The sequence below is a fragment of the Dermacentor andersoni genome, chromosome 4 (assembly GCF_023375885.2).
Source record: "Dermacentor andersoni chromosome 4, qqDerAnde1_hic_scaffold, whole genome shotgun sequence".
NCBI classification, from domain to species: Eukaryota; Metazoa; Arthropoda; class Arachnida; order Ixodida; family Ixodidae; genus Dermacentor; species Dermacentor andersoni.
Window position 1 is genome coordinate 180,646,180 of NC_092817.1, and position 142,422 is coordinate 180,788,601.

General features: G+C 47.9%; 4 protein-coding genes, 19 non-coding genes and 1 pseudogene across 23 annotated transcripts; 4 read left to right on the forward strand and 20 right to left on the reverse strand.

Moving 5' to 3' along the window:
* Window positions 1-20,618: 20,618 nt before the first annotated feature.
* Window positions 20,619-27,464, reverse strand: LOC140217269 (uncharacterized). The gene is made up of 4 exons (XM_072287678.1): window positions 26,914-27,464; window positions 23,392-23,422; window positions 21,864-22,229; window positions 20,619-20,762 (listed from the first exon to the last, which is right to left on the reverse strand). The coding sequence occupies exons 1-4, from the start codon at window positions 27,138-27,140 to the stop codon at window positions 20,619-20,621; spliced, it is 768 nt and encodes a 255-aa protein (XP_072143779.1). The 5' UTR covers window positions 27,141-27,464.
* Window positions 27,465-32,556: 5,092 nt separating this feature from the next.
* Window positions 32,557-32,628, reverse strand: TRNAD-GUC (transfer RNA aspartic acid (anticodon GUC)). Its single transcript has one exon. It is a non-coding gene; the product is annotated as a tRNA-Asp (tRNA).
* A 172-nt stretch (window positions 32,629-32,800) lies between these two features.
* Window positions 32,801-32,872, reverse strand: TRNAD-GUC (transfer RNA aspartic acid (anticodon GUC)). The gene has a single exon. It is a non-coding gene; the product is annotated as a tRNA-Asp (tRNA).
* A 5,228-nt stretch (window positions 32,873-38,100) lies between these two features.
* TRNAD-GUC (transfer RNA aspartic acid (anticodon GUC)) lies at window positions 38,101-38,172 on the reverse strand. Its single transcript has one exon. It is a non-coding gene; the product is annotated as a tRNA-Asp (tRNA).
* Window positions 38,173-38,342: 170 nt separating this feature from the next.
* TRNAD-GUC (transfer RNA aspartic acid (anticodon GUC)) lies at window positions 38,343-38,414 on the reverse strand. Its single transcript has one exon. It is a non-coding gene; the product is annotated as a tRNA-Asp (tRNA).
* A 413-nt stretch (window positions 38,415-38,827) lies between these two features.
* Window positions 38,828-38,899, reverse strand: TRNAD-GUC (transfer RNA aspartic acid (anticodon GUC)). Its single transcript has one exon. It is a non-coding gene; the product is annotated as a tRNA-Asp (tRNA).
* Window positions 38,900-39,070: 171 nt separating this feature from the next.
* TRNAD-GUC (transfer RNA aspartic acid (anticodon GUC)) lies at window positions 39,071-39,142 on the reverse strand. Its single transcript has one exon. It is a non-coding gene; the product is annotated as a tRNA-Asp (tRNA).
* A 171-nt stretch (window positions 39,143-39,313) lies between these two features.
* On the reverse strand, window positions 39,314-39,385 carry TRNAD-GUC (transfer RNA aspartic acid (anticodon GUC)). Its single transcript has one exon. It is a non-coding gene; the product is annotated as a tRNA-Asp (tRNA).
* Window positions 39,386-53,729: 14,344 nt separating this feature from the next.
* On the reverse strand, window positions 53,730-55,797 carry LOC126531916 (uncharacterized). The gene has a single exon (XM_050179641.3). The coding sequence runs from the start codon at window positions 54,909-54,911 to the stop codon at window positions 53,730-53,732; it is 1,182 nt and encodes a 393-aa protein (XP_050035598.2). The 5' UTR covers window positions 54,912-55,797.
* A 4,220-nt stretch (window positions 55,798-60,017) lies between these two features.
* On the reverse strand, window positions 60,018-60,089 carry TRNAD-GUC (transfer RNA aspartic acid (anticodon GUC)). The gene has a single exon. It is a non-coding gene; the product is annotated as a tRNA-Asp (tRNA).
* Window positions 60,090-65,966: 5,877 nt separating this feature from the next.
* TRNAD-GUC (transfer RNA aspartic acid (anticodon GUC)) lies at window positions 65,967-66,038 on the reverse strand. The gene has a single exon. It is a non-coding gene; the product is annotated as a tRNA-Asp (tRNA).
* Window positions 66,039-66,697: 659 nt separating this feature from the next.
* Window positions 66,698-66,769, reverse strand: TRNAD-GUC (transfer RNA aspartic acid (anticodon GUC)). The gene has a single exon. It is a non-coding gene; the product is annotated as a tRNA-Asp (tRNA).
* A 172-nt stretch (window positions 66,770-66,941) lies between these two features.
* TRNAD-GUC (transfer RNA aspartic acid (anticodon GUC)) lies at window positions 66,942-67,013 on the reverse strand. The gene has a single exon. It is a non-coding gene; the product is annotated as a tRNA-Asp (tRNA).
* A 172-nt stretch (window positions 67,014-67,185) lies between these two features.
* Window positions 67,186-67,257, reverse strand: TRNAD-GUC (transfer RNA aspartic acid (anticodon GUC)). Its single transcript has one exon. It is a non-coding gene; the product is annotated as a tRNA-Asp (tRNA).
* Window positions 67,258-81,074: 13,817 nt separating this feature from the next.
* TRNAD-GUC (transfer RNA aspartic acid (anticodon GUC)) lies at window positions 81,075-81,146 on the reverse strand. The gene has a single exon. It is a non-coding gene; the product is annotated as a tRNA-Asp (tRNA).
* Window positions 81,147-81,319: 173 nt separating this feature from the next.
* Window positions 81,320-81,391, reverse strand: TRNAD-GUC (transfer RNA aspartic acid (anticodon GUC)). The gene has a single exon. It is a non-coding gene; the product is annotated as a tRNA-Asp (tRNA).
* Window positions 81,392-81,566: 175 nt separating this feature from the next.
* TRNAD-GUC (transfer RNA aspartic acid (anticodon GUC)) lies at window positions 81,567-81,638 on the reverse strand. The gene has a single exon. It is a non-coding gene; the product is annotated as a tRNA-Asp (tRNA).
* A 175-nt stretch (window positions 81,639-81,813) lies between these two features.
* On the reverse strand, window positions 81,814-81,885 carry TRNAD-GUC (transfer RNA aspartic acid (anticodon GUC)). Its single transcript has one exon. It is a non-coding gene; the product is annotated as a tRNA-Asp (tRNA).
* Window positions 81,886-103,908: 22,023 nt separating this feature from the next.
* On the reverse strand, window positions 103,909-104,916 carry LOC140217270 (uncharacterized; annotated as a pseudogene).
* Window positions 104,917-107,416: 2,500 nt separating this feature from the next.
* Window positions 107,417-108,702, reverse strand: LOC126531914 (uncharacterized). Its single transcript, XM_050179640.3, has one exon. It carries the CDS (start codon window positions 108,698-108,700, stop codon window positions 107,417-107,419), a length of 1,284 nt encoding a protein of 427 aa, XP_050035597.1. The 5' UTR covers window positions 108,701-108,702.
* A 1,469-nt stretch (window positions 108,703-110,171) lies between these two features.
* On the forward strand, window positions 110,172-111,146 carry LOC126531912 (uncharacterized). The gene has a single exon (XM_050179639.2). It carries the CDS (start codon window positions 110,172-110,174, stop codon window positions 111,144-111,146), a length of 975 nt encoding a protein of 324 aa, XP_050035596.1.
* Window positions 111,147-111,284: 138 nt separating this feature from the next.
* On the forward strand, window positions 111,285-111,356 carry TRNAD-GUC (transfer RNA aspartic acid (anticodon GUC)). The gene has a single exon. It is a non-coding gene; the product is annotated as a tRNA-Asp (tRNA).
* Window positions 111,357-115,324: 3,968 nt separating this feature from the next.
* TRNAD-GUC (transfer RNA aspartic acid (anticodon GUC)) lies at window positions 115,325-115,396 on the forward strand. The gene has a single exon. It is a non-coding gene; the product is annotated as a tRNA-Asp (tRNA).
* Window positions 115,397-126,628: 11,232 nt separating this feature from the next.
* Window positions 126,629-126,700, forward strand: TRNAD-GUC (transfer RNA aspartic acid (anticodon GUC)). Its single transcript has one exon. It is a non-coding gene; the product is annotated as a tRNA-Asp (tRNA).
* Window positions 126,701-142,422: the final 15,722 nt, after the last annotated feature.

The following is a 142,422-nucleotide window of genomic DNA, read 5'->3' on the forward strand; positions in this document are numbered from 1 at the left end:
TCACACTCTGTGATGACAAGTACATCACAAACCATGTAGTACAACATGCTTCAGGTAGCAAAGCATGTGACAACATTGCAACATCAGCATCACACAATTCGTTTTCACCACGGCATGTGAAACTTGCAGTTACACTTACGTGACCTTGCAAGAAAGTATGACTATCGGAGGTATGTCCGTTTCCTTGTCAGTGTTATGAGTCACTGACTAGAAACATTCATTTCTCAGCAGCAATTGTAGTGCGATGCTAAACAACAGGTGAATCATAATTGTAAAAAGGTGAGTGCACTTGCCAGCTGTGATGAAACATGTTACATAAAACATGAATAATTGGCTCTACAATCTCACAGCACCCAGAAAGTGTCACGCGTGAAAGTTATTCTTGCAATGACTCCCTTGGAACGAAGACTAGAGGAAACCAATCACTGGTGTGGTGCAATGATGATGGTCATTTTTGTTTGTGAAACTATGCAACTTAAAGAGTGACTAGTTTGGTGCTCTGAAAAAAAGACGACATTGTAGTCGTTGCACCTTAGCCTCACTGTGCCAAAATGAAAATATCACAGTGCAAACACTATGCGGTAACGCTTCATAATGAGTGCAGTAAGCTACAACACAGTGAAGCAATATAAATATCGCAGTACAAAACCCATACATAGAAATCGACAACTATTTGTAACGATTCCAGTGTGAATGACTAGGCGCCTTCAAAATGTGTAAATAAAGAAAGCACGCTGGCATTGCAGCTGGATAAGCATAAATAGAAAGAGGCAAATACAACAGAACAAAAATGGGTGCGCGCATTGCACCTCTCTACCAAAAAATCCTCCTCTATTACTCAAAGGGAACTCAAACAATAAATAAACAAAACAAACGGAACTGGTGAAACAAATGAATAAAATGATAAATTAATTTCTTTCCTGCTGGAGGTGCGCAGCGATGTCTTGCGCTATGGCGCGCACCTGCTCCAGGATACCCTCCTGGGCTGCTGCCGTCCGCTCTGCCGCGACAGCGAGGCGGGTTGTGGAGGCCTCGATTCTGCGCAGCACCTGGAATGAATAATCATGGTGGAACTGTTCGCATCACTTGCTGATTACTCGGAACCAGCTCACGGCTGCAAGCTGCTGTTGTGAAGAACTGCAACGTGCACAACGATTCCCTCTCTGCTGAAGAGCCACTGGCCTGATGGCATCCTTTGGCAGTGTCAAGCGTCGCGTACAAGCTATACCCTCTTCGTTTGGACAGACAAAGACCTGCTGGAACTACTCTTCCGTCATCTATTCTAACGCATCTCTCACCACCAATCAGCCCTTTTCAGGGCTAACCAGCCTTTGATCCGGCGGCTGATCGTTGGCAAGACACGTTACCGAGCCCTCTATACAACGCATATTTCTTGTTTACATCCCAAGCTGATTTGTTTTTCAGATTCATGATTTACTTATAACAAAGCATAAAGAATATTTATGTCCTTCATGTAAAATGACACCAAGGGGCCTACCAACCTGCAGCACCTCGTCGCCCTGTTCCAGGCTGCGGGCACACTGCGACGACATCGTCGTCAGGGTATCCACCCGTCGCGGTCGCTGTCGACGTGGTGGCCGAACAGGGCGCTGCAACACTGAAAGCATACAGCATTTTCTACAGTTGCACTGCATTTTATAGTACGAATGAAAGTGGCTATGGCCATGTTATGGCTTATTAGGCTAGTTCAATAAAATACAAGAGCTCATTTTATTTAACAGCTTGAGGATCAATAACTTACCAGGTGCAGTGGCCACCCTTTCGGCAGGCGACGCGCCGCGCGGTGGATCCTCTGCCGCTGTAGAGTAAACACATTAAATGTTTACGAACTTCACACACACTTGGCGATAATTAAAACACTAATTCCTCTGATGCTTACGTGTCGCTATGCTCACGCCTGCAGCCTCGTCTTGGACGACGACTTCCATAGCGTAGGTGGGGACGTCAGCCTGCTGGAAAATGTCATAAGCGTGGCTATTCATTACAATGCCTATGTTACAAGTTTTCGTACTAATTTGCGAAAATATTGTGCAATTATTGAGTGCTTAATGATCCGATGTGTTACCGTCCTCGTGCACTTCCGTGAAGGCATTTTATTTCTGTGTTAATCACTTAACCCCCCTTTTCCCGAAAACGCAGCCAACTGAGATTCTAGTTGATTAACCTACCTGCTTTTCCATTCTCTCCTACGCTATTTTCCTGTTCACCAACTGTGTCGCGTTCTGCTAAAGGTACCACTTACAGATAATGGCAAACTCTAAACCGGCACCATTCAGGAACCCATGATATTACGGCGGCAGTGTGCTTACCTCTTGGTAGGGGAGGTCGGTCACGCCGTGGAGGCGGACCGTCCCGGTGAGCTGCAGGACTCGGCCATGAAAGCCATGTAGCCACCCCCCTCCTGTGCTTCTGAAAATACACGCCAATGTCGAAGGACAAATCGCCCAGGCCATTGGACGGTCACTCACCTTTGTTCTTGAGTAATTGCGGCAGCGTTGCGGTGGGCCTCGAACACTTGCTTCCGCCATCACTCTTGCCACTGCTCGACGGTTTTCACGACGGGGTCTTGCGTGTTCAGCTGGTCGGCTAGCTGCTGCCACAGCCGTCGGCGGTCGCCAGCAGTGAAGCGTGGCCCCAGCTCGCTGGATCTTATAGCCAGCTGGGGATGCTGTTGCATGAAGGCGACCACCGTCTCCTTCTGCGCCTCCGACACGCGCGGCCCCTTCGCCGGTGCTTCAACGTTAAGCGCCATGGCCATGGAATACAGAACTTCGCAACTTCCAGTGCTCGGCAAAAGGAGGTGTTGGCTCGACTGAACGACTGAACCATCCGCTTCAAAATTCGCGCCGTGTGCTTGAAACGGGATGGTAGCTAGCGCCATCACTAAACGTTTCGCAAAACTGCGACACCACCTGGCGCCATTTGAAGACATTAACCGCAATATTTTGTTTCAGTCGTTTTGCCTTCCAAATTGAATCGTTGAAAAGCAACACGAACACATTTTGCTACTCACTTATAATAGCAGAATATTTCTCGACATGTTGCAAACGCTTCTCAATCTATTATACGGTCCCCAAGCAGACGTCCAAAGCGTGACGCAGGCTTCCACTTCGCTCATTGGCTGTTTCCTTCCTCTTCTTCTCACGAAAACTGTGGACCACCTATTTCGTGACGTTTAGAACGGAGGCGGTCCGTTCTATTTTGGAACGCGTACAAGATCGCACCCTAAATCCCAGTTAGAACTAGTCGAAGCTGAAAGATACAAAGGGGCCGTCGTACGCGCACGCGCAGAAAAGTTATGGTGCGGTGAACAGCCGACGAAGCGTTCCCTCGAGGACGAACGAGCTTATTCCTCGCGGAACGAGATAACAGCCGTAACATACGGCAGTGAGGTTGTACGAGATAAAGAAACAATAAGACAGGCTTCTTATGAGCATTACTGTGAACTACTAGGGCAAGAACGCATTCGCGATGAAGGATTCGATACTGAATTCCTGCCGCTATTGCCAAGCCTTGAAAGGGAAGTAACGGAAAGGCTCGAAGAACCGATTACTTTAGAAGAAATAAAATGTGCGATTGACTCACTAAGTTCCGGAAAAACGCCAGGGCCAGACGGTCTCGGCGCCGCTTTCTACCAAGCTTTTAAGCAAGACATAGCCACTGCCCTTCATAAAGTAATTGCGGAAGCGTATGAGAACTGCGTGCTGCCCCCTTCTTTTCGTCAGAGTCACACGGTGTTGATACCGAAGTCCGAAGACCCTCACTGTCGACAGGGGCGTACCGCCCGATAAGTCCCACAAGCACAGATTATAAAATATACACGAAGGTTCCTGCACGGAGACTCCAAAATGTGATACAGCAATTAGTAGGGTCGCACCAGACATGTGGCATAAGAGGACGATCTATTGTCACCAATATACATGTAGCGAGAACAATATTGGAAAGTTGTGACGCCTTCTCAGAAAAGGTAGCACTGTTGCAACTTGATCTTGAAAAAGCGTTTGACAGAGTGTCACATGAAATCCTTTTTCTTGTTTTAAAACATGCCAAGATAGGTTCTGTTCTTTTGCAAGGTGTTAAAATGTGCTACGCTGGTGTATCTACGAAACTAATAGTTAACAAACAGCCTACGGCTATGATAGAAATTAAGTCAGCACTCCGCCAAGGATGCGCCTTATCGTCTCTACTTATTGCATTGTACGTTGAACCATTTTGCTTAAAGGTTATTAGTAGTAATAACATAAGGGGATTTGCAATGGACTCCAGAGAAGTTAAAATCTTAGCGTACGCGGACGATATCGCCATATTCTGTCGAGACAAGCAAAGCATCTCTAATGCAGTACAAGTGGCGAACAGATTCTGCAAGGTCACCGGAAGTGCGATAAACTGGAGTAAGTCATTGGGCATCTAGCATGGTAATTGGAAATATAAAACAGAATTTTTTGAAAATATGCAGCGGACCACGACCCCTGCGCGGTACCTTGGGGAACCTCTGCAATATTATCATGATACAAAAGACTATTGGCAAGAAGAACTAGAGCAAGTTAAAGTTAAAACAAGAAAGTTCGGAGGTAGAAATTTATCGATTTTCGCGAGATCAACCGTATGCAATGTTTTCTTTTTTGCAAAAATCTGGTATGTACTGCAAGCACTGTGCATGTCAAGAATGACCATCCAAAAATGCACAGTGCATGCGCTGTTTTTATATGGGGATCCACACGGGAGAGAACGATCCGCACTAATTTTTGTCGGTCGGTGAAGTCAGGAGGCCTTGGTTTGGCGCATTTGTTTTTTAGGCACGTTGTCTCAAGATTTCTTCTTTTGCGAGATCAGAAGGATCCCTTCTTGCGAACAGTGTGCCAACTACGTTTACGAAATGCGTTACCTCAATTTATCGTAACCTCAAGAACGGCAAATGGCGCAAGTCTCCGCGGATTTTTACGGGTGGTAGCTTGGTCCGTAGAATTCTTGCATGCTCGCTTTTCATTTCTTTATCTTGCTATTGTTGCAAAAAAAATTGTATAAGGACCTAGTTGACGTTTGTATGCCTGTTCCTTTGAACCGATCTATGTATTCACCGAGCACAGGAGCAGATGTATTGAAGCGAGTGAAACGGATGCCAGTGCGATCTGGGGTTAAAACGTTTTTCTTCCAATTGCATACTGGAACTCTTCCCGTCAAACCTTGGCTACAAGAATCCCATCCCATCCTGTATATAGTGCTTTAACTGACGCCTGCCATGTCGTCTCGTTAGTATAGTGGTCGTGGTGCAGTGATTCTGCTTCCGGCTCCCGAGCTGAACGGATCGCCGGATCATGGGCTCCAATGGAGCGGCATATGCGGCTGTTAGCCGCGGCAGCAGGCTTTCGACGGAAGAAGATAAGGATTACCAGATAATTTAGCCTCGGCTACCTACAGGACGTACTGTTTTAAACACAGTTTTTTTGCACGGCGACGCTCGTGTTCGCTCGTTTCGTGTAGAAGATTTTCGAGACGCGCTTCACGCTGTTGGTATGCTCTCTGGCGTCGTCGCCCTTGGAGCGTACCAAATCAACCATGTATGGGCGGTGACGATGAAGACAGCCGAGGCTGCCGAAAAGCTGGCGGCCCTGAAGGAGCTGCAGGTGAAGGGGCGTCGCTGCCTGGTCATCGACCCCAAGGAACAACAGGTGAAGCTTCGTATCCACTGGCTTCTGCATGGGGTGGACGACGAAGACGTGAAGACCGCGCTGGCGTCCTTCGGCAAAGTGACGGAAGTGACCCGGGAGCGCTGGTGAGTGGATGACATTTCCGACAAGGGCTCGACGACCCGAGCAGTGCTGCTGCAGCTGAAGGCTAGAATGAAAGTCGACGACCTGCCCCACCAGATCCGCGTCGCCGGCGAGCTTGCGCTGGTGGTAGCCCCAGGACGTACCATGCAGTGCCTGCGCTGCCGGGGCTCTGGCCACGTTTGTCGTCAATGCAAGGTTCCCCGTTGCTCGCGGTGCAGGCTTTTTGGACACAACGACGCGGACTGTGTGCGTTCATACGCAGTAGCCGCGGGTTCGGCGGAGAGCGAGCCATCGACGTTAGACCATGTAATGGACGTGACCGAGGCGGAGGAAGCGGCCACGGGAGCTGGAAACGGCAAAGTGGCGCAGAAACCGGCGCGACGATCAAGCAGGCCGAAGGAGGAAGGAATAATATCCCTCCCCCCAAGGAACCAGAAGCTACAGTCGAGAGCGTGAAGACTGCCCCGCAAGAAAATGATAGCCACCAGCCAGCTACGGATGCAACGCAGGCAGAGGCGGACGACAAAGCGACCCCTGCTAGGCACCACACGCTAAGACGCTACCCGGAAGGCGCTCCACCCTCAAGCCTAATCCGAACCTGGAGACTGACCGTAGGCTTAACCCAAAGCCGACCAAAGAGGAACCCGGGCGACGGCCACCGGATGGCCACGGAGGCGTCTAGCGGTCAGCTAGACGTTAAGGTGAGCACCATGCTCCGGGCCTTCTCCCCTGCGGTTTTCATCAATAATGGCTACCAACCCGTCGCTTAGCCTCGGCACGCTAAACGTTCGAGGTCTGGCCGCCAAAAGGAAACAGAGTCAGGTTTACAGTCTACTAGTGGACCACGACCTCGACGTTTTAGCCGTGCAAGAAACCAAGGTAGACGGCGAGGAGGAGACCGGGAGCATGGTGCAAAGGTTCACGTATAACTACTATACGGTAGTGAGCCACGCCTTAGGGACTTCGGCAGGGTGTGTGCTGTTCGTGAGGAAGCTCCCTGGTCTTGTCATAGATGGTTACTTCTCCTGTACTTCTGGTCGACTTGTCTTTTGTGACTTCAGCTATTGTAATGTCCAATGGCGCGTGTTTTGAATTTATTCGCCTAATACTGTGCAAGAGAGGGCGAATTTCTTTGTGAGTTTAAAGCATCATTTACATGTGCAAGGAATGATAGCCTGTGTAGGCGACTTCAACTGCGTATTGAAAGCTGAGGATAGGTCTACGCGTCGCGTGGTTTGTGACAAAAGTAGTGATATCCTGGCGCAGATTACACATGAATTCGAATTAGAAGATATCGCAGAGTGTTTTCGCGGTCACGGAGACGTAAGCTACACTCATTTTCAGGGCACAAGTCACGCACGCTTAGACCGTATCTATCTTTCATATGATTTAGTTGAAAAATGCCAGTGCTACACAGTTACGGCTATATCATATTCTGACCACTGCCTGGTAAAATGCACGGTGGGCAGGAAGAAAGAACGAAACAAGTTCGTCTGGGAACTATGGAAATTGAATGCAGAGCTGTTACGGGATGAAACTTTTAACGAAAATGTAGTGGCTGCTCTGAATTCTTTTGGAACGGACAGTTCTATGAAATTTGGTGAGGAATGGGAGTTGCTGAAGCAAAGCATTAAATTGAAGGCAATCGAAAGAATTAGCGTACTGCGATATGAACAAAAGGCCAGAGAAAAGGATTTAACAACATTGCTAGAAAAATTTCCGAAGCTTGAATGCATGCAACCTGGCGCCTATCAACAAGATATGCGCGCCGTTAAGAAGAAGCTCGAGGTATTCGACGAAGAGCGCTTCCGAGGTGCGCTAGTGCTCGCCAGAGCAGAAAGGCTATCATGCGGGGAAACGCCAACGAAAAGAGCACTGGGGCTAGAAAAAAAGCACTCGAGACGTAAGCAGATTGAGGCTATCGAATATGAAGGGGTGGTATTAACGGATAACAATTATATAGGGCATGCTTTCTTTAAGCATTACGAATAACTTTTCGCATTCAGGCCTGTCAACATGCACGATTTCAAGAAATTATTTTTGCAACGAATCCCACAGCTGTCGAGTGAGGTTAAAGAAACCTTAGAACGACCATTAACAGAACATGAAGTGATGAAAGCCATCGAAGACCTGAATCCTGGGAAGGCGCCAGGTCCAGACGGTCTTTGTGCCGCTTGGTACAAATCGTTCAAAAGCCACCTAGCTCCTATCTTAACAGCAGTTTTCAATGAAGCATATGAACTGAAAATACTTCCACCGTCCTTTGGCCAGTCCCATACAGTACTAATACCGAAAACAGAAGAGACCGAAAAGCTCAAGCAACTTTCCTCCTACAGACCCATAGCGCTTACTAACTGCGACTGCAAAATATTGTTGAAGGTGTTGGCACGACGGGTCCAGTCAGTTATTCAGGAAGTAGTCGGCCCACACCAGACGTGTGGTATTCGTGGAAGAACCATTTTCACTAACATCCATAAAATGAAGTGTGTGCTGGAGTGTTGTGACGCCATGTGCGATGCAGTAGCCATCCTCCAGCTACACTTGGAGAAGGCGTTTGATTGTCTTTCTCACGACATATTGCTTACCATCCTCGAACACGTTAATTTTGGCCACATAATCACTGAAGGGTTGACCATGGCGTACCGGAGCTGCTATACCAGACTTATAGTTAATCAGATGTTGGGGGCCCCCATTAACGTGAAGCGCTCCGTTCGCCAGGGTTGTCCACTCAGTACACTCTTGTTTTGTGTCTACATAGAAACGCTGTCTGGCCATCATCGAAAATGAATGTATTAAGGGGTTTAGTCTTCAATCAGCAGAAGTGAAGCTACTGGCATACGCTGACGATGTGGCTGTGTGCTGTAAAGACAAACAAAGTGTATTGAATACTATTAATATCGTCAAAAAGTTTGGTAACGTCACTAACAGCTACGTTAACTGGAAGAAATGTTTGGGGTTTCGGCATGGAAGATGGGCGTCTGCACGAGACTACTTTTCGAACGTAAACTGGGTCACGACGCCAGTTAAGTACCTTGGCGCACCCCTTGATGCCTACAGGGAGAGTAGCGAGTACTGGAAGGAGCGGACAAAAGAACTAAAAGAAAAAGCCGACCGATGGAACGCCGTTCACTTGTCAATGTTCGCGAGAGCTACAGCGTGCAACATGTTTCTCGTGTCAAAGATCTGGTACGTAATGCAGGTCCTACAGTGCTCTCGTATGAATGTGCAGAAACTGCACCGCGTGTTCGCTGTATACGTGTGGGCATCGAGCTGGGAGCGATGCAGCCGAGATAATCTCTTCCGACGTGTGAAGGATGGTGGTCTGGGGTTGGCGCACCTTTTCTTGCGTCAACTGGTGAATATATTCTTGTTTCGAGATACAAACGACCGATTTCTGCGCACGGTGATCCAAATGAGGCTGTCAAGGTCACTTCCCGAATTCATTGTAGGTACGGAAATAATGCCAGGACCAGTCCATGGTTTCTTTCGGGAAATAGTTCAGAGTGTTTCTTTTTTGCGTGTTCATTATTCAAGTGCATATTTGTGGAGTGTAAAACGGAAAAAGTTATATCGTGACTTATGTGACAGTGTTTTGCTGGTACCTATGTACAGAGCCCCGTACAGTGGAGGCCCAGGCCTAGATGTATTGAAAAGGGTGAAAAAGATGCCAGTTCAACCAGCCAATAAATCGTTCTTTTTTAAATTACACATCGGTACTCTACCTGTTAAAATCTTCCTTGAACAACGTGTGTTCTACATGCCATGGGGAACCCACTGCCTTATGTGTAAAAAAATAGAAAGCATAGATCATGTCTTCATCCACTGTTGGGAAGGGGTCTTTTTCTGGGACGTGTTACAAAGGACTCTAAAAAAGGAGCTACCTATAGATCCCCACGGAATCAGGTTTCTGCCAGTATATGACAACGAAGGTTTCCCGTACGACCTGATCATGCTTACGGGCCTCCACTGTTTATGGCGCGCACGAATGGCGGGCTACCATTGGGACCCGGATGCCCGACCGGCGCGTCCGTACTTTTGTGAATTTATGCAATGGTATGTGGAAGTGATGAAGTTGCAACAGCCTGTTCCTGAGTGGCTGTCGAGGGTTGAACCCCTTACAGCACTAAAGGAATTTTAATCCGACAACGTCGTGCCACAGTAGCGGACGGCAGCGAATGTAAATATTACTGTTCTTTGTTCCGTTTGTGTATTCATCCCTTTTTGCTTCTTTGGTCTTTGTTTATATCATTTAGGAATTTGTGTTGTGATATGTCGAGGACTGGCAATAAACAAAACAAAAAAAATAGTATAATGGCCAGTATCCCCGCCTGTCACGCGGGAGACCGGGGTTCGATTCCCCGACGGGGAGTAATGTTTTTACTTCTTTTTTTTTAGATACACGTAGGTGCACCCACGACCATTATCTGCAGTATCTGTGGGTATCTTTCGCGTGCTTGCGAGTAAGGTTGTGCGAAAACGTTTGCGCTTTTATTCCCATCGTGTATATAGTGTATATATATGTCATAAGGTATACTGTCTTGCCCTGTGGATAGGTAACGGATACCATGCGCTGTTAACGGCAATTCTTTTTAATAGTTCTTTGGATAATATCCCAAAAGAAGACCACACTCCAACAGTCTAGAAAAACGTGTTCCATCGTTTACCCCCAGGCATGTTTTCACAGGCATGTTTAAAAAGAATGTTTTCACTCCCTCTGGTACAATCATTCGTTTCACACGTTTTAGCACATCTTTCCCTTGGCCTTCGCGGTACATTAATCGATATAATGGTTCTGGGAACATAAAAGCTATTAAATCCGAGCTTATCCGCTTACGACTGACTGTAGCCAAATATTCTATGGAAAAGTGGTGGTTTAAAAGTCTAAATGCTACGACCACCTCACGCGAAAAGTTACTCGTTGCGTAACACCCACCTTACCTCATCGAGACAACAAAGTTAGGTCAGACATTGCTCAATCGGACTTGATAACTGTTTGCAAGAAAGGATTTGTCGTGTCTCGTAAGAACAAAAATCTGGAAATCAGTTGCTTTAAGTATAAATTTGGTAATGACAAGCCCCCCTGACCCAACTTGCGAAACAAGTTGTTCCTGCTTGTTCTTTCATATTCAGACTGCCACACAAAAACAGCAAATACTCTATGGAATTTCTTGAAGTTGAATCGGGAACAGGGGTGCTATGCAGGATGCGCCGAGTTTGGCGAAACTCGGGATCTTCACGAGCTCTGGCGACACCCCAAGATGAAAGCACGAATGGTACCGACACACAGTTTGTCTTTCGACAAGCCTCCATTTTCATTGGTTTATCTAGATTCACTCTGGCTGGCTATCATTCCTTGGGCGTTGCCTTCTGGGCGGTCGACAAACTGGGGCTCACGTGATCATACCGTCGGTGCATGGTCGTGCCTTCTTTCACTTGTTTGTCGTTCCACCGAGTGCATTACATGCAGAAGCAAGTTGTAAAACAAATGCATTTAGTACAATATTATTAGTTACTTTAACGTGGTTTAGAAGCATTTTGAAACTTACGAGATGTGCACTGAATGCGTCTTAGACTAATTTGTAATTTAGTACGCTTCGCATTACACCACGAGGGAACGCTGTAGTGGCGTCATCACATCCATTCACTGGGCAAGCATGGCGGCTAAGCATCAGAGAGGCCCAGTGTAAACAAACCCGTACAACGAGCTTGCAGTGCGCGACGTAGTGATCACGCTCGACGATGGCCACTATTTCTTGGATAGTTCTGTTCCTCCGTGGGCAATCTTCCGGTGCACCCGGTAAGACTGCCAATAGCTTCGGCGATTTTACAGATCGCAACGCGCACCTACTGTTCACGGCGAAGTGCTGAAGACACAACTTGTCCGGTGCTGCTTCTGCGAGTGCGCCGAGTTCCTCCACTCTGCGTGACTGCGAGCGTAGCGAACATTACATAGTGTGGGCAAAAGGCAGACATCCTATATAGCTGCGATGCGAAAAGGAGGTGGTACCGACGATGGATCTCGCTACCAACACAGTGAAGGAGACATCGACAAACTGCAGATAAGTATATTTCTACTGTTTCATATTTAGCATACTAAGAGTGCACGGATTAAGTCACTTTCGTAGTAACGAACTGAATGTCCAGCAGTTTAAAGAAGGGAGGGAGAACCAATGAGTGTTCGTGCTTTTACATGCAAGTGGGCCCGCGAAAATATGGAAAAGATGAAGGTAACCTTCACTAACTTGGTGAGATAACAGAAATTCATGAGTCACATTAAGCCAGCAAATTTTATGGAAGAGTATCTTTATCCAAGTGAAATATCAATAGCAAGTACTGATATAAAGCAGGAAACTTAGACAAAAATTTCATGGGTTGAACAGCACATGGAAGGCATTGCCGAATCGTGATCGCCACGTTACCGATATCCTTGAAAAAAGTCTAGAATCATTGCATTCCACCTGTTATGCGATATGGGACATAAACCTGGAGGTTAACAAAGAAACTTGAGATGTCAAGGACTGTGCAGAAAGCGAAGTAACAAAAATTGTTGGAGATAGCGTTAAGGCAGGAAGACAGTGGCGTAGAAAACCGTGGCAACTGATATGCTAGCTGAGATTAAGAAAAAAAGGAATCGGCAGGCAGGCCATGCACGTATTCGATCACTTGTTGCCAATTCATATCAGGTGATTACATAAGCATGACAGAATGGATGTCAAGGAGAGAGAACTACAGCCGAGGATGGTAGAAAATTGCGTATTGGGACAAAAATATGATGTTTGTAGGCATAGGATGCAATCAGCTCGTAAAAGACGGGATTGTAGGGTGAGGCATTTGTTTTCCAGCGAACAAAAATAGGTTTGTGGTGCTGACAGTAGAGACTCTCGAAGATGCAGGGCCACCTCAGCTGCTGGCCCACTAATCAACATGACAATTGGCTCTGAAAAAGAAAACCCCAGTTATGAAAAATAAAGCGACGTTGTACCAACGCATTGTTTTATTATGCATACTACATTAGAGGCTTCCACAGTTAAGGGCACTTAGTACTAATAGTGCAACGAGCATTTTTCTTTGTAAATAATGGTTTGTATGCGGCTGATTCATTCCGATACACTTTTTGCAGCAAAACATTCTGCTGCTGGAGGCACTCAACCGCCTGGTGGCAGTAGGCGAGCGCCAGGCACGTGCTCTTGAGAGTGTGGCAGAGGTCCAGAGGGCTGCTCTGCAACAGTAGTATTGGTGCCCTCACTGCTCTCCTGTCGAGCCCACAGAAGGCACCTTATAAAGGAGCTTTCAGTTTAATATTTTGTTTATTATTCAAGAACATGAATAAAATTATTGCAGTAAACATTGTGCTGTGCATATTAGGAGACTTGTAACATGCACTTGGTGTCCCTTCAAAATAGGCAAAAACGTAAGAAAACCTGTGCCACTCTTGGACCATGTAAATAAAAAATACACCTATGCAGCATACACGTCATCATGCTGTTTGTTCTTTCTATGTGCAAGAATACAGTGCGTGCTGATTAGCCACAAGATGAACGGTGTGTGTAATTCACAATGAAGACAGGAAACAGCAGGAGCTTAATAATGCTATCACCTATAGACTGTGCATATGACTGCAACACTCCCCGATTCAAATGTGCCATTACATGCATGTTCGATACCACATATTCTTTAACATTGTCTTATAATTGCATGTACCATATTTCACACATCTTAAGCCCTTGCATAGCACACTTCTGATGTATCCATTTCATAGGCCAAATAATTGTACACTTTGTCCTTTTGTGTTGTATGAAAAGCAGCATCCTTTACAGTCGGATAAAACTTCAGAAGACAGGAGAGGCCCCACCCAGATGACAAAAGCACAGCAGCCGATTGCCTACACGTCTAAAGAAATAGTCCCTCTCCAACGAGCAAGTATTAGTCTGTCCGGCGGCACGATGTCAGTCTAGAGTGCGTGCCCATTGGTGCAGGCTTGTGTTCACCTGCCTTGAAGTGCAGATTCCGCAGCCTCCTAAAGTTGTATCCGACTATAGAAACACGTAATGCATTGCACCAGTTGCATAGACTTCTGCAACTTGATAGCACACAATGATCAGGAGCAGAAATCTATAAAGGCATCCAAGCAAAGCTGGCTGGCCACACTTCCATTATGAGGGGCTGAAAAAGGTCTCGCCAAATATTCCCATGACGTCCTTGAAAAAGAGGTGGTGTTTGTCACTTCTTTAGAATCAAAAACAGATTACACTGAATGTTGTGTAGCACGTCAAAACAAACTGAGCTTGGTTATTTGCACAGCATGTAATGGGAGGTTGTGCTTCACATAGGAAACAAACTGCTCTGTGCAGTACAATTTTGAGGCCGGTATGGCACCTATTATGTCAACAGTGTCTATATACAAATTACTTTTCACAGGCCATTGATTTCACCATTATTTTTGTGTGATGGTTCTTTCAATCAGCGCTTGTATTACATGAGCAGGTGGATTTGAAAGCAAAGCTTTGTTCACAAACCTTCCGACTTCCATAATTGTGTGGCAAGGCACTGGCATGCTGTCGAATAGCTCACACTTCCTCGGTCCTGCACCAAAGAAGCCCAATGCTCTATTTGAAGTTGGATTGCACAACAATTCCACGGCACACAAAGAAGTGTAACACACACAGCAAAGCATTCTGCTGTGTGTATTTCTCTTTGTGTCCCGTCGAATTGTTGTGCAATTGAACTTCAAGCTTCTATACCAATACACCGTCTTCAACCTCACCAATGCTCTAGTTATTAGGCCACAATGGTGCACATCTTTGAAATTTCCCAACACAAATTAGCTCTCCAAAAAATCACAAATGTTAAATTTTGCAGCACAGCTGTATGTATGCACGTGCCATATTCTTTACCACTAAACTCACAGGAATCAAAGAGGCAAGCATTAACCAGCCTTGCTGCTGCCGTTACCATTATCATCATGACACCAATGGAAAGACAGTGCCACGTTTCAGTAAAAGGAGTGCTGGAGGGAAAGGTGTGACAGCGAGGGCTTACAATAAAAATAACTGTTACGAGACATGTTCAATGCCAATATATGCTGCATGTCGCTCAGCCTACTTTGGCATTGCGGCAAGGGTTTACTCGTTTGGGCATATCACGTTTTGTGTAATCATTGCTCTAAAGCTGTACAAATGGTCTACTTGCTCTGCAATTTTTATTTTTATCATGGTGGGTTAAAGACCCACTTTTCATTGGCATCTGCACCACATTTCTCCCGATACGTAATTTTGCCTTGGTGGTTCATGACATCTTCACGTACAGAGAGTTCTGCAGAGTATCGGATGTGCATTGTTCTACTGCTTAAGAATTAGAGCCCCATTATGAGACGAAAATATTCAATTGATCCATCCAGAATAACGCTGCCCCCCCAAAAAAAGAAGATGCACTGAACCTCTGGCACATGCATCGACAGTGAACAGAGCAAACAATCTGAAGTATTTTCTTCATGCAAGCCAACACACTAAGATTCTCAATGCATTTTCATTTCGCCACAAATGCATAGGCACAACCGGCTTGGTGCAACATCCACATCTCGCGCTGCAACAAATTGTGCAATGCCTCGCTGTTTCATAGTGCGGCCGATAGATTACGCATGACCAAAATTCAGCATTGTGCATACTTAGTAACTTCACCAATGAAGAACCCCAAGTTCTTTCTGAGATTAGGATTCATAGGTTACTTCACACAATTTGTGATATCCATTTATCTATTTATACTTAATTAACCTCTTTCCCAAGAAAGTGAGCCATTTGGAAGGCACCCTGACAGACAAGTAGAACAATCGGCAAAAAGTGATCAACCAGCGAAAAAGTCTGTTAATCACAGTAACGCTGACATTGAAGGCGCCTTAATTCCTACGTACGCTCCGTCGACACACCCGACTACGTTCGTAATGTTCCCACGAAGTAGGAAGCATTCTTTTATATATGTCCGCTCCGCCGCAGTATTCTGGAAAGCTAGCCACCGCTTACGCACTGCCGCATCGATAAGCGCGTCAGACACATCTCTGACACAGTTGCTAACAGCTGCTAACAGTAGTTTGATGGCGTCCAATGTAACGCTCGGCGCCGACGCTTCCCTGAAAACTCCCACTCCCGTAGAAACGGAGGGCACAGATGACTTGCTCTACGACGGTGAGCGAATGAAGCCCGCCACGCTGTCTCCGCAGACGAGAGTCTTCACCTAGCTCGTCACACTGATGTCTTCGACAGGCGAAAATGACGCTGAAACTCCCCGTCGGTCATGCAGGTGAACGGGTCCGGACGGTCATACTAACGCTTGCTGCCGCTGCATGCAATGAAACAGGCTGCTGCTGCCGCCGCCATGTTCCCGAGTTGAACTCGGAGGGGGTTTCGCGATGTACGAGTTTAGCACGAGTTCGCCTGTCAATCAAAACCAGAGGTCACGCCCCGCGCGAGGCATGTAACTATTGCGCGCGCACCCACTACAGTTGGGCCACGCCCAACTTATCTTCCGGCAACAGCGACGCGGTGTCGAGCTGAGAGGCATCAACAATCTTGACCGCCGACATAAAACACGCACAACGCACTCTCATCGGTGATGTACTGAGCACCACTATCAAAAACAAAGCGTTGACTGTCGCTGGCTTATGCATACATCTTCTCGGGCTGAGATGGCCGCACAACACGGTTTCATTGCCTGCATTGTGGCGCGTAGCGCACAGTAAATAATTATCGGCACGTCAGTGTAGCTGCTTGCAAGACGTCGATGGGTCGAGGGGGACGACGATGCTGAGGAGTGCGTATTGCAGCAGTCGTTTGAGATGGCTGCTCTGTCATCGGTGATGAAACGGAGCCACAGCGTCGTAAACACGATCAGCGTCCGAGAATCGCTCGCTCTTCTAGACCCAGTGCAATGGCATTTCCTCATCACAAGCACTGCGCACTCAACAGTTCCAACACCTCTCTCCGTTCGAAATCTGATTTCATAACTGCACACAAGAGCCCTCACCTGCCGAAATGCGAGTGCTGCGGCGTCGTTACGATATCCATCTGCGATCGCTGCTGGCTCCAGCAGAGGTAATCCGTAAGCACCTTCGACTGCACAACACACTCATATACTGCGTACATGCGCTCAGAGGCGCCTTCACTGGGCAAGCGATGACAAGCGATGAATTGTGTCGCTGGGGAAGCACGCACTTTTCGCAATGTATCGCAGAGGCTTCGCGCACAAAGACAAACTGGTAAATTTTCACTGAACTGCGTCACTACGCACTCTAAAATAACATACCGCCATTTTCCAGCGACAGCTGTTGTGTCGTTTTTAGTCGGTAAAGCGGGGGCCTTAATTGCCTAGTGCCTAGTGAAGCGCCTGCGATGAACAGCCGTACCGCGGCGCTGCGTTTCTATTCCCCTAATAAAGAAAGAGTGGCCATGACCCTCCATGGATCATGACCGACTTTATTAAGAATAGCACTGCAGCGCCCCTAGGCGACTTATCACCGTATGAACGCCCTCGTGCGTGCGACCCGCTTCAATGTACCGCTTCTAAGCTTTCGCCTCCCTGTCGCCACTCGCGGCAAGAAGTGCAAAATTTAATAATTTGCTCGATATCCGTTTGTCATCACAAATTTCTAGCGTTGAAAACGAAACACAGATACCTAAAGAAATAAAACTGTTCGTTATTTTATTTGTTCTATTTTAACGTATTCGTTTGAGTGACAGTGTAGGTGCAAGAATGCCCCGCATGTACCCTGTTCGCATTCGATGGCGGATAGAAAGACAGTGCCCGAAAGATGAGGCACGCCCTTGACGCGCCCGGGAAAGGCGTGGCAAGCGGCTCACGGCAAGTGTGCAGACAGACAGCGGGGCAGTCACGGTTTCGCTAAGTTGCGATAATCCGTTGATAACAATACGCGGCGCTGGCGCGTTTCGTTGTGCAGCCTTCTGCGCTTGAAACGTAGAAGCAGCACCCTGCGCGGCACGCGCAGGGTGCGTTCATGTTGTCATACGCGGCTTTTTGTCTACATATTTTTTTGCCTGCACCTTCCGCGCGTTCCGCGCTATCTCCGTTCACTGACTGCCGTCGAGCAAACTCTGGTAAAACTCGGGTGAACGAGAAACTCGGTGCATCCTGCATAGCACCCCAGCTCAGGACTTGCATAAGATACCACAGCTTGCTCACCAAGAAGATTCTGCATATAGCCGCACGTGCGAATATAGAGAGGTCACGTCCGGCCCACTTATCAGTTTGAGCTTTTAATTCCTGCACTTTGCCATTCCATAAGTCTTTAGTGTCTCGATGTGTGCTAACGGTACAACAAGATAAATCCCAGGCGTGAGCTTCCACTGCATACTTTCAAAAACACGCGGCGTTGTTTGCCACCGGCCGTGCCACAAGCCGACACACTTATTCAGGTTTATATTGCTGTCCGTCATGTCACGAAACTCACGCATAATTGTCATGGTAGCTCGAACACTCTCCTTATCATCACAGAAAACAACATCATCAGCGTAAGCTAATAAACGCACCTCACACCCTTCTAGGCTGAATCCTCGCACATCCGGACTATCAATAATTCTTTTACAGAGAGCCTCTAGATATATCGCGAACAAAAGCGGTGACAGGGGGCACCCCTGACGAACAGAGGAACGCACTTCAATCCTTTCAGTTAGCTTATGGTTGACAGTAAGGTTAGTTGTACAATTATTGTATGCCATTTTAACTCCCTCTGTTATCCGTGATCCAACACCGACATAACCAAGAATTGTAAACAGGAGATTACGACATACTCTGTCAAACGCCTTTTCTAGATCAATTTGTAACATTGCGACTTTCCTAAAATCTGCATCACAAGCTTCAAGAATGCTGCGAGCCACATGGATAGTAGTAAATATAGACCTCACTCTTATCCCGCAGGTCTGATGCGGTCCTGCTAAAGCACCAATAACCCCTTGTAGTCTCCGCGCAAATATCTTCATTAAAAATTTATAATCTACGTTTGCCAGCGTAATTGGCCTGTAGCCAGTTACTTTGTTAAGTTTATTTGCGTCATCGCTTTTTGGTATCAAGACTGTATACGCCCTTTTAAAGGACGGTGGCAAACGACCTTTTTGATACGCCTCCATAAAAACACGTTCTAATAAGATGGCTATCTTCGAGCAAAAGGCTTTGCAAAAAACTGCTGTTAGGCCATCAGGTCCTGGTGATTTTCCAGGGTTAAGGTCTTCAATGGCCATTTCGATCTCCTTTGCTGTGATATCTTCTGATAATCTATCTGTTGCTTCGGCGTCCAACCTAGGTAGAGTGGTTAGAAAATGGCTTTCATACCCAGCCTTGCTCGGTATTCTACACTTGAAGAGCTCCCTGTAATATTCCGTAAACGCATAATTGATTTCTTCGACATCTCTAGATATTTTCTCTTTGTATTCAATCTCGACTAATTCGTTTCTCCTCGCATACTTTTTCTCAGTTCCCAAAGCACGCTTTGTTGGCATTTTATCAGCCAAGATCTTCTCATTCGTGCGGGAATAAGTGCGCCACGGTATTTTTCCGTGTCGATAGCCTCAATTTTATTCTTTGTTTCCCTTATTTCTTCCATAAAGGTGCCTGGCGTTGCAGTTTCGGCGTCCACCAATTCCTGAAGCATTTTTTAAGGTTATTTTCCGCTTGGCGCTCTTCAAAACTTATTTCTACTGCTCGCTCTATGGCATTCATTTTTACGACTTCTTTAAATCGCTCCCATCACTCAACCCATCCTTTTTCACAGTCATTATTTGCTTTAGCAATTTCTGTGCGTACACTTTCTAGAAATTGGTCGTCCTTTAAGAGTTTCGCGTTTAATTTCTATGTTTCCCATTTCATTCCAGGTTTCGCGGTGATCTTTTTCCCTATCGTGAAGGCTACTAAACAATGGTCGCTGAATGCTATGTTGAGCACCTTGTAATCATCACACATTGCGGCGATTTCTTGCAAAAGATAAGCTCTTTCTAACCTTGCATGGCTATTGCCTTGAAAATGAGTATATTGCCGATTATTGCCTCCTTTCGCGTAATGTGCAATGTCTTCCAACAGAGCTCTTCCAATGGCCCCCCTCAGAAAGACAACGCTCTTATTAGCCCAGTATCCATCACTCGAACGATCGTTCGAGCTCAAAACGCTATTGAAATCTCCTAACACTATCAAACATCTTTCTGTTTTCAGATACTGCGATATTTCTTGAAAGAAACTTAGCCGGTCATTCACTTTCGTTGGTGCGTACACACATAATATTCGGTATTTTATGTTGCGATATACAAAATTGCACAGCACGAATCGACCACTCTGACAACTTATAACTCTTTCCGCAACTATACCCAAACCTTTCTTAATAAACATACAGCAACCGGCCTTTGTGCCAACAGCATGACTAACGCATACAGTGTAGCGGTCACTAAACTGTGCAACCATACCATCAGTCTGACTCTCACTCTCTATTTTAGTCTCTTGCATCGCCAATATATCTAAATCTTCTTCCAACATTACGCGTCGGAGCTGACGCTGCCGCCGTCTCGCCCTGAGACCTCCAACGTTGAGGGTTCCCACGCGCAATGGAGCTAATGACACATCCATTTCAAAGAGCAAGAGTAAAACAACAGTAAGGCCCCCAGCAAATAGCAACCCTCACCAACTGAGCGTCCCTGTCGGCACGACAGCTTCAACGGGCACCCGCGACGCCAGTCGCGTTGGTCACTGCGTCGCCTGCCCTTCTCGGGTGAGCGACGCTGACCGTTGCGCTGGGGCGGACTTCCCTTTCTTGGCCCGGGTCGACCGGACCACCATTCACTGCGGCTCCAGGCGCTGAAGAATGTCAGCTGGCGTCTCCTCATCTGGAGCATCGCTTCGGTGCTGCTTGGGAGGCATGGCTCGCTCCTCAGTGACCGTCTCACCCGGCGTCTCATATGGCGTCTCTGTCTCCGCGTCCATCTAGTAGTAGTAGTAGTGATTTTAAGATGAAAGGAAGAGAAAAGTGCAGTGCCGTAACTGTCTCTCAAGGGAGGGCACCTCAACAGCACCGCACGGGGTAAGGGGAGTGGGGAGAAAAAGATTAGAGAGAGAATGAAAGAGAGCGGAAAAAAAAAACAAGAAGGTTAAAGAAGAAGCAAAGCGGGGCTTACAGCCGCGTTCTCAGCTGAGTCTCGTCACAAAAGCCAAGGAGGGCAGCAAGCGCTCTCTTGGCGATGGAGGCGGGGGCTGCGGGAAATAGGAGATCACCCTCCGTGCTGCACGGTAGTCCGACTCGGCGATATGAAGCACAGAGCGCGGTGCGCTCAGCGTCGAAGGATGGGCAACGCAGGAGAAGGTGTTCCAGTGTCTCATCCTCGCCGCATTCCGTACACGCGGGGCTGCCTGTTCCGTGCAGTCTGTGCAATCGGGCGGCCGTGCTGTAGCAGCCGACGCGCAGCCGCAAGAGAAAGGAGCGATCCCGGAGAGGCCAACGCGGGGGAGGAGGCGAGGGGGCGTCCCCGCAGCAACACGTGAGTCAGGATGGTGCGCGCGGAGGGTGCGCGGTATGGCCGTCTTGGCCACGTCGAAGCGAGTGACGGAGATGGCGAGGGGGAAGCGAGCCGCGAGAGCTTGCTTCGCAAGGGCGTCGGCTGCTTCGTTTCCGGGCAGGCCAATGTGCGCGGGGACCGCGTCCATCTCCACGTTAAAGGCGTCACACCCGTGGTTCGTTTCTTCGGGCGCAGGCGGTGTCCTCTCTTGTTCATTCATTCTTCTTTCTCTCTGCTTTCTTTCTGCTGTGGCGTCCTGTGTAGACGCGGATGGCGTTGCCACCTTTCTTGCGAAACTTGCCACCTGTTGAACCGGCGTTTCCAAGGACGCTGTCAGTTTCTGCGTTACCTCCTCTTCCATCAATTCGAGACCTTCGTCGTCAGGTTGCGTGCTGCCAGTAACTCTTGCATACGTACGTACGCAATCATGTGCTTCATGGCCGAATTCCCGGCACTCAGAAAAGCTTGGCACTCAGCAGTCTCTTCCAATGTGTCCTTTGCGTCGACACCACAGGCAAATTGGAGCTCTCACGGGAAGGACAACCAGCACAGAGCCACCAAAGATCTTGAACAAATGGGGCAGAGCGTCCGGTGTTAAGTTCCCTCGGAGCGTCATCCGCACAATACGCGTGGTAGACTCAGCTTGCTCGAAGCCCCTCACCTTCCAATCCTCTTCTCTTACTTCTTTCACTTCGCCATAGTGGTCGAAAGCCTTCTTCAGTGCTTCCCCGGTAACGTGGAATGGAACCCAGTGCACTTTGAGTGTGACATCTTGTTGCACTGGGTCAATGACGGCGCAAAAGCGCCCTTTTACCTCCAGGCCACCCGCTTTAACCAGCGCTTCCTTCACCTCTGGAGTTCGTAGCTTGATGAGCCACACATGCGTCATTTGCAAGGGCTGTTAAGAATGGCCGTACGGGGTGGCAACGTGCCAGCTTTCAGCCCGCTGCACGTGTTCCAATTCCAAGCACGTGTTCCAAGCCCACCAGACGGGGGCGCCCTTCGGAGAACTGCGAAGAGCCGGCAGCCACGTGGCGCGCAATCAACTCAGGAAATTGGTACTTGGCCGAGCCATCCGGGACAAAGCAGAGTTCTACGAAGCCCTCTGACGTCGGCACTGAAAGCTGGGCGGTACCGAGAACTGTCCGGCCTTTTCACCTGTGTGTGAGTGCAACACGAACATTTCCGTCCACGGGGCCCTTGAACGTGTCAGCCTTTGTGTGTGTAGGCTCGAACGTGTGTGCCTTTGTGTGTGTGAGCCATACTGCGGGGCGGCGGCATGTTTACAATGATTGGACGAACATTCCCGACCATTCGTGCTCCGTCCACGCCGAACGATGACGTCGAACTATGACGTCAAGCGGAGAGCTTATAAGCAGCGTTTGCCGGCTGCTAGAGTGTGCTCTTGTCGTGCTCGTTGTCGGGAGCTGAGTGCTCTGTCATGCTCGAAATGTAGTAGTGAGCTGTGTGCTCGTAAGCTGTTTGCTGTATGTTAGTTTTGCGGGCTCCATATGGGAGTCGCGCTAGACTGCCAATGTATCTTGCTTAAACTGTTAATATGCAAATAAATCCTGTTCACCGAGTTCCTGTCTACGACCTTCATCTCCTTCAAATGGTGGCAGCGGTGAGATAGTCCGACGACTCCAATATCTGGTTGACAGCGGTAGGATCGTCCGACGAATCTAATAACTGAATGGCAGCAGTGAGATCAGCCTACGGCTCCTAGACCAGCCTACGGCTTCTAGATCGGCCTTTCGACTCGGAGACAGCAACGGCAGCTGACGGACGTTGGCACATGGTGACCGACCGGCATCCTGATCAAGTTGGAGGCGACTTGAGATTGACCACCTCTTGCAACTGACTGGATACGGCGGGGAAGGACTGGTGATATGGTGCTGCTTCAGTGGGTAAGCGTTTGGTCTTGGCTGTAAGATTTACCAGGCTTCAATTTCTCTGTGTTTTTGATTTGATTCGCTGGGGATCTTTTACTTGTATTTTGATTTGCGTGGGTATCGCAGCAAGTATTCTGTGACAGCAGAGCCAAAGCTTAAAGTAGCGACCATGATCCTAATGTGTTTGGTGAGGGCTGACCTGTTGTGGTTGTGTGAGGAGATAGAGGTAAACGTAGAGGAGGACTTGACGGAATCAGATATTCGTAAGACAATTCTAGAAAGTAACAATGATTCGAAATTCATAGAACAAATGGGTAAACGAATTCTAAGAAAAAGGCAGGAACAGGAATCAATTAAGCAAGAATGCCAAGAGCGCGAGCGAAAACGCCAAGAGCGTGAGCAAAAACGGCAGGTGGTTGAAAAAGAAATTGCAGCAGTAAAGAAACAGATACAGGATTTGCAGCAGCTAAACGCAGGAAGTCAACAGCGGCTTGAGAAATCTGTAGGCTGGACGCAGCAAAAGTGTGAGGAAGTAGATTGCAGATTTTCGTCGAAAGCCGAGACTAGTAGTAGTACCTGTGAGAGTAGCAGCACGTTCATAGGTGAACTCGAAGTGCTAGCAGCTCACGAAGCCTTAGTGGCAACAGAGGCCGTTAAAGGCCAGAGTGAGAGCGACGAGGTGCTGTGCCAACAGAGGACTGTAGAGACAGCTAGGCCAGCTGCGAACAAATTGGCACAGTTACCGCGCGTGTGCGTCGCATCTCATGGTAGCGAGGTCGTTAGCGAGGTACAGAATACTACGGACTTGACAGACGCGAGCACCCATGTCGAGTCAGATCTGCGTGCAGAAGTGAAGTGCAAACTGGACGATGCAGTTGAGAATAGTTCTCGGGGTGGCGAGCTCCGTAGCTCACGAGAGAACAACTGCATTGTTCAGGGATCGGTGCGGCTCTCCGCCAGTCTAGATAGCCTAGATAGGGATGATTCAGTTGTTAATCATTCGGACTGTGCGTGTGAGACAGCGATCGATACCGACGGGCTGTGTACAGATGCACAGCGTGAGCTGGGCAATGCAGTAGAGGGCAGTTCGCAAAAGTGCGAGTTGCATAACTCGAGTAAAGCCTGCTGCATTGTGCCAGAGTCGGTTGAGCTGTCCGCCAGTCGAGGCAGCGAGAATGTTGATTTAAATGAAAATCAATCAGACTGTGCGGGTAAGAGACCGATCCGGGCCGACGAGATGTGTAACGGCCAGCACGAGGCGCGAGATGACGGCATGAAAGAGAGTTCGAGGAGAAAGCGCCGCAGAAAGAAGCGCCGAAAGGATCAGAATGCGGTGGCTAATGTAGCGAAGCCAAAGACGGCGACAGGCGCGAAAAGGCAGGGCGCGAAGAAAAGACAGGTGCGGTCGTCACGGACGATATTGACGCATCAAACACGTTCGAGCCACCGGTCAAAAGGGGACCGAGAAGCATGTTCTGCACAGACGCGGACAAAGGGCACGGGGCAGTTAAATTCCTCGTCGTTCCGTCGTTCTCTTCGAAGCTCAGCGTGCAGTACAAAGAAGCGCAATGTGGCAAGACGAGACCAGGTGGGGAGTAGCGACGCGGTCAATCGAGGACATGCTGAAAACGAGGCGCGAGGACGCAAATTGGCAGGGGACTCTAACGTCTTGGGTGAGCTGATAGTGAGTCAGCCCTTTTGTACTTCCCCCGTAGCCAGAGTAGCTTTCGGACCGCGACCACCTCGAGTACGGCTCAAAAGTATGAGTCAGTTGTAAATGCTTGGAACGGGAGGCCAAGGGAGCTTCCGTTGAAGTAAAGCATGTTGTTTTGTTTTATTTTTGAGCACTCGGATAATTTCCGCGATTTCAGTTTCTTTCAATATGTAAGGCATGAGCTCTGTTTATGTTTTGTTTGAGAAGCTCGAGATTTGAAAGACGCGTTTTAAGTAAACATGTAGTTTCGCGAGGTGTTCATTAATAAGTATATAGGCTTGCTTTTTTGTGTGTGTGAGTAACCTGAAGGTCAAGGTTATCGTTGAGAGGCCTATCGTAACGCGCGTGTGTGCTGTTTAACCTTCTTTTTTTAAGTGTTTTTTGAATTTTCTAAAGTTAAGCGCGTAGATTTTCAGTAAGTGCACGATTTGCACTGAGAAGAGCTCTTAAGTCTATTAGCACGTGTCCTGTGTGGACGGAAGGAAGCAGAACGTTGATGACTGGGTTGCTCGTGTGTGTCGAGGGCAGCCGTATTCTGACTTATCTGGTGCGCGTACGAAGAGCTAGTTAGTAAAAGACACATTTGTTCAAAGGTTCCTCTGTGTTGCGTAAGTTACGCAAGTGTGGTTGTTTGTTGAAGGAACGTGTCCTGTGTGGACTAAAGGAACAAATGTGAGTCAGCGTGATGAAAACTTTGTAGGATGCAAGCACGTGTTCGGAATAGGGACCACAAAGCTAGCGCGATTGTGATTGCGTACCTGTGGAGTTGGCCAAACTGTTCAGTGGCAACAGTACGTTAGATAAGTACGCCACTGCGATAGGGTAAGAACAGGCTGTTCGTGAAGTTAGGCTGCTTATGTTATGTTTGGGTATTGGTGTTTGAGAGCCTTCGGTTTAATTCTGCGTAAACCTTTACTCTTGTGCAGCACGACAGTCAGGTTTGGTCGAACTGAAAGGGAACGGGAACGCTCGCTTTGGCGGCACGAAATTTTGGGGCGAAATTTGGGATTCCCAGTTGAGTGACTTGCATTGGAATTGTGATAGGAGGCCTGGTGGGTTAGCAGCTGATTCCGGGCGTTTGAACGCTGAGCGGTATTGTGTTGCCGGGTCGGCTCTTCTGTGCCAGTTGTTGTATGATGGTTGAAGGCATTCCAAGTACGCAGGGGTTGCAGAGAGCAAAGCCATCATCTTGCTCGCCAGCCATTCTCTTCCTGCCCAGCGGTTGCCAGCACTGGCCAGGCGAGATTTTCCGGGCCATGGAGGAGCTGTTATGAATGGCCGTACGGGGTGGCAACGTGCCAGCTTTCAGCCCGCTGCACGTGTTCCAAGCCCACCAGATGGGGCGCCCTTCGGAGAACTGCGAAGAGCCGGCAGCCACGTGGCGCGCGATCAACTCAGGAAATTGGTACTTGGCCGAGCCATCCGGGACAAAGCAGAGTTCTACGAAGCCCTCTGACGTCGGCACTGAAAGCTGGGCGGTACCGAGAACTGTCCGGCCTTTTCACCTGTGTGTGAGTGCAACACGAACATTTCCGTCCACGGGGCCCTCGAACGTGTCAGCCTTTGTGTGTGTAGGCTCGAACGTGTGTGCCTTTGTGTGTGTGAGCCATACTGCGGGGCGGCGGCAAGTTTACAATGATTGGACGAACACTCCCGACCATTCGTGCTCCGTCCACGCCGAACGATGACGTCGAACTATGACGTCAAGCGGAGAGCTTATAAGCAGCGTTTTCCGGCTGCTAGAGTGTGCTCTTGTCGTGCTCGTTGTCGGGAGCTGAGTGCTCTGTCATGCTCGAAATGTAGTAGTGAGCTGTGTTCGTAAGCTGTTTGCTGTATGTTAGTTTTGCGGGCTCCATATGGGAGTCACGCTAGACTGCCAATGTATGTCCTGTTCAAAATGTAAATACTGCCAGTAAATCCTAGTTCCTCCCAAGCTCCATCCTTACGTCTACGACCGCTCCAAACTCTAATAGGGCCCAATACCGGTCACGTCTTTAAGTACACCGAGTTCTTGCAGCGGGTCACGGAAGTCTTCGAGGCGGTATGGTCTCCCGGCAACGTCACAGTGTAAAAAAAGATACTCCTTCATAGTTTCGCCTGATGGCAAAGTCGGTAGTACATACCGATAGCCCGGTGGGGCGACAGAAGACCTGTTAACACGGCCAGACGCGGCCGCAGAAACGGCTCTTGCAGAGCTCGACATCTTGCGTCCGAACGCATCCGTGTCCAGAGGCAGAGTGCGATACTAACGAGGTGACATGCGAGGTGCCAGCTAAAGCAGTATATACACGATTTGAAAAAAAAAAAAATACGCAAAAGCGTTCGCGCAATCTTACCCACAAGTGGAAAAAAATAGAGACAGCTACTGGGGCGGAGTGTCAAGTGCGACGCCGCGTGCGCCTATAAACAAGAAGGAAAAAAGAAACACTCCCCGTCGGGGAATCGAACCGCGGTCTCCCGCGTGACAGGCGGGGATACTGGCCACTATACTAACGAGGAGACATGAGAGGCGCCAGCTAAAGCAGCATATACACGATTTGAAAAAAAAAAATAAATACGCGAAAGCGTTCGCGCAATCTTACCCACAAGTGGAAAAAAATAGACAGTTAATGGGGAGGAGTGTCAAGTGCGGCGCCGCGTGCGCCTATAAACAAGAAGGAAAAAAGAAACACTCCCCGTCGGGGAATCAAACCCCGGTCTCCCGCGTGACAGGCGGGGATACTGGCCACTATACTAATGAGGAGACATGAGAGGTGTCAGCTAAAGCAGTATATACAAGATTTGAAAAAAAAGAAAAATACGCGAAAGCGTTCGCGCAATCTTACCCACAAGTGGAAAAAAATAGACAGTTACTGGGGAGGAGTGTCAAGTGCGACGCCGCGTTGTCGCGGTTGGAGGACAGACTTCGGGATGAAAACAAAACTTGGGAGGGTTTATTTTACATTATATACAGAGAGGTGAGAGTCAAGTAACAGTCGTACAGTCATTACGGGCCGGCAGCGACTCGGACGCTGCGGCCCGCGGCAAGAAGTTCGAGAGAGGTCAATCAGGGAATGCTCTGGTCTCTCTGGAATGCTTCATTTAAACCCTTCGAGGACTGGAAGTCGCGTCATGTTCGGCCAATGGGAGAGCCCGCTCCGATGACGCCACCTTCGGCCAATGGTAGGCACCCGTGCGGTGATGTCACACCCGGCGGCTCCCCGCGGTCTTGCCTTGCTGTGGTGCAATGCTCTCTTCAAAGGCGGCGAAGGGGCGACGATTGGGCTCCATTGTCCGAGGGCCCCCTGCTCCCGGTGGTACGGCCCCGCTGTGGTGGCAAATGCCCCCTTCAAAGGCGACCGGTGCGACGCTGCCAGGCCTTCCCGGTACATCACAGCCGTTTGGCTTCGGGACTCACGTTACCTGGAACAGTGCCGGGCTATCCCTTCGCTTTTCTGGAAGAGTCAAGCAGTGAATAGCTACCGCGGGGCACATGAAGTGGGGGCCGCCAACTTGTTTGCACTTGTCGTGCCTCAGGCATGTGTCATCCATGCTTCTGCATTCCTTACGTAGCAGTGGCGCGATTCGATGTGGTCCGGGGGAACTCGAAGTAGGCGCAGGAAACAGCTCCATATCTAACAGCTCGTCCTCGCCCCGGTTGTTCTGAATAGCCGGTGAACTCAATTCGCTGGCCATGAGGAACGCTGAAAGAACTTGCAGGGTATTGGTGTCGAGCCTCGTTTGACGAACTTCGGGATCCTGGGCCCTGGAGAACATACGTCAAACAAACAAAACAACACAGCGCTGCACCACGCGTAAGCGCAGGCTCTTCACCCCTGACTCGCCAGGCTATTACTGAGTCAAAATGAACCCTGATCTTTTATTTCCCCAATTTTGACAAAGCAGGTCCAACCACCCTTCCAAACAGCTATCCATTTCTCCCGGAATGCCGACAAGACCAGAGTACTATTGTTGTTGCAAAACAAAGGGTCGTCGACGTTGCAAACAACAAATGAAAACAGCCGAACAAACTTAAGTGGCCTAACTACACGAACAGCATGTTTCCAATCTATCGCAGTGGCGTACTTATCGCACATATTGGTGCCACTGAACAATCTGGTCAACCTCACAAGTACGAAATCACAAGCGCACTAGCCTTGTGGTCACTAAACAGAACGCGTACTTGCGTTGTAGGCACGCTTTTCATTTACGCTTACTCACGTTTTTTCCCTGAAGGTCCTACAGGACACGTGACTTAAACGAACAATTAAACTTGCGGGACTTACACACTCCGCAGAACTCTTTAAATAATGCGTCTTCTAATTACTAGTTCCAGGCACACTCACTAAAGAAGTCAGAATACGGCTGCCCTCAACACACACGAGCAACCCAGTCATAAATCTGCTTCCTTCCGTCCACACAGGACACGCGCTAAGGGAACTAAAAAAGTTTCTCCGTGCAAATCACGCACTCACTGAAAACCCACGCGGTTAACCTTAGAAAATAAAAAAAAACAAAAAAAGAAGGTGAACTAAAAAACACGCGCGTCATGATAGGCCTCTCACCGATAACCTTGACCCTCAGGTTACTCACACACAAAAAAAGAAAGCCTATCTACTCATTAACTAACACTCGCGAGACTATATGTTTACATAAACCTGATCTTTCAAATCTCGAGCTTCTCTAACGAAAACACAAACAAAGCTCAAACCTTACACATTGAAAGAAATCCTAGTCTCAATTCGCGAAAACTTTCCGATGCTCAAAATAAAAAACAAAACACTTCATTTCTACGGAAGCGCTCTTGGCCTCCCTTTCCAAACGCTTATGTCTGACTCATACTTTGAGCCGTACCCGAGGTGGTCGCGGTTTGAAAGCTACTCTGGCTGCCGAGGAATAACAAAAGGGCTGACTCACTATCAGCTCCCCCAAGACGTTACGGTCTCCTGCCAATTTGCGTCCTGGCGCCCCGCTTTCCTCACAAACTCGATTGACCGCGTCGCTACTCCCCACCTGGTCTCGTCTTGCCACCTTGCGTTCTTCGTACTGCACGCTGAGCTATAAAAAGAACTGCGGAACGACGAGGAGTTTAACAGCCCCGTGCCCTTTGTCCGCGTCCGTGCATAACATGCTTCTCGGTCTCCTTTTGACCGGTGGCTCGAACGTTTTCGATGCGTCAACATCGTCAGTGACGACTGCACCTTTTTACTCGCGCCCTGCCCTCTTGGGTCTCTCGCCATCTAGGGCGGCGCTACATTAGTTACCGTCTTTCGGTCTTTACCGCGCTTCTTTTTACGGCGCTTTCTCTTCGCACTCACTTTCATGTCGCCTTCTCGTGCCTCGTGCTGGCCGGTACACATTTCGTCGGCCCGGATCGGTCTCTTACCCGCACAGTCTGAGTGATTTACATTTAAATCTACTCTCACTTTGCCTCGACTGGCGGACAGCCCAACCGATTCTGGAACAATGCAGCAGGCTTTACTCGAGTTAGACAACTCGCACTCTTGCGAACTGCCCTCTACTACATTGCCCAGCTCACGCTGTGCATCGACACACAGTCCGTCGGTATCGATCGCTGTCTCACCCGCACAGTCCAAATGATTAATAACTGAACCATCCCTATCTAGGCTATCTAGACTGGCGGAGAGCCGCACCGATCCCTGAACAATGCAGTTGTTCTCTCGTGAACTACGGAGCTCGCCATCCCGAGAACTACTCTCAACTGCATCGTCCAGTTCGCACTTCACTTCTGCACGCAGATCTGGCTCTACATGGGTGCTCGCGTCTGTCGGGTCAGCAGTACCCTTTTCTTCGCTATCAACTTCGCTAACATTACAAGCGACGCACACGCGCGGTAACTGGGCCAATTTGTTCGCAGCTGGCCTAGCTGTCTCTACAGTCATTTGTTGGCACAGCACCTCGTCGCTCTCCTTGCGGCCTTTAACGGCCTCTGTTGCCACTAAGGCATCGTTAGCAGCTAGCCTTTTTCCTTCACTTATGAATCTGCAGCCAATCTCACAGGCACTACTCTTCTCGTCGGCTTTTGGCGAAAATCCGCTCGATGCTGCCTCATTCTTTCGCTCTGATCACAAAACTGTATCTCTTTGATCAGTGCTGCCTTCTCTCTCTCATACTTTTGCTCACGCTCAAGCTTACGTTCCTGATACTCACGTTCGCGTTCATTCTCACGTTCGTGACGCTCACACTTAAGAGTAAGTTCTTGAAGCTCATGCTTCCGTTCATTCTCGCGTTCTTCACGCTTACGCTCACTCTCACGTTCACGACGCTCACGCACACGTTCACGACGCTCACGCTCCCGTGGCTCTTGCATCACCTCCCAAGCAAGCTCAATGCTTTTGTCATCATTGCCACTATCGTTAATCGCCTTTATGATAGCTGGCGTTTTCATCCGTTCGTCCGCCTCAACTCCCAAATCGTCACACACCAACAAGTCTAACCTCGTCAACCTTCTAAGATCCATGGCAGCTGCCCCGACAGGTGGATAGAACTGTTTTCCTTAACTAATTTGTGCAAATACACAATGCATCAAATTCCCGATTCCCAGAACTATCAAAATGAATACACAACATTTCAGTCTGGCGAATCAAAAGGAAAAAAACCACGCGCTCACTTACGGTTGCAGCACCCTGCCATCCAGTTCATTTGTCCGCTGTTCCCGGTTCCTCCGGACTCCCTGGGTCGAAGGCTTGCTCTTCTTGGCTACTCCCAGTTTCTTCGGACCTCTTTCGACGAAGGCTCTCTCTTCTTCACTCTTCCCGGTTCCTTAGGATCTCTCTCGACGAAGGTTGATCCGTAGCGCTGCCACCAGCTGTTGCATTCGGAGGTGATCTCACTGCTGCCAACCAGTTGTCAGGGTTGGAGGACGGACTTCGGGATGAAAACAAAACTTGGGAGGGTTTATTTTACATTATATACAGAGAGGTGAGAGTCAAGTAACAGTCGTACAGTCATTACGGGCCGGCAGCAACTCGGACGCTGCGGCCCGCGGCAAGAAGTTCGAGAGAGGTCAATCAGGGAATGCTCTGGTCTCTCTGGAATGCTTCATTTAAACCCTTCGAGGACTGGAAGTCGCGTCATGTTCGGCCAATGGGAGAGCCCGCTCCGATGACGCCACCTTCGGCCAATGGTAGGCACCCGTGCGGTGATGTCACACCCGGCGGCTCCCCGCGGTCTTGCCTTGCTGTGGTGCAATGCTCTCTTCAAAGGCGGCGAAGGAGGGCCGATTGGGCTCCACTGTCCGAGGGCCCCCTGCTCCCGGTGGCACGGCCCCGCTGTGGTGGCAAATGCCCTCTTCAAAGGCGACCGGTGCGACGCTGCCAGGCCTTCCCGGTACATCACAGCCGTTTGGCTTCGGGACTCACGTTACCTGGAACAGTGCCGGGCTATCCCTTCGCTTTTCTAGAAGAGTCAAGCAGTAAATAGCTACCGCGGGGCACACGAAGTGGGGGCCGCCAACTTGTTTGCACTTGTCGTGCCTCAGGAATGTGTCATCCATGCTTCTGCGTTCCTTACGTAGCAGTGGCGCGATTCGATGTGGTCCGGGGGAACTCGAAGTAGGCGCAGGAAACAGCTCCATATCTAACAGCGTGCGCCTATAAACAAGAAGGAAAAAAGAAACACTCCCCGTCGGGGAATCGAACCCCGGTCTCCCGCGTGACAGGCGGGGATACTGGCCACTATACTAACGAGGAGACATGAGAGGAGCCAGCTAAAGCAGTATACACACGATTTGAAAAAAAAATAAAAATACGCGAAAGCGTTCGCGCAATCTTACCCACAAGTGGAAAAAAATAGACAGTTACTGGGGAGGAGTGTCAAGTGCGACGCCGCGTGCGCCTATAAACAAGAAGGAAAAAAGAAACACTCCCCGTCGGGGAATCGAACCCCGGTCTCCCGCGTGACAGGCGGGGATACTGGCCACTATACTAACGAGGAGACATGAGAGGTGCCAGCTAAAGCAGTATATACACGATTTGAAAAAAAAAATACGCGAAAGCGTTCGCGCAATCTTACCCACAAGTGGAAAAAAATAGACAGTCACTGGGGAGGAGTGTCAAGTGCGACGCTGTGCGCGCCTATAAACAAGAAGTAAAAAAGAAACACTCCCCGTCGGGGAATCGAACCCCGGTCTCCCGCGTGACAGGCGGGGATACTGGCCACTATACTTTTTTTTTTCATTTATTGCCGTCTTGGACGTGTAATACAAAGTAACATATGGTAAAACACTTCAGCCACACTTGGACTGAGGCGAGTAGTGCTAAAATCTTTTCATTTGTGCTAAATCATCAAGCAGTGATATCCACTCTGGTGGATCAGTCTGAACCCTGAAACATTCGCGAAGATAAACAACACTTTCGATGAAGTTTTCATGTGTGGAACCTGTATTTATGTATGCATGTCGCACCTGCATACGCCTTTTCCACAAACTGTGGAGGCCAAGAAGCATAATTAAATCGTAGGGTACTTCTTCACTTTCAACTGGTAAGTACCGGATGCCGTAAAAATTTAAAGGAAGTTCCTTTTTAATCGTCCTCTGAAGGACATCCCAATAAAAAATTGGATTCCAGCATTCTAGGAAAACATGTTCCACTGTCTCGGGCTTCCTGCATAACAAGCAGTTTGTTGTCCATGGCACGAATAGCCCTTTATCATGCAGCCAGGTTTTAACAGGCAGCGTACCAGAATGCAGTTTAAAAAAAAAAAAAGGTTTAACCCCAGGTCTAACGGGCATATTCTTAACTCTTTTAAAAATATCTTGCCCTGAGCCTCCAAAGTGTGGTGTCCGATAAATGGGTACCGGCTACATCACGTCAACCAGCGCTTTGTACAGCTTTTTCTTATTGACATTGCATAGGTACTCAGGGCTGAAACGTACTTCCAACATCTTGTACGACAGAACAACCTCGCGCAAGTATGCATAACAGTTCTAAGAACTTGCATAACAGTTCTTAGAAAGGGATCACTTTGATCACGCAAAAACATAAATCGCGAGACCACTTGACGCAAAAAAAGATGCGCCAGGCCAAGGCCTCCGCTTTTAACGGAAACAAACAGGTTAGTTCGCCTGGTTCTTTCCCAGGTAGACGCCCAAACAAAAACAGCAAAAACACGATGCATTTTTTGAATAGCTGTTCGGGTCGCACATAGCACATTCATGACATACCAGAGCTTCGAAATCAAAAAGACATTACAGATAGAGGCACGGGAAAACATTGATAGCTGTCTTCCTTGCCACGCGACCGCTTTCTCTTTCATTCTCGAAGTTTATTCTTTCCAGTACGAGCTGGGATCCCGATAACAATCCAGAGGTACTCCTAGATACCGCGTTGGCAAGGTGGACCATCGAAGCCGAGAAAAACAACCCGGTGTTACGTCCCATTCGCCATGCCAAAAACCGGAACTTTTTCCCCAATTGATCTGACTTCCAGTCTGAGCGCAGAATTTTTCAATCACAATTGTCGCTTCACAGATGCTCTGTCTATCAGCGCAAAAAACCGCTATATCGTCAGCATACGCGAGTACTTTCACGTGTGATGACTGCAGTCTGTAACCTGAAATTCGGTCAGAGTTGATAATTGCCAGGCATAGTGGCTCTAAATACACTGCGAAAAGCAAGGGGGAAAGCGGGCATCCCTGTCTTACTGAAGAACGTACAGCAAGTTTGTCAGTGAGATCGCCATTAACTATAATGCGGGTCGTACAGTTCTTGTAGGCCATTTTTACGCCCTCTACTATAATGTCACCTAGTTTGGAGTGTTCCAGGATGGAAAAAAGGATTTCGTGGGAGACGCGGTCAAAGGCTTTCGCCAAGTCGAGCTGCATCATTGCTATCTGACCGCCAACTGCATCGACACACTCTAATACGTTGCGTGCGACATGTATATTTGTAGCGATGCTACGGCCTTTAATTCCACACGTCTGATGAGACCCTACCAATTTCGTGATCACAGACTGCAGTCTTTTTGCTAGAACCTTCATAAATACTTTGTAGTCGACGTTGGTGAGACTAATCGGTCGATATGACCCCACCAACAGTCGTTCTTCCGGATCATCAGTCTTGGGAATTGGAACGATGTGGGACGTACTGAAAGACAATGGAACCTGTTTGCGCTCATAAGCCTCAGTTATCACATGGAGCATGCACTGTGCAACAGGAAGCTTAAAGGTTTTATAAAAGGCCGCACTTAGCCCATCTGGTCCAGGAGCTTTCCCAGATGGTAGGTCGTCTATTGCTTTTTCTATCTCCTGTAAAGTTATAGGCAGTTCAAGACGTTCCTTAATTTCATCATCTAGTCTTGGCACCAGCCTCAAGAAGTCTACATGGAAGCCTTCTATGGTCTCGAGCTTATTGCTAAGAAGTTCTGTGAAATGTTCGGCTATAGCACACTGAATGTCTCTCGCATCTTCCGAAGTCCGGCCGTCAAATCGGATGCTCCTAATTTCTTTCTGGCAAGCGTATCTTTTCTCGTTTGATAGCGCTCGTTTTGTCGGCGTTTCGCCAGCCCACAATTTTTCAGACCTTGCGCGTATGACGGCGGCCCTATACCTGTCGGCGTCGATTCTTTCGAGCTGGCATTTCACTTCCCGTATTTCTTTCGTGAAAGTTCCCGGCGCGCTATTTTCCATGCTCAGCATCCATTCAAGTTGCCCGTTCATTTCTTTTTCTTTTTCTTTCTCTTTAAAGCGAGCCACGCTGCTCTTTTCTATTGCTTTCATTTTTACCCACTCTTTGAACCCCTCCCATTCAGTTGCGAAACTAGCTGGCTGCGCGTCTAGCAGTTTGTCTAGCTTGGTCTTTACTTGCATAATGAACCCTTCATCCTCCAAAAGCTTTGTGTTCAATTTCCATAAGTGCCAGTTAAAGCGCAATTTCCTGCCCTTCATTCCTAAAGTCATGCTCACGAGGCAATGATCACTGAAAGGCACAGGTTTAACGTCATAACTTGAGCATAGCGGCATAAGATCGACAGATACATACATTCTGTCTAGTCTCGCATGGCTCTCCCGCTGAAAGTGCGTGTATTGTGGGTGGGTCCCAGTGGAAAACACATTGCCAACATCCTCGAGACCATACTCATGCACAAAAGTATTCAAAACTTCAGAGCTCTTGTCTCTCAGTGGCCTAAACTTCACTCTGTCAGCTGCGGCGCACACACAGTTGAAGTCTCCCAGTACAAGCAAAAACTTGTCGCCATTCAACCATGGCTCAAGTGATTCAAAGAAAATTTTACGCTCGCTTTCTACATTAGGAGCATATACACAAACAATTCGCCACCAAAAATTCGAAAATGTGAAATCAGCAATCAAAAGGCGACCACTTGGGCATGCAAATACAGACTCTACGTTCACTCTTAACGTCTTACGTATGAATACAAGGCACCCACCCGACGTCCCAACAGAATGACAAACGCACACATGAAAGTTTGCTTGAAAGGAAGACACCATGCGGTCAGTGTGCTCTTGGCTCTCTATTTTCGACTCTTGTAAAGCAATTATGTCAATATCGTTATCCAGAAGAAGGCGATTAAGCTGGTATTGTCGCCTTCTTGCTCCCAGACCTCTGACGTTCAAAGTCGCAACTCGAAGTGGAGCAATAAGATTAAAAGCCATGTCTTAGAAGAAGAAACGCCTCTATCCGCATGGTGCCTACCTTCATGGTTGACGTAGCCTTCCTCACGACTGCCAGGACCTCTTGACACCGGTCGACCAACACAACCGGCGCTGACACCGACCAGGACACTGTGTTACTACGGAGGCTGTTTCCCCGCCTTCCGCGGGTCGGCCGGAAGGTTCGGCCGCGGTTTTAAAGACGAGCGTCTCACTCCCCCTGCTTTCGGCGGAGGCTCATCGCCGCTACCGCCTGGCTGCAGCTTGACGTCTCCGCTTTCTTCATGCGGACGTTTTCCAGCAATGGTGCTCGCCGCTTCCTGGTTCGTCTCCATGGTATCAATGCCGGGGGTCTCCACGCTGCTTTCTTTAGCGTCCGCGGCTTTCGCCGCCTCCTTTGCCTTGTCATCGTCGTCCTGTTCAGGCTTATGCTGCGCCTGTACACTACCATCTGTTGCGCCGGAGGGCCCCGCCTTCTGCTTCACCAGAGTCGTGAACGATGGCTGAGTATGGCGCTGTGGTTGTCCACCCACACGGGCTGCTTCCTCAGCATCCGTCTCGTCCATCAGCATCTCGGACGCGTCCTCGCTGGTTCCCGGGCCTGTAATGCTCGCGTAAGTGCGAGTACACTCGTCTTCTTCGTGCCCGAAGCGTCGGCAGATTCCGCAACGCGGGACTCGACATTCCTTGCGGATGTGGCCCGTACCGCGACACCGAAGGCACAGCGGGGGTCTGCCTGGTACCACGACAAGCGCCAACTTACCGCCAACGCTCAGCTGGTGTGGCAAGTCATCCAACTTCACGCCCGCTTTCAACTTGAGGGTGACAAGCCGGGTGGTTGATCCCTTCTCTGTCATACCTTGCACACGCCAGCGCTCCCGGGCTACTTCGGTAACTTTTCCATAGGGCGCAAAGGCGACACGCACGTCCTCATCAGGCACATTGTGTAGAAGCCAGTGGAGCTTCAGTCGAACGTCCTGGTTCGCCGGGTCAATCACCAGACAGCGCCGGTTTTTTACACGCAGCTCCCCGATGCTCGAGATCTTCTTCACCGCGTCCGCGTCCTTTAAGGTGATAGCCCAGACATGGCTCATGCGATACGCCCCCAGGGCGATAACATCCGGAAGAAGCGAATGCGGTGCCAATGCGTCACGGAAATCTTCAATCCGGTACGGTCGCGCCGTGATATCAGCGTGCAAAAAAACTGTATTTAAAACATAACGACCTGTTGGCAGACCTGGCAGAACAACTTGGTAGGTGCCCTCCTGTTCCATCGTCCTGTTTCCGCGGCCAGAAAAGGCCGCTGTAGCCGCTCCAACGGAGCCCGTCATCATGCGTCCGTCACGCTCGGTGGCCGGAAGCAGCACTGGCCACTATACTAACGAGGAGACATGAGAGGTGCCAGCTAAAGCAGTATATACACGATTTAAAAAAAAAAAGATACGCGAAAGCGTTCGCGCAATCTTACCCACAAGTGGAAAAAAATAGACAGTTGCTGGGGAGGAGTGTCAAGTGCGACCCCGCGTGCGCCAGAAACAAGAAGGAAAAAAGAAACACTCCCCGTCGGGGAATCGAACCCCGGTCTCCCGCGTGACAGGCGGGGATACTGGCCACTATACTAACGAGGAGACATGAGAGGTGCCAGCTAAAGCAGTATATACACGATCTGAAAAAAAAAAAAATACGCGAAAGCGTTCGCGCAATCTTACCCACAAGTGGAAAAAAATAGACAGTTACTGGGGAGGAGTGTCAAGTGCGGCGCCGCGTGCGCCTACAAACAAGAAGGAAAAAAGAAACACTCCCCGTCGGGGAATCGAACCCCGGTCTCCCGCGTGACAGGCGGGGATACTGGCCACTATACTAACGAGGAGACATGAGAGGTGCCAGCTAAAGCAGTATATACACGATTTGAAAAAAAAAAAAAATACGCGAAAGCGTTCGCGCAATCTTACCCACAAGTGGAAAAAAATAGACAGTTACTGGGGAGGAGTGTCAAGTGCGGCGCCGCGTGCGCCTATAAACAAGAAGGAAAAAAGAAACACTCCCCGTCGGGCAATCGAACCCCGGTCTCCCGCGTGACAGGCGGGGATACTGGCCACTATACTAACGAGGAGACATGAGAGGTGCCAGCTAAAGCAGTATATACATGATGTGAAAAAAAAAAAAATACGTGAAAGTGTTTGCGCAATCTTACCCACAAGTGGAAAAAAATAGACAGTTGCTGGGGAGGAGGGTCAAGTGCGACCCCGCGTGCGCCTATAAACAAGAAGGAAAAAAGAAACACTCCCCGTCGGGGAATCGAACCCCGGTCTCCCGCGTGACAGGCGGGGATACTGGCCACTATACCAACGAGGAGACATGAGAGGTGCCAGCTAAAGCAGTATATACACGATTTGAACAAAAAAAAAATACGCGAATCCGTTCGCGCAATCTTACCCACAAGTGGAAAAAATAGACAGTTACTGGGGAGGAGTGTCAAGTGCGGCGCCGCGTGCGCCTATAAACAAGAAGGAAAAAAAAGAAACACTCCCCGTCGGGGAATCGAACCCCGGTCTCCCGCGTGACAGGCGGGGATACTGGCCACTATACTAACGAGGAGACATGAGAGGTGCCAGCTAAAGCAGTATATGCACGATGTGAAAAAAAAAAAGAATACGCGAATGCGTTCGCGCAATCTTCCCCACAAGTGGAAAAAAATAGACAGTTACTGGGGAGGAGTGTCAAGTGCGACGCCGCGTGCGCCTATAAACAAGAAGGAAAACAGAAACACTCCCCGTCGGGGAATCGAACCCCGGTCTCCCGCGTGACAGGCGGGGATACTGGCCACTATACTAACGAGGAGACATGAGAGGTGCCAGCTAAAGCAGTATATATACGATTTGAAAAAAAAAAAAAAAAATACGCGAAAGCGTTCGCGCAATCTTACCCACAAGTGGAAAAAAATAGACAGTTACTGGGGAGGAGTGTCAAGTGCGGCGCCGCGTGCGCCTATAAACAAGAAGGAAAAAAGAAACATACTAAGGTAAGAACAAAACAAAGTGTTACATAGTCATTACATATACTTCTCGAAATGCACATGTTAAAAACGCTTTAAGGTCACCAGTGTATCCAGTACAGGTAACCATTCTGGTGGTTCAGCCTGAGATTTATACACGTCTCTCTCTTTTTTTTTTTTTTTTTATTTATTTATTACCGGTTTTTTCGCAGAACGTGCAGTTTCCACACATTACAGTATCACAATTGCAATACAAACGAAAAGGAAAGAAACGAGTCACACCGTACAACAAAGCCGTCTGTCCCTGTTGGACAGGCGTTGTCAACTTAAAATTCCTTCATGGCTGTCAGAGGTTCTAGCCTCCACAGCCATTCCGGAACACATTGTTGCATTTTCTGTATTTCTATGAATCGCGACATACATTCTCTGAAATAATCGCGAGCGGGCCTAGCGTCAGGATCACAATAGTACCCTGCCATACGAGCCCGCCATATACAGTGGAGAGCGTTTAACATAATGAAATCATATGGAACCCCGTCATCATCCTTAATTGTGAGATACCTTATCCCTTGGGGGTCCACCGGTAACTCTTTTTTCAGGGTTCGCTTTAAGACGTCCCAGAAAAAGAAGCCCTCCCAACATTCCAAGAAAACATGATCTATGGTTTCCTGCTTTTTGCAGATCAAGCAATGCGTTCCCCATGGTACGATACAACCTCGCTCTTCCATGAAAGTCTTCACTGAGAGCGTACCGGTGTGAAGCTTAAAAAAAAACGTTTTTACCCCTGGTGGCACCTCCATGCGTTTTACGCGTTTAAGTACATCAAGTCCTGGCCCTCCACTGTAAATGGCTCGGTATAACGGCACTGGGAAAACAATGTCGCACACATCTTTATACAATCTTTTCCTTTTAACATCGCAAAGGTAATCCATTGAAAATCGAACAGAAAGAAATCTTACGCTGTCGGCCACTTCCTTAAAGAAGCCACGAAGTGATCCGGTAACGCATGCCGTACTAACGACATGTGCCGGCAATGCACCGCTCAACCTGAGCTGGCATACTGTGCGCAGAAAAGGATGGCGCACATCGCGAAAAAACAAGAATCGGTTGACTAGTTGTCTAGCAAAAAGATGAACCAAACCCACACCCCCGTCCTTCACTCTTCTAAACAAATTTGTTCGGCTGCACCTTTCCCATGTTGACCCCCAGATGAAAACAGCAAACACTCTGTGCAGCCTTTGCACATTTGCTCTCGAGCAATACAACGCTTGCATGACATAATATAACTTCGTGACAAAAAACATATTACAGACTGTCGCCCTTGCAAAAATGGACAGCTTCACATCCTTCCATCTGTCCGCCTTTTCTTTCATTTCATCGGCTTGGCTCCTCCAATATTCATCGCTACTATTGTAGCTATTGAGAGGAACGCCCAGATACCTCGTCGGCGTTTTAACCCAGTTGAGGTTCGCGAACTTGTCCGGTGCAGACTCCCATTTCCCGTGCCAGAGGCCTAGCGATTTGCCCCAATTTATTCTACTACCCGTGACATCACAGAAATGTTTTACTGCCGATACTGTTTCCGTTACACTTGGTTTGTCTGTGCAACACACTGCAATGTCATCTGCATATGCGAGCAGCTTCACCTCTGTCCCTGCTAATCTGAAACCACGTATTTTGTCATTTCCGTTAATTACTACACACATTGCTTCTATGTATATGGCAAATAACAGCGGACTGAGGGGACAGCCTTGGCGTACTGAACGCATGATGTTAATGGGGGCCCCCAGAGACTTATTGACAATTAATCTTGTTGTGCAATTCTTGTACGCCAAGGCCACGCCCTCCCTGATGATGGAACCGACATTAACATGATCCAAGATGGCAAACAAAATAACGTGAGCGACACAATCGAACGCTTTCTCCAAATCGAGCTGAAGAACTGCAACGCCACCATCTGTGACGTCACAGCACTCGAGCACGCACCGCATCTGATGGATGTTCGAAAAAATGGACCGTCCCTTGATGCCGCAAGTTTGGTGGTCTCCGACAATGTCCTTGATGACGCCTTGAAGTCTCGCAGCTAAAATCTTCATAAAGATCTTGTAATCAATGTTTGTTAGTGATATCGGTCTATAGGATGACACGAATCTGAGTTTGTTTGTTTGATCACTCTTAGGGATTAGTATTGTGTGCGCTTTTCCAAAAGATGGGGGCAATAATTTCTTCTTGTACGCGTCATTGAGTACGTCTGCTAACAATGGGGCCAGTTCTCTTTTGAAAGCCTTATATAACCCCGCACAGAGTCCATCAGGCCCAGGCGACTTGCCCGAGTTCAAATCGCCGATTGCCTTTTCAACTTCGTTCTCGGTAATGTTGACTTCCAATCGTTCTTTAGCGTCATCTCCCAGTCTCGGCATCCGCTGAAGAAAATCGCCTTTGAAACTCTCTACATTCGCTGCCTGAAATGCAAAGAGCGACTGGTAGTACTGACAGAAGGCGCGCCCTATGCTTTCGTTGTCGTCAACAACAACCCCGTTCATTAAAATCGTATCCACATGGTTTCGCCGTCCGTGCGCCTTCTCGAGTCCAAGCGCCCTTTTTGTGGGCGTCTCCCCCGCCGCTAATACATCTGCTCGTGCACGCACGATGGCACCTTGATAACGTTCTTTATCGAACTGTTCAAGCTTTTCCTTGACGCTCCGCACATCGTCTTTGTACAGACCAGGCTCTCTGCACTCCATCGTTATCAGCTGCTGAAGTAGTGTTCGCAAACCTTTTTCTTTATATTCCCTCTCAAATTTGAGGCAGCTTGACCTTTCTAAGGCTTTCATTTTAACTTTTTGTTTGAAACATTCCCACTTTTCAGCTATTGTTTCAGCTTCATCTTTGCGTATTTCATTAATGGCATTCTGTACTGCCTTTACAAAAGATTCATCATTTAATAACGAGGCATTCATTTTCCACATCTCCCAATTAAACGCATGTTTCCGTTTCCCTATACCGACATTACATATTACGAGACAGTGATCTGAGAACGATACGGGTACTACAGAATAACCGTGGCATCTTGGAATTGTATCCAGCGAAATGTAGATTCGGTCCAACCGCGCATGGCTACTGCCCTGAAAACGTGTAAATGTCACGTCACGCCCCCCTTCCAGACAATCAAAAACGTCATCTAGTTCATTTTCACTAATTAGTTTTGACAAGACTTCACTGCTTCTGTCACGCACACCGGCATTATTGGCTCTGTCACTAGCGCTCATTACACAATTGAAGTCTCCTAAGAGCATAACGCGCTTATCGCACCGAACATACTGCGAAAGGTTCGAAAAGAAACGGGCACGCTCTTCTACTGAATTGGGCGCATATACGCATATGACACGGTACTGAATTTCGCACAAAACAATATCGCAAAAAACAATCCTTCCAGATTGACAAGAAAAGGTACTTTGAATCTGCAGTCCAGGCAGTTTCTTCACAAAAAGAATGCACCCCCCAGCCGTGCCTAACGCATGGCTTACCACCGCAAAATACCTAGACGTGAAACGGCGCACCATGCTCCCGGTCTCCTCCTCCCCGTCAACCTTAGTTTCCTGGACGGCTAGTACGTCGACGTCGTGGTCAGTGACCAACCGCAGGACTTGACTTTGCCTACGACTAGCCGCCAACCCTCTCACATTTAAAGTGGCAATATTAAGAGACGGTATCTGAGCCATGTTGAGCTAAAGAGAAAAGTAGGCCCGGAGCATGGTGCTTACCGTTCACGACTAGCCCTCGGCTAGCCGCCTCCGGGACCTCCCGGTTTCCCGGCGTTGTTTGTGGGCGGCACTTTGTCCGCAGGCTTTCTCTCAGGTGGGACATTCGGCTTTGGTTTCAAGCTCGTGCGCCTCCCAAGAGGTGTCTTTGTCGGCGGCCCTTCACTGGTGCTGGTCGCGCCGTCGTTGCGGTCCTTAGTCTGGTCATGGGGGCGCTTGACTGGCGCACCAAGAGTCGAAGTCCGGTCGCCGTCGAGGACGGCCTCCTCCTGCTGCATTGCCGTCGCATCGTTGTCGGGCGGGTCCTCACTACTGCTCCGCGTAGGCTGGCCCTCAGCGGTCGCGCCCTGCACCGTCCCACTCGGCTTCACGGTAGTCTCAGCCACCCTGCTGTCTACGGCCAAACTCGTCGTTCCACTGGCTGTCGCTGTCGGGACCGTGTCTAGAGTTCCTTTAGCAGCGTCCTCCGCCTCGGCCACGTCCATGACGTGCTCTGCCGCAACGTCACAAGTTACTGGGCCTGTTACGGTGGCATAAGATCTTACGCAGTCAGCGTCGACGTGGCCGAAACGTCTGCATAGAGAACAGCGGGGGACTCTGCACTCACGGCGGACGTGTCCCGTGCCGTGGCAGCGCAGGCACTGCATTGGTCGACCTGGCACGACGACCAAGGCCAACTCTCCACCGACACGGATCTGATGGGGCAGATCTTCCACTTTCATGCCGCTTTTCAATTTCAAAATGACGGTCCTGGTGGTTGAGGTCTTCGCTCCCATGCCTTCGACTCGCCACCGCTCCCGGCTCACCTCCTCCACCTTGCCGAAAGCCGCGAATGCCGTCCGGACGTCCTCGTCGGCAACACCGTAAAGCAGCCAGTGAAGCCTTAGCTTCACCTGTTGATCCTGCGGGTCAACGATGATGCACCGTCGTCCCTTCACTTGGAGTTCCTTGAGGTCCAGAAGCCTTTTTGTGGCACTCGCATCGCTGAAGGTCACTGCCCAGACGTGGTTGATCTGGTACGCCCCTATGCATACCACATCAGGCAGCAAGCCCGTCGGCAGAAGGGCGTCCCGGAAATCTTCCACCTTGTACGGTCTCGCACGTACATCACCGTGCAAGAAGACGGTATTAATCACCAATTGACCTTTGGGCAGTTGCGGCAAAATAAAAGCATAATCCTTGTCGTCGTTTAGCCTGTTTCCGCGGCCTAAAGTGGCCGCTGTCGCTGCTCCACTGGAGCCCATGACTCTGCTGACCGCTCAGCTCGGCTGCCGGAAGCAGAATGATTTATACACGTCTCTTATTTGAGAAACACTTTCAATAAAATATTGTCTGGCTGGTTTGGCATCCACATCAGCATTTTGTACGGCCATTCGTGTTTTCCATATGCTGTGTAGGCTCAGGGTCATGATCATGTCATAGGGCACGTCGTTTTCTTTTTCAACTGGGAGAAAGCGGATACCGTAGGGTGATATAAGGAGCTCTTTTTTCAGCGTTCTTTGCAAGACATCCCAGTGGAATATTGCATCCCTGCAGTCTAAGAAAATGTGTTCTATTGTCTCAGGCTTTGAACAAATGAGACAATTAACTGACCACGGTACGAACAGTCCTCTCTTGCAACCATGGTTTAACTGGCAAGGTATTGGTATGGAGCTGAAAGAAGAACGTCTTAACTGAGGAGCGGACTGTCATTCTTTTACCACGTTTCAACACGTCACCTTCCGAACCTACACAATACATGGCACGATATATGGGCACTGGCAACATAATATCAATCAGATCCTTGTATAAACGCTTTTTAGGTACATTACTTAGGTACTCCATTGAGAATCTCACCTTTAGCATTCGAAAAGACATAACGACCTCACGAAGAAAGCCGCGAACACTCCCTTTTTTTTGTGACATTTGATACAACATATTCAGGAATTACATCACTCATTCGTAATTGTAAAATTGTTCGCAGAAATCCGTTATTTTGGTCGCGCAAAAAAATAAATCTTGACACAACTTGTTTGAGAAATAAATGACAAACTTAGCCCGCCGCTACGGACTGATCGAAATAAATTAGTTCTGCTGCATCTTTCCCATGTTGAACGCCACACGAACACTGCAAAGACTCTGTGCAACTTCTGCACGTTGGTACGAGACATACAAAGCACTTGAAGAACATACCACACTTTTTTTTTTTTATTTAATGCCGGTCTTTGACATAACACAGAAAATACACGCATCTCACAAATGCAAAACAGCGAAAAAAGAAATTACAATAATGCCATCCGTCCGTAGGACCGGCGTTGTCAAATTAAAATTCCTTCATGGCTGTGAGAGGTTCTAGCCTCGACAGCCAATCCGGTGCACATTCTTGCATTTTCTGTACATCAAGAAACCGCGACATACATTCTCTGAAATATATATGAACCGGCCGTGCGTCGGGATCGCAGTGGTACCCAGCCATTCGAGACCGCCATATACAGTGGAGGGCATTCACCATAATGAAGTCATATGGGATGCCATCTTCATCCTTAATATGCAGATACCTGATCCCTTGGGGGTTTACAGGTAATTCTTTCTTCAGGGTTCGCTTCAAGACGTCCCAGAAGAACACAGCAGCCCAGCAGTGCAAGAACACATGATCTATGGTTTCGGGCTTCTTGCAGATCAAGCAGTGAGAACCCCAAGGTACGAGACAGCCTCGTTCTTCCATAAAAGTCTTCACGGACAGGGTTCCAGTGTGGAGCCTAAAAAAGAAGGATTTTACCCCTGGTGGCACCTGCATGCGTTTAACCCCTTTAAGGACGTCCTGTCCTGGCCCTCCACTGTACATGGCTCTGTATAACGGTACTGGGAAAACAATGTCGCACACATCTTTATACAGCGCTTTCCTTTTCACTTGACACAAGTAATCACTTGAAAAACGAACAGTAAGAAAACGCACACTGTCTACCACTTCCTTAAAATAGCCACGAAGTCTTCCGGTTATGCCGACCGTACTGACAACATGTGCCGGCAATGCGTCGGTCAATCTGTGCTGACATACGGTGCGCAGGAAAGGATCGCGCACGTCGCGGAAAAACAAAAATCGGTTTACTAGTTGTCGAACAAAAAGATGCGCCAAGCCCACACCCCCGTCCTTCACTCTTCTGAACAAATTTGTTCGACTGCACCTTTCCCAGGTTGAACCCCAGATGAACACCGCAAACACTCTGTGCAGCCTTTGCACATTTACTCTAGAACAATATAACGCTTGTATAACGTAGTATAACTTGGCGACTAAAAAGATGTTACAAACTGTCGCTCTTGCAAATACAGACAGGTTAGTAGCTTTCCATTTGTCTACTTTTTCTTTAATTTCACTCGTTTGCTTCCTCCAATATTCATCACTGCTATTGTAACTATCTAGGGGAACACCTAGATACCTCATCGGAGTTCTCACCCAGCTCACACTCGCGAAATAGTCCGGTGCGGAAAGCCAGTCCCCATGCCACAGTCCGAGGGATTTGCTCCAATTTACTCTGCTACCAGACACTTCACAGAAATGATTTACTACAGATATTGCTTCGGTTACGCTTGGTTTATCTATGCAACACACTGCAATGTCGTCTGCATACGCCAATAACTTCACTTCTGTCGCTGCCAATCTAAAACCACGTATTTTGTCATTTTCATTGATTGCCACGCACATGGCCTCTATATAAATAGCAAACAGAAGTGGGCTGAGGGGCAGCCTTGGCGCACTGAACGCATAATGTTAATGGGGGCCCCCAATGACTTATTAACAATTAATCTGGTTGTGCAATTCTTGTACGCCAAGGCCACGCCCTCAGTGATGATGGAACCGACATTAACGTGATCCAAGATGGTAAACAAAATAACATGCGCGACACAATCGAAAGCTTTCTCTAGATCGAGCTGAAGAACCGCAACGCCACCTCCGTTGACGTCACAGCACTCGAGAACACATCGCATCTTATGAATGTTAGAAAAAATAGTTCGCCCTCTGATGCCACAAGTTTGATGGTCTCCGACTATTTCTTTGATGACGCCTTGGAGTCTAGTAGCTAAAATCTTCATAAATATCTTGAAATCAACATTTGTTAGTGTTATTGGCCTATAGAACGACACTAATTTTAGTTTATCTATTTGATCGCTCTTAGGTATTAGTATGGTGTGCGCTTTTCCAAAGGAAGGGGGCAAACATTTCTGCTGATACGCGTCATTTAATACCTCTGCCAACAATGGCGCCAATTCTCTCTTAAACGCCTTATACCACCCAGCGCAGAGGCCATCAGGTCCAGGCGACTTTCCAAGGTTCAAATCGTCGATTGCCTTTTCTACTTCCCCCTCAGTTATTTTGGCTTCTAATCGTTCTTTGGTATCATCACTTATTCGCGGCATGAGATTAAGAAAATCCGCTTTAAAACCCCCTACATTCGCTGCCTGAAATGCAAAGAGTGACTGGTAGTACTCGAAGAAGGCGCTCCCAATGCTCTCACTGTCTTCAACGACAGTCCCGTTCAATAGAATTTTATCGATGTGGTTTCGCCGTCCGTGCGCCTTCTCAAGACCCAGCGCCCTTTTCGTGGGCGTCTCCCCTGCCACTAGTGCATCTGCTCGCGCACGCACGATAGCGCCTTGATAACGCTCTTTGTCGAACTTTTCAAGTTTTTCCTTGATGTTTCGCACGTCGTCTTTGTACGTACCAGGCTCTCTACACTCAAGCGTTATCAGCTGCTCAAGCAGGCTTCCTAAGCCCTTTTCTTTTATTTCCCTCTCGAATTTTAGGCAACTCGATCTTTCTATGGCTTTAATTTTAACCTTCTGTTTAAAACATTCCCACTTCTCCGCTATTGTTTCCGTTGCATCATCGAATACTTCGTTAACCGCATCCCTTACTGCTTTTACAAACCGCTGATCATTTAGTAACAAGGCATTCATTTTCCATAGATCCCAATTAAAAGCATGTTTCGTTTTCACTACACCTATGTGACATTTTACGAGGCAGTGGTCCGAAAACGACACGGGCACTACACAATAACTGTGGCATCTTGGAATCATGTCCAACGACATGTACATTCGATCCAGTCGTGCATGACTACTACCCTGAAAACGAGTAAAAGTCACTTCACGCCCCCCTTCCAGACACTCGAAAACATCGTCAAGTTCATTTTCCCCTATTAGGTTTGATAATACGCTACTGCTTTTGTCGCGCACACCTGCATTATTCACTCGGTCTCTGGCATTCAACACACAATTAAAGTCCCCTAACAAAATAACGCGCTTATCACAGCGGACATGCTTAGAAAGGTTAGAAAAAAAGGAGACACGCTCTTCGACAGAATTCGGAGCGTAGACGCATATGACACGGTATTCAACATTACATATCACGACATCGCAAAAAACAATCCTTCCAGATTCACAGGAATATACACTTTGAATCTGCAGTCCACGCAGTTTCTTGACAAACAGAATGCACCCCCCGGACGTGCCTACCGCATGACTAACCACCGCAAAATATCTGTGCGTGAATCGTCGCACCATGCTCCCGGTCTGCTCCTCTCCATCAACCTTAGTCTCTTGGACGGCTAGTACGTCTAAGTTGTGGTCAGTGACCAACCGTAGGACCTGACTTTGCCTACGACTAGCCGCCAAGCCTCGCACGTTCAATGTGGCAATAATAAGGGACGGTATTTCAGCCATTTTCAGCTAGCGAGAAAAGCAGGCCCGGAGCATGGTGCTTACCGTTCACGACTAGCCCTCGGCTAGCCGTCTCCGGGACCTCCCGGCTTGTTTGTGTCGTCAAGCGTGGCCGTTTTGCCCGCAGGCTTCTTTCCAGGTGGTACATTGGGTTTTGGCTTGTAGCCCATCCGCCTTCCTTGAGGCGCCTTCGTCGGCGGCCCCTCGCTGGTGCTGGTGGCACCGCCGTCCTTGTCCTTGGTCTCGTCGTGGGGGCGCTTGACTGGGGCACCAATAATCGCGGTCCGCTCGCCGTCATTGACTTCCTTGTCCTGCAGCATTGCTGTCGTGTCGTTGTCGGGTGCGTCTTCGTTAACGCCCCCCGTAGCAAGGCTCACTGCAGGCAGGACCTGTACCGGTTTGCCCGTCTTCTCGGCAGCCTCAGCCACCGTGCTTTCAGCGCCAGCGGTAGATGACCCTTCAAGTGTGGCTGTCAAAACCAAGTCTCCAGTTCCTTTGGCGGCGTCCTCAGTCTCAACCACGTCCATGACGTGCTCCTCAGCAACGTCAGTCGCTGCTGGTCCTGTCACGGCGGCGTAGGATTTGACGCAGTCAGCGTCAACGTGGCCGAAACGTCTGCACCTGGAACAGCGTGGGACTTTACACTCTCGGCGGACGTGCCCCGTGCCTTGGCAGCGCAGGCACTGCATAGGTCGACCAGGCACAACCACCAAGGCCAACTCTCCGCCGACGCGGACCTGATGAGGAAGGTCCTCAACTTTAACGCCGTTCTTTAGCTTGAGGAGCACCGTCCTGGTGGTCGACGTCTTGCTTCCCATGCCTTCGACTCGCCACCGCTCCCGGCTCACCTCTTCCACCTTGCCGAAAGCCGCGAACGCTGTCCGGACGTCCTCGTCAGCCACTCCGTACAAGAGCCAGTGAAGCCTAAGCTTCACCTGCTGGTCCTGGGGGTCCACGATGACGCATCGTCGTCCCTTCACTTGCAGGTCCTTTAGGGAAACCAGTCTTTTCGTCGCCGTCGCATCATTCAGGGTCACCGCCCAGACGTGGTTTATCTGGTACGCCCCTATGCATACCACGTCCGGCAGGAGGCCCGTCGGCAGTAGGGCGTCCCTGAAATCTTCGACCTTGTATGGTCTCGCACGCACATCACCGTGCAAAAACACGGTGTTAATCGCAACTCGTCCTTTCGGCAGTTGTGGCAAAATGAACGGATATTCCTTATCATCCTCTGCAATCCTGTTTCCGCGACCAAAAGTGGCCGCTGTCGCTGCCCCGGAAGAGGCCATGACCCTACGATCCGAACAGCTCGGCTGCCGGATGCAGAATGAGAACATACCACACTTTCGCGACTAAAAACACGTTGCAAACTGTAGCACGCGCGAAAACGGAGAAATCCCGCCCACCCCATTTATCTGTTTGTTCCCTAACACGTTTGGTTTCCTCGTTCTAGTATTGCGTTGTATCGCGATAATGTTCTAAGGGCACTCCGAGATATTTGACAGGTGTCACAGTCCATTTCATGTTAGCGAAATAATCAGAGGTGTTTTCCCACGGCCCATGCCAGAAGCTAAACATTTGTTCCAATTTATCATACTGCCCGTGTGCGAGCAAAAAATTTCTGCTTCTTTAACGGTCTCCTTAACGCTTTCCTTATCGCCACAGAAGACTGCTATGTCGTCAGCATAACACAGTATTTTAACTTCACTCGTGAGTAATTTGAAGCCATGTATAGTGACATTATTAAGAATCTTTAAGCAGAAAGGTTCGAGAAAAATTGCAAACAATAATGAAGATAATGGACACCCTTGCCTAATACTACACTGAACTTTGAAACTTTCGCTGACACTTTTGTTTAAATTATGCTTGCTGAACTGTGAGTGTAACACATTTTCACACCAGTCGCAATCACAAACCCAACATTAATATACTCCAAAAGACTAAAAAGAATTTGATGTGATACACGATCGAAAGCTTTTTCTAGATCAAGCTGTAGCATTGCTACCCGTTCTGAAAAGTCATCGCAGTATTCAAGTACACTTCTGGTAACATGAATGTTAGTATATATCGAGCGTCCCCTGATCCCACATGTCTGGTGGGGTCCTACCAAAACTGTGATCACGGTTTGTAATCTTTTGGCCAGTACTTTCATATATATTTTGTAATCTACATTGCTTAAGCTTATCGGTCGATAGGACGAAACCGATAGAAGTTTAACTGGGTCATCTGTCTTGGGTATTAATACAACGTGAGAACAGTTGAAAGATAGGGGCACTGCATTTTCATTATATGCTTCGGTTATTACATGATGCAGGGCTTTTGCCAGATCCACTCTAAAAGCTTTGTAAAAACAACTGCTTAAGCCATCCGGGCCTGGAGATTTGCCTACGGATAACTCATCAATTGCGTCTTCAATTTCGCGTACGGTAATGTCTGCTTCAAGGCGGGTCTTCACGTCATCGTCTAACCTTGGCATTAAGTGAAGGTAATCATTTTCAAAGCCGGTTTCAATATCAATTTTATGACCTAAGAGATTTTTAAAGTACTCTACAAAAGCAAGTTCAATTATCCGTTTGTATTTTGTTATAACGCCCTCGTACTGTATTTCTTTTATTTCATTTTTGACGGCATAACTTTTCTCATCCGCTAGTGAGCGCTTAGTAGGCGTTTCTCCCAACCACAGTCTTTCGCCGCGAGCGCGAACAATGGCTCCTTTATATCTTTCGACATCTATTGCTTCCAGTTTGTTTTTGACATCCTTAATTATATTATTTAATGCCCCTGGTTGTGTGGTTTCTGCGTTCAGCGAATAGTCTAATTGACTACGGAGCACATTTTCTTCGTTTCTTTCACTGTGGCGTAGGGCGCATGCCCTCTCGATTGCAATGATCTTAATCTCTTGTTTGAACAGCTCCCATTCAGCGATGAAACTATCCGTTTTAGACAGTAGTCTTTCTATGCATTCTTTTGCTTTGCTCACAAAGTTATCATTGTTCATAAGCTTATCATTAAACTTCCAAAGTGTCCAACTGAATGATGACCCTTTGTGCTTTGCTCCTAAGGAAAACATAACCAAACTGTGATCACTGAACGAAACATGTTTTACGTTGTAATCTTGGCACAGCGGCACTATATTTGCAGATACGTATAACCTGTCCAAGCGTGCATGGCTTGCGCGTTGGAAGTGAGTGAAATGTGGCCGTTTTCCGCCAGCTGCAATATGACCAATGTCTTCTAGGCAGTGATCCTGAACTATCGCGCTTAATTTCATGGCACTATTATCACGTACCGGTTCATTCTTTATTCTATCGGCAGAAAAACACACACAGTTAAAATCGCCAAGCATTAGAATCATTCTTTCAGAATTTAAATAAGATTCAAGAGATAGAGAGATAATTTAATTGAAAGAAGGCAGAGAGGTCGGCCTGAGCTAAGGTGCTCTAGCCTGCTACTCTGCACAGGAGGAGGGGGAACGGGGACATAAAGATGTGATGAGGGATGATGATGACATAGCAAGAGGGGTGCGCAAAGGTGAAAGCAAGTTCAACACTCTGATGATAAACATTCACAAATGTCATCCATGAAGCCACAATCAGGTTTCGCATCAAGTCTGTAGTCACCAATTCGAGTGAACTCAAAAATAGAGGCGCTAGGACGAAGCTGGTGTGTGGGCCTCCCCTGCGTGAACAGCACAAGTGCCAAACAAAATCTTTATAGCATATAAAGACCTGCAATGAGCGGCTCTAGCACGGCGAGCACTTGTAGGGCACTTTTAGCGGCCGGACTCTTGAGACCACCGAGAATCACGCGCATTGAGTCTACTAAGTGCTTCAGCATTTTTTGTACACTCTCCTTCTCATTGTGTTCATCTCCTTGCTTGCCCGTACTGTCACCGGTTTCATTGGCCCTGTAATTCTTGGCTTCATGGTGCAGAGGACCACTAGTGCCCGCTGGCATGGTCGTGGGCCTAGAGGGCAGCAAAGGCCATTCCGTGTCTGTATCAGCTGGCGGAGGTGAATGTTTGCCGCGTGCTGTCGTGGACCTTGAATTATCAGTAGACGCCGTTACCGTCTTCGATGCACACACAGGCAGAGGTGGACGTAAGATTCAAGACTTTCAAAAAAAGCTGAGCGATCGGTTTCTCTGTTAGGCGCGTACAAACATATTGCCCGCCACTTCAAAGCAGAGAAAATAAAATCACACACAACTAACCGCCCAGTTTTACACACAGTCACGGTCTCTACTACGATTCCCAGGGAGCTGCGTAGTAACAAGGCACATCCACCGGACGAGCCTACTGCGTGACACACACATACATAGTACCGTCGAGTAAAAGGTTCTACCATGCGATCTGTTTGATCTTGGCTTTCGACTTTGGTTTCTTGAATTGCTACGATATCAAGGTCATTTTCCATTAAAAGACGGCTTGCTTGGTACTGTCGACGCCTTGTAGAAAGGCCCCGCACGTTTAACGTGCCTATGCTAAGTGGCGCGTCAAGTTTTACTGCCATTTCTGAGAATGATCAAACAGGTCGCATGGCACTCACCTTGTTCTGTGAGAGGCTGAAAATTTTGACTGGAAGCTTTTCTATCTTCAGTTGCCATGGGCAAACACACCATCAATGTCTTAGAAAGAAGGAACTGGGGTTCCAGCCCCTTAGCTTGTTCTCGCCCACTTTTAGCATGTGTAGCTTCGGAACCAGGAGGCTGACCCGGGCTTCACTGATCCAGGGGGCTACGTGCCCCCCGGAATATGACGGTCCAGTGGTACGTTGGGCTTTGGCTTGAAGCTCGTGCGGCGCCCTTGGGCCGCTTTAGGGGGTGGCTCGCCGGCAGTGGGCTCGTTTGAGGCCGCGTTCACTGCTGGTGTTTCCTCGTGTGTTCTCTTCCCTGCACCGTTCTTCAAATCATTCATGTCGACATCTTCGGATTTCTCCAAAGGCGTTGACTGGCTCTTGATGGGTTTTTTTCCTGAACTGTTGGTCGCACTGGTTTTCGTCGCAGGAGGCAGCAAAGGTTGTACAACTTGCTCACCGTTATCCTCTTTCTCTTTGTTTACGTTGGGCGAATGCGACGAAGCGGGCGTTTCCTCTTGTTCGGGTTCTCTGGTCTTGCTGGTGGAAACATCCTCAGCTTCCGATTCATCCATTTGTAGCTCTGCGTTGTCGTCACACGCAGATCGGCCTGTAACCTTCGCATAAGTCTTCACGCACTCTTCCTCAGCGTGACCAAAACGTCTGCAAAGCGCGCACCGAGGAACACGACATTCGCGTCGTATGTGGCCAGTCCCTTTACACCGTAGGCAGAGTGGAGCTCTTCCAGCCACAACGACTAGCGTGAGATCACCTGCTACTCGTAGTTGATGTGGGATGTCTTCCTTCGTGTAGCCTGCCTTGAGCTGAAGACTGATAATACGCGTTGTAGAGCCTTTCTCCGATAACCCTTCCATTCGCCATCGCTCTCTTGCGACTTCGGTGACTTTTCTGTAGGGTGCAAAAGCGGTCCGTATGTCTTCGTCGTCCACATAATGCAGGACCCAATGCAGCTTTAGTCGAACATCTTGGTTGTTTGGATCTACGATGAGACAACGGCGCTCCTTCACGGTCACTTCAGTTGCAGAAAGCAACCTATTCTTAGCCTCCGTAGTCTTCAGCGTCACCGCCCACACGTGGTTCATTTGGTATGCCCCTAACGCTTCAACGTCAGGGAGCATTGCCAAAGCACCAAATGCATCACGAATATCTTCTACACGGTAGGGTCTTCCACGAACATCCGCATGAAAAAATACAGTGTTCAAAACAATCCGACCGGTTGGTAGAGTAGGTAAAATGATTTCATAATCCTGGTTGGCACTGGCTGCATTCCGGTTTCCACGGCTAGACATAGCCGCTGACACCGCCCCAGAGGAGCGAAACATTCCCCGACCGTTCACGGTGGTGGCCGGAAGTGGAATCCCTATACTAACGAGGAGACATGAGAAGTGCCAGCTAAAGCAGTATATACACGATTTGAAAAAAAAAAATACGCGAAAGCGTTCGCGCAATCTTACCCACAAGTGGAAAAAAATAGACAGTTACTGGGGAGGAGTGTCAAGTGCGGCATTCTGCTTCTGGCAGCCGAGCTGATCGGATCGTTGAATCATGGCCTCAAGCGGGGCGGCGACAGCGGTCACTTTGGGCCGCGGAAACAGGTTCAGCAACGACGATGAAAGGGACTACCAGTTTATTTTGCCCCAACTGCCAAAAGGACGAATTGTTCTCAACACCGTCTTTTTACACGGTGATGTAAGAGCGAGGCCGTACAAGGTCGAGGATTTTCGGGATGCGCTTACGCCCACAAGCCTGCTGCCGGAAGTTGTGTGCCTCGGGGCCTACCAGGTCAATCACGTCTGGGCCGTGACCCTCAGTGACGCAGCTGCAACAAAACGCCTGCTGGCCCTGAAAGAGCTTCAGGTGAAAGGGCGTCGATGTGTCATCGTCGACCCGCAGGACCAGCAGGTGAAACTCCGGCTTCACTGGCTGCTGTACGGCGTTTCCGACGAGGACGTCCGGGCGGCATTCACAACCTTCGGCAAGGTAGAAGAGGTGAGCAGGGAGCGTTGGCGCGTCCAAGGCATGGGAGACAAGACCTCGACCACCCGGACCGTGCTACTGAAGCTGAGAAGCGGCATTAAAGTGGAAGACCTGCCTCACCAGGTCCGCGTCGGCGGAGAGCTGGCATTGGTGGTCGTACCTGGGCGGCCCATGCAGTGCCTGCGCTGCCAAGGGACAGGACACGTACGCCGTGATTGCAAAGTCCCCCGCTGTTCGAGATGCAGACGGTTCGGCAACGTCGACGCTGACTGCGTTAAATCTTACGCGGCCGTGACAGGACCAGCAGCGAGTGATGTTGCTGCAGAGCACGTCATGGACGCAATCGAGACAGAAGCTGCTGCTAAGGGAGCCGGTGTGCAAGTGCCTTCATTGACGACAAATGCCACGACGGTACCGGAGGTCGCTCAAGCCAAGGTAGTCGAGGGTGCTGAGCAGGTGACTGGGCCTGCACGTGTCGAGAGGGACGAAGACCCTGTGAAGGCAGCTGCTAATGAAGGCGAACGCGAGGAGAATGAGTCAGCGATGCAACAGGGCGAGGATGCAAACGACGGGGACCAGGCGGCTAGTCTCGGTGCCACCTCCAAGCGCCCCCGTGACGAGGGCGGAGACAAGGACAGCGCGGCATCCAGCACAAGTGACGGGCCACCAGCGAAGACGCCTCTTGGGAGGCGGTCGGTCTTCAAGCCGAAGCCAAATGTTCCGCCCGAGAGAAAGCCTGGTGACAAAGCACAGCAAAAGAATAACGCCGGGAAGACGGGTGGTCCCGGAGGCGGCTAGCCGAGGGCTGGTCGTGAAAGGTAAGCACCATGCTCCGGGTCTATCTCATACTTTAGTTCATAATGGCTCCTAATCCGTCGCTCACTATTGCCACACTAAACGTGAGAGGGTTGGCGGCCAAGCGTAGGCAAAGCCAAGTCCTACGGTTGGCCGCTGACCAAGACCTAGACGTTCTAGCTGTCCAGGAGACAAAGGTTGACGGAGAGGAGGAGACCGGGAGCATGGTGCGGCGTTTCATGACTAGATATTATGCGGTCGTGAGCCATGCGGTAGGGACGTCCGCCGGTTGTGTCCTGTTTGTTAAGAAGTTGCCTGGCCTTGTTGTTAAAAATGTATTTTCATGTCAAACCGGAACGATCGTTTTTTGTAATTTTGTTTTTCGTGAATTGGAATTCAGAGTCATGTGCATATATGCACCGAATGCGGTGGAAGAACGCGCTTCATTTTTTGCGAGCCTTTTTCAGTATATTAGCACTGATAAGTGCATGGTTTTGTTGGGGGATTTCAATTGTGTTTTGAGGGCTCGGGATAGAGTCAATAATGCTGGTATTCGCGATAAAAGCAGTAGTGTGTTGACTAAGCTAATTAGTGATAATGAACTGGACGATGTCTGTGAGTGCCTGGAGGGGGAGCGGGAAGTCATGTACACACGATTCCAAGGTAGTAGTCATGCGCGGTTAGACCGCATATACGTATCGCAAGACATAATTCCAAAGTGCCATAGTTATTCGGTGGCACCAGTATCGTTTTCAGATCACTGCATTGTGAAATGTCATATAGGCACGGAGAGGAAGAAACAAGATTTTAATTGGGAACTATGGAAAATGAATGCCTTACTACTAAAAGACGAGCCATTTGTAGAGGCAGTACGAGAGGCCGTCAGGAAAGTAAGTGAAGAAAACAGTGAAACAATAGCAGAGAAATGGGAATACTTCAAACAAAACGTAAAAATGAAAGCTTTAGAAAGATCGAGCTGCTTACGATTTGAGAAGGAAATGAAAGAAAAGGGCTTACAAAAGACACTTAAGCAGCTGATAGCGCTGGAGTGCGAAGAGCCTGGGACGTATAAGCAAGATGTAGGAGCCATTAAAGAAAAAATCGAGCAGCTTGACAAGGAACGGTATCAAGGTGCGATTGTGCGAGCAAGAGCAAATGCATTAGTAGCTGGAGAGACGCCCACTAAACGGGCGCTGGGACTCGAAAAAGCGCAAGCTCGACGGAATCATGTCGACAGAATTTTATGGAACGGCACAGTTGCCGACGATAGTAACAGCATAGGCCGAGCGTTTCTAGAGTATTATCAGTCACTCTTTGCGTTTCAAGAAGTGAATATAGACGAGTTCAGAAGGGCCTTTCTATCTCGGATGCCGCGAGTGAGTGACGATACAAAACAACGATTGGAATGGAAAATAACAGAACGTGAAGTTGAAAAAGCGATTGATGATTTGAACCAAGGCAAGTCACCTGGACCGGACGGTCTGGGCGCGTGTTTATATAAAGCTTTTAAGAAAGAACTGTCGCCGTTACTAACAGAGCTGTTTAATGATGCGTATGATAACAAAACTTTGCCGCCTTCTTTTGGAAAAGCTCATACCATACTCATCCCTAAGAGTGACCAAGTGGAGAAACTTAGGCTAGTAACATCTTACAAGCCAATATCTTTAACCAATGTTGATTATAAGGTTTTTATGAAATTTTTGGCTGCCAGACTTCAAAGCGTCATAAATGACATAGTGGCAGATCACCAAACGTGTGGTATCAAAGGAAGGTCCATTTTTTCGAATATTCACACGATGCGGTGCGTGCTGGAGTGCTGTGACGCCACCTCGGGTGGAGTCGCGGTGCTCCAGCTGGACCTCGAGAAAGCGTTTGATTGTGTCTCTCATGATATTTTGTTTGCCATTTTGGATTACGTTAATGTTGGTTCCATCATCACTGAGGGAGTGGCGTTGGCGTACCAGAACTGCACAACACGCTTAATTGTGAATAAATCATTGGGGGCCCCCATTAACGTCATGCGTTCTGTGCGTCAGGGCTGCCCTCTCAGTCCTCTGTTGTTTGACATTTACATAGAAACTATGTGTTTGGCAATAACTGAGAATGAGCAAATACGCGGGTATAGCTTGGCAGCCGCACAAATCAAGCTCTTGGCATATGCAGATGACATCGCGGTGTGTTGTACAAGCAAAGAAAGTGTGACGGAAACAATAAGGGTAGTGAAAAATTTTTGTGATGTGACGGGCAGTAGAGTGAACTGGGGAAAGTCCCTCGGTTTGTGGCACGGAGAGTGGTCTTCGGCCCCGGACCCTTTTGCAAATGTGAGCTGGATAAAAACCCCGACCAAGTACTTAGGTGTCCCCATGGGCAGTTACAAAAATAGCGACGAATACTGGACGAACCAAGCAAAAGAAACAAGAGAAAAAGCAGACAGGTGGAAAGGCATCAACCTGTCGATTTTCGCAAAAGCAACTGTGTGTAACATGTTTTTTATTACGAAGTTGTGGTACGTCATGCAAACGTTGTACTGTTCAAGGGTAAACGTGCAAAGTTTGCACAGAGTGTTCGCGGTTTTTATCTGGGGCTCTACCTGGGAAAGGAGTAGCCGAACCAATCTGTTCCGGCACGTGAAGAACGGGGGGCGGGGCTTGGCGCATCTTTTTGTACGCCAGCTTGTGAACAGGTTTTTGTTTTTTCGGGATGTGCGTTATCCGTTTCTGCGCACTGTATGCCAACTCAGGTTGAGAGGTGCTTTGCCGGCACTTATTGTTAGTACAGATAGTATGCCCGGAACGCTTCGTGGCTATCTTAAAGAAGTTGCAGATAGTGTGCGCTTTCTTTATGTGCGTTTTTCTTTTGAGTATTTATGTAATGTTAAAAGGAAAACATTGTATAAAGATATTTGCGATATTGTATTTCCAGTGCCATTGTACAGAGCGCTATACAGTGGAAGATCAGGACTGGATGTCCTTAAGCGAGCGAAAAATATGGAGGTGCCTACTGGGGTAAAGACATCCTTTTTTAAATTACACACAGGAACACTCTCAGTGAAGACATTCATGGAAGAACGTGGCTTTCTTGTACCCTGGGGCTCGCACTGCTTGATTTGCAAGCAACCAGAAACAATAGACCATGTCTTTTTGCATTGCTGGGCCGGAGTGTTCTTCTGGGATGTCCTACAAAGAACAATGAAGAAGGAGTTACCGTTAAATCCGCATGGCATCAGGTACTTAGCGGTAACGAATGACGACGGGCTTCCCTTCGACCTAATAATGCTCAAGGGCCTTCATAGTTTATGGCGTGCAAGGATGTCTGGGTACTACTGCGACCCGGACGCTAGGCCTGCGCGTACGTATTTCCGCGAAAGCATGTCTCGATTCATTGAAATAAAGAAAATACAAGAATGTGTACCCGAATGGCTGTCGAGGATAGAACCTCTGACAGCACTGAAAGAATTTTAATTAGACAACGCCAGTCCTTATAGGACTGATGGCATGTATGTTCTTTCGAAATGTTTTGTATTTGTTAATTGTGCATTGTAATTTTGTTCTGTATTATGTGCTCTGTACAATGTCGAAGACCGGCAATAAATAAAAAAAAAAGAGTGTCAAGTGCGGCGCCGCGTGCGCCTATAAACAAGAAGGAAAAAAGAAACACTCCCCGTCGGGGAATCGAACCCCGGTCTCCCACGTGACAGGCGGGGATACTGGCCACTATACTAACGAGGATTTTTTTTTCTTTATGGCCTTTTCACAGACGCAAACAAGAAGATCAAATACACGACATGTACATATTCTAATAACACCAGCCACAGCTCGGCCAGTGTAAGGTGCTTAAAAGGGATTCACAGAAGCCAATTGGTCTAGTACAGGAAGCCATTCCGGGGGTTCACATAGTGCTCTGAACAAGTCGCGTGTATATATAATGCTCTATACAAAATAATGTCATGCTGAGTGAGCCTGTATATGACAATGCCTGATGTCCATTCTCGTCTTCCATACGCTGTGCATGCAAAGCAGCATTAGCATATCACTCGGCGCTTCCCCTGTTTCAGCACGTGGAATACTAACGAGGAGACATGAGAGGTGCCAGCTAAAGCAGTATATGCACGATGTGAAAAAAAAAAAAGAATACGCGAAAGCGTTCGCGCAATCTTACCCACAAGTGGAAAAAAATAGACAGTTACTGGGGAGGAGTGTCAAGTGCGGCGCCGCGTGCGCCTATAAACAAGAAGGAAAAAAGAAACACTCCCCGTCGGGGAATCGAACCGCGGTCTCCCGCGTGACAGGCGGGGATACTGGCCACTATACTTTTTTTTTTTTTTCTTTATTGCCGTTTTGGACGCATAACACAAAGTAACATGATAAAACACTTCAGCCACACTTGGGCTGACGCGAGTGGTGCTAAAATCTTTTCAATTGGACTAATTCATCAAGTAGTGGTATCCACTCTGGTGGATCAGTCCGTGCCCTGAAACATTCTCGAAGATAAAGACCACTTTCGATGAAGTTTTCACGTGTGGTACTGGTATTTATGTCTGCATGTCGCACCTGCATTCGCGTTTTCCACAGACTGTGGAGGCCAAGGAGCATGATTAAGTCGTAGGGCACTTCTTCACTATCAACTGGTAAGTACCTGATGCCGTAAGGATTTAAAGGGAGTTCCTTTTTAATCGTCCTCTGAAGGACATCCCAGTAAAAAATGGGATCCCAACATTCTAGGAAGACATGTTCCACTGTCTCGGGCTTCCTGCATAACAAGCAGTTTGTTGTCCATGGCACGAATAGCCCTTTATCATGCAGCCAGGTTTTAACAGGCAGCGTACCGGAATGCAGTTTAAAAAAAAAGGTTTTGACAACTGGTCTAACGGGCATGTTCTTAATTCTTTTTAAAATATCTTGCCCTGGGCCTCCAAAGTGTGGTGTCCGATAAATGGGTACCGGCAACATCACGTCAACCAACGCTTTGTACAGCTTTTTCTTATTGACATTGCATAGGTACTCAGGGCTGAAACGTACTTCCAACATCTTGTACGACAGAACAACCTCGCGCAAGTATCCTGTCACGGCACCACACATGTTATCACAGGAGACCAGCCTTCCAGGGAGCAGTCTCTGTAGGCGTACTTGCATAACAGTTCTTAGAAAGGGATCACTTTGATCACGCAAAAACATAAATCGCGAGACCACTTGACGCAAAAAAAGATGCGCCAGGCCAAGGCCTCCGCTTTTAACGGAAACAAACAGGTTAGTTCGGCTGGTTCTTTCCCAGGTGGACGCCCAAACAAAAACAGCAAAAACACGATGCATTTTTTGAATAGCTGTTCGGGTCGCACACAGCACATTCATGACATACCAGAGCTTCGAAATCAAAAAGACATTACAGATAGAGGCACGGGAAAACATTGATAGCTGTCTTCCTTGCCACGCGACCGCTTTCTCTTTCATTCTCGAAGTTTCTTCTTTCCAGTACGAGCTGGGATCCCGATAACAATCCAGAGGTACTCCTAGATACCGCGTTGGCAAGGTGGACCATCGAAGCCGAGAAAAACAACCCGGTGTTACGTCCCATTCGCCATGCCAAAAACCGGAACTTTTTCCCCAATTGATCTGACTTCCAGTCTGAGCGCAGAATTTTTCAATCACAATTGTCGCTTCACAGATGCTCTGTCTATCAGCGCAAAATACCGCTATATCGTCAGCATACGCGAGTACTTTCACGTGTGATGACTGCAGTCTGTAACCTGAAATTCGGTCAGAGTTGATAATTGCCAGGCATAGCGGCTCTAAATACACTGCGAAAAGCAAGGGGGAAAGCGGGCATCCCTGTCTTACTGAAGAACGTACAGCAAGTCTGTCAGTGAGATCGCCATTAACTATAATGCGGGTCGTACAGTTCTTGTAGGCCATTTTTACGCCCTCTACTATAATGTCACCTAGTTTGGAGTGTTCCAGGATGGAAAAAAGGATTTCGTGGGAGACGCGGTCAAAGGCTTTCGCCAAGTCGAGCTGCATCATTGCTATCTGACCGCCAACTGCATCGACACACTCTAATACGTTGCGTGCGACATGTATATTTGTAGCGATGCTACGGCCTTTAATTCCACACGTCTGATGAGACCCTACCAATTTCGTGATCACAGACTGCAGTCTTTTTGCTAGAACCTTCATAAATACTTTGTAGTCGACGTTGGTGAGACTAATCGGTCGATATGACCCCACCAACAGTCGTTCTTCCGGATCATCAGTCTTGGGAATTAGAACTATGTGGGACGTATTGAAAGACAATGGAACCTGTTTGCGCTCATAAGCCTCAGTTATCACATGGAGCATGCACTGTGCAACAGGAAGCTTAAAGGTTTTATAAAAGGCCGCACTTAGCCCATCTGGTCCAGGAGCTTTCCCAGATGGTAGGTCGTCTATTGCTTTTTCTATCTCCTGTAAAGTTATAGGCAGTTCAAGACGTTCCTTAATTTCATCATCTAGTCTTGGCACCAGCCTCAAGAAGTCTACATGGAAGCCTTCTATGGTCTCGAGCTTATTGCTAAGAAGTTCTGTGAAATGTTCGGCTATAGCACACTGAATGTCTCTCGCATCTTCCGAAGTCCGGCCGTCAAATCGGATGCTCCTAATTTCTTTCTGGCAAGCGTATCTTTTCTCGTCTGATAGCGCTCGTTTTGTCGGCGTTTCGCCAGCCCACAATTTTTCAGACCTTGCACGTATGACGGCGGCCCTATACCTGTCCGCGTCGATTCTTTCGAGCTGGCATTTCACTTCCCGTATTTCTTTCGTGAAAGTTCCCGGCGCGCTATTTTCCATGCTCAGCATCCATTCAAGTTGCCCGTTCATTTCTTTTTCTTTTTCTTTCTCTTTATAGCGAGCCACGCTGCTCTTTTCTATTGCTTTCATTTTTACCCACTCTTTGAACCCCTCCCATTCAGTTGCAAAACTAGCTGGCTGCGCGTCTAGCAGTTTGTCTAGCTTGGTCTTTATTTGTATAATGAACCCTTCATCCTCCAAAAGCTTTGTGTTCAATTTCCATAAGTGCCAGTTAAAGCGCAATTTCCTGCCCTTCATTCCTAAAGTCATGCTCACGAGGCAATGATCACTGAAAGGCACAGGTTTAACGTCATAACTTGAGCATAGCGGCATAAGATCGACAGATACATACATTCTGTCTAGTCTCGCATGGCTCTCCCGCTGAAAGTGCGTGTATTGTGGGTGGGTCCCAGTGGAAAACACATTGCCAACATCCTCGAGACCATACTCATGCACAAAAGTATTCAAAACTTCAGAGCTCTTGTCTCTCAGTGGCCTAAACTTCCCTCTGTCAGCTGCGGCGCACACACAGTTGAAGTCTCCTAGTACAAGCAAAAGCTTGTCGCCATTCAACCATGGCTCAAGTGATTCAAAGAAAATTTTACGCTCGCTTTCTACATTAGGAGCATATACACAAACAATTCGCCACCAAAAATTCGAAAATGTGAAATCAGCAATCAAAAGGCGACCACTTGGGCATGCAAATACAGACTCTACGTTCAGTCTTAACGTCTTACGTATGAATACAAGGCACCCACCCGACGTCCCAACAGAATGACAAACGCACACATGAAAGTTTGCTTGAAAGGTAGACACCATGCGGTCAGTGTGCTCTTGGCTCTCTATTTTCGACTCTTGTAAAGCAATTATGTCAATATCGTTATCCAGAAGAAGGCGATTAAGCTGGTATTGTCGCCTTCTTGCTCCCAGACCTCTGACGTTCAAAGTCGCAACTCGAAGTGGAGCAATAAGATTAAAAGCCATGTCTTAGAAGAAGAAACGCCTCTATCCGCATGGTGCCTACCTTCATGGTTGACGTAGCCTTCGTCACGACTGCCAGGACCTCTTGACACCGGTCGACCAACACAACCGGCGCTGACACCGACCAGGACACTGTGTTACTACGGAGGCTGTTTCCCCGCCTTCCGCGGGTCGGCCGGAAGGTTCGGCCGCGGTTTTAAAGACGAGCGTCTCACTCCCCCTGCCTTCGGCGGAGGCTCATCGCCGCTACCGCCTGGCTGCAGCTTGACGTCCCCGCTTTCTTCATGCGGACGTTTTCCAGCAATGGTGCTCGCCGCTTCCTGGTTTGTCTCCATGGTATCAATGCCGGGGGTCTCCACGCTGCTTTCTTTAGCGTCCGCGGTTTTCGCCGCCTCCTTTGCCTTGTCATCGTCGTCCTGTTCAGGCTTATGCTGCGCCTGTACACTACCATCTGTTGCGCCGGAGGGCCCCGCCTTCTGCTTCACCAGAGTCGTGAACGATGGCTGAGTCTGGCGCTGTGGTTGTCCACCCACACGGGCTGCTTCCTCAGCATCCGTCTCGTCCATCAGCATCTCGGACGCGTCCTCGCTGGTTCCCGGGCCTGTAATGCTCGCGTAAGTGCGAGTACACTGGTCTTCTTCGTGCCCGAAGCGTCGGCAGATTCCGCAACGCGGGACTCGACATTCCTTGCGGATGTGGCCCGTACCGCGACACCGAAGGCACAGCGGGGGTCTGCCTGGTACCACGACAAGCGCCAACTCACCGCCAACGCTCAGCTGGTGTGGCAAGTCATCCAACTTCACGCCCGCTTTCAACTTGAGGGTGACAAGCCGGGTGGTTGATCCCTTCTCTGTCATACCTTGTACACGCCAGCGCTCCCGGGCTACTTCGGTAACTTTTCCATAGGGCGCAAAGGCGACACGCACGTCCTCATCAGGCACATTGTGTAGAAGCCAGTGGAGCTTCAGTCGAACGTCCTGGTTCGCCGGGTCAATCACCAGGCAGCGCCGGTTTTTTACACGCAGCTCCCCGATGCTCGAGATCTTCTTCACCGCGTCCGCGTCCTTGAAAGTGATAGCCCAGACATGGCTCATGCGATACGCCCCCAGGGCGATAACATCCGGAAGAAGCGAATGCGGTGCCAATGCGTCACGGAAATCTTCAATCCGGTACGGTCGCGCCGTGATATCAGCGTGCAAAAAAACTGTATTTAAAACATAACGACCTGTTGGCAGACCTGGCAGAACAACTTGGTAGGTGCCCTCCTGTTCCATCGTCCTGTTTCCGCGGCCAGAAAAGGCCGCTGAAGCCGCTCCAACGGAGCCCGTCATCATGCGTCCGTCACGCTCGGTGGCCGGAAGCAGAATCTACTGGCCACTATACTAACGAGGAGACATGAGAGGTGCCAGCTAAAGCAGTATATGCACGATGTGAAAAAAAAAAAGAATACGCGAAAGCGTTCGCGCAATCTTACCCACAAGTGGAAAAAAATAGACAGTTACTGGGGAGGAGTGTCAAGTGCGGCGCCGCGTGCGCCTATAAACAAGAAGGAAAAAAGAAACACTCCCCGTCGGGGAATATACCGCGGTCTCCCGCGTGACAGGCGGGGATACTGGCCACTATACTAACGCGGAGACATGAGAGGTGCCAGCTAAAGCAGTATATACACGATCTGAAAAAAAAAAAAAAAATACGCGAAAGCGTTCGCGCAATCTTACCCACACGTGGAAAAAAATAGACAGTTGCTGGGGAGGAGTGTCAAGTGCGACCCCGCGTGCGCCAGAAACAAGAAGGAAAAAAGAAACACTCCCCGTCGGGGAATCGAACCCCGGTCTCCCGCGTGACAGGCGGGGATACTGGCCACTATACTAACGAGGAGACATGAAAGGTGCCAGCTAAAGCAGTATATAAACGATCTGAAAAAAAAAAAAATACGCGAAAGCGTTCGCGCAATCTTACCCACAAGTGGAAAAAAATAGACAGTTACTGGGGAGGAGTGTCAAGTGCGGCGCCGCGTGCGCCTATAAACAAGAAGGAAAAAAGAAACACTCCCCGTCGGGGAATCGAACCGCGGTCTCCCGCGTGACAGGCGGGGATACTGGCCACTATACTAACGAGGAGACATGAAAGGTGCCAGCTAAAGCAGTATATACACGATCTGAAAAAAAAAAAAAAAAATACGCGAAAGCGTTCGCGCAATCTTACCCACACGTGGAAAAAAATAGACAGTTGCTGGGGAGGAGTGTCAAGTGCGACGCCGCGTGCGCCTATAAACAAGAAGGAAAAAAGAAACACTCCCCGTCGGGGAATCGAACCGCGGTCTCCCGCGTGACAGGCGGGGATACTGGCCACTATACTAACGAGGAGACATGAAAGGTGCCAGCTAAAGCAGTATATACACGATCTGAAAAAAAAAAAAAATACGCGAAAGCGTTCGCGCAATCTTACCCACACGTGGAAAAAAATAGACAGTTACTGGGGAGGAGTGTCAAGTGCGGCGCCGCGTGCGCCTATAAACAAGAAGGAAAAAAGAAACACTCCCCGTCGGGGAATCGAACCCCGGTCTCCCGCGTGACAGGCGGGGATACTGGCCACTATACTAACGAGGAGACATGAGAGGGGCCAGCTAAAGCAGTATATACACGATCTGAAAAAAAAAAAAAAATACGCGAAAGCGTTCGCGCAATCTTACCCACACGTGGAAAAAAATAGACAGTTACTGGGGAGGAGTGTCAAGTGCGGCGCCGCGTGCGCCTATAAACAAGAAGGAAAAAAGAAACACTCCCCGTCGGGGAATCGAACCCCGGTCTCCCGCGTGACAGGCGGGGATACTGGCCACTATACTAACGAGGAGACATGAAAGGTGCCAGCTAAAGCAGTATATACACGATCTGAAAAAAAAAAAAAAATACGCGAAAGCGTTCGCGCAATCTTACCCACACGTGGAAAAAAATAGACAGTTGCTGGGGAGGAGTGTCAAGTGCGACGCCGCGTGCGCCTATAAACAAGAAGGAAAAAAGAAACACTCCCCGTCGGGGAATCGAACCCCGGTCTCCCGCGTGACAGGCGGGGATACTGGCCACTATACTAACGAGGAGACATGAGAGGGGCCAGCTAAAGCAGTATATACACGATGTGAAAAAGAAAAAATACGCGAAAGCGTTCGCGCAGTCTTACCCACAAGTGGAAAAAAATAGACAGTTACTGGGGAGGAGTGTCAAGTGCGGCGCCACGTGCGCCTATAAACAAGAAGGAAAAAAGAAACACTCCCCGTCGGGGAATCGAACCCCGGTCTCCCGCGTGACAGGCGGGGATACTGGCCACTATACTGACCCTCTCTTTTTTTTTATTACCTTTCTCAGGATTGAAACAAAGCGATACAATCACAAATTCACACTACATAAAGTAATTAAAAACGGTTGCCCGCTTTGGGCAAGCGTGGGTATTTAAAACCGCTTCAGGTTGACAAGAGCATCTAATACAGGCATCCATGCTGGTGGATTAATCTGTGCTTTATTTATCTCACGAATAAACGCGATACTTTCTTTAAAGTACTCTCTGGCTGGCTGGGCGTTCATATCTGCATGACACACTGCCATTCTTGTTTTCCAGATGCTGTGAAGACATAAAGCCATAAACATGTCATACGGCTCCCCTTCATCATTATCGGTTGGGAGGAAGCGGATGCCATATGGGGTAATCGGTAACTCTTTCTTTAAAGTACGTTGTAGTATGTCCCATAAGGAGGTGGTATCTACGCAATCAAGAAAAATATGGTCGATAGTTTCTGGTTGCTTGCACAATAAGCAGTTTATCGTCCAAGGCACGAAGATACCCTTCTGCTCTAACCACGGTTTAACGGGCAGAGTTCCGGTGTGCAAGTAAAAGAAGAACGTTTTCACCGTGGAGCGTACTGGCATCCGCTTCACCCTTTTCAGTACGTCTTTGCCTGCTCCTGCTGACAACATGGTGCGATACAGTGGTTCTGGCATACATACATCAACAACATCTTTGTACAGTTTGTTTCGTGTGACATTGCTTAGATACTGTAATGAGAACCGTGCTGCGATGAACTCGTAAGACCAGACGATTTCTCGCAGGAAGCCTCGTACTTTCGGCCCATCAACCCGATCAGACGACACAATAAACGCTGGCATAACGTCACACAATCACATTTGAAACACAGTACGTAGGAAAGCATTGCTTTGCTCTCGCATAAAGAGAAATCTGGACGCTACCTGTTTTAGAAACAAATGCGCCAAGCCCAGTCCGCCACTTTTCACTGACCGGAATAAATTTGTACGGCTTGTACGTTCCCAAGTTGATCCCCATATATACACTGCTAGCACCCTGTGGAGTCTTTGGATGCTTGCTCTCGTCGCACACAGTACTTGCAGAACGTACCAAATCTTGGCTACAAGAAAAAGGTTACATACTGTTGACCTTGCAAATATAGATAAGTCTCTCTCTCCAAATTTTGTCGATTTTTCTTTTATTTGTTCCGCTTCATTTCTCCAATAATCAGTAGTGTCTTCGTAGTGATTTAAAGGCACCCCGAGGTATTTCGTTGGCGAAACCGTCCACTGCATGCTTTCAATAACGTCCGGGGTGTCGTCCCAATCCCCATGCCAAAAGCCCAAAGATTTGCTCCAGTTGATAACGCTTCCGGACGCTTTACAAAAACTCTTCGCCATACTGATGGCATTCGTGACACTTTCTTGGTACGAACAGAAAACTGCAATATCGTCAGCGTACGTAAGTAGCTTAACCTCACTTGTGCTCAACTTAAAACCTTTTATTCCACTCGATGACATGATTTTCAAACAGAAAGGTTCCAGGTACAGCGCGAACAGTAAAGGAGACAAAGGGCATCCCTGCCTAACAGTGGACTTTATCTGGAAACTGGCAGTTAATGATTTATTAATTTTAATCCTGCTAGAAATGTCTGGGTAACACATTTCTATACCTTCTGATAGGACCTTCCCGACATTAATGTGTTCTAGAATGTTGAGAAGGACTTTATGCACAACTCTGTCGAATGCCTTCTCTAAATCCAGTTGTACCATGGCGACCTTACTACAGTACGCATCACAGCACTCCAGGACGGTTCTAGCCACGTGTATGTTTGTTACAATGGACCTTCCTTATATGCCGCAAGTCTGATGCGGCCCCACAAGCGTGGTTATAACACTTTGCAGTCTCCTACCCAAAACTTTAGCGAAGATCTTGTAGTCCCTGTTCGTTAGAGTTATCGGTCGATACGCTCGTACAGAGAGCAAGGCAGCTGGATCCTCTGTTTTTGGAAAAAGTACAACATGGCTCTGCCTGAAAAAAGGAGGCAACTTCTTTGTTCTGTATGCCTCCTTTATTACGTTATGCAGGACAACTGCTATCTCAGTTTTAAAAGCCTTGTAGAATTCTGAGCCAAAACCATCAGGGCCTGGCGATTTCCCTGCACTCAATTCATCAATTGCCCCTTCAATTTCTGCAACGCTGATTGGTGCTTCGAGATTCGTTTTAACTTCTGCTTCAAGTTTTGGCATGTGTCTCAAGAAATCGCTTTGAAAACCTTCCACAATCTGTGGTTCGTGGCCAACTAAATCCCGATAATAATCAACAAATGCGCGACGTATCAGTTCCTCGTCTTGCACAACTTCATCTCTGTACATTATCGCTTTTATTTCGTTGCGCGACGCATAGCTTTTTTCATCTGATAGAGCGCGTTTGGTCGGGATTTCACCCATATACATTTTTTCCGTACGCGCTCGTACAACTGCGCCCCTGTACTTTTCTGTATTAATAATTTCTAGTTTGCTTTTATATTTCTTTTATTTCTCTGGCAAAGTTACCCGGGGCTCTAGCCTCTGCATTGAAATAAAAATCAAGCTGGCTTTGGAGCTCAGTTTCTTCTTTGTTTTGCTTCCTCCGCAATGCCCCGGCTCTTTCGATGGCTGAGATTTTTGCGTTTTCCTTAAAATGTTCCCATGCCTCCGCATAACACTCCGGTTCATTTGCCAGTAGGTCTCCAATTTTTTTCTTTTGTTTCCTTCATATATACCTCATCACTGAGGAGTTTAACATTGCATTTCCACAGCTGCCAGTTAAATTTCGCCGGTTTCCTCGGACCTAGTGCGCACACAACCAAACCATGGTCGCTAAAGAAAACGTTTTTAATCTCATACTTATTGCAGACGGGTGCCAAATCTGCCGAAACATAAATACGATCTAATCTAGCGTGGCTGTCCCCCTGGTAGTGGGTAAACCGAGGCAATGTGCCATTTGGCAGGAAGCACCCTACATCTTCTAACAGGTGACCTTCAGTCAGCGCATTTAGTACCGACACACTCGCATCTCGTATCGGTGCATCTCTTGTCCTGTCTTCTACTCTGGATACGCAATTAAAGTCCCCCATCATTATAATTGCCCTGTCACAATTCAGATAATGTTCAACACTTTCAAAAAACAATCTGCGCTCACTTGGTGCATTTGGGGCATGTAAACAAACTATTCGGAACTTCTGGGCTTGCAACGTTATGTCACATAAAATAAGTCGTCCAGTGTCACACGCGTACACACTATCAACAGATATACCTGTGGAGTGCTTCAAGAACCACAACCACCGGCTGTATCTAATGCATGCGCAATGCATACATTGTAGTACGCCCTAAAAGGTTCAACCATGCGGTTTGTTCCTTCCTGACTTTCGATCTTCGTTTCCTGTATGGCAATTACGTCCAATTCCTTTTCCATAAAAAGTCGACTCAGCTGGTATTGTTTTCTCCGTGTCGACAGGCCCCGCACGTTAAGAGTGCCTACATAAAGAGGCGTTTGGAGAGTAACACCCATTTTTTTTTATAAACACAAACCGCATAGTATCCCTTGCTTATCACAAGACGGCAAAATACTCACATTTTTTATAGAAAATCCCAGTCGTTCCAGCCATATTGATTAGAATTTAGACTTCGCCGTGACGACGTCAACGCACTGTCTTTCCAGTCCCTTCCGCTGATAGTGTCCGGTTGGAAAAAAAGAAGGCTCGACACCTAGTCACGTCGCCGGCGGGGCCGGCGGTTTCCGCTCGGGCCGTGGCTCGAGCGGTATTTTCGGTGCGGGTTTAAATGTAGTCCTTCGATGGGGTGTCGTTTTCACAGGCGGCTCATCCGTTGCATTCTGGTCGGTCTTGTGCCCTTCTTTGCCGTCCTCATGGAGTCGTTTTGGTGCAGGGCTGCTGGTACTTGCCATAATGACGTCTGTAGTCTCAGGGCTTTGCTCGACACTCGCGCCAGGTGCAATGTGTTGGCTCGTTGGAGCGCCCATCGCCTGTGTCTCTACAGCCTCTGTTGAAGCGATGGCTGTGTCTTCCGCAATAATGACTGCAGCCTTTTGCTTCACATGTGACACGTTTGCTGCACCAATAGTTCGCGAGCTGTCTGCCTCGGGGGTAGTTTCGGCCGCGTCTGCCTCGTCCATTAGATGTTCCGTCGAGAGTTCATCATTTGCTTTGACTCCGGCCACGTTTGCGTAGGTTCGCACGCAGACGCTTTCATCGTGGCCATATCGCCGACATTTGGCACAACGCGGTACCCGGCAGTCGCGCCTGATATGGCCTGTGGCATGGCACCTCAAGCATAGCGGTGGGCGTCCCGGCGCAACGAGTAGAACCATGATTCCTGCAACGCGCCACTGATGGGGTAAATCTTCTAGAGTTGCACCAGGCTTGAGCTTCAGACCAAACGTGCGCGTAGACGAGCCTTTGTCAGCTATTCCGTGCACTCGCCAGCGCTCCTTGTAGATATCGCATGCTTTCCCATACGGTGCTAGAGCAGAGCGCACTTCTTCGTCCGGAACATTATGTAGCACCCAGTAAAGCTTGATGCGCACTTCTTGATTTTCGGGGTCAACCACAAGGCACCGTTTCTCCTTGACCAGAACTTCCCCAATTTCTACCATCTTCTTCGTAGCTTCTGCACTTTTAAAAGTGACGGCCCAAACATGGTTCATCTGGAACGCCCCCAAAGCTATCACTTCAGGAAGCACTCCGAGATGAAACAACGTGTCCCGAAAGTCTTCTACACGGTAAGGCCTGGCTTTCAAGTCCACGTCAAGAAAAACAGTATTCGCTACAGACGCACCTGTTGGCAGCGACGGCAGAATAACTTGATAGTACAGGGCTTCATCAGCAAAAAACCTGTTTCCGCGGCCCGACTGGGCCGCTGATACCGCTCCGGCGGAGCACATTCCACACGCGTTCGTTTGCTATCACGGCCGGAAGTAGAATCCGCAAGCAATTTGGCATGCTCAAAGTCTGCAATCCAGGCCCGTAGTTTTTAAAAAGTTCAGTAATGGCTGAATGGCCTTGAAACTCGATTGAGCATCTGGCCAAGGGCCTAAAATAATGTCCTCCGACAACGGTGCGCTGTCGAGACGCGTAGGGTCGTTGTCCAACCTTTCACGCTCTTCCACGTACTGAGGGCAGTCACAAAGCACATGACCTATAGTCTCAGTCACATTGCACACCTCACAGTGTGGAGACTCGGTGCGTAGCATGAGGTGCACGTATCCGCGCGTAAACGCTACCCCCAGCCTTAGTCTGTGCAGAAGACTGGCACAGCTTCGTTGAATTTTCGGTGGTAGCCTAAAATTCATGGCAGGGTCCAATCTCTGGAGTCGTCTGTGGCGATTATCCGGATTGTCCCAGTGCTTTGCTGTCAATTTTCGGATGACACTGGAGAGGAGACAGTTGGCGTCCGCTTTTGAAAAAGGAATTGAAAGCACTGACTCTCGTTCTTCGAGTGCTTTCTTCGCTTCCGCGTCGGCCAGTTCGTTGCCCTGTATACCACAGTGACTGGGAATCCACTGAAATGTGATGTGGTGGCCGTTTTCTTGCGCTAAAGTGTAGAGCTCGGCAGTTTGAAGAGGCAACACTCTGTAAGCGCTTTCTTTCAACACCACTCTAAGTAGCTGAAGAGCCGATTTTGCGTCGCTGAAGACTGTCCATATTTCAGCAGGCTGTCGCGAAATATATTGAACGGCCTCTCTGATTGCCACTAGTTCCGTAGATGTTGAAGTCGTCTTCTTATGCAGACGAAACCGTCGAATGACTTGATGCGCAGGCACGACGAAAGCCGCACCAGACGCATACGACGATACCGATCCGTCTGTTTACACGCTCACCGAGGAGTCATATTCTTTCGATATATATTCAAGTGTTAAATGTCTGAGGCCGACGGTAGGTATTCGCGATTTTTTAGAAATTCCCAGAATAGATAGACGTACCGGTATTTTGGACATTACCCATGGGGGCATATGCGGAAGGTCAGCCGGGGCAAAGTATGCTGGTATGGCAGATTATTGCCATTTAACGGCTCTTGAAAAAGTGGAGTCCTGCCGTATATCGGGTAATGTCGATAAGGGATGACGTCCATGACGACAAAGCAGTCGCAGAAATACTCGAAGAGGTTCGCATCGTAGATAGACAGGTAAAGGGGTGACGCGAACCTCCTCAATTGTTCCGTGGGTTGAGGTGCAACGTGGAACACCGAGACATGTTTGCAGCATCTGTGCCTGGGCACTTTCCAGCGTGCGTAAACATGACGGGCTCATACCTGATAGAACTGGCAGGCTATACCGAATGTATCCGACGTAGAGAGCCTGGTACAGCCGGAGTAGCGAACTCTCAGATGGACCCCACTTCATACCGGCCAGAAAGCGAAAAATTTGAGCAAGCCCAGTTAATTTTTTCTTTAACATTGCCACATGTTTCGACCATGAAACACCGCGGTCAATGACAACGCCGAGGTACTTGTGGTTGGTGACATATGGGATCGCATTTCCATTGATCATAATTGGATACCAACACATAAGCTTCCGTGTGAACGCTATCGCAGCGCACTTGTCTGGGGCCAGTTGCAGTCCTTGGCGCTGCAGGTACTGAGACGTTAAAGAAACAGCTCGCTGCAATCTGGCACGAATTTGCGGTCGCGTGACTGCGGGTGCCCATATGCATATGTCGTCTGCATATGTACTGATGCGTACTGTATCAGGAAATATTTCCGCAAGGCCAATAAGGGCAACATCGAAAATAGTCGGGCTGAGAACTCCTCCTTCAGGCACTCTACGGAGAACTCCTCCTTGAGGCCACTATACTAACGAGGAGACATGCGAGGTGCCAGCTCAAGCAGTAAATACACGATTTCAAAAAAAGAAAAAAGATATGCAAAAGCGTTCACGCAATCTTACCCACAAGTGGAAAAAAATAGAGACAGCTACTAGTGTGTAGTGTCGAGTGCCGCGCCGCGTGCGCCTACAAACAAGAAGGAAAAAAGAAACACTTCCCGTCGGGGAATCGAACCCCGGTCTCCCGCGTGACAGGCGGGGATAGTGGCCACTATACTAACGAGGAGACATCGGATGTGCCAGCTAAAGCAGTATATACACGATTTGAAAAAAAAAAAAGATATGCAACAGCATTCACGCAATCTTACCCACAAGTGGAAAAAAATAGACACACCTACTAGGGTGGAGCGTCGAGTGCGGCGCCGCGTGCGCCTACAAACAAGAAGGAAAAAAGAAACACTCCCCGTCGGGGAATCGAACCCCGGTCTCCCGCGCGACAGGCGGGAATACTGGCCACTATACTTTTTTTTCTTTATTTCCGAAGTTCACATGATGAGGAACAATGAGCCACAAACGATAAAGCACTTCAGCTGCGCTTGAGCTGAGACGAGCAAAGTTAAAATTTCTTCAAACTCACTAAATCATCAAGAAGTGTTACCCACTGAGGTGGGTCATGCTGCGCCCTGATGCATTCCCGAAGGTAAGCAGCGCTTTCAATAAAGTTTTCACATGCACTGCGCGTATTAACATCTGCATGCCTTACTTGCATTCGTGTTTTCCACAAGCTGTGGAGGCCAAGAAGCATGAACAAATCATATGGTACATCTTCGTGATCAACCGGTAAAAACCTAATACCATAAGGGTCTAGTGGTAACTCTTTCTCTATAATTCTCTGTAGGACGTCCCAGTGGAATATCGCGACCCAGCAGTCCAGAAAAACATGTTCGATTGTCTCTGGCCTCTTACATAAAAGACAGTTCGTTGTCCAAGGGACAAAGATTCCCTCCTCTGGAAGCCACGTTTTGACAGGTAATGTATTAGAGTGTAACTTGATAAAGAATGTTTTCACGCCTGGCCTAACTGGCATCTTCTTCACTCGCTTTAAAATATTCTGCCCTGAGCCTCCACGATAAGGCGCCCGGTACAATGGCTACGGCAGCATGATATCCACAATATCTTTGTACAGCTTTTTCTTGGGAACACTGTACAAATAGTCTGGGGAAAAACGCACTTCTAACAACTTACAAGAAAGCACAACCTCGCGCAAAAATCCGGTTACAGCACCGCACATGTTTTCACCAGAGGACACTATGTCTCTTGGGAGTAGCCTCTGCAATCGGACCTGTATAACCGTTCTTAAGAAGATGTCATTTTGATCACGAAAGAAAATAAAGCGTGATATCACTTGACGCAAAAACAAATGAACCAGTGCAAGGCCTCCACTCTTCACTGAAAGAAACAGGTTTGTTCTCCTCGTTTTTTCCCAGGTCGAAGTCCAAAGAAAGACGGCAAATATACGATGCAATTTTTGAATAGAGGTCCGCGAAGCACACAGCACATTCATGAGGTACCATATTTTTGAAATGAGAAAAACATTGCAGACAAAGGCACGTGAGAAAATTGACAGATTCCTTCCCTGCCATGCTCCCGCTTTCTCTCTCGCCCTTGACATCTCTTCGTTCCAAAGTGGGCTGGGATCGCGGTAACATTCTAGGGGCACACCAAGGTATCGCGTTGGCATGGGAGACCATTGCAGCCGTGAGAAAAATTGCGGTGTAATATCCCATTCCCCGTGCCAAAATCCGGAACTTTTTTCCCAGTTTACTTGACATCCAGTCTGGTTACAAAACCTTTGCAGAATGTTTGTAACTTTACAAATGCTTTCTCTGTTCGTGCAAAATACCGCTATGTCGTCCGCATACGCAAGAAGTTTCACCTGAGCAGATTGCAGCTTGAAACCCGTGACGTAATCACTGTTGATAATGGCCATACATAAAGGCTCTAGATACGCTGCAAAAAGCAGGGCAGAGAGCGGACAACCTTGCCTCACCGAAGAACGCACTGTGAGGCGCTCAGTAAGGTCACCATTAACTATAATGCGTGTCATACAATTTGCGTACGCCATTTTTACTCCTACTATTACACTACCCAGGTTAGCATGCTCTAGAATGGAGAAAAGAATCTCATGTGAAACGCGGTCGAACGCTTTAGCGAAGTCCAGCTGTATCATAGCTACCTGGCTTCCAAGCGCGTCAACACATTCCAATACGGTTCTGGCCACAAGTATATTTGTTGCAATGCTGCGTCCTCTGATGCCACAGGTTTGGTGCGGCCCTACTAATTTGTCGATTACACTCTGAAGTCGTCTGGCTAGTACTTTCATGTACACCTCATAGTCGTCATTAGTGAGGCTGATAGGTCTGTAGGAACCCACTAACATTCGTTTCTCCGGATCATCAGACTTGGGAATAAGTACAATGTGTGAAATACCAAAGGACAATGGAACTTTTTTGCGTTCATAGGCTTCTGTTATCACTTGTAACAAGAACTGAGAAACATCATGTTTAAAGGTTTTATAGAAGGCAGCGTTCAGCCCATCTGGCCCCGGCGCTTTTCCAGACGGAAGATCATCTATTGCTTTCTCGATCTCTTCCAAAGTAATAGGCAATTCAAGACGCTCTCTTACATCATTGTCGAGTGTTGGCATTAGTCGGAGGAAATCCCCTTCAAACCCTTGCGCATGCTCGCGCCTATTGCCGAAAAGTTCAGCAAAGTATTCCGTAATAGCGCGCTGAATCTTACTAGGGTCGTTTGTAATGTGCCCCTCGTATCTTACTTGCCCGATTTCCTTCTGGCAAGCGTACCGCTTTTCATCTGATAGCGCCCGCTTTGTAGGCGCTTCGCCTGCCCACAAGTTATCACTCCTTGAGCGTATTATTGCTGCTCTGTACCTGTCAGTGTCAATTGTTTCGATCTGACACTTTACGTCTTTTATTTCTTTACTAAAATTTCCTGGCTTATTGGTTTCCATCCTAACCAAGCACTCGAGTTGTTCACGAAGTTCCCTTTCTTTTTCTTTCTGTTTATACCGAATTGCGCTACTTTTTCCTACAGCTTTAAGCTTCACTCGTTCTTTGAAACTTTCCCATTAAAGGGCAAAGCAGTCCGCTTGCTCAGCTAGTACACCATCAAGATCGCTTTTAATTTCCTTGACAAATCCTTCATCGTCTAAAATTTTCTCATTTAGTTTCCAAAGGTACCAATTAAAGCGTGATTTCCTTCCCTTCGTTCCAAAAGTCACGCTCACAAGGCAATGATCACTAAACGACTCAGGTTTTACATCATAGGCTGTGCATTGTGGCACGAGATCAGCAGAAACATACAACCTATCTAATCTTGCGTGACTGTCGCGTTGAAAGTGTGTGTAATCAGGCCGTCTTCCAGCCGAAAACACACTTCCAACGTCCTCCAATAAATAATCATGCACAAATTCAGTCAACAGTTCCGCGCTCTTGTCCCTCACTGGTCTACACTTCACTCGGTCAGTAGCAGCACATACGCAGTTAAATTCTCCCAATACAAGCAACACCTTGTCACAATTCAACTACGGCTCAATGGAATCAAAAAAACATTTACGTTCACTTTCAACATTGGGGGCATAAACACATACAACGCGCCAGTGTAAGTTTGAAAAAGAAAAATCAACAACCAAGAGGCGGCCACTTTCACATGCAAATACAGACTCCACACTTATACCTAATGTGTTGCGAATGAAGATAAGGCATCCACCCGATGTCCCAACGGAGTGACACACACACACTTCAAAGTTGGCGCGGAAAGGGGGCACCATGCGGTCAGCATGTTCTTGCGACTCTATCTTTGATTCTTGCACAGCTATTAGGTCAAGGTCATTATCAATAAGGAGGCGATTAAGCTGACATTGCCGCCTTCGTGCTCCCAGCCCTCTAACATTCAAAGTTGCTACACGCAATGGGGTTCTTAGCTCAACTACCATACCTTTACGTAATAAAAAGGGGCGCGATCCGCATGGTGCCTACCTCTGTCGACCATGTGATTCTCCCGACTGGTGTTCCGCAATGATGTTCGGGGGGTCTGTCAGGCCACCCAAAGGGTTGTCTGGTGTTTGCCTCGACGTGGTCTGAGGCAATTCCTCGTCGCATCCTCCACTTTGCATGCGCGCAAACTCGAAAAGTAAGCCAAAAACACCGTGTCGGTCGATACACAACCGACGCTGACATTCCACAGAACACAGGAAAAAATTACGGAGGCAGTTTACCTGCCTGCCATGGCTCGGCCAAAAGGTTTGGACGCGGCTTCAACGACGAACGTCGACTTCCTGTCGTTTTTGGAGGCGGCTCCCCACTGCTACTACCACCAGGCTGCAGGTTCTCACCGGCGCTCTCTTCGCGGGACCGTTTTCCAGCGGTTAGGGCAGCCGCTTTATCGTCGGCAATGACGGCGTCGGCAATGCGAGGCTCCACGCGGTCCGGGGTTTTCAGCGAAGCTTTCGTATCGGCCACCACGCTGTGACTGCTGTCGCTTTCGGGGTCACGCTGCGCTAGCTGAGATGCCACCACTGCAGGAGACGTCAACGTTGTCGTTGTCTTCTGCTTAACCAGAGGCGTAAACGAAGGCCCATCTTTCGTCTCCATTTTCCCAGTTGTCCTCGCTGCCTCTTCTGCGTCCGCCTCATCCATCAAATACTCCGAGGCATCTTCACTGGTTCCAGGGCCGGCGATGCTCGCATAAGTACGGGGCACTCACCGTCTTCGTGACCGAAACGTCGACAAGCTCCGCATCGCGGGACCTTACACTCCCGACGAATGTGTCCCGTACCTCGGCAGCGAAGGCATAACGGAGGCCTTCCAGGCACAACGACGAGTGCCAAGTCACCCCCAACGTTAAGCTGGTGCGGCAAGTCGTCCAGTTTAACGCCAGCTTTCAATTTCGGCGTGACCATCCTGCTCGTTGAGCCTTTCTCTGACACGCCGTGCACACGCCAGCGCTCCCGGACTACCTCGGAGACCTTTCCGTACGGTGCAAGCGCGACACGCACGTCCTCGTCCGGCGCGGTGTGAAGCAGCCAATGGAGCTTGAGACGTACGTCCTGGTTCGCCGGGTCAATAACCATGCAGCGGCGTTCTTTGACGCGCAGCTCGCCGACGCCTGCAATCTTCTTAACGGCATCCGCATCCTTCAGCGTGATGGCCCAGACATGGCTCATCCGATACGCCCCCAGGGCGATAACATCTGAGAGAAGCGATTGCCTAGCCAACTCGTCTCGAAAATCTTCTACCCGGTACGGGCGGGCCCTGATATCCGCGTGCAAAAAAACAGTATTTAAAACTAAACGCCCGGTTGGGAGACTTGGCAGAACAACCTGGTAGTCGTTTTCCATTTCCATAGCCCTGTTACCGCGGCCAGAACTGGCCGCTGAAGCCGCTCCAACGGAGCCAGTCGTCATACGTCCGTCACGCTTGGTGGCCGGAAGCACAATCCATGCTGGCCACTATACTAACGAGGATTTTTTTATTACCTTTCTCAGGATTGAAACAAAGCGATACAATCACAAATTCACACTACATAAGGTAATTAAAAACGCTTGCCCGGTTTGGGCAAGCGTGGGTATTTAAAACCGCTTCAGGTTGACAAGAGCATCTAATACAGGCATCCATGCTGGTGCATCAATCTGTGCTTTATATATCTCACAAATAAACGCGATACTTTCTTTGAAGTACACTCTGGCTGGCTGGGCGTTCATATCTGCATGATACACTGACATTCTTGTTTTCCAGATGCTGTGAAGACATAAAGCCATAAACATGTCATACGGAACCCCTTCATCATTATCGGTTGGGAGGAAGCGGATGCCATGTGGGGTAATCGGTAACTCTTTTTTTAAAGTACGTTGCAGTATGTCCCATGAGAAGGTGGCGTCTACGCAATCAAGAAAAATATGGTCGATAGTTTCTGGTTGCTTGCACAATAAGCAGCCAAGATTTGGTACATTCTGCAAGTACTGTGTGCGACGAGAGCAAGCATTCAAAGACTCCACAGGGTGCTAGCAGTGTATATATGGGGACCAACTTGGGAACGTACAAGCCGTACAAATTTATTCCGGTCAGTGAAAAGTGGCGAACTGGGCTTGGCGTATTTGTTTCTAAAACAGGTAGTGTCCAGATTTCTCTTTATGCGAGAGCAAAGCAATGCTTTCTTACGTACTGTGATTCAAATGCGATTGTGTGACGTTATGCCAGCGTTTATTGTGTCGTCTGATCGGGTTGATGGGCCGAAAGTACGAGGCTTCCTGCGAGAAGTCGTCTGGCCTTGCGAGTTCCTCGCAGCACGGTTCTCATTACAGTATCTAAGCAATGTCACACGAAAGTAACTGTACAAAGATGTTGTTGATGTATGTATGCCAGAACCACTGTATCGCACCATTTTGTCAACAGGAGCAGGCAAAGACGTACTGAAAAGGGTGAAGCGGATGCCAGTACGGTGCACGGTGAAAACGTTCTTCTTTTACTTGCACACCGGAACTCTGCCCGTTAAACCGTGGTTAGAGCAGAAGGGTATCTTCGTGCTTTGGACGATACTAACGAGGAGACATGGGATGTGCCAGCTAAAGCAGTATATACACGATTTGAAAAAAAAAAAGATATGTAAAAGTGTTCACGGAATCTTACCCACAAGTGGAAAAAAGATAGAGACAGCTACTAAGGTGCAGTGTCGAGTGCGGCGCCGCGTGCGCCTACAAATAAGAAGGAAAAAGAAACACTCCCCGTCGGGGAATCGAACCCCGGTCTCCCGCGTGACAGGCGGGGATACTGGCCACTATACTAACGAGGAGACGTGGGATGTGCCAGCTAAAGTAGTATATACACGATTTGAAAAAAAAAAAGATATGCAAAAGCGTTCACGCAATCTTACCCACAAGTAGAAAAAAGATAGAGACAGCTACTAAGGTGCAGTGTCGAGTGCGGCGCCGCGTGCGCCTACAAAAAAGAAGGAAAAAAGAAACACTCCCCGTCGGGGAATCGAACCCCGGTCTCCCGCGTGACAGGCGGGGATACTGGCCACTATACTAACGAGGAGACGTGGGATGTGCCAGCTAAAGCAGTATATACACGATTTGAAAAAAAAAAAAAAAGATATACAAAAGCGTTCACGCAATCTTACCCACAAGTATAAAAAGATAGAGACAGCTACTAAGGTGCAGTGTCGAGTGCGGCGCCGCGTGCGCCTACAACCAAGAAGGAAAAAGAAACACTCCCCGTCGGGGAATCGAACCCCGGTCTCCCGCGTGACAGGCGGGGATACTGGCCACTATACTAACGAGGAGACGTGGGATGTGCCAGCTAAAGCAGTATATACACGATTTGAAAAAAAAAAAAAAGATATACAAAAGCGTTCACGCAATCTTACCCACAAGTAGAAAAAAGATAGAGACAGCTACTCAGGTGCAGTGTCGAGTGCGGCGCCGCGTGCGCCTACAAACAAGAAGGAAAAAGAAACACTCCCCGTCGGGGAATCGAACCCCGGTCTCCCGCGTGACAGGCGGGGATACTGGCCACTATACTAACGAGGAGACGTGGGATGTGCCAGCTAAAGCAGTATATACACGATTTGAAAAAAAAAAAGATATGCAAAAGCGTTCACGCAATCTTACCCACAAGTAGAAAAAAGATAGAGACAGCTACTAAGGTGCAGTGTCGAGTGCGGCGCCGCGTGCGCCTACAAACAAGAAGGAAAAAAGAAACACTCCCCGTAGGGGAATTCAACCCCGGTCTCCCGCGTGACAGGCGGGGATACTGGCCACTATACTAACGAGGTTCTTTTTTTTCTTTATTACCGCTTTGGCACTTCCAAACACAGAACTCATAAATACAATTTTACAAGTGCAATAAAAGACGCATGAGCCTTTTCTTGGCTGGAGTGTGAAGCTAAAATGGCTTCAGAGAAGCCAGCTTATCAAACACAGGTATCCAATCCGGTGGGTTCCTCTGGATTTTGAGAACATCTCGTATGTACACACAGTTCTCACTGAAGTTTTGCGTGGCCGATCTTGCGTTGACATCTGCATTTCTGACCGCTCTCCTCGTTTTCCACACACTATGTAAACACAGTAACATGAACATATCACATGGCATTTCATCAGGATCTTCACATGGCAAGAATCGGATACCAAAGGGTGTTACTGGCAAATCTTTCTGAAGTGTCCGTTTAAGGATGTCCCACAGGAAAACAGCATCGTGACAGTCCAAAAAGATGTGTTCTATCGTTTCCTCCTTTCGACATATCAGGCAGTGTAATCCCCATGGGACAAAGATACCTTTGCTTTGAAGCCACGGTTTTACAGCGAGCGTACCCGTGTGCAGTTGGAAAAACAATGATTTAGATGACGCTCTTACTGGCATTTTTCGAACTCGTTTTAATACGTCTCGTTCTGGTCCTAGTTGATAGATGGAGCGGTACAACGGTATTGGCAAAAAAACATCAATTAGATCTTTGTACAATCGTTTACGTGCCACTGCGCTCAAATATTCTAAGGAAAACGTGGCTTCAGTACTTGATATGCAGACACTATTTCGCGCCAGAAACTGCTCAGTGTTCCACGCGTATCTGAATTTGATGACACAATTTAACCCGGGATATGATTACACAGCCTCATGTGTATAACAGTACGCAAGAAAACATCGCTTTGGTCTCTCAGAAAGAAAAACCTTGAAACTATTTGTTTCAAAAATAAATGACACAGACCAAGCCCTCCCTGTCGCACCGAAAGGAACAAGTTTGACCGACTGGTGCGTTCCCAGGTAGAATTCCATATATAGGTGGCAAACACTGTGTGTAATTTTTGGACACAAGTTCTGCTCATACTGAATACTTGGAGTACATAAAACACTTTTGCAACAAAAAACACATTACAGACTGCGGCGGGGGAAAACATAGAAAAGTTATGGCCTCCCCATTTTTCAGACTGATCCTTGAGCCTTTCTGTCTCTCCTGCCCAGTATTCTGCAGTATTTCCATAATGCTGGAGAGGAACCCCCAAGTATCTAGCGGGAATACTTGTCCATCTCATGTTTGCATACGCCTCCGGCGTTTGCCCCCAATTTCTATGCGAAATGCCAAGAGATTTATCCCTGCTAATGGCACTTCCGGTAGCACTGCAGAATGATGTAGCTTCCTTAACAGCTTCTTTAATACTGTCCTTGTCTTGGCAGAATATGGCTATGCCATCCGCATATGCCAGTATCTTTACTTCAGTAGCATAAAAGGAATAACCATGCACCCTTGTATTTATGCGAATTTTTAAACATAAGGGTTCCAAATAAAGTGCAAAAAGAAGTGACGAACACGCACACCCTCTTTTTATTCCTGACAGTACTGGAATGATTTCACTTAAGGTATTATTGATTATAAGGTTTACTGCACACCCTTCATACACCATCTTGATGCCCTCAGTGATAACACTACCTACATTACAATGTTCTAATAATAACTGCAATATGTCATGATTAACTCTATCAAATGCTTTCTGAAGATCCAGTTGTATCATAGCTATGTTGTCGTGAGTCATGTCACAGCGTTCTAGGATAGTTCTAGCGATGTGTATGTTTGTGTAAATTGTCCTGCCTTTGATGCCACATGTCTGGTGAGGTAATACGAGGTGTCTGATAACGCTATGCAATCTCTTGGCTAGCGCCTTCGTAAATATTTTGTAGTCTACATTCGTTAGACTTATAGGTCGATAAGCCTCAACAGCCAACAATTTCCTGGGATCATCCGATTTTGGAATAAGTACTACATGGCATTTCCTAAACGATAAAGGTGCTCTTTTTTGATCGTAGCACTCATTTATCACGCGATGTAACGCTTGTGCCAGTTCTTCCTTGAAGCATTTGTAAATGGCAGCCCCTAGTCCATCAGGCCCAGGTGCTTTGCCGGTGCTTAGTTCATCAATGGCCTGTTTTACTTCATGCACTCTAATTGGCAGTTCAAGCGTTTGTCTTACTTCATCGCCTAGCCTTGGCATGAGCGACAGAAATTCGTTTCGAAAGGCTTCTGTATCTTTTATTTTTGGGCTTAGCAGTTTTTGATAGCATTCAACAAACGCTTTCTTTATCGATTCCTTGTCAGGTGTCACTTCGTTTTTATATCTTATTTCTTTTATATCTTTTTTTACTGCTTGCCTTTTTTCTTCACCGAGTGCCCGCTTAGTATGCGTTTCCTCTAGCCATAGTCTTTCAGCCCGTGCTCTGACGATCGCTCCACGATATTTCTTTTCATCTATCACTTCGAGCTTACTTTTAAGGTCACGTAGTTCCTTGCCAAAGTGCCCAGGGTTAGCACTCTCAACCGCAATCATATAATCTAACGTGCTCCTAAGTTCTTTCTCTTGCTGTTTTTCAATGCTGCGCCGCACGCAAACTCGTTCAATCGCCGCAATCTTTACTTCATTCTTAAATTGCTCCCAAACCACTGTGAAATTGGAAGATTCAACCGGACACATTTCACCTATCTTTTCCTTTACTTTTTTAACAAAAATTTCATCATCCAACAGTGTATCGTTTATTTCCACAAGTTCCAACTGAACTTGGACACTTTTGTCTTGGTTCCTAGTGTCGCTATCACCAAGCAGTGATCAATAAATGTGACGTTCTTTACTTTGTATGTAGTAATGTGTGGTATCACAACTGCCGGAACATATATGCGATCTAGTCTAGCATGACTTACACCTTGGTAGTGCGTATACTGTACGTGCTCATCGCCGTCAAAAATGCAACCAACGTCGTCTAGTTCAAGTTCGTTTAAAAGCGCGTTTAACAGTGTCGCACTTCTATCGCGGTAACTCAATCTGTTGGCTCTGTCTTGCGGCCTGCACACACAATTAAAGTCTCCAAATAAAATTATGTTTCTTTCGTACGTCATGCATGTTCTCAGGTTTTCTATGTATTCTACACGTTCGTTTATGTTATTCGGAGCATACACACATATTGCATGCCAAAGGAGGCCACAAAAGCCAAAGTCGATGAAGAGTAGCCTGCCATCATCACTGGACTTTACAGATTGCGCTACAATATCGGTGCATTTTCGAACAAGTATCATGCAACCCGCTGAAGTGCCTCTACCAGGAGAAACACATACATTATACCTATCCCTGAAAGGTTCGACCATTCTGTCCGTTTGCTCTTCACTTTCTACTTTGGTTTCCTGCACTGTCATTATGTCAATGTCATTTTCCAACAAGAGACGGCTTAACTGGCACTGCCTCCTGCGGGCTGCCAAACCCCTCCCATTCACGGTCGCTACACAAAGGGGAACTGTCAGATTAACAGCCACTTTCGGATTAGCAAACAGCCGCAATGATACTCACATCTGGACAAGCAGTGATAGCGAAAACCAGCACAGGTCACATTCTACTTGTCCGCTAGGTAACGTCTTATACTAAGGACAGGCTGCTGAACACACTTCGGGCCCCGCTAAAGCGGGGACGATGTTGAAGTCGTCCGCCTATCAGGCGGTATCTTCGGCTTCGGTTTGAGGCCCATTTGCCTCGTTATAGCGGGCTTCGGCGACGGCACGCTGCTGCTCGACGCTTCGAGTGAACCTTGAGATTCGTCGGAGGCCTCACGAGGCCTGTTTGCAGCTGCTTTAGCGGCTGCTGTCATTTCAACATCCTCAGTGCCTTCGGTCTCGTCTTTCGCGGTCGTCACTGATGCGCTTACTAAAATCACGTCTTTTCTCTCATTGACGTTTTGGTCGTTAGTCGGCTTCCCAACCAGCACGCTCTTTGCCTCGCAAGACTGGCTTCCGCCGGGCACAGTGGAGTTTTCCTGAAGTGAAGACGCCTCAGGGGGTGTGCTGTCTGCCGCCGGTTATTTGGTCGTTGCTCGGGATGCTGCATCGGCATCAGCATGGCCCACTATGTGTTCAGGCATCTCGTCGTCTTTAACTGGGATTGTTACCGCTGCATAGGATCGCACGCAGTCTTGTTCTTCAGGGCCGAATCGTCAGCGGAGTGCACAGCGTGGTATGCGACACTCGCGCCTGATATGCCCAGTTCCATTGTACCGGAGGCATAACGGGGGCCTTCCTGGTACATGCATGAGCGCTAAGTTTTCCGCGACGCGCACCTGGTGAGGCAAGTCTTCAACTGTAATTCCAGGCTTTGGCAAGAGTGTCACCAAACGGGTGGTGGACCCTTTATCATTACATCCCTGCACTCGCCACTTTTCTCGGGGGATATCTGCAACCTTTCCGTAAGGGGTTAACGCTGCTCGAACTTAAAAATTATGGGGTTTTACGTGCCAAAGCCACTTTATGATTATGACGCACGCCGTAGTGGAGGACTCTGGAAATTTTGACCACCTGGGGTTCTTTAACGTGCACCTAAATCTAAGTACACGGGTGTTTTCGCATTTCGCCTCCATCGAAATGCGGCCGCCATGGCCGGGATTCGATCCCGCTACCTCGTGATCAGCAGCCCAACACCACAGCCACTGAGCAACCACGGCGGGTGATGCTCGAACTTCGTCGTCGTACACGAAATCCAACAGCCAATAAAGCTTCAGTCTGATGCCTTGGTTGCAGGGGTCATAAAGGACGCAGGGCTGGTCTTTCACGTTGAATGTTTCTGCCGCAAGCATCTTTTTCTTCGAAGCTTCATCACGGAAGGTCACCGCCCGTACATGATTCATTTGGAAAGGGCCAAGGACCACCACTTCCGGCAGCAGTGCAAGACGCGCGAGCGCATCTCGAAAGTGCTCGACCCGATACGGCCTGGTTTTAACGTCCGCATGCAAAAATACTGTGTACAAAACTGATGTACCTGAAGGCAGATGAGGCAAAACAACTTGATAATCCAGGTAAGGCTTATCCGTACACCTGGTGCTACGGCCGAGGGCCGCTGTAACCGCCCCTACGGAGCAAGGCATTCCGTGTCCGTTCACTGCGGTGGCCGGAAGTGGAAACCTATACTAACGAGGAGACATGGGATGTGCCAGCTAAAGCAGTATATACACGATTTGAAAAAGAAAGATATGCAAAAGCGTTCACGCAATCTTACCTACAAGTGGAAAAAAATAGAGACAGCTACTAGGGTGCAGTGTCGAGTGCGGCGCCGCGTGCGCCTACAAACAAGAAGGAAAAAAGAAACACTCCCCGTCGGGGAATCGAACCCCGGTCTCCCGCGAGACAGGCGGGGATACTGGCCACTATAGTAACGAAGATTTTTTTTTCTTTATTGCCATTCTTTGACAAGGGAAGCAGACATACAGATGGAGTAAGGATGATATGTACAGTGCTCTGGTGATATAACCGCCTGCCGTCATTAGGCAGGCGTGCATTGTTAGAACCGCTTTAGACAGACGAGTTCATCTAACAAGGTAGCCCATTCAGGCTTATCTAGTCGTGCATTGCAAGCCTCGCTCAAGAACAAAATACTTTCAGTAAAGTGCTCTCTAGCTGGGCGAATAACCAGTCTTTCATGCCTGATGTCCATGCGTGTTTTCCACAGGCTGTGTAGAATCAACGCCATAAGCATATCATAAGGAAGACCACTTTCACTGACAATTGGAAGGAAACGGATGCCGTACGGTGTGATAGGCAACTCCTTTTTTAGTGTACGTTGCAGAGTGTCCCACAAGAAAAGTGCGTCCGAGCAGTCCAAAGATATGTGCTCGATCGTCTCTGGTTTTCTACACCTGCTGCAGTTGATCGACCATGCGACAAAGAGGCTTTTTTCTTGTAGCCAAGGTTTGACGGGAAGAGTTCCAGTATGCAATTCAGGATGCCAGATCCAGGATGCCAGATCGCACTGGCATCCGTTTCACTCGCTTCAATACATCTGCTCCTGTGCTCGGTGAATACATAGATTGGTACAAAGGAACAGGCATACAAACGTCAACTAGGTCCTTATAAATTTTTTTTATTCCAACAATAGTAAGATAATCAAATGAAAAGCGAGCATGCAAGAATTCTACGGAACAAGCTACCTCCCGTAAAAATCCGCGGAGACTTGCGCCATTTGCCGTTCTTGAGGTGATGATAAATTGAGGTAACGCATTTCGTAAACGCCGTTGGCACACTGTTCGCAAGAAGGGATCCTTCTGATCTCGCAAAAAAAGAAATCTTGAGACAACTTGCCTAAAAAACAAATGCGCCAAACCAAGGCCTCCTGACTTCACCGACCGACAAAAATTAGTGCGGCTCGTTCTCTCCCGTGTGGATCCCCATATAAAAACAGCGCATGCTCTGTGTATCTTTTGGATGGTCATTCTTGACATGCACAGTGCTTGCAGTACATACCAGATTTTTGCAAAAAGGAAAACATTGCATACGGTTGATCGCGCGAAAATCGATAGATTTCTACCTCCGAACTTTGTTGTTTTAACTTTAACTTGCTCTAATTCTTCTTGCCAATAGTCTTTCGTATCATGATAATATTGCAGAGGTACCCCAAGGTTCCGCGCAGGGGTCGTGGTCCACTGCATATTTTCCAAAAATTCCATTTTATCATTCCAATTACCATGCCAGATGCCCAATGACTTACTCCAGTTTATCGCACTTCCGGTGACCTTGCAGAATCTGTTCGCCACTTGTACTGCATTAGAGATGCTTTGCTTGTCTCGACAGAATATGCCGATATCGTCTGCGTACGCGAAGGTTTTAACTTCTCTGGAGTCCATTGCAAATCCCCTTATGTTATTACCACTAATAACCTTTAAGCAAAATGGTTCAACGTACAATGCAAAAAGTAGAGACGATAATGCGCATCCTTGGCAGAGTGCTGACTTAACTTCTATCATAGCCGTAGGCTGCTTGTTAACTATTAGTTTCGTAGATACGCCAGCGTAGCACATTTTAACACCTTGCAAAAGAACAGAACCTATTTTGACATGTTTTAAAACAAGAAAAAGGATTTCATGTGACACTGTCAAACGCTTTTTCAAGATCAAGTTGCAACAGTGCTACCTTTTCTGAGAAGGCGTCACAACTTTCCAATATTGTTCTCGCTACATGTATATTGGTGGCAATGGATCGTCCTCTTATGCCACATGTCTGGTGCGACCCTACTAATTGCTGTATCACATTTTGGAGTTTGCGTGCAAGAACCTTCGTGTATATTTTATAATCTGTGCTTGTGAGACTTATCGGGCGGTACGCCCCTGTCGACAGTAGTACATGAGGGTCGTCGGACTTCGGTATCAACACCGTGTGACTCTGACGAAAAGAAGGGGGCAGCACGCAGTTCTCATACGCTTCCGCAATTACTTTATGAAGGGCAGTGGCTATGTCTTGCGTAGAAGCTTGGTTGAAAGCGGCGCTGAGACCGTCTGGCCCTGGCGTTCTTCCGGAACTTAGTGAGTCGATCGCCCATTTTATTTCTTCCAAAGTAATCGGTTCTTCGAGCCTTTCCGTTACTTCCCTTTCAAGGCTTGGCAATAGCGACAGGAATTCAGTATTGAATCCTTCATCGCGAATGTGTTCTTGCCCTAGTAGTTCGCAGTAATGCTCATAAAAGGCCTGTCTTATTGTTTCTTTATCTCGTACAACCTCACTGCCGTATGTTACGGCTGTTATCTCGTTCCGCGAGGCATAAGCTCTTTCGTCCCCGAGTGAGCGCTTTGTCGGCTGTTCTCCGCACCATAACTTTTCAGCGCGTGCGCGTACGACCGCCCCTTTGAATCTTTCAGCTTCGACTAGTTCTAACTGGGATTTAATTTCTTTTATTTCCTTCGTATACTTTCCGGGACTGACATTCTCAGCACTGAAATAAACATTTAAATTATTTTGCATTTCTAATTCTTCTTTCTTTTCCTCTCGGCGCAAGGCACCAGACCTCTCTATGGCTAACATTTGAACGTCTTGTTTGAAATTCTCCCACGCTTCTGCATAACTTTTGCGTTCTGTCTCGAACCATCCGTGAAGGCTATCATTAACACCCATCAAAAATATTTCATCTTCTAAGAGCTTAAAGTTAAATTTCCACAACTCCCAGTTAAAACCGGTCGGCTTTTTCGGACCAACGACAAAGTTGACTAAGCTGTGATCGGTAAAGGAAACATAATTCACTTCATATAGAAAACACAATGGTATTAGATCCGCTGAAACGTAGGCGCGATCCAACCTGGCATGACTATTTCGCTGATAGTGAGTGTGGTTGCGTCTCTGCATTGGACATCACATCCCCAACATCCTCTAAATTGTATTTTTCTATCGCTACGTTCAAAGACTACACACTTCCATCATGAATAGGTGGGCTTCCCACTCTGTCTTTTACATTACAGACGCAATTGAAATCATCCATCATCACAACAATTCGGTCACATTGCAAATGGTTTTCAACACTTTCAAATAAATTCTTTCGGTCGCTCACCTTGTTAGGCGCATACAAGCAAATGACGCGCCACTTAATATCACAGAAACATAAATTAGAAACAATAGGCCGCCCTCTATCGTTTGTGAACACATTTTCTAGTGAGAGGCCTATAGCGCTCCTCAGAAAAAGCGCACAACCACCTGAAGTACCGCATGCGTGCGAAACACATACGTAAAAACGTGACCTAAATGAAAGCAACATTTGATCCGTCCCTTCTTCACTATCGACTTTTGCTTCTTGTACACCGATTACGTCAAGATTCTTTTTCATGAGCAGGCGACAAAGCTGATATTGCTTGCGCCTTCCTGCAAAGCCTCGAACATTAATTGTACCAAATCGTAAGGCTGTGTCTAGAAGTATTTTGATGGTAATGTGAGGAGGCGCGTGAAACTGAAGTCCTTCTTAAACAGACTACTGACACTCACTTCGTTCGAATGCAACGTCAGTCTTTACACCCTCCCCTCCCCCACCTCAGTACTCACACATACTGCGAACACTTGCTGGGGGCTCACGTCGGTCCCGACGCTGGCCCTTTCCTGCCAGTTGGGATATTAGGCGTCGGCTTGAAGCTCAACCGACGGCCACTGGGTGTTTTCGCAAGCGGTTCCTCGTGGCTTGATCCACTTGATCCTTCGCCCCTTTTCTCGTTAGCTTCGAGTGGACGTTTTACCGGGCCCGCTCCTTTAAGGAGCTCCGTCGTGTCCATGGGACTCAGAGAGTGTCCGAGCGATTCCGCAGGCTCGTTGCTTGTCTTGTTCTTGTCATTATTTTCCGCGTGCTGCTCTTTTTCTTTAGCTCGAGCGGGCTTCTCCTCTAATTCTTTGGTGTCCGCTTTCTTCGCTGGTTCACGGGTGCCTTCCTTTGGATCAGGACGTTGCACCACGCCACCTTTTCCAGCCGCCTCTTCAGCATCGAATGCGCCCATTATGTGCTCCTGGATGACTTCATCACTTTTGGATGGTCCCGCCACATTCGCGTACGTTTGCACGCGCGAGCTTTCGTCGTGCCCGACGCGTCGACACAAAGCACAGCGCGGTACGCGACACTCTCGCCTGATATGACCTGTGCGGTTACACCTCAGGCAGAGCGTGGCACGCGCAGGCGCAACCAGCAGTGTCATGATGCCGGCGACCCGAAGTTGATGCGGGAGGTCGTCTATGGTAACTCCGGGTTTCAGCTTCATCGATACGATGCGGGTTGACGAACCTTTATCGGTGATGCGTTGCACACGCCAGCGTTCCCTGAAGACCTCCGTAACCTTCCTAAAAGGCGTGAGCGCGGCGCGGACGTCCTCATCTTGCACGTTGTGAAGGAGCCAGTAGAGCTTAAGCCGCACATCCTGGCTGGCTGGGTTAACCACCAGGCAGCGACGCTCCTTAACCGTAATGTCTCCAAGGGCCAGCATTTTCTTCATAGCATCTGGGCTTCTGAAAGTAACCGCCCACACGTGGTTCATCTGGAAAGCCCCCAAGGCGTCAACCTCGGGAAGCAGACCCAGACGAACCAGCGTGTCTCGAAAATCTTCGACTCGGTAGGGCCTTGCCTTTACGTCTCCGTGAGGAAAGAGCGTGTTGGCCACGCATGGTCCTGTAGGCAAAGGCGGCAAAATAACTTGGTAGTCCTGGCTATCCGTAGCAGCATTCCTGTTACCGCGGCTCGTCTGAGCCGCAAACACCGTCCCAACGGAGCAAGGCATTCTGCGTCCGCACCGAATGGTAGCCGGAAGTAGAATGATACTAACGAGGAGACATGCGAGGTGCCAGCTAAAGCAGTATATAGACGATCTGAAAGAAAAAAATATGCAAAAGCGTTCACGCAATCTTACCCACAAGTGGAAAAAAATTGAGACAGCTACTGGGGTGGAGTGTCGAGTGCGGCGCTGCGTGCGCCTACAAACAAAAAGAAAAAAAAAAGAAAAACTCCCCGTTGGGGAATCGAACCCCGATCTCCCACGTGACAGGCGGGGATACTGGCCACTATACTAACGAGGAGTTTTTTTTTTTTTTTCTTTATTGCATGGAAATATTGGTAATGTCAAATCAATGCAGTTAGATTACATATGAACATACATGCACACAAAACAAATTCACACACAGTATGCAGTACAATGACAGTTCAAAATTCTGGCAAAGAAACACAAGCGTCCAGACGCGAAATCCATTCAGGTACGGGATCATATGTAGCAACCACACTACGGACTTGAGCAGTCTCTTCACGGAAGATAGACTTTGTCGAGTGAGGTGGCTCGGCATGTCTGTCGATCATTTGACTTCTCCATAATGAATGAAGTCCTAATAACATAAACAAATCGTATGGTGTATTACTGGCTGTCTTTTTGAAAGGAAGGAACCGGATTCCATAATATGTGAGAGGAAAGTCTTTTTTGATAGTTCTTTGCAAAACGTCCCAAAAAAGAAATGTGTCACGACAAAGTATAAAGCAATGTTCTATTGTCTCGGGTTGATTACAAAGTCAACAATTTGTATTCCAGGGTACGAACAGTCCTTTTTCCTGAAGCCACGATTTAACTGGCAGTGTGGAGGTGTGCAGCTTAAAGAAAAACGTTTTCGCTGCAGGCGCAATGCACATTCTACGGACACGGCAAAGAACATCTTGGCCAAATAGAGACAGATACGGCTTTCGGTACAGAGGTTCAGGGAAAAGGTTATCTATAAGTGCTACATTTAGCGACGTGCAATTAACGGTAAACAAATATTCAAGGGTGAATCTGGCTTTTAAGAATGAAATAGTGTCGACAAGTTCCTTTAGGAAGGCCCATAACGGTAGTTCTTGAGCAAAGTTTGTCGTGACAAAAAGAAAAGGGAGGTGTGACGCAAGACGTGCTCGATTAACTGCGAGCAGGAATGGATGACGGCCATTTTTAAGGTAAAATAAGCGCATGACCAATTGTCGCACAAACAAATGCACAAGACCCAGGCCTCCTTTTCAAGCGGGAGAAAAAGGTTGTCCCTTCTCATGGCTTCCCATGATGAATGCCAAATAAAACATGCAAATATTCTATGAAATGCCTGGACATGGACACGTGAACAGTGCAAGACCTGCAGAACATAAAGAAGCTTCGAAGCGAGAAATGTATTGCATGCCTTAGCTCTCGCAAAAATGGAGAGATCACGTCCCTGCCAGGTTGTCACCTTTCGACGAATAGTGGTTATCGTGGACGTCCAATGAGGTCCACTATTACGGAAGTTATCGAGAGGTACTCCAAGATATCGCAACGGAGACTGATTCCAATGAATATTCGCGAATACAGAGGGAGTGAGCGCCCACATGCCTAGCCAAAAGCCTCTACTTTTGTCAAAATTTACAGTAGCTCCTGCAGTCTCACAGAAACGCAGGGTTGCGTCTATTGCCTTGGCAATTCTTGGCTTATCGATGCAATAGAAGGCAATGTCATCTGCATAAGCTAGCACTTTAATTTCCTCATCGGCATACCGGTATCCTTTAATGCTCGAGTCGCAAAGCACGCTTAAGCAAAGCGATTCTAAGTATATGGCGGAGAGTAAAGGCGAGAGAGGACAACCCTGACGAACGGATGACTGTACCTGTATTATATCTGAGAGGGCACGGTTCACAATTAACTTTGTAGTGCAATGTTTATAACAAAGTGTTATACCATAGTATAATACATCCCCTAACTGGAGATGTCGCAGTCGTTGGAACAAAGTGTTATACCATTGTATAATACATCGCAGTATTAATGTCGCAGTTGTTGGAACAAAGTGTTATACCATTGTCTAATACATCCTCTAACTGAAGATGTCGCAGTAGTTGGAACAAAGGACATGCGAGGTGCCAGCTAAAGCAGTATATAGACGATTTGAAAAAAAAAATATGCAAAAGCGCTCACGCAATCTTACCCACAGGTGGAAAAAAATTGAGACAGCTACTGGGGTGGAGTGTCGAGTGCGGCGCTGCGTGCGCCTACAAATAAGAAGGAAAAAAGAAACACTCCCTGTCGGGGAATCGAACCCCGGTCTCCCGCGTGACAGGCGGGGATACTGGCCACTATACTAACGAGGATTTTTTTTTTATTTGCTGATTGGTACATCACGTGCAAAGAACTACAGAACAAAACGTATTTACAGCAAAAAATGACACTGCAAAATGTCTAAAAACGTCAAACACGCTTTGTTTGACGTGGGGATGATTATAATGACATGAGGTCATTCAGAACGGGTAGCCATTTCGGCTGTTCTTCGCCTGAGCAATATACATCCCTGGTGTGAGCTATACTTTCTTTAAAGTATTCTCTGCCTGGCCGTGCGTTTACATCCGCATGCCTCACCGCCATACGCGTCTTCCAAATTGCGTGCATACTCAACAACATAAACATATCATACGGTATGCCACTTTCACACTGATCCGGCAGAAAACGAATACCGTATGGTGTTATAGGGAGGTCTTTCTTTAAAGTTCGCTGAAGGATGTCCCAGTGAAATACGGCATCCCAACAATCCAAAAAGATGTGATCAATACTTTCCGGCTTAGGGCACAAGAGGCAATTGGTACTCCACGGAAGAAATAGGCCTTTTCCTCTAGCCATGGTTTCACGGGCAACGTACCAGTATGTAGCTGAAAGAAAACGGTCTTGGCTGATGGCCGTACTACCCTTCTTTTTATTCTTTTAAAGACATATTTTCCGGGCCCGATTGCATACATGGTGCGATACAAGGGTTCTGGCATCATTACGTCGATAAGATCTTTATACAGCCTTTTTTTCTTAACTTCGCACAAGTACTGCAGAGAAAAACGAACCTTTAATATACTGAAAGCCGATACTACTTCGCGCAGATAGCCACTTATACCCATTCGCCCTGCACAAGAAGTCGATACAATGAATTCAGGTAAATAACAGCATAGTCTAACTTGTAACATGGTGCGCAGGAATGGATGACTCTGATCTCGTAGAAAAGTAAACCTCGACACCATCTGTCTTAAAAACAAATGGGCCAATCCCAGCCCACCAGCTCTCACTGATCGAAAAAGATTTGTACGACTCGTGTGTTCCCATTGGGATCCCCAAACAAAAGTTGCAATGATTCTGTGTATCGTCTGAATGTTTAGCCTATGCATGCACAGCACCTGAAGCAATTTTTTTTCTTTATTACCTTCTTGGTACATGACAATGAAAGACATACAAAACAGTAATACCGCTTTACAAGTTAGAGATGCGAGCGGTGCACTGGCCAGCTCACACCAAAGGATTAAAAGCGTTTCAGTTTGGCGAGGTCATCCATTCATGGGAGCCATTCCGGCTGTTCTTTTTGAGCCTTAAACACATCTCTTACATAAGACACATTTTCAATGAAATACTCTCGTACAGGGAGGATAGTTTCATCTGCACGCCTAAACGCCATTCGATTTTTACATATACTGTGTAAGCTGATAAGCATAAACATGTCCCACGGCACTTCGTCACCGCTATCTACCGATAGAAATCTTATGCCGTAAGGAGATATTGGAAGCTCCTTTTTTAAGGTTCGTTGCAAGACGTCCCAGTGAAATACAGCGTCTGTGCAGTGAAGGAACATGTGATCTATAGTATCCGGTTTTCTACAGATTAGACAGTTTGTGGACCATGGGACAAATATTCCTTTCTCTTGTAGCCATGGTTTCACGGGCAGTGTGCCAGTGTGCAGCTGAAAGAAGAATGATTTCATTGAGGGCCGCACCGACATCTTTTTCACTCTCTTCAGTACATTCCCTTCAGAGCCAACACAGTATATGGAACGGTACAAGGTATAGGCAACATAGTATCAATAAGGTCTTTATAAAGTTGTTTCCTTCTAACATCAGCAAGATACTGTGCAGAAAAGCGAACTTTCAAACACTGAAAAGCGCGCACAACCTCCCAAAGAAAGCCCCGCACCCGTACGCGTTTCACAGGGCTGGATGATACAACATATTCAGGCAGTGCCTCTTTCAACCAAATTTGCATTACCGTACGCAGGAAAGCATCTTTTTGGTCTCGGAGGAACATAAATCTTGACACAGGCTGCCTAAGAAACAAATGAGCCAAACCTAGGCCACCCTTTCCAACGGACAGAAATAGATTTGTCTGACTTGTCCTCTCCCAACTCGACCCCCAAATGAACACTGCGAGAACTTGGTGCAATCTCTGGACGCTGGTCCGTGACATACACAGTGCCTGCAGCACATACCATACCTTGGCCTTTAAAAAGAGGTTGTATACTGTGGCCCGAGCAAAAATTGAAAGATCGCGGCCACCCCATTTGTGCGTACATTCGCGTGTGCGCTCATTTTCCGCTTCCCAATATTTTGCAGGTTCATGATATTGGTCTAGTGGCACTCCCAAGTATTTGACAGGTGACGTTGCCCACTGAACGCTCTGAAACATTTCAGGCGCATAATCCCATTTTACGTGCCAGAAACCAAAACACTTTTCCCAGTTTATCACACTTCCGGAGGCTTTGCAAAACCTAGCCGCGTCCTTCACCACTTCAGTTAGACTTTCCCTATCTTCGCAAAATATGGCGATATCATCCGCATACGCAAGTACTTTAACTTCAGTGGACAACATCGTGAAGCCACGCACTTTTTCGTTTGATATAATTTTCAGGCAAAAAGGTTCGAGATACAGTGCAAACAACAATGGAGACAATGGGCACCCTTGCCTCACGGAAGAACGAACTGTGATACTTTCACTAAGCTGCTTATTAACAATAAGGTTTGCCGTACAACCAGCATATGCCATTTTGACACCTTCCAAGAGCACTCGGCCGACATTCACGTGTTCGAGGATACAAAACAGAACATGGTGCTTGACGCGGTCAAAGGCCTTTTCCATGTCCAGTTGCAACATGGCTACACGTTTATCAAAAGCATCGCAGCATTCTAATATGCTCCGTGCTAAGTGAATATTTGTCGTTATCGTACGTCCTTTAATCCCGCACGTTTGGTGCTGCCCTACGATAGCTTTTATTACATTCTGCAACCTTCTGCCCAGAACCTTCATGAATATTTTATAGTCCACATTCGTGAGACTTATGGGCCGATACCCTCTGACTGACAATCTCTTAACCGGGTCTTCACTTTTCGGTACTAGGACGATGTGACTTCTTCGGAAGGACGGAGGCATCATCTGCTTTTCGTATGTTTCTTGAATTACGCTGTGTAGAATATGCGCCATGTCAGACTTAAACGCTTTGTAAAAAGCTGCGCCCAGCCCGTCGGGACCAGGTGATTTTCCGGAGCTTAACTCGTCGATTGCGTGCTCTACTTCCGCTGCATTAATCGATGCCTCGAGCCCCAGCTTGACATCATCCTCTAAGATAGGCATCAGTGCCAAGAACTCCGCCGCGAGGCCTTCTTCAACACGTGACTCGTGACCCAGTAGTCCTTCGTAATAATCAACAAACGCACGTTGAATAGTATTAGAGTCACGAGCCATTTCGCCCTTGTACTCTATCGCTTTTATATCGTTCTTTACTGCATATCGTTTTTCGTCGCACAGGGACCGCTTTGTCGGCGTCTCGCCAAACCACAACCGTTCTGCACGTGCGCGTATGACCGCTCCTTTATATTTCTCTTTATCCATCAGTTCTAACTTATTTTTTGTTTCTTTTATTTCTTTTTCGTACTGGCCCGGCTGAGCACTTTCCAGCCTCAGCAGCAAATCTAAGCAGCTCTGAAATTCTTTTTCGTCTGCCTTGTCGCTTTGACGCAGCGCACTCGCTCTTTCTATAGCGATCATTTTTATTTCTTCTTTAAAATGTTCCCATTTTCCAATAACGTCCCTCTGATCACCCGTTTGCAAATAGTCAATTTTTTCTTTTACTGTAAACACAAAACGTTCATCCTCAAGAAGGCTTATATTAAATTTCCATAGTTCCCAGTTGAACTTCGACCTTTTGGTCTTCGTTCCTATTGTAACCATTACCATGCAATGATCGCTGAACGCAACGTTTTTAATCAAGTAGTCACTGCACATTGGGACCAGGCCAGCAGACGCGTAAACCCTGTCAAGTCTTGCATGACTTGCTTGTTGGAAATGTGTGTACTGCAGACGGGCACCTTCTGACAAAGCACTCCCGACGTCTTCTAAATTGTGCTCCAGGACAATTGCATTCAAAAGCAACGAGCTCTGGTTTCGAATGGTCGCGTTAGTAACTGTCTTCGGGCATGCATACGCAGTTGAAGTCACCCATTAGAATAATGTATCTAGGAGACTTTAGATAGGGCTGAACCATTTCGAAAAAAGCTTTGCGCTCATTTTCCTTATTTGGGGCATACACACACATTACGTTCCTCTGTAAATCAAGATACGAAAAATCACACATCACAAAACGCCCGGTGTTGAAAACTGTAACAGATTCTTCAATAACACCTAAAGAATTTCGAATTAAAATGGCACACCCTCCTGACGTACCAACAGAATGACTCACGCATACATTGTAACGGCTTCTAAAAGGCTCAACCATGCGGTTCGTCTGAGCTTCACTTTCCACCTTGGTCTCTTGCACTGCCCTACGTCCACATCGTTCTCAAGCAGGAGGCGGCTTAATTGATACTGACGCCGCCTCGCTGCCAGTCCCGTTACATTAAAGGTGGCAAATTTAACTGCTGCTTCTGTTCTGCCTGCCATTTGCGCGACAAATTAAATAGGCCGAACGGCTTCGTGCTCACCTTCATCCTTAATACGCCGAGAAGTGAAGCTCAGCAATTTTCCCTTCTCAAGAGTTCTCGAGCCCACCCAAGAGGCGTGCTCGCGTTCTGCAGCAGGCTGGCGCAGCCTCAGCGCGCTGGCCGTCGTAGTCCCGTTGTGGGTTGCCTCTCGTCCCTTGTCAAGCCAGAAGGGAGCCATGGTTGCTACGTCGGTGTAGTCATCGCCGGCTTTTTGTCCGGTGTGATGTTGGGCTTCGGGCGAAACGTCGGCCGGCGCTGCCCTCCCTATTTGGGGGGTGGTTCGTCGATACTCGCAGAAGGATGCTGAACCTCTTCGACACAGGCCTTGTCGTGTGTCCTCTTTGCTGGAGCACTACTCATGCTTGCTTGGACGACGTCCATGCCTTCTCCCTCCTTTTGAGGTTTTCCATGTACTGCTTCCATAGCAGTATTTGTGCTTAGCTCCGCTGCGTCAATCTTCGGGGCTACAACAGTCTGCTTCGACGCAGTGGTCTGGTCTTCAGTCTGTGTCGCTGCCACGCCCCCCTTGACGGCGTTAGGCGCTGCCTGCGGCGTATTCTTTTCTGCTGTTCTCGCTGCCACCTCGGATTCGTCCGCATCCATGAGAAGTTCGGAGTCGTCTTCTCCTCTCATGTGCCCTGTGACATTTGCGTACGTTCTGACGCACTGCGATTGGTCATGGCCGAAGCGACGGCACTGACTGCAGCGGGGAACTTTGCATTCCCGTCGGACGTGTCCTGAAGTATGGCACCTTAGGCAAAGCGGGGCTCTTCCAGGAACCACAACGAGGACCTGCTCTCCAGCAATGCGCAGCTGGTGAGGCAGGTCATCAATTGTGACTCCAGGCTTCATCTTCAAAGACACACAACGCGTTGACGAACCTTTGTCCATGACTCCCTGAACGCGCCAGCGTTCAGGGAGACATGGAGTCAGTTAATAATTAGTCTGGTAGAGCAGTTCCGATACGCCAGAGCTACACCATCCGTGATGACGGATCCGACATTAATGTGTTCCAACACTGCAAACAAAATAGCATGCGCTACGCAATCAAATGCCTTCTCCAGATCCAATTGAAGTATGGCCACGCACGCTTCAAGGGAGTCACAACATTCAAGAACTGAGCGCATCTTGTGAACATTCGTCGCAATAGTGCGACCCTTAATTCCACACGTTTGGTGTGGGCCGACTATGTCTTCAACAACCGACTGAAGTCTAGCTGCTAAGACTTTCATTAGTATATTATAGTCTACATTTGTGAGTGCTATTGGTCTGTATGATGTTACACTTTTCAACTTATCTACATCCTCTGTCTTCGGAATCAACACCGTGTGTGATTGACCGAAAGATGGCGGTAACGCCTCACCTCGTACGCTTCGTTAAAAATTGCTACAAGTACTGCTGACAATTCCTTTTTAAAGCGCTTGTGCCACAGAGCGCAAAGCCCATCAGGGCCCGGTGACTTGCCAGGATTCAAACTGTCAATTGCGCGTTCCACTTCAAAAACAGTTATCGGCGTTTCTAATGCAACTTTTCTTTCTTCAGTCAGTTGAGGCATTCTTTTCAAGAAGTTCGTCTTAAACCGTTCTAGGTCCACCTGCCTAAATGCGAAAAGATTTTCGTAGTGTTCAAAAAACGCACGTGCGATACTATCTTTATCTGTAACTTCGTTACCACCCACCTCGATCACGTCAATATGATTACGTCGAGCGTGCGATTTTTCCAGTCCGAGCGCCCTTTTTGTTGGCGCCTCCCCTATCGCAAAGGATTCGGCTCGAGCACGAACTATCGCTTCGCGATAGCGTTCCTCATCATGCAGTTCAAGTTTCTGTTTAATATTCCGTATGTCCCTTTTGTATGCTCCCGGTTCTTGGCACTCCAGTTCTGTCAGCTTTTCCAAGATTATTCGCAGTTCCTTCTCTTTCTTTTCTGTTTCACGCATTATTGCTACGGAACGATCGATGGCTTTCATTTTAATGCACTGTTTAAACCCTTCCCATCGATCTTTTAATTCACCCTCGCAGCTCATTAGAATTTTTTTGATGCAGTCTGATACATATTCTCCGAAAGTTTCGTCAGTAGTTAAGTTTGAATTCATTTTCCACAGCTCCCAAGAGAAGCTGCCGCCTTTTTTCTTCCTTCCTAAGTCACATTTAACCAGACAATGATCAGTGAAGGAAATAGGATATACACTAACTATTACACATTGGTATTGCTTGAAGCGACAAGTAAATACGATCTAAGCGCGCATGGCTGTTTCCTTGAAAGTGCGTGAAACGCACATCTCGCGTCCCTATCATGCATTCAGCCACATCCGCTAATTCGCATTCAGTAATTATCTCGTTCCAAACATCCCTACTTTTATCGCTCCTTAAACCTCTATTAGACCGATCTCGGGCATTGAGAACACAATTAAAATCACCTAACAGCACCATCTGCTTTTCAGAAGATATATACTCTTTTAACATGGAAAAATACAAAGCCCGTTCCTCCAACGCATTTGCTGCATAAATACATACCACCCGCCATTCAATTCCATGCAAAGCAAAATCACAGAAAACTAATCTACCAGTTGGAAATGAATAAAAACCTTGCACCGTTATACCGGGTAATTTTCTAACAAACAGCACGCAGCCCGCCGACGTCCCTAAGGCGTGGCTCACTACCGCGTAGTAGCGTGGCGTAAACCGCTGCACCATGCTGCGGGTCTCTTCGTCACCATCTGCTTTCGTCTCTTGCACGGCTAACACGTCAAGGTCATAGTCCAATAGCAGCCTACACACTTGGCTCTGCTTTCGCTTGGCGGCCACACCTCGAACGTTTAGCGTGGCCAAGCTAAGCGACGGGTTGGGAGCCATGATTATAGGTCTAGTGAAAAGTTTTGGCCCGGAGCATGGTGTTTACCTTTAGCGCCTAGCACACAGCTAGACGCCCCCGGAGCCGCCCAGTGGACCGGTACCACTGGAGAGCGGTGGCGGCTTCTTCTCGGACTTCTTGTCTGCGTTGGCGGTGTTCGGTCGTGGCTTGTAGCTGCTGCGCCTGCCCGTTGGCGTCTTCGATGGCGGCCCGTCTTCCCCACTTCCTTGGTTCGCTGCGCTGCTGTCTGCAGCCTTCTCAAGAGGCCGTTTGACCGAGGCTCCGACATTGCTGCTCATAGGGTCGTTCTGCGCCGACTGGTCCTCAGCTGTCTTCACTTGCTCGCTAGCTTCCGTTAGGCTGCTCTTGCTTTCTTCCTTGGTCTCTTCTGCTGGCTTTTTTGCCACACCTTCCGTAGAGTTTTCCTTGTCCGGTGGTGTCCCCGCGCCCGCATCAGGTGCAAGCACACCGCCTACAGCACATGGGGTTGCCTGGTCTCCTGCCCCTTTCGCTGCGTCTTCGGCCTCGGCCGCGTCCATTACCAACCTTGCTGTGTCATTGCCTTCGGCTGGCCCAGTCATAGAGGCGTATGTACGTACGCACTGGTCCTCGGCGTGTCCAAACCGACGGCATTGCGAGCACCGGGGAACCTTGCAGTCTCGTCGTACATGACCAGTGCCTTGACAGCGCAAGCACTGCATTGGCCTGCCAGGAACGACGACTAGGGCCAGCTCACCGGCGACCCTAATTTGGTGCGGGAGATCTTCCACCTTCACGCCGCTGTTGAGCTTGAGCAAGACGGACCGGGTAGTCGTCCCCTTGTCGTTGATACCCTGAACGTGCCATCGCTCTCGGGTGACTTGTACGGCTTTACCGAAAGCCGCCAATGCCGTTCTTACATCTTCATCGGCCACACCATGTACTAACCAATGGAGACGCAGCCGCACCTGCTGATCCTGAGGGTCGACCACGATGCAGCGCCACCCCTTTACCTTCAGCTCCTTGACTTCCAGCATCCTTTTCGTGGCGTCCGCGGTGTTCATGGTCACAGCCCAGACGTGGTTACTCTGGTAGGCCCCGAGGGCAAGCACTTCCGGCAGCAATCCTGTTGGGCCAAGAGCGTCCCGGAAATCTTCTACTTTGTAGGGTCTAGCTCGCACGTCGCCGTGCAAAAACACGGTTTTAGCACGACGCGCCCCTTTGGCAGTGGAGGCAAAATAATCTGATAGCCTGCGTCGTCATCGCTGTTCCACCTGTTTCCGCGGCCAACAAAGGCCGCTGTCGCCGCTCCACTGGAGCTCATGATTCGCCGTCCGTCACGCTCGGTGGCCGGAAGTGGAATGCACTATATTAATCAGCAGACATGCGAGGCGCCAGCTAAAGCAGTATATAGACGATCTGAAAAAAAAATACGCAAATGCGTTCGCGCAATGTTACCCACAAGTGGGAAAAAAATAGATACAGCAAATGGGGCGGAGTGTCGAGTGCGCCGCCGCGTGCGCCTACAGATAAGAAGGAAAAAAGAAACACTCCCCGTCGGGGAATCGAACCCCAGTCTCCCGCGTGACAGGCGGGGATACTGGCCACTATACTAACGAGGATTTTTTTTTCTTTATTACCGACCTGGCAACATACAAAACAAGACATTTTAACAGTACACAACAGTCACAATAAAATCTCTGCCGTTGGTTGGCGGTCACAGGACTAAAAACGCTTGAAGTTCGCTAGCTCAGTCATCACACTGACCCATGTTGGTTTTTCTTTTTGAAAATTGTACAATTCCTTAATATGACAAATGCTTTCAATGAAGTATTCTCTAACAGGCCGGGCGTTTATTTCGGCATGTCTCACGGCCATTCTAGTTTTCCATAAACTATGCAAGGACACCAGCATGAACATGTCATAGGGTACTTTGTCTTCATTTAGAGTAGGCAGGAAACGAATCCCATATGGTGTAATCGGCAAGTCCTTCTTTAGCGTTCTCTGTAAGATGTCCCAATGGAACACAGCATCCCAGCAGTCAAGAAAAATGTGTTCTACTGTTTCGGGTTTCCGGCATAGTAAACAGTTGACGCTCCAAGGCACGGAAAGTCCTTTTTCATCTAGCCACGGTTTCACAGGTAAAGTATTGGTGTGGAGCTGGAAAAAGAAGGACTTTACCGACGGGCGTACTGGCATTCGTTTTACTCTTTTTAGTACGTCCTTTTCAGGTCCAATGCAAAACATCGAGCGATACAATGGCACCGGTAACATTGTGTCTACCAGGTCCTTATATAAGCGCTTTCGGGGTACCCTACTTAAGTATTCCATGGAAAACCGAACCTTTAAGAGCTGAAAAGCCAAGACTACCTCTTTTAAGAAACCACGCGCTCTGCCTTGACTGCACCGATGTGAAGATACAATAAACTCAGGTATAGCTTCGCTCAGCCTTGTTTGAAACATAGTTAATAAAAATGGGTCATTTTGGTCCCGTAAGTAAACAATCCTCGACACAATCTGCCTAATGAACAAATGTGCCAGACCTAATCCTCCATTTTTTACCGAACGAAAGAGATTAGTGCGACTGGTGCGCTCCCAGCTTGAACCCCATACAAACACCGCGAGTACTCTGTGTAAACGTTGTATGTTAGCCCTTGACATTCACAACGCTTGGAGCACGTAAAAAATTTTGGCAACGGCAAACAGGTTGCACACTGTCGCACGCGCAAACATAGAGAAATTGCGGCCTCCCCATTTAAGTGTACATTCACGAACCCTTTCAGTTTCGGCATTCCAGTAATCAACGGCGTCACGGTAGTGCTCAAGCGGCACCCCTAGGTACTTTGCCGGCGTGACTGTCCAGCGAATATTTGCAAACCTACTCGGATAGTCTTCCCAGTTGCCGATCCATACCCCTAGGGATTTATCAAAGTTGATAGCACTGCCTGTCATTCTGCAGTATAATAGAGCCTCTGCGACCGCGATTTCGATGCTTTCCTTGTCCCGACAAAACAACGCGATGTCATCCGCGTATGCCAGGACTTTCACTTTGGCGGACTGCACTCTGAAACCCGATATTCTATTGTCATTCTTGATTTTTTTACAAAGCGGCTCTAGGTAAATTGCGAATAAAAGAGGCCACAAACCACACCCCTGGCGCTCAGATGACCGGACGCTAAAGCTTTTGGTAACCTCCTTGTTTATAATGAAGCTGGCGGTACAGTCTTGGTAGCACATCTTTACCCCATCTAAGATCAAATCCCCTACCTTTATGTGTTCTAGAATACTGAAAAGAATTTTATGGGCCACGCGGTCGAAAGCCTTCTGCATATCTAACTGTAACATGGCACAGTGTTCACCTAGGTCGTTACAGAATTCTAAAATGCTTCTGGCAATATGAATGTTTGTGTAGATGGACCTTCCTTTAATGCCGCATGTTTGATGCGACCCTACTATGCTGGTCACCACTCCCTGTAATCGCTTTCCGAGCACTCTTGTAAATATCTTATAGTCTACATTCATTAGTGATATCGGCCGGTAACCGTCGACAGCTAACAATTTTTCTGGGTCCTCTGATTTAGGTATCAGAACTACGTGCGATGTCCGAAAAGATGGAGGAACCTGTTTTTGCACATAGGCCTCCTTAAACAACCGTAACAGGATCTCACTGACATCACTTTTGAAGGCTTTATAAAAGGCCGCTCCGAGTCCATCAGGTCTCGGGGACTTGCCTACAACTAAATCATCTATGGCTCCTTCCACTTCGGTGATGCTCAGAGGCCACTCCAGACGCTTTTGAATGTCTTCCTCTAATTGCGGCATGTTTGACAAAAAGTCCGTCTTGAATTCTTCTGTGACGTCTTTCACAATCCCGAATAATTTGCTATAGTGATCAAGAAACGCCTCTTCAATTTTTTGAGGTTGGCTCGTGATCTCGTTCTCGTATTGAATCATCCTGATTTCATTTCGCCTCGCGTATTCCTTTTCGTCAGAGGAGGCTCGTTTGGTCGGTGTCTCACCTAGCCAAACCCTTTCAGCTCGTGCCCTTATAACCGCTCCATTGAACTTCTCTTCTTCGATAAGCTCGAGCTGGCTTTTCAGTTCTTTTATTTCTTTTGTTCGGCCCCCAGGTCTCTCGCTTTCCACGGTGTACGAAAAATCAAGCTCACGTTGCATTTCAGTTTCTTTTTTCCTTTTATTAAATTTCTCTTTACTGGCTTCTTCCATAGCACTGATCTTGACTCCTTGTTTAAAGTTCTCCCATAATTCTAGCACGTTGCCATCTTCGGCCTCGATCAAATTATCTAACTTTTCTTTCACGCTATCACAAAAGTATTGGTTCATTAACAGCCCATCGTTAAACTTCCACAAATTCCAGTTAAATATTGATTTTCTTTCTTTGGTACCTACACTAAAGGTTACAAGGCTGTGATCGCTGAACGAGACATGTTTCACACTATAGCTGCCGCACATCGGAACAAGCTCCAGTGCGACATACCCTCTATCTAGCCTTGCGTGACTTTGCCCTTGAAAATGCGTGAATGCAGGCCTGCCGGTAGTACACAGGAAATGGCCGACGTCGTCCAGATTAGATTCTTGCACTAGTGTGTTTAAAAGTAAAGCACTTTTGTCACGCACTGGAAGGTTTTTCACTCGATCGGCCGCGAGACATACACAATTAAAATCTCCTAGCAATACGACTTTCCTGTCACACTGTAAATGCTGATTTACTCTCTCAATGAAAGGCACACGCTCATTTTCAATGTTGGGGGCGTAGACACACATCACGCGCCAACCTGCGCCCAAAAAAGAAAAATCCACAAAGACCAGTCTTCCACTTTTACAAGAAAAGACCCCTTCTTCTGTAATTCCCAGGTTGTTTCTAATGAAGATAGCGCACCCCGCGGAAGTCCCGACAGCTTGTAATACACAACCATTTTATCTATAGCGGAACTGCAGCACCATGCGATCCGTCCGTTCCTCACTTTCTATCTTTGTCTCCTGCACCGCTGCTATATCAACATCTGTTTCTAAGAAAAGCCTGCCAAGCTGGCATTACCGCCTTCTGGCACAAAGACCGCGGACATTTATAGTAGCAAAGCGAAGTGCAGTGTTTTGAGCCATTTTTATGTTTTATGAAGAACAAACGAACCGCATGGTACCCACCTCATGCGTCTGGGGCCAAAGCTGCCTTCGCCTTTTGCACAAACCTTCCGTAGCTGCCATGGCAGCCTTAGGAAGGCACAGTTGATGTCCCTGTCATGGCGTTCCATCGTCCCTTGAGTTTGGCTTGATCACTAGGTGGACTAGAAGAGACGCCGCGAAGCACACGCTCTCGCGGCTGCGTCGGCGGCGTCTCCGCCGCCCTCCGGTCCGGAGGTATGTTCGGACGCGGTCTCAGCGGTGACCGCCGAATGATCGCCGCCTTTGGCGGCGGTCCTTCCGAGATCCTTGCAGCCAGGGCCTCATGCTCGTCCAGCGTAGCGTCGTGGCCGCGCTTGGAGACTGGGGCTCCACTTGTTCCCTCGCTTACTTCCATGACGGCTGGTTCCTCAGGTGACTTCGACGGCGTTGAGGCCTCCTGCACTTTCACGATGCCGGTGGCGTCGCCAGCTGCGTCGGTCAGCTTTCGGCTTTCCTTGTTAACACTACCGTCTTGGGGCATGTCGGGCGGGGTTAACGTTGCCGCATCAAGTACCTCGAGCTTCGGCGTTGCTTCGCTTGCGGCTTCTTCAGCGTCAGCCTCGTCCATGACGAGTTCCGCAGTGTCTTCTCCTCCAACCGGCTCCGCAACACTTGCGTACGTCTTCACGCACTGAGATTCTTCGTGTCCAAAACGTCGGCAGTGCGTGCAGCGAGGAACTCGGCATTCTCGTCTGATATGGCCCTTACTGTGACACCGCAGGCACAGTGGCGCTCTTCCAGGCGCGACTAGAAGGGCCATGTCACCGGCTACGCGAAGCTGGTGTGGAAGGTCATTGACCTTAATGCCGTTATGGAGCTTGAGGCGCACCAGGCGATTCGTCGACCCCTTGTCTTGGATCCCTTGAACTCTCCACTTTTCCTTCGAGACCTCCGTCACCTTTCCGAACGGAGCAAGCGCTACACGCACATCATCGTCGGCCACATTGAAAAGAAGCCAATGAAGCTTCAAACGCACGTCCTGGTTTGCCGGATCAATAACCAAACAACGTTGGCCCTTCTCCTTCATTTCGCCGCATTCCAAAGCTTTCTTCATCCCTTCCATGCTCTTGAAAGTCACAGCCCATACGTGGCTCATCTGGTATGCCCCCAACGCTACCACTTCAGGGAGCAAACCAAGACGCGCCAACATGTCCCGGAAATGTTCGACTCGGTAAGGCCTCGACCGGACATCCGCGTGCAAAAATAAAGTATTCAAAATACTACGACCTGATGGCAGAGTAGGCAAAACCACTTCGTATCCCTCGGTATCCATTCCGTCGATCCTGTCACCGCGGCCGCTGTTAGCCGCAACCACCGCTCCTTGGGAGCACATGAAACGCACGTCCTTCCACCTCGGTAGCCAAGACGCGTCTCAATACTAACGAGGAGACATGCGAGGCCTCAGTTAAAGCACTATATATACGATGTGAATAAAAGTGCAAAAGTTTTCGCACAACCTTGTTCGGAAGCGCGCGAAAGATACGGACAGATACTGCAGATAATTGTCGTGTTTGGCTAGGTGAGACACCGGCCAAACGAGCCTCCTCTGACGAAAAGGCATACGCGAGGCGAAATGAAATCAGGATGATTCAATACGAGAACGAGATCACGAGCCAACCTCAAAAAGTTGAAGAGGCGTTTCTTGATCACTATAGCAAATTATTCGGGATTGTTAAAGACGTCACAGAAGAATTCAAGACGGACTTTTTGTCAAACATGCCGCAATTAGAGGAATACATTCAAAAGCGTCTGGAGTGGCCTCTGAGCATCACCGAAGTGCAAGGAGCCATAGATGATTTAGTTGTAGGCAAGTCCCCGGGACCTGATGGACTCGGAGCGGCCTTTTATAAAGCCTTCAAAAGTGATGTCAGTGAGATCCTGTTACGGTTGTTTAAGGAGGCCTATGTGCAAAAACAGGTTCCTCCATCTTTTCGGACATCGCACGTAGTTCTGATACCTAAATCACAGGACCAAGAAAAATTGTTAGCTGTCGACGGTTACAGGCCGATATCACTAATGAATGTAGACTATAAGATATTTACAAGAGTGCTCGGAAAGCGATTACAGGGAGTGGTGACCAGCATAGTAGGGTCGCATCAAACATGCGGCATTAAAGGAAGGTCCATCTACACAAACATTCATATTGCCAGAAGCATTTTAGAATACTGTAACGACCTAGGTGAACACTGTGCCGTGTTACAGTTAGATATGCAGAAGGCTTTCGACCACGTGGCCCATAAAATTCTTTTCAGTATTCTAGACCACATAAAGGTAGGGGATTTGATCTTAGATGGGGTAAAGATGTGCTATCAAGACTGTACCGCCAGCCTCATTATAAACAAGGAGGTTACCAAAAGCTTTAGCGTCCGGTCATCTGTGCGCCAGGGGTGTGGTTTGTCGCCTCTTTTATTCGCAATTTACCTAGAGCCGATTTGTAGGAAAATCAAGAATGACAATAGAATATCGGGTTTCAGAGTGCAGTCCGCGGAAGTGAAAGTCCTGGCATACGCGGATGACATCGCGTTGTTTTGTCGGGATAAAAAAGCATCGAAATCGCGGTCGCAGAGGCTCTATTATACTGCACAATGACAGGCAGTGCTATCAACTTTGATAAATTCCTAGGGGTATGGATCGGCAACTGGGAAGACTATCCGAGTAGGTTTGCGAATATTCGCTGGACAGTCACGCCGGCAAAGTACCTAGGGGTGCCGCTTGAGCACTACCGTGACGCCGTTGATTACTGGAATGCCGAAACTGAAAGGGTTCTTGAAGGTACACTTAAATGGGGAGGCCGCAATTTCTCTATGTTTGCGCGTGCGACAGTGTGCAACCTGTTTGCCGTTGCCAAAATTTTTTACGTGCTCCAAGCGTTGTGCATGTCGAGGGCTAACATACAACGTTTACACAGAGTACTCGCGGTGTTTGTATGGGGTTCAAGCTGGGAGCGCACCAGTCGCACTAAACTCTTTCGTTCGGTTAAAAATGGAGGATTAGGTCTGGCACATTTGTTCATTAGGCAGATTGTGTCGAGGTTTGTTTACTTACGGGACCAAATTGACCCATTTTTATTAACTATGTTTCAAACAAGGCTGAGTGAAGCTATACCTGAGTTTATTGTATCGTCACATCGGTGCAGTCAAGGCAGAGCGCGTGATTTCTTAAAAGAGGTAGTCTTGGCTTTTCAGCTCTTAAAGGTTCGGTTTTCCATGGAATACTTAAGTAGGGTACCCCGAAAGCGCTTATATAAGGACCTGGTAGACACAATGTTACCGGTGCCATTGTATCGCTCGATGTTTTGCATTGGACCTGAAAAGGACGTACTAAAAAGAGTAAAACGAATGCCAGTACGCCCGTCGGTAAAGTCCTTCTTTTTCCAGCTCCACACCAATACTTTACCTGTGAAACCGTGGCTAGATGAAAAAGGACTTTCCGTGCCTTGGAGCGTCAACTGTTTACTATGCCGGAAACCCGAAACAGTAGAACACATTTTTCTTGACTGCTGGGATGCTGTGTTCCATTGGGACATCTTACAGAGGACGCTAAAGAAGGACTTGCCGATTACACCATATGGGATTCGTTTCCTGCCTGCTCTAAATGAAGACAAAGTACCCTATGACATGTTCATGCTGGTGTCCTTGCATAGTTTATGGAAAACTAGAATGGCCGTGAGACATGCCGAAATAAACGCCCGGCCTGTTACAGAATACTTCATTGAAAGCATTTGTCATATTAAGGAATTGTACAATTTTCAAAAAGAAAAACCACATGGCTCAGTGTGATGACTGAGCTAGCGAACTTCAAGCGTTTTAAGTCCTGTGACCGCCAACCAACGGCAGAGATTTTGTCGTGACTGTTGTGTACTGGTAAAATGTCTTGTTTTGTATGTTGCCATGTCGGTAATAAAGAAAAAAAAAAAGTCCTCGTTAGTATAGTGGCCAGCATCCCCGCCTGTCACGCGGGAGACCGGGGTTCGATTCCCCGACGGGGAGTAATGTTTTTACATCTTTTTTTTTTAGACACGCCTAGGTGCAGCCACGACAATTATCCTTTTTTTTCTTTATTGCCAGATTTCTGGTTCATAACATTTCACAATAGAGAGTAATCACTGTAACGAAAACCAAAGTACAATATACATCTGCTCTGTGTGCACGTATTCAACCAGTATCGTACTGGCTTAGTCTAATCAAAATTCGCGCAAACACAGCAACGGCTCTACTCTTGGGAGCCACTCGGGTGGCTCCTCTGTCGCTTATAGAGGGCGACAAACCAGTGCATTTGTTCTCTGAAATACATTCGTGCAGGCTGCGCATCTTTATCGACATGGTATCCTGCCATTCTCGCGCGCCAAATGCAGTGGAGGCCCAAGAGCATAATTAGGTCAAAAGGAACCCCGTCCTCATTATCTATGCTTAAGTAAAGAATGCCATACGGGTCTAGTGGAAATTCTTTCTTTAGTGTCCTCTGCAATACATCCCAGAAAAACACGCCTTCCCAACAGTTTAAAAAAACATGATCTATTGTCTCTGGCTGCTTGCAAATTAAACAGTGCGTTCCCCACGGTAAATAAACTCCTTTTCTCTCCAAAAACTTCTTAACTGGTATTGTTTCCGTGTGTAATTTGAAAAAGAAGGTTTTGGTTCCTGGCGGGACCTGCATTTCCTTTACTCTCTTTAAAACATTGCTGCTTGGGCCTCCACCGTACAAGGACCTGTACAATGGCACTGGAAAAAGAACATCGCACAAAGCACAATACAGTTTCTTTTTGTTCACACCGGACAGGTAATCATTCGAGAAGCGCACTGAAAGAAATCGGACACTCGATACAACTTCATTGTAAAACCCTCGAATCCCTCCCGAAAACTCTTCGGTTGAAACCACATACTCTGGCAGCCGTCTACTCAGCCTCATTTGACATACCGTGCGCAAGAAAGGGTCAGTTGCATCCCTAAAGAACAAGAACCGGTTTACCAACTGCCGTACAAAGAGATGGCCCAATCCCAGTCCCCCGTCTTTTACCCGCCGGAACAAGGTGGTCCGGCTGCAGCGCTTCCATTCCGACGCCCAGACAATGACGGTGAAAATCCTGTGTAGCTTCTGAACATTTGACCGTGAACAGTGCAATACTTGCATTACGTACCAAAGCTTGGCGATAAAGAAAAGGTTACAAACGGTGGCTCTGGCAAAAATAGAAAGGTTAGTGCCTTCCTACTTCTCAGCTCTCTCCCGTGTGTCTTTGACCTGCCCTTTCCAGTACTGCTCGCTATCACAATAGGCATCGAGCGGGACGCCCAAGTACTTGCCTGGGGTCGTCACCCAATGCACGTTGGCAAAATGATCTGGCTTTGTTGGCCACGATCCATGCCAGAGCCCGAGGCACTTCGACCAGTTAACTCCACTACCAGTGACATGGCTAAATTTACTGACACATTTGACAGCCTCAATTATGCTCCCCTGATCCTCCGCAAAAACAGCGACATCATCTGCATATGCCAGCAGCTTCACTTCTACTGCTTGAAGCTTAAATCCCGTAATTCTATTGTTTTCAGTCAATGTCATACACAGGGTTTCAGTGTAGATACAAAACAACAGAGGGCTGAGGGGGCAGCCCTGACGCACAGAACGTTGCTGCCTAATGGGAGCCCCCAAACTCTTATTCACGATCAATCTGGTCGTGCAGTTACGGTACGCCAGGGCGACCCCCTCGCAGATTACAGATCCGAGATTGGCATAGTCTAAAACGGCAAACAAGATGTCATGAGCGACGCAATCAAAAGCCTTCTCGAGGTCAATCTGTAAAATGGCAATCCGACCATTACAATCATCACAGCACTCAAGTACACTGCGCGCATTGTGAATATTAGTTACAATAGTCCGGCCTTTAATCCCACATGTCTGGTGAGGCCCGAAGATGTCCTGTATCACTGACTCCAATCTTCGCGTCAATATCTTCATAAAGATTTTATACTCGATATTGGTGAGTATTATGGGACGATACGCCGTAACAGATCTTAATTTCGCTGCATCATCAGTTTTAGGAATGAGTACTGTGTGTGACGACCCATAAGACGGAGGCAATGTGTTCCATTTGTAAGCTTCGTTAAAGATTACATTCAATACAGGGCTAATTTCATGCTTAAATTCTTTATAAAAACCGGCGCTAAAGCCGTCTGGCCCAGGCGATTTTCCGGGGTTTAAGTTGTCTATGGCCTGTTCAACTTCGGATTCTGTTATCTCTAGTTCCAATCTTTGTTTTCTTTCGTCGTCCAGTCGTGGTATAGCACGCAAGAACTCATTCCCAAATGTGGTAGCGTCTACTTTGTGGTGCGACAATAGCGCCTGGTAATGCTCATGAAAAGCTGCTTTGATGTCATCTGTGTCTGTTGATAAGGTCCCGCGCCATTCTATTCCGTCGATGTGGTTCCTTTCAGCACGTGCTTTTTCTAACCCTAGCGCTCGTTTCGACGACGCTTCACCTGCAGCTGTGTCTTCAGCCCTTGCCCTGACCAGGGCTCCCCGATAGCGTTGCTCTTCAAGTTGCTCTAACTGTTGTTTCACTTTTCTTATGTCTTCTATCCATTTGCCCGGTGCCTGAGATTCCTGCCTGAGCAGTTTATGAAGAAGCGTCTTTAACTCAGTCTCTTTTTGTTTCTCTGCGAAACGAATACAGGTGGCCCTCTCTATTGCCTTTATTTTTAGGGTTTCCTTACTCAGCTCCCACTGTTGCCATACGTGAAGGTTATTACTGGGGTCTATTTTCCTTATTTCTTCTCTTACTGCTCGGTTAAACGGTTCATCCTGAAGAAGCTTGTTATTTAATTTCCACGTTTCCCATGAGAAAGCGTTACCTCGCTTTGGAGTTCCAATGCAGCATTGAACCAAGCAATGGTCAGAAAAAGACACTGGCACTACCTCGTAACTCTTACACTGCGGAACGATGTCAACCGACGCGTAAATGCGGTCGAGCCGTGCGTGACTAGAGCCCTCAAACCGTGTGTACTTCACAGCACGCGCTCCTTCGAGGCACTCTGCCACATCCACAAGGTCCCAGTTCTCTACAATTCGCGACAACACTTCCGTGCTTTTGTCTCTAAACCCACGAACGCTTGTTTTATCCCGCGCACTGAGGACACAGTTGAAATCGCCCATTACTATGAGCTGTCTTCCCTTGCATAGACGCTCTTCAATGTGGTGAAAAAACTGAGCCCTTTCATCCACCTTATTGGGCGCGTACAAGCACAGAATTCTCCATTCGTTGTTGTTGAACGAAAAATCGACGACAACACACCGGCCCGACACACACGAATAAATTGCATGCACCTCTAGCCCCGGCAACTTCTTAACAAAAAGGACACAGCCAGCGGATGTGCCCACCGCATGACTGACTACGGCAAAAAACCTAGACGTGAAACGCCGCACCATAACGCAGGTCTCTTCTTCACCATCGACTTTCGTCTCCTGCACGGCTAGCACATCAATGTCGTGCTCCGTTATAAGCCGGTAAAGTTGGCCTTGCTTTCTTTTCCCTGCCAGTCCTCGAACATTTAGAGTGGCGACTTTCAACGGACACGTTGGAGCCATTTTACCAATAGGGGAAGAGACCGGCAATATGGTGCTTACCTCTCGCGTCTAGCACGAGGCTAGACGCCGCCATCGTCGCCAGTGCGGTCCGGCGGAAGAACATGAGCGTGTCCTAGGGACTCCGAATTTCCGGCACGCTTGTCCACCGGAACGTGGGGCGCGGCCGAAACGATGAACGCCGGCCTTGAGGTGCCTTTGCCGGGGGCTCCTCGGCTCCAGGCGTCGCCGTCTGGTCACCGTCGGCGCTGGTTTGGGCGTGGGAACGCTTCGTGCAGTATCTGTCCGTATCTTTCGCGCGCTTGCGAACAAGGTTGTGCGAAAACATTTGCACTTTTATTCCCATCGTGTATATAGTGCTTTAACTAACGCCGGGCGTGTGTCCTCGTTAGTATAGTGGCCAGTATCCCCGCCTGTCACGCGGGAGACCGGGGTTCGATTCCCCGACGGGGAGTAATGTTTTTACTTCTTTTTTTTTTTTTAGACACACCTAGGTGCACCCGCAACAATTATCTGCAGTATCTGTCCGCATCTTTCGCGCGCTTGCGAACAAGGTTGTGCGAAAACTTTTGCGTTTTTATTCCCATCGTGTATATAGTGCTTTAACTGACGCCGGGCATGTCTCCTCGTTATTATAGTGGCCAGTATCCCCGCCTGTCACGCGGGAGACCGGGGTTCGATTCCTTCACGGGGAGTAATGTTTTTACTTTTTTTTTTTTAGACACACGTAGGTGCACCTGCGACAATTATCTGCAGTATCTGTCTGTATCTTTCGCGCGCTTGCGAACGAAGTCGTGCGAAAACTTTTGCACTTTTATTCCCATCGTGTATATAGTGCTATAACTGACGCCTGCCATGTCTCCTCGTTAGTATAGTGCCCGTTTCGTGGGCGTTTCACCCACGGCCCATGATTGTGCTCTGGCTCGAACGAGCGCCCCGCGATAGCGGTTCTCCTCGAATTGTTCCAGCTGTTGTTAGAACAATTAGAAACAATTGACCATGTTTTTTTGCATTGTTGGGCAGGGGTTTTCTTTTGGGACGTTCTTCAAAGAACACTACAGAAAGAATTGCCTTTAAGCCCATTAGGTATTAGATTTTTGACAGTAGAAAATGAGGACGGCATGCCATTGGACTTAAATATGCTAATTGGCCTCCACTGTTTATGGAGGGCTCGAATGGCCGGTTTCTTTTGTCAGCCTGACAGCCGGCCTGCGCGGCTGCTCTTCCGGGAAGCTATTTCCAAGTTCATTGATGTAATTAAAGAACGAGAATGTCCTCCCGATTGGCTGGCGAGGATTGAGCCCCTCGCCACATTGAAGGAATTTTAAACTTTACATGGCCAGCCACAATGTGGCTGACCGCACAATATGCATGCGCACAAAGTTGAATGTGTGTTAGTGTACATTCATGTATCGCTTACCTTATTTCAAGAAATGATGCCCTTTTTGTTAGCTTGGTGAAACTTCCGGCAATAAAGAAAAAAAAAGTTAGTATAGTGCCCAGTGTCCTCGCCTGTCACGCGGGAGACCGGGGTTCGAGTCCCGGACGGCGAGTGTTTCTTTTTTTCTTCTTGTTTGTAGGCGCACGCAGCGCCGCACTCGATACACCTCCGCAGTAGCCGTCTCTATTTTTTTCCACTTGTGGGTAAGATTGCGCGAACGCTTTTGCGTATTTTTTTTTTTTTTCAAATCGTCTATATGCTGCCTTAGCTGGCGCCTTGCATGTCTCCTCGTTAGTAAAGCGAGACGGCGTTCCGAACGGTCGCTTTTCTCATGTTCTCCGCTTCAAATGATTTATCCGCCCTTGGCCGAGGTGCTGCTCTGGCTTCAGCCAGCAGCAATGACTACCGTGTTGTGTTACCCCGTCTTCCTACCGGTAAGCTGGTTGTGGACTCCGTTTTCCTGCATGCTGACTTAAGTGGTCGACCGTACAGAGCCCAAGACTTCAGAGACGCCCTTCGGAACGTTATTGACCTGAAGGAAATAAGTTCCATCGGACAATTTCAGATGTCGCACGTGTGGATGGTGACGTGCAAATCAGGGATGACAAAATCAAAGCTAGTCCTATGCGGGGAATTATCCATAAAAGGTAGACTCAGCGTCGTCATTGATCCTGTGCCCACGGAAGTTAAAATGAAGCTTTTGTGGCTTCCTGAGCGTTTGGAAGATGACTACATTCGAGATGCGCTCCAGGCTTACGGGAAAGTCAAGTCTATATCAGCAGAAAGCTGGAGAGTATCGGAGATGGAACAAATGCGTACGTTAAATCGGGACGTGGTGTTGACTCTTGCCGATGGAGTGAGCGTGGGAGACGTTCCACATCTACTACCTGTTTGTGGAGTGCAGAGTCTCGTATTAATTCCAGGTCGGCCCCCACTTTGTCTGCGCTGTAACAAGGTGGGGCACATTCGTCGAAACTGCAGAACCCCACGTTGTGAAACCTGCCCGCGCTTTGGCCACACAGCTGAAGAATCTGTCGTAACATACGCCGATAAGTTACGACACAGAACAAAGCCTCCGGATGAAAGCTTGCAACACATAATGGTCGTTACGGAGGTTCTTGACGCGACGGGAGACGTGCCCTCTTCTGCGGAGACCCGCTGTGCCAGTAAGGCCCCTCTGCCTGTTAAAGACAGTCACAATGGCCTCGCAGAACTGCCCGTGAAAAAAGAAAGTAGCGAAGAGAAAGATGACCAACCGAAGCAACAACCCAAAGGAGCACCCGCTACCACGGAGCCAGCTGCTGCCCAGCAAGCGAATGAGGGAGCCGGAGATGACTCATCTGATGCACCCAAGCATCTCGATACGTGCGCTGAGCCGGCAGAGGACAGACGAAGTAACGCGGATACTTCAGTTCCGAAGCGCCGTGCGACTAACAGATTGGAATCAAGCACAGACAGCGAGACGACCAGTACCACAAGAAAAGCACGTTGCCGCAAAACATCGAAACACTCAGGAAAGTGCCGACGATCACGGTCCAGAAGGCCAGGTGGGGTTTCGGAGGGAGCCTCACCGTTGCCCTCTAGGACCGATCACATAGATCATTAGGTCCAAATAGTTGGTAGTCACCATGGCCCTGTCCCAGCAACTTCTATTCGCAACTTTGAACGTACGAGGCCTTAGGTCTTTGCAGAAACAGGCGCAGCTTCGCCGGCTTTTATCTAGGAGGCGCCTCGACTTCGTCGCCGTGCAGGAGACGAAGATTGAGAGTGACGACGAGACAGAAAGGGCTTTGCGACCTTTTCTGTCTGAGTATAATGTTTGCATTTCCCACGCTCTTGGTTTATCCGCGGGCTGTTTCCTGTTTCTGAAAAAGAGCCTACTTTATTCAGCATTTAGTTATCATGTCGACACTGAAGGTCGATATAAATGCTGTGATTTTGTGTTGCAGGGTGTGCCATGGCGCATAGTCAACGTCTATGCATTTAATGACGCTGCAAAACAAACTCTTTTATTTGATACTGTGTCTAGTCTATTGGACTGTGATCGCTGCATTGTTTTAATGGGAGATTTCAATTGTGTATGTGATCCGAACGATCGAAGCGGCATTAACACTCAGCGGGGCAGGAGTGGTGAAGTTTTGTCTAAGATAATAGAAAATTCAGGGCTCGTTGATGTAGGAGTGTCGGGACAGGGAGCTCGCTCTTATACAAGAATTCAAGGTCATTCCTACGCCCGCCTTGATCGGATTTATGTTTCTTCATCATTCCTCTCTCGAGGACTATACTGCATTACTATCCCCGTTTCATTCTCTGATCATTGTATGGTTATCGCAAACATTGGTGAAAAATCTGTAACTAATTTCCGACCACAGTGGGCACTCTGGAAGCTTAACTCTGAGCTCCTAAATGATCAGGAATTTATTAATCGCGTGCGCATGGCTATAACCAATTCCCTTTCTAGTGACTTGCCATTATTTGCTGCTTGGGAACTTTTTAAACAAAAGGTTCGTACAGTGGCTATAGAAATTGGATCGGTGAAATCATTCTATAAAAAGAATGAAGAAAAAACGCTTCTTAAGAGCCTATGTAGCCTTTATGAGAATGAATGCGAAATGCCAGGCACTTACATTGTCGACATAGAAAACATTAAATGTGAGTTACAAAAGTATGACGCACTACGTTACAGAGGTGCGCGAAATTGATCTCGAAACAGGCGTGCTCTGCAATCTGAGCAACCAACACGTCAAGCTTTACTTGACGAGCGACGTCACGGTATTTCCAAAGTAATTCCGGAAATATACTCCGAAGGTAGTCTTCTAACAAATACGAATGACATAATTTCTCAGTTCGAAACTTTCTACACTATGTTGTTTAGTGCACCTCCGGACGATCACGATGCAAAAGTTTTAGAGTTTTGTATCTCTTGTCAAACCATTACAGGATGATGACTGTGCAGTCATCAGTGGTAGCCTTACGATTCAAGAAATTGAGCTAGCTATTGATCAGCTGCCTTTGTCGAAAACACCCGGCCACGATGGACTATCAAGTGAATTTTACAAAGCTTTCCAATCAATTATCAGCCCCATATTATTGGATATTTTCATTACGAGTTTAGAGGTTGACGCCCTTCCGCAGTCTTTTTGCAAAACCCACACAGTTTTAATTCCCAAAAGTTCAGATAAAGAGAAACTGCGTTCTGTTGAAGGCTATCGACCAATCACATTGTCAAACGTGGATTACCAAATTTTTGCGAAAGTTCTATCCAGTAGATTGCAATTTGCGATGTCAATTCTAATTGGTTCCCATCAGACGTGTGGAAGCAGGGGCCGATCAATTCAAACCAACATACATATCGCCCGTACCCTTCTTCAATACTGTTCTGGTTCCACTGAGCAGCTTGCAATGCTCCAGGTAGACCTTGCTAAAGCTTTTGATTGTGTCAATCACTCCTATTTATTTTCTCTTCTGGAGCGTCTCAATGTTGGCTCCATAGTGCTTAAAGGCGTAAGCTTTGCTACACCTGTTGTACTACTCGTTTAGTTATTAATGGCCAACTCTCCGAACCCATTTCTATTTGCTCATCAGTAAAACAAGGATGGCCGATGTCCCCACTACTATTCGCCCTTTATCTGGAACCGCTATGCTTAAGCGTAATTCAGTCGAGTCACATCCATGGCTTCTATATACCGGGCAATGAAGTTAATGTCTTAGCTTATGCAGACGATCTAGCGTTGTTCTGCACGAATAAGTCCAGTGTTGAAAAAGTAGTATCGAAAATAGAAGAATTTGGCAGCGTATCAGGAGCGCGAATGAACTCCTCATAAAGTTTAGGCTTATGGTTTGGCTCATGGTGCTATACACCAGAACAGTTTGCAGGCGTTAAGTGGACTGATGTCCCGCCAAAGTATCTTGGCGTGCCGCTAGACGCATATAAATTAAGGGCACACTATTGGAAAGAACGGGTTTCGGTACTGCAAAGTTACGCCCAGACATTCGTTCCACAACGACTTTCTATTTTTGGGAAAGCCGAAGCCTGCAATAAGTTCTTGGCAACAAAACTTTTCTATGTATTGCAAGTTATCCATTGTGCTAGGCTATACATCCAACGCTTTCACCGTATCTTTGCAACCTTTGTATGGTCTTCAACTTTGGAGCCCATGAGGCGAGACAATATTTTTAGACCTGTTAGTGAAGGTGGGCTGGGCTTAGTACATCTTTATGTGCGGCAGATAGTGTCTCGTTTCTTCTTTTTTCGCGATACTTCCCATCCTGTATTTCGTTCATACATGCAAGTCACACTTGCTAATGCGTTACCTGATTTAATTGTTTCTTCCAATTTTTCTTCGCGTTTATGCTTGTGGGGGTTCATGCAAGAAGTTTACTTGGCGGTTCGTTTCCTGAAAGTTCGGTTTTCCACTGAATACTTGTATACTGTATCGCGCAAAACGTTGTACAAAGACTTACTATCCATGCTATTTCCACCTCCATTATACCGATCAATATACATTAAATTGCCAGGCCACGATGTGCTAAAGCAAGTTCGCAAAATGTATTTATCCCCCTGCTCTGTCTCTTCTGTTAACTGTCGCCTTTGTGATGTACCAGAGACAATTGAACATTGTTTTATTAGCCGCACTGACGCCATCCCATTTTCGGATGTCCTCCAACGGACTTTAAAGAAAGACTTTGAAATTAACGCTCATACTGTGCGATACCTGCTGCCAACCTCTGACAATAGTGCACCTTTCGATATGTTTTTCGTCATGGGAATGCACAGTTTGTGAAAAACGCGAATGATGGACCGAAACGCCGAAACGGTTGTACCTACAAGGGCAAAGTTCATCCAAATGACACTACACCTAAAGCAGGTTTATGATGGACTCGGTGTACAACCGGACTGGTACCCTATTTTGGTGAGGTGGTTATCCTTGCCACCCTTCTAAAGTGACAGGAACGTTTCTACTCACAGTATGAACGCTGCCTTTTCTGTGTGTGACATTTATTGTGCCCTCCATTCTCTGACTATGCAGAACTGGTGAACGTCTGGTTGAATGCAACTATAATAAATACCATGAAAGAAAAAAAAGAAAAAATCCTCGTTAGTACAGTGGCCAGTCTCCCCGCCTGTCACGCGGGAGACCGGGCTTCGATTCCCCGACGGGGAGTAATGTTTTTACTTGTTTTTTTTTTTTTTAGACGCACGTAGGTGCGCCCGCGACAATTATCTGCAGTATCTGTGTGTATCTTTCGCGCGCTTGCGAACGAAGTTGTGCGAAAACTTTTGCACTTTTATTCCCATCGTGTATATAGTGCTTTAACTTATGCCTGCCATGTCTCCTCGTTAGTATAATTCCACTTCCGGCCACCGCAGTGAACGGACGCGGAATGCCTTGCTCCGTAGGGGCGGTTACAGCGGCCCTCGGCCGTGGCACCAGGTGTACGGATAAGCCTTACCCGGATTATCAAGTTGTTTTGCCTCATCTGCCTTCAGGTACATCAGTTTTGTACACAGTATTTTTGCATGCCGACGTTAAAACCAGGCCGTATCGGGTCGAGCACTTTCGAGATGCGCTCGCGCGTCTTGCACTGCTGCCGGAAGTGGTGGCCCTTGGCCCTTTCCAAATGAATCATGTATGGGCGGTGACCTTCCGTGATGAAGCTTCGAAGAAAAAGATGCTTGCGGCAGAAACATTCAACGTGAAAGACCAGCCCTGCGTAGTTTATGACCCCTGCAACCAAGGCATCAGACTAAAGCTTTATTGGCTGTTACATTTCGTGCACGACGACGAAGTTCGAGCAGCGTTAACCCCTTACGGAAAGGTTACAGATATCACCAGAGAAAAGTGGCGAGTACCGGGATGTAATGATAAAGGGTCCACCACCCGTTTGGTGACACTCTAGCCAAAGCCTGGAATTACAGTTGAAGACTTGCCTCATTAGGTGCGCGTCGCGGAAAACTTAGCGCTCGTGCATGTACCAGGAAGTCCCCCGCTATGCCTCCGGTGCAATGGAACTGGACATATCAGGCGCGAGTGTCGCATACCACGCTGTGCATTCTGCCGACGATTCGGCCACGAAGAACAAGACTGCGTGCGATCCTATGCAGCGGTAACAAGCCCAGTTAAAGGCGACGAGATGGCTGAGCACATAATGGACCATGCTGATGCCGATGCAGCATCCCGAGCAACGACCGAAGAACCGGCGGCAGACAGCACACCCTCTGAGGCGTCTTCACTTCAGAAAAACTCCACTGGGCCCGGCGGCAGCCAATCTGGCGAGGCAAATAGTGTGCTAGTTGGGAAGCCGACTAACGACCAAAACGTCAATGAGAGAAAGGACGTGATTTTAGTAAGCGCATCAGTGACGACCGCGAAAGACGAGACCGAAGGCATTGAGGATGTTGAAATGACAGCAGCCGCTAAAGCAGCTGCAAAGAGGCCTCGTGAGGCCTCCGACGAATCTCAAGGTTCACTCGAAGCATCGAGCAGCAGCGAGCCGTCACCGAAGACCGCTATAACGAGGCGAATGGGCCTCAAACCGAAGTCGAAGATACCGCCTGATAGGCGGACGGCTTCAACATCGTCCCCGCTTTAGCGGGGCGCGAAGTGTGTTCAGCAGCCTGTCCTCAGTATAAGACGTTACCTAGCGGAGAAGTAGAATGTGACCTGTGCTGGTTTTTGCTATCACTGCCTGTCCAGATGTGAGTATCATTCCGGCTGTTTGCTAATCCGAAAATGGCTGTTAATCTGACAGTTCCACCTTGTGTAGAGACCCTGAATGCGAGGGGTTTGGCAGCCCGCAGGAGGCAGTGCCAGTTAAGCCGTCTCTTGTAGGAAAATGACATTGACATAATGGCAGTGCAGGAAACCAAAGTAGAAAGTGATGAGCAAAGGGACAGAATGGTCGAACCTTTCAGGGATAGGTATAATGTATGTGTTTCTCATGCTAAAGGAACTTCAGCGGGTTGCATGATACTTGTTCGAAAATGCACCGATATTGTAGCGCATTCTGTAAAGTCCAGTGATGATGGCAGGCTACTATTCATCGACTTTGGCTTTTGTGGCCTCCTTTGGCGTGCAATATGTGTGTATGCTCCGAATAACATTAACGAACGTGTAGAATACATAGAAAACCTGAGAACATGCATGACGTACGAAAGAAACATAATTTTATTTGGAGACTTTAATTGTGTGTGCAGGCCGCAAGACAGAGCCAACAGATTGACTTACCACGATAGAAGTGCGACACTGTTAAACGCGCTTTTAAACAAACTTGAACTAGATGACGTTGGTTGCATTTTTGACGGCGATGAGCACGCACAGTATACGCACTACCAAGGTGTAAGTCATGCTAGACTAGATCGCATATATGTTCCGGCAGTTGTGATACCACACATTACTAAATACAAAGTAAAGAACGTCACATTTAGTGATCACTGCTTGGTAATAGCGACACTAGGAACCGAGACAAAAGTGTCCAAGTTCAGTTGGAACTTGTGGAAATTAAACGATACACTGTTGGATGATGAAATTTTTGTTAAAAAAGTAAAGGAAAAGATATTCGAAATGTGTTCGGTTGAATCTTCCAATTTCACAGCGCTTTGGGAGCAATTTAAGAATGAAGTAAAGAATGCGGTGATTGAACGAGCTTGCGTGCGGCGCAGCATTGAAAAACAGCAAGAGAAAGAACTTAGGAGCACGTTAGATTATATGATTGCGGTTGAGAGTGCTAACCCTGGACACTTTAGCAAGGAACTACGTGACCTTAAAAGTAAGCTCGAAGTGATAGATGAAAAGAAATATCGTGGAGGAGATCGTCAGAGCTCGGGCTGAAAGACTATGGCTAGGGGAAACGCCTACTAAACGGGCACTCGGTGAAGAAAGAAGGCAAGCAGTAAAAAAAGATCTAAAAGAAATAAGATATAAAAACGAAGTCACACGTGACAAGGAATCGATAGAGAAAGCGTTTGTTGAATGCTATCAAAAACTGCTAAGCCCAAAAATAAAAGATACAGAAGCCTTTCGAAACGAATTTCTGTCGCTCATGCCAAGGCTAGGTGATGAAGTAAGACAAACGCTTGAACTGCCAATTAGTGTGCATGAAGTAAAACAGGCCATTGATGAACTAAGCACCGGCAAAGCACCTGGGCCTGATGGACTAGGGGCTGTCATTTACAAATGCTTCAAGGAAGAACTGGCACAAGCGTTACATCGCGTGATAAATGGGTGCTACGATCAAAAAAGAGCACCTTTATCTTTTAGGAAATGCCATGTAGTACTTATTCCAAAATCGGATGATCCCAGGAAATTGTTGGCTGTAGAGGCCTATCGACCTATAAGTCTCACGAATGTACACTACAAAATATTTACGAAGGTGCTAGCCAAGAGATTGCAGAGCGTTATCAGACACCTCGTATTACCTCACCAGACATGTGGCATCAAAGGCAGGACAATTTACACAAACATACACACCGCTAGAACTATCCTTGAAAGCTGCGACATGACTCACGACAACATAGCTATGATACAACTGGATCTTCAGAAAGCATTTGATAGAGTTAATCATGACATATTAAAGTTATTATTAGAACATTGTAATGTAGGTAGTGTTATCACTGAAGGCATCAAGATGGTGTATGAAAGGTGTGCACTAAACCTTATAATCAACAATACCTTAAGTGAAAACATTCCAGTACTGTCAGGTATAAAACAAGGGTGTGCGTGTTCGTCTCTTCTTTTTGCACTTTATTTGGAACCCTTATGTTTAAAAATTAGCATAAATACAAGGGTGCATGGTTATTCCTTTTATGCTACTGAAGTAAAGATACTGGCATATGCGGATGACATAGCCATATTCTGCAAAGACAAGGACAGTATTAAAGAAGCTGTTAAGGAAGCTACATCATTCTGCAGTGCTACCGGAAGTGCCATTAGCTGGGATAAATCTCTGGGAATTTGGCATGGAAATTGGGGGCAAACGCCGGAGGCGTATGCAAACATGAGATGGACAAGTATTCCTGCTAGATACTTGGGGGTTCCTCTTTAGCATTATTGAAATACTGCAGAATACTGGGCAGGAGAGACAGAAAGGCTCAAGGATCAGTCTGAAAAATGGGGAGGCCATAACTTTTCTATGTTTTCCCCCGCCGCAGTCTGTAATGTGTTTTTTGTTGCAAAAGTGTTTTATGTACTCCAAGTGTTCAGTATGAGCAGAACGTGTCCAAAAATTACACAGTGTTTGCCACCTATACATGGAATTCTACCTGGGAACGCACCAGTCGGTCAAACTTGTTCCTTTCGGTGCGACACGGAGGGCTTGGTCTGTGTCATTTATTTTTGAAACAAATAGTTTCAAGGTTTTTCTTTCTGAGAGACCAAAGCGATGTTTTCTTGCGTACTGTTATACACATGAGGCTGTGTAATCATATCCCGGGTTATATTGTGTCATCAAATGTAGATACGCTTGGAACACTGAGCAGTTTTTGGCGCGAAATAGTGTCTGCATATCAAGTACTGAAGCCACGGTTTTCCTTAGAATATTTGAGCGCAGTGGCACGTAAACGATTGTGCAAAGATCTAATTGATGTTTTTTTACCAATACCGTTGTACCGCTCCATCTATCAACTAGGACCAGAACGAGACGTATTAAAACGAGTTCGAAAAATGCCAGTAAGAGCGTCATCTAAATCATTGTTTTTCCAACTGCACACGGGTACGCTCGCTGTAAAACCGTGGCTTCAAAGCAAAGGTATCTTTGTCTCATGGGGATTACACTGCCTGATATGTCGAAAGGAGGAAACGATAGAACACATCTTTTTGGACTGTCACGATGCTGTTTTCCTGTGGGACATCCTTAAACGGACACTTCAGAAAGATTTGCCAGTAACACCCTTTGGTATCCGATTCTTGCCATGTGAAGATCCTGATGAAATGCCATGCGACATGTTCATGTTACTGTGTTTGCATAGTGTGTGGAAAACGATGATGGCGGTCAGAAATGCGGATGTCAACGCAAGATCGGCCATGCAAAACTTCAGTGAAAACTGTGTGTACATACGAGATGTTCTCAAAATCCAGAGAAACCCACCGGATTGGATACCTGTGCTTGATAAGCTGGCTTCTCTGAGCCATTTTAGCTTCACACTCCAGCCATGAAAAGGCTCACGCGTCTTTTATTGTACTTGTAAAATTGTATTTATGAGTTCTGTGTTTGGAAGTGCCAAACTGGTGATAAAGAAAGAAAAAATCCTTGTTAGTATAGTGGCCAGTATCCCCGCCTGTCACGCGGGAGACCGGGGTTCGATTCCCCGACGGGGAGTAATGTTTTTACTTCTTTTTTTTTTTAGACACACGTAGGTGCACCCGCGACCATTATCTGCAGTATCTGTCTGTATCTTTCGCGCGCTTGCGAACGAAGTTGTGCGAAAACTTTTGCACTTTTATTCCCATCGTGTATATAGTGCTTTAACTGACGCCTGCCATGTCTCCTCGTTAGTGGAATGGGGAATGCACTAACGAGGAGACATAGCAGGCGTCATTCCACTTGCGGCTTTCAAGTGAAACGGTCGCGGGATGGCTTGCTCCCATGGAGCGGTTTCGGCGGCCCAGGCGGGCCGCGGTAACAGGTTTTTTGCTTCTACTGCCGAAGATTATCAGGTTATTCTGTCCAATCTGCCATCCGGACGCATCGTCGCGAACACCGTTTTTATGCACGGCGACCCAAGAACTCGGCCCTACCTTGTCGAAGACTACCAGGACACTTTGGCCAATATAGGTGCGCTCCCCGACATTGTGGCGTTGGGGGCGTATCAGATGAAACACGTGTGGGCTGTAACAATGACGAGTGCTGACGCCGCTCAGAAATTGCTCACCGCTGTCAACGTGAAGGTAAAGGATCGCCCATGTTTGCTCATCGATCGAAACAACCGGGAGGTTCGCTTAAAGCTACACTGGTTGCTGCACGGCGTGACCGACGAAGACATTCGTGTGGCCCTGACACCCTACGGCAAAGTGTTGGAGGTGACGCGGGAGAAGTGGCGTGTGCAAGGCGTCACTGAAAAGGCCTCGACAACTCGCTCAGTTAGACTGCAATTGCATGGAGACGTCAAAGTCGACGACATTCCACACCAGCTCAAGATAGCCGGAGAGCTGACTCTCGTCGTTGTTCCAGGCCGCGCTCCGCTCTGTCCGCGCTGCAAGAGCACCGGGCACATACGTCGGGACTGCAAAGTGCTTCGCTGCAGTCGTTGTCACCGCTTCGGCCATGAGGACGCGGATTGCCCAATGACGTACGCCAGCGTGACCGGACCAGTCCAAGCAAACGATGCATTGGACCACCTTATGGATGAGGCAGACTCCGAGGAAACAGTAGGAGTGTGCCGAAACCCGACTACCCAAGAGGGTACCCCGAACACTCCACAGGACGCCCTCCTTGAAGCTGCAGGTAAGCCCGAAGCCGGGCTTCTGCATGAAGCCGTGGAGGACCGGAGTAAGAAAGCTGCTCCAAGTAGTACCGGCCACACGTTTTCCAGCAGAGCTGTAGAGACTACTCCCGAGGAAGTGCCGATGACAGGCATCAATAGCGACTGTGCCAGTGCGACCGCAAAGCGGCCCCACGAAGCAGGCGAAAAGGAGAAGGGGCACAGCGCCGTCGCAACGGTCGAGGCGCCTGCGAAAACGACTCCCGTGCGGCGTCTTTCCCTTCGGCTTCGGCCGAACACTTCGACGGAGCGCAAGACGGCGGAAACGCCGCCTTTGCCTCCCTGAGGACTGCACCGTGACAAGGCACCCAGGAAAAAAGCGCAGTAGTGAGGTGAGCGTCATGCCCCCGGGTTTTTGCCGCCTCGCAATGATGTCTATGGATAGGTCATTTCGTGTGGCCACTTTAAACGTACGTGGGCTTGCCTCAAGGAGGAAGCAAAGTCAACTCTATCGACTAGTTTGCGAACATGACCTGGACATTCTAGCAGTACAGGACACGAAAGTTGAGGGCGATGACGAAACCGGGGGCATGGTGCGTCAATTCTTAGCTCGATACTGTGTTATAGTGAGCCATGCTGTGGGAACTTCGTCCGGGTTCGCTTTGTTCATCCGACATAGTCTTGGAGCAAAAGTAGAAGCTGTGACGTCATGCCCGTCAGGTCGGCTTATTGTCTGCGATATTTTATTATCGTCATTGGAATGGCGTGTTATTTGTTTGTACGCGCCGACTGTCGCTGAGGAAAGACGCAGATTTTTCGATCAGCTAAAACAGTATACCCAGTGTAATAGGCTCCACATTATTGCCGGTCATCTTACCTGTGTTCTTTCAGCCCGTGATAAAACTAGCGCCCGACCGTACAAGGATGCAAGCACCATTGACCTAAGCGATATGATAAGGGACCATGGTTTGGCAGACGTGGCTGAATGTCTCGGTGATGGGAGGACTACGCAGTACACCCACTCTCAGGCAGCCGGCCACGCCCGTCTTGACAGAGTGTATGTGAGCCTTGATTTGATACCCCTTTGTAAGGAGTACCATGTGAGCGCACTTTCATTCAGTGATCACTGTTTGGTCAGCTTTTTAGTAGCAAGCACGAAAGAAAAGAATAAGGGTTTCGAGTGGCAACTATGGAAATTGAATTCGAAATTACTAAGCGACGAAATGTTTACAGCGGATGTAACGAAGCAAGTTGAAGAAATGAATGCTGTTGATAACACGACATCTGGTGAAAAATGGGAGAACTTCAAGCAGGCGGTTAAAATCAAGGCTTTAGAGCGTGCGAGCGCTATATGCAGAGAAAAAGGAGCAGAAGAAAAACAGATGCGCAGGAATTTAGAAAAATTGATCAGTGAGGAATGTAGGATGCCCGGCATGTTCATGGACGATATTCGCGCACTGAAACATAAAATAGAACAGTTCGATATCGAAAGATACCGCGGTGCTTTGGTGCGGGCAAGGGCTGAAAGGCTGATAATGGGAGAAGTACCGTCGAAAAGAGCGTTAGGCTCAGAAAAGTGATATGCGCGCCGCAATCAGATAGCGGAAAACGAATATTGCGGAAAAGTTAGCGACGCAGCAGAAGATATCGAGCGTGCATTTTTCGAGCACTACAGTGGTTTATTCACTTATTGCACAGTCGACATTGATCGTTTTAAAAAGGTCTTTTTGTCGCTGATGCCAAGGCTAGATGAAAGTACCAAAGAACTATTGGAGGAAACAATTTCGGAAGAGGAAGTGAAAAGTGCTATTGAAAGTATGCATCCGGGGAAGTCCCCTGTCCCTGATGGCCTAACCTCAGCCTTTTATAAATATTTCAAAGGTGCGATCTCACCAGCCTTAGCGGATGTATATAACGAAGCATTCCAGCTCAAAGTACTACTCCCGTCCTTCTCATCTTCCCACACTATTCTTATACCCAAGTCAGAAAATCCCGTTGCATTGCGAAGATTAACTTCTTACCGCCCAATTTGTCTCACTAACGGAGACTATAAGATAATGATGCAAATCTTAGCAAAGAGGTTGCAGACTGTCATTGCGAAGCTTGTGGGGCCGCATCAAACGTGTGGCATTAAAGGCCGAACTATCTTCTCAAATATACACGTAGCACGCAGTATCCTCGAATGTTGCGATGCCATGGGTGCACGAGTGGCAATGCTCCAAATTGATCTCGAGAAAGCGTTTGACCGGGCGCCTCATGACATTCTTTTGTGCATTCTAGATTATGTGAATTTGGGTAGAATAATTAGAGAGGGGGTTGCCATGGCGTACCGGGACTGCTCGACGCGGCTTATTGTCAACAAGGTGGTGGGAGCGCGAATCCAAGTTAAGCGTTCGGTGCGTCAGGGCTGCCCTCTCTCGCCGCTGTTGTTTTGCTTGTATATTGAGTCTTTTTGTTTGAGTGCCATGGAGAATGACTGTGTCCGCGAGTTTAAACTGCACGAGGTTGAAGTCCGCCTGTTGGCTTATGCAGACGATATTGCTGTGTTTTGACCTGATTCGGACAGTATAACGCAGGCTGTCAAATGCGTTAAAGGTTTTTGTGCTGTGCGGTAGCACGGTAAACTGGGGTAAGTGCCTGGGATTCTGGCACGGGAATTGGCGTGGGGCCCCAGACACTTTTGCCAACATGAGTTTCGTTACGACTCCGGTGAAATACTTGGTTGTTCCCCTTCAGTGCTACAAAGACAGTGAGTCGTACTGGAGGAGTGAAGTGGATAACGTTCGGGACAGGGTAAACAAATGGAATGGGTGGAATTGGTCTATGTTTTCCAGAGCCACAATTTGCAACATATTTTTAGTGAGCAAACTTTGGTACATCCTCCAAGTCTTGCATTGCTCAAGGGTAAACATTCAAAAAATTCACCGGGTGTTCGCAGTGTTTGTGTGGGCATCGTCTTGGGAGAGATCAAGTCGCACCAATTTCTTTTTTCGAGTTCGAAATGGAGAACTTGGATTGTCACATTTGTTTTTGAGACAGGTAGTCAATCGCTTTTTTTTCTTCAGGGACGCAAAAAACCCGTTTTTATACACTGTCTGCCACCTTCGCCTGGGCAAACACTTGCCCGAAATGGTTTTCTCAGCGGGCAGTTTGCCAGGGGGTGTTTATGGTTTTCTACGTGAAGTTGTGGTTTCATGCAGGTTTTTGTCAGCGCGTTTTTCACTTCAATATTTGAGTGACGTCAACCGGAAAAAACTGTACAAGGACCTGTGTGATGTTGTTCTTCCCGTGCCTTTATATCGGTCTCTCTGCACAGCTAACCATGGGCACAATGTTCTGAAGCGCGTTAAGGCGATGCTAGTACCGTCAGGCGTTAAGTCGTTCTTTTTTAAATTGCACTCCGGAACGCTGACTGACAAACCGTGGCTGGCTGAAAGAGGTTTCTTTGTTCCTTGGGGCACTCATTGTACAATTTGCAAGCAGGAGGAGGTTATTGAACATGTTTTTCTGCATTGTTGGGATGCCGTTTTCCTCTGGGATGTGCTCCAGCGCACAATCAAAAAGTATTTCCCCCTAGATGCGTATGGGATTCGCTACTTGCCAACAGAAAGTGATGATGGTACCCCAATTGATGTGATCATGCTTATTGCCCTGCATAGCATTTGGAAATGTAGAATGGCGGTAAGGCACACCGATCTCGATGCAAGAGCGGCTCGCCAGTATTTTAAAGAAAGCATACGGAACTTTGTAGAGGAAAAAAAGTTGCTGGAGTGTATCCCAGAGTGGTTGCCACGTGTGGAATTATTATTGGCGATAAGGGAATTTTAGCACAAGCGCAGCCGCACAAGTCTCTGCGGTCGTTTTTAACATATTGTGAGTGTGCCTTTTGATTATTTGTGGATGTGTATTTTTTATCCGGGCCAATGACCGGCAATAAAGAAAAAAAAAAAACTCCTCGTTAGTATAGTGGCCAGTATCCCCGCCTGTCACGCGGGAGACCGTGGTTCGATTCCCCGACGGGGAGTAATGTTCTTACTTTTTTTTTCAGACACACGTAGGTGCGCCCGCGTCCATTATCTGCAGTATCTGTCTGTATCTTTCGCGAGCTTGCGAACGAAGTTGTGCGAAAGCTTTTGCACTTTTATTCCCATCGTGTATATAGTGCTCTAACTGATGCCTGCCATGTCTCCTCGTTAGTATAGTGGATTCTACTTCCGGCTACCGTTCGGTGCGGACGCAGAATGCCTTGCTCCGTTGGGGCGGTGTTTGCGGCTCAGACGAGCCGCGGTAACAGGAATGCTGCTATGGATAGCCAGGACTACCAAGTTATTTTGCCGCCTCTGCCTACAGGACCATGCGTGGCCAACACGCTCTTTCTTCACGGAGACATGAAGGCAAGGCCCTACCGAGTCGAAGATTTTCGAGACACGCTGGTTCGTCTGGGTCTGCTTCCCGAGGTTGACGCCTTGGGGGCTTTCCAGATGAACCACGTGTGGGCGGTTACTTTCAGAAGCCCAGATGCTATGAAGAAAATGCTGGCCCTTGGAGACATTACGGTTAAGGAGCGTCGCTGCCTGGTGGTTAACCCAGCCAGCCAGGATGTGCGGCTTAAGCTCTACTGGCTCCTTCACAACGTGCAAGATGAGGACGTCCGCGCCGCGCTCACGCCTTTTAGGAAGGTTACGGAGGTCTTCAGGGAACGCTGGCGTGTGCAAGGCATCACCGATAAAGGTTCGTCAACCCGCATCGTATCGATGAAGCTGAAACCCGGAGTTACCATAGACGACCTCCCGCATCAACTTCGGGTCGCCGGCATCATGACACTGCTGGTTGCGCCTCGGCGTGCCCCGCTCTGCCTGAGGTGTAATCGCACAGGTCATATTAGGCGAGAGTGTCGCGTACCGCGCTGTGCTTTGTGTCGACGCTTCGGGCACGACGAAAGCTCGTGCGTGCTAACGTACGCGAATGTGGCGGGACCATCTAAAAGGGATGAAGTCATCCAGGAGCACACAATGGACGCATTCGATGCTGAGGAGACGGCTGGAAAAGGTGGCGCGGTGCAACGTCCTGATCCAAAGGAAGACACCCGTGAACCAGCGAAGAAAGCGGACACCAAAGAATTAGAGGAGAAGCCCGCTCGAGCTAAAGAAAAAGAGCACCACGCGGAAAATGACAAGAACAAGACAAGCAACGAGCCTGCGGAATCGCTCGGACACTCTCCGAGTCCCATGGACACGACGGAGCCCCTTAAAGGAGCGGGCCCGGTAAAACGTCCACTCGAAGCTAACGAGAAAAGGGGCGAAGGATCAAGTGGATCAAGTCACGAGGAACCGCTTGCGAAAACACCGAGTGACCGTCGGTCGAGCTTCAAGCCGGCGCCTAATATCCCAACTGGCAGGAAAGGGCCAGCGTCGGGACCGACGTGAGCCCCCAGCAAGTGTTCGCAGTATGTGTGAGTACTGAGGTGGGGGAGGGGAGGATGTAAAGACTGACGTCGCATTCGAACGAAGTGAGTGTCAGTAGTCTGTTTAAGAAGGACTTTAGTCTCACGCGCCTCCTCACATTACCATGAAAATACGTCTAGACACAGCCTTACGATTTGGTACAATTAATGTCCGAGGCCTTGCAGGAAGGCGCAAGCAATATCAGCTTTGTCGCCTGCTCATGAAAAAGAATCTTGACGTAATCGGTGTACAAGAAACAAAAGTTGATAGTGAAGAAGGGACAGATCAAATGTTGCATTCATTTAGGTCACGTTTTTACGTGTGTGTTTCGCACGCATGCGGTACATCAGGTGGTTGTGCGCTTTTTCTGAGAAGCGCTATAGGCTTCTCAGTAGAAACTGTGTTCACAGACGATAGTGGCCGGCTTATTGTTTGCGATTTATGTTTCTGTGATATTAAGTGGCGCGTCATTTGCTTGTATGCGCCTAACAAGGTGAACGACCGAAAGAATTTCTTTGAAAGTGTTGAAAACCATTTGCAGTGTGATCGAATTGTTGTGATGATGGGTGATTTCAATTGCGTCTGTAATGTAAAAGACAGAGTGGGAAGCCCACCTATTCATGATGCAAGTGTGCAGTCTTTGAACGTAGCGATAGAAAAATACAATTTAGAGGATGTTGGGGATGTGATGTCCAATGCAGAGACGCCACCATTCACCCACTATCAGCGAAATAGTCATGCCAGGTTGGATCGCGCCGACGCTTCAGCGGATATAATACCATTGTGTTTTCTATATGAAGTATATCATGTTTCCTTTACCGATCACAGCTTAGTCAACTTTGTAGTTGGTCCGAAAAAGCCGACCAGTTTTAACTGGGAGTTGTGGAAATTTAACTTTAAGCTCTTAGAAGATGAATTATTTTTGATGGGTGTTAATGATAGCCTTCACGGATGGTTCGAGACAGAACGCAAAAGTTATGCAGAAGCGTGGGAGAATTTCAAACAAGATGTTAAAATGTTAGCCATAGAGAGGTCTGGTGCCTTGCGCCGAGAGGAAAAGAAAAAAGAATTAGAAATGCAAAATAATTTAATTTTTATTTAAGTGTTGAGAATGTCAGTCCCGGAAAGTATACGAAGGAAATAAAAGAAATTAAGGGTGCGATCTTCTACGCGTTCCAAAATAGAACGGAGGCGGTCCGTTCCATCGAGGCGCACACGATTGGTCAGTTTGAACAGCGACAAATGCCATGACGTCAGTTGTCACGTGAGCCGTGACTTCTTGCTGCTCATAATCATTCCGTGTCGTCTGCTAACGGACGAACGCCACGGAACGGACGGAGAGTCCGTCCGGAGCGATAGAACGGATTAGAACGGCTACCAGACGTCTTGGATTGGATTAGAACGTAAGTGCTTGGGACAGTTAGCATCTTTCGTATCCGGTTCAATCCGATTCCGCGCTCCCAACAGTTGGAGAACATGGCGTTTTTCTCTGCCGTGCCTTTTCGTGTCGCCTGTGCGGCTGCTGCCGTCGCGCAAAGACGACGACCCGAGGTAGATGATGCATTTGAAGAGTTGACGGAAGAAGAGTTCCGGCAGTATTTTCGTCTGTCCAAACGAACAGTGCGTAGCTTGTGCGACGAGTTTGACCCTATCATTGGATGCCAGCGAGCCAGTGGCCTTTCCACAGAAAGGAAGGTGTTGTGCGCGCTGCGATTCTTCGGCACCGGAAGCTTCCAGAGGAGCGTTGGTGGCGAGGAACACGTAGGCATGGCACAGTCGGCCGTGAGCAGCACCATTCACGAGGTGACGGAGGCCATCATTTCCGTGTCTGCCCGGCGAAAGTTGGTGGACTTACCATTGACACCGGCTGCCAAGGATGAGGCAAAGGCGGCGTTTGCGCTACGCGGCACCATTCCAGGCGTGCTAGCGTGCGTCGATGGCACATTGATCGCCATTATGAAGCCAGAGGGACTCAGCCCGGCTGACACGGCGAGCTTCATGCCGATAAAGGTTATTACGCCCTAAACGTCATGGTCGTAAGTACCGTTGGAATGTTTTACTTCAAACTGAGGTTGCCATTTTTACTCGCCCATAGTTGCATTTGTTCAGTTTAATGCCCAAGCTGGCATAACAAGTAATGTAACGATTAAAAGAGGACATGCGGGGAACTCTTTACGAGCTCGTTGAAATCTGACATGTCGGAAGTAATGATGAGTGCCATGTGTTGTGCATAATCAGTCTGCCGTTCCAAAATTGTGTTTTAAATGGGCAGCAGCCGTAGCAGAAATGGATACACTGTAGGGAAGACACGATGGAAGCATTTTGAACACGGAAGTACTTACAACCATTGCATGGGCTGGCTTTGGCTCGTATGGGGGTTCTTGCGCCATATTGGGCCTGGAGTTTTTATTTAGCTATCAATTAGTGCGAACCATAGGCGTCCACATAAGGGGGGGGCGCATTGCCCCCCCCCCCCCAATTGCAAGACCCTGTGCACGCCTATGGCTGAAACAGTCTGCTACTTGTACCAGCGTACGTGTATTCTTTTCTGCATATGAATGGCAAAACGGATTTCAAGCATATCTGCAGCGCTATTTTGTATTGCTCCCCATTGCAGGTTTGCAACGCGGAACTTCGCATTCTTGTTGTGGACCCCCGGTTCCCTGGTTCGTGCCATGACTCTTGGGTGTGGCAGCATAACCCACTGCGTGCACACCTAGCCGCACAAGTGCAGCCTGACGAGTATCTGCTTGGTTAGTATTCGTAATGCGTACCCCTGACTAGGCCAGAGCACTCAGCTGTCGCTTTCTGTAATAGGAGACTCAGGATATCCTCTCGAGGTATGGCTGCTTGTTCCAGTACCTGGCAGCCATGCCGGCACCACCTCTGAAGGCCACTACAACCAGGAGCACGCATCCATGCGCAATGTTGTGGAGAGATGTATCGGGGTGTTGAAAAGCAAGTTCCGCTGCTTGCAGCGCTTTCGGACACTGCTATACAGCCCCGATAGAGCAGCGCGAATCATTTATGCATGCGTTGCTCTCCATAACATTGCCTTGGACGCGGGCGACTGGACATTGGACGATTATGGTGGGGAAGTGCCACCAGCTGAGGAGCCAGAGGAGCCAGGAGACATTCAGGTGTGGGCACCACACGACGTGTTCCTCAGAGGAAGGCAGCAGCGCAGCGCAGTTGTCAACCTTTTCTGAAGGACGCAGGAATGGTGAGTTTTCATAATACATAATTTATTTATACAAAGTGCAGTGCCCTTAGGCTATCACAGGGCTGTGTTTGTACAGCGAAAAATACATTAAAAAATTTGTATATACAACAAGTGCACCTCCATACGGATGGTCGATGTTCCAAATCCACACATCCGACAGATTATGATAATTTAAACACAAACGAAGTACACTTCGTTTCGCCAAAGACTTGAAAAATTATAGACCGATCAGCTTACTGTCAGTTGCCTACAAAGTATTTACTAAAGTAATCGCAAATAGAATCAGGAACACCTTAGATTGCTGTCAACCAAAGTACCGGGCAGGATTCCGTAAAGGCTCCTCAACAATACACCATATTCACACTATCAATCAGGTGATGGAGAAATGTGCGGAATATAACCAACCCTTATATATAGCTTTCATTGATTACGAGAACGCGTTTGATTCTGTCGAAACCTTAGCAGTCATGGAGGCATTACGGAACCAGGGTGTAGACGAGCCGTATGTAAAAATACTGAAAGATAGCTATAGCGGCTCCACAACCACCATAGTCCTCCATAAAGAAAGCAACAAAATCCCAATAAAGAAAGGCGTCAGGCAGGGAGATACGATCTCTCCAATGCTATTCACAGCGTGTTTACAGGAGGTATTCAGAGACCTGGATTGGGAAGAATTGGGGATAAAAGTTAATGGAGAATACCTTAGTAACTTGCGATTCGCTGAGGATATTGCCTTGCTTAGTAACTCAGGGGACGAGCTGCAACGCATGCTCACTGACCTGGAGAGGCAAAGCAGAAAGGTGGATCTAAAAGTTAATCTGCAGAAAACTAAAGTAATGTTAAACAGTCTCGGAAGACAACAGCAGTTTACGATAGGTAGTGAGGCACTGGAAGTGGTAAGGGAATACATCTACTTAGGACAGGTAGTGACTGCGGATCCGGATCACGAGACTGAAATAATCAGAAGAATTAGAATGGGCTGGGGCGCGTTTGGCAGGCATTCTCAGATCATGAACAGCAGGTTGCCATTATCCCTTAAGACAAAAGTTTATAACCGCTGTGTCTTACCAGTACTCACGTACAGGGCAGAAACCTGGAGGCTTACGAAAAGGGTTCTACTTAAATTGAGGACGACGCAACGAGCTATGGAAAGAAGAATGATGGGTGTAACGTTAAGGGATAAGAAAAGAGCTGATTGGGTGAGGGAACAATCACGAGTTAATGATATCTTAGTTGAAATCAAGAAAAAGAAAGGGGCATGGGCAGGACACGTAATGAGGAGGGAAGATAACCGATGGTCATTAAGAGTTACGGAATGGATTCCAAGGGAAGGGAAGCGTAGCAGGGGGTGGCAGAAAGTTAGGTGGGCGGATGAGATTAAGAAGTTTGCAGGGACTGCATGACCGGGGTAGTTGGAGAAGTATGGGAGAGGCCTTTGCCCTGCAGTGGGCGTAACCAGGATGATGACGATGATGAAATACACTTATACAAAGAATCCTTTAAATAGAATGCCACAGCCGCGAAAACAATTGTACCCTCGTCACTATGCAAGAGTCTCCAAGGCTGCCACTTATTAACAGTAGTACTCGTGAAGCAGTCGTAAGGCAATGCTTCATGCCCCTTCATCTGTGAAGAACTGCATTCGCTGCTGCTCCCAAGCTAGCATTGTCTTATGCAATATGCACATCACAAAGTGCTTCTTTCCTCGTGTAACATTAGAAATACGACGCTACAACAGCTTGTATGTGTTGTGTGCATCCTGTGATATGCCACTTTCTGTAGATGAAGCAGTTGTTACCTTCTACTCATGTCCAAACATGTGTTTGTTTTGCCATAGTTGGTGGTTACAGTAATGGGAAATTGGCACAAAGTACTTCTTTCCTAGTGGAACATGAAACGCGGTAGCAACGTGAAAGTGCAGCCTTTTCTTTAAATATCACATGAAATATGAAATAAAAACCTCCCTTGACCCATCATAGTCATGACAGAATTGATGGGAGCAATACATATAATTGGCACTCTGTACTGATGGTCACCATCAGCAAAAGGTGCGAAAAATTTTCATAAAACACATCAGAATGAACGCAACCGCCGCATCCTGTGCATTTTGACGCTCAGTGTACGTTGGTAGGAGTGAGGCAATATGCTTGCTAGCCATCTCTTGTGCTAGGTGTATCAAAACGTCTGTGCAAGCATGAATATGCAGGCGAGGCAAGCAAGTAAAGCGTAATGAATGCGGATTCAAACAAACAAAATGTAACGCCGAGTGTAGTGACAGCATTACACTCGTCACATCATGTCCAAATGGCTAGATGTAAATTAACGTAAAAGCGCCAAAAATAGATAGGTCAACTTTATCACACTCTGTGATGACAAGTACATCACAAACCATGTAGTACAACATGCTTCAGGTAGCAAAGCATGTGACAACATTGCAACATCAGCATCACACAATTCGTTTTCACCACGGCATGTGAAACTTGCAGTTACACTTACGTGACCTTGCAAGAAAGTATGACTATCGGAGGTATGTCCGTTTCCTTGTCAGTGTTATGAGTCACTGACTAGAAACATTCATTTCTCAGCAGCAATTGTAGTGCGATGCTAAACAACAGGTGAATCATAATTGTAAAAAGGTGAGTGCACTTGCCAGCTGTGATGAAACATGTTACATAAAACATGAATAATTGGCTCTACAATCTCACAGCACCCAGAAAGTGTCACGCGTGAAAGTTATTCTTGCAATGACTCCCTTGGAACGAAGACTAGAGGAAACCAATCACTGGTGTGGTGCAATGATGATGGTCATTTTTGTTTGTGAAACTATGCAACTTAAAGAGTGACTAGTTTGGTGCTCTGAAAAAAAGACGACATTGTAGTCCTTGCACCTTAGCCTCACTGTGCCGAAATGAAAATATCACAGTGCAAACACTATGCGGTAACGCTTCATAATGAGTGCAGTAAGCTACAACACAGTGAAGCCATATAAATATCGCAGTACAAAACCCATACATAGAAATCGACAACTATTTGTAACGATTCCAGTGTGAATGACTAGGCGCCTTCGAAATGTGTAAATAAAGAAAGCACGCTGGCATTGCAGCTGGATAAGCATAAATAGAAAGCGGCAAATACAACAGAACAAAAATGGGTGCACGCATTGCACCTCTCTACCAAAAAATCCTCCTCTATTACTCAAAGGGAACTCAAACAATAAATAAACAAAACAAACGGAACTGGTGAAACAAATGAATAAAATGATAAATTAATTTCTTTCCTGCTGGAGGTGCGCAGCGATGTCTTGCGCTATGGCGCGCACCTGCTCCAGGATACCCTCCTGGGCTGCTGCCGTCCGCTCTGCCGCGACAGCGAGGCGGGTTGTGGAGGCCTCGATTCTGCGCAGCACCTGGAATGAATAATCATGGTGGAACTGTTCGCATCACTTGCTGATTACTCGGAACCAGCTCACGGCTGCAAGCTGCTGTTGTGAAGAACTGCAACGTGCACAACGATTCCCTCTCTGCTGAAGAGCCACTGGCCTGATGGCATCCTTTGGCAGTGTCAAGCGTCGCGTACAAGCTATACCCTCTTCGTTTGGACAGACAAAGACCTGCTGGAACTACTCTTCCGTCATCTATTCTAACGCATCTCTCACCACCAATCAGCCCTTTTCAGGGCTAACCAGCCTTTGATCCGGCGGCTGATCGTTGGCAAGACACGTTACCGAGCCCTCTATACAACGCATATTTCTTGTTTACATCCCAAGCTGATTTGTTTTTCAGATTCATGATTTACTTATAACAAAGCATAAAGAATATTTATGTCCTTCATGTAAAATGACACCAAGGGGCCTACCAACCTGCAGCACCTCGTCGCCCTGTTCCAGGCTGCGGGCACACTGCGACGACATCGTCGTCAGGGTATCCACCCGTCGCGGTCGCTGTCGACGTGGTGGCCGAACAGGGCGCTGCAACACTGAAAGCATACAGCATTTTCTACAGTTGCACTGCATTTTATACTACGAATGAAAGTGGCTATGGCCATGTTATGGCTTATTAGGCTAGTTCAGTAAAATACAAGAGCTCATTTTATTTAACAGCTTCAGGATCAATAACTTACCAGGTGCAGTGGCCACCCTTTCGGCAGGCGACGCGCCGCGCGGTGGATCCTCTGCCGCTGTAGAGTAACCACATTAAATGTTTACGAACTGCACACACACTTGGCGATAATTAAAACACTAATTCCTCTGATGCTTACGTGTCGCTATGCTCACGCCTGCAGCCTCGTCTTGGACGACGACTTCCATAGCGTAGGTGGGGACGTCAGCCTGCTGGAAAATGTCATAAGCGTGGCTATTCGTTACAATGCCTATGTTACAAGTTTTCGTACTAATTTGCGAAAATATTGTGCAATTATTGAGTGCTTAATGATCCGATGTGTTACCGTCCTCGTGCACTTCCGTGAAGGCATTTTATTTCTGTGTTAATCACTTAACCCCCCTTTTCCCGAAAACGCAGCCAACTGAGATTCTAGTTGAGTAACCTACCTGCTTTTCCATTCTCTCCTACGCTATTTTCCTGTTCACCAACTGTGTCGCGTTCTGCTAAAGGTACCACTTACAGATAATGGCAAACTCTAAACCGGCACCATTCAGGAACCCATGATACTACGGCGGCAGTGTGCTTACCTCTTGGTAGGGGAGGTCGGTCACGCCGTGGAGGCGGACCGTCCCGGTGAGCTGCAGGACTCGGCCATGAAAGCCATGTAGCCGCCCCCCTCCTGTGCTTCTGAAAATACACGCCAATGTCGAAGGACAAATCGCCCAGGCCATTGGACGGTCACTCACCTTTGTTCTTGAGTAATTGCGGCAGCGTTGCGGTGGGCCTCGAACACTTGCTTCCGCCATCACTCTTGCCACTGCTCGACGGTTTTCACGACGGGGTCTTGCGTGTTCAGCTGGTCGGCTAGCTGCTGCCACAGCCGTCGGCGGTCGCCAGCAGTGAAGCGTGGCCCCAGCTCGCTGGATCTTATAGCCAGCTGGGGATGCTGTTGCATGAAGGCGACCACCGTCTCCTTCTGCGCCTCCGACACGCGCGGCCCCTTCGCCGGTGCTTCAACGTTAAGCGCCATGGCCACAGAATACAGAACTTCGCAACTTCCAGTGCTCGGCAAAAGGAGGTGTTGGCTCGACTGAACGACTGAACCATCCGCTTCAAAATTCGCGCCGTGTGCTTGAAACGGGATGGTAGCTAGCGCCATCACTAAACGTTTCGCAAAACTGCGACACCACCTAGCGCCATTTGAAGACATTAACCGCAATATTTTGTTTCATTCGTTTTGCCTTCCAAATTGAATCGTTGAAAAGCAACACGAACACATTTTGCTACTCACTTATAATAGCAGAATATTTCTCGACATGTTGCAAACGCTTCTCAATCTATTATACGGTCCCCAAGCAGACGTCCAAAGCGTGACGCAGGCTTCCACTTCGCTCATTGGCTGTTTCCTTCCTCTTCTTATCACGAAGACTGTGGACCACCTATTTCGTGACGTTTAGAACGGAGGCGGTCCGTTCTATTTTGGAACGCGTACAAGATCGCACCCTAAATCCCAGTTAGAACTAGTCGAAGCTGAAAGATACAAAGGGGCCGTCGTACGCGCACGCGCAGAAAAGTTATGGTGCGGTGAACAGCCGACGAAGCATTCCCTCGGGGACGAACGAGCTTATTCCTCGCGGAACGAGATAACAGCCGTAACATACGGCAGTGAGGTTGTACGAGATAAAGAAACAATAAGACAGGCTTCTTATGAGCATTACTGTGAACTACTAGGGCAAGAACGCATTCGCGATGAAGGATTCGATACTGAATTCCTGCCGCTATTGCCAAGCCTTGAAAGTGAAGTAACGGAAAGGCTCGAAGAACCGATTACTTTAGAATAAATAAAATGTGCG

Excerpts from the sequence above, each read along its gene's own strand:
- LOC140217269 (XM_072287678.1), bottom strand. The coding sequence starts at position 27,140 with ATGTCGAGCTCTGCAAGAGCCGTTTCTGCGGCCGCGTCTGGCCGTGTT. Across the intron at positions 23,423-26,913 it reads AAAGACGTGACCGGTATTGG|GTCAGCCCTCACCAAACACA; the intron begins GCCCTATTAGAG and ends CAACCACAACAG. Across the intron at positions 20,763-21,863 it reads CTGTGCTGGTTGTCCTTCCC|ATGGACGCGGAGACAGAGAC; the intron begins GTGAGAGCTCCA and ends TACTACTACTAG.
- LOC126531916 (XM_050179641.3), bottom strand. The coding sequence starts at position 54,911 with ATGTTTCGCTCCTCTGGGGCGGTGTCAGCGGCTATGTCTAGCCGTGGA.
- LOC126531914 (XM_050179640.3), bottom strand. The coding sequence starts at position 108,700 with ATGTGCTCCCAAGGAGCGGTGGTTGCGGCTAACAGCGGCCGCGGTGAC.
- LOC126531912 (XM_050179639.2), top strand. The coding sequence starts at position 110,172 with ATGTTTGCGCGTGCGACAGTGTGCAACCTGTTTGCCGTTGCCAAAATT.